General features: G+C 43.7%; 4 protein-coding genes, 1 non-coding gene and 2 pseudogenes across 12 annotated transcripts in view; 6 read left to right on the forward strand and 1 right to left on the reverse strand.

Annotated features, from left to right (window-relative positions):
- Positions 1–1,739: 1,739 nt before the first annotated feature.
- LOC103113583 (NACHT, LRR and PYD domains-containing protein 1-like) lies at positions 1,740–35,242 on the forward strand. Of its 5 annotated transcripts, none has more exons than XM_016187874.2 (9): positions 1,740–1,962; positions 3,000–3,302; positions 11,261–12,818; positions 24,105–24,275; positions 27,875–28,045; positions 30,463–30,552; positions 32,602–32,693; positions 33,200–33,361; positions 34,854–35,242. In XM_016187874.2, the coding sequence occupies exons 2-8, from the start codon at positions 3,020–3,022 to the stop codon at positions 33,316–33,318; spliced, it is 2,484 nt and encodes an 827-aa protein (XP_016043360.2). In that variant the 5' UTR covers positions 1,740–1,962; positions 3,000–3,019; the 3' UTR covers positions 33,319–33,361; positions 34,854–35,242. The 5 variants fall into 5 exon arrangements, with proteins under 5 accessions (XP_016043360.2, XP_016043362.2, XP_060060187.1 ...); XM_016187876.2 differs by having other exon boundaries at positions 33,203–33,361; XM_060204204.1 differs by having other exon boundaries at positions 32,602–32,651.
- On the forward strand, positions 33,336–40,248 carry LOC132542127 (NACHT, LRR and PYD domains-containing protein 1-like; annotated as a pseudogene).
- Positions 40,249–48,816: 8,568 nt separating this feature from the next.
- LOC103113594 (NACHT, LRR and PYD domains-containing protein 1-like) lies at positions 48,817–84,329 on the forward strand. 3 transcript variants are annotated; one of them, XR_009553174.1, is made up of 14 exons: positions 48,817–49,006; positions 50,471–50,773; positions 54,075–55,680; positions 58,486–58,656; positions 64,541–64,711; positions 66,861–66,950; positions 70,423–70,511; positions 71,318–71,474; positions 75,183–75,406; positions 76,692–76,954; positions 77,772–77,897; positions 80,853–80,994; positions 82,378–82,695; positions 82,824–82,940. XR_009553174.1 is itself a non-coding variant. In XM_060204206.1 (14 exons), exons 2-14 carry the CDS (start codon positions 50,491–50,493, stop codon positions 83,123–83,125), a joined length of 3,669 nt encoding a protein of 1,222 aa, XP_060060189.1. In that variant the 5' UTR covers positions 48,817–49,006; positions 50,471–50,490; the 3' UTR covers positions 83,126–84,329. The 3 variants fall into 3 exon arrangements, 1 of the variants encoding a protein (XP_060060189.1); XM_060204206.1 differs by having other exon boundaries at positions 82,378–82,422; positions 82,824–84,329; XR_009553175.1 differs by lacking the exons at positions 80,853–80,994; positions 82,378–82,695; positions 82,824–82,940 and having other exon boundaries at positions 76,692–77,066.
- A 10,817-nt stretch (positions 84,330–95,146) lies between these two features.
- Positions 95,147–133,388, forward strand: LOC103113604 (NACHT, LRR and PYD domains-containing protein 1-like; annotated as a pseudogene).
- On the forward strand, positions 122,068–122,174 carry LOC132542255 (U6 spliceosomal RNA). The gene has a single exon (XR_009553358.1). It is a non-coding gene; the product is annotated as a U6 spliceosomal RNA (small nuclear RNA).
- Positions 133,389–140,285: 6,897 nt separating the features above from the next.
- LOC103111882 (uncharacterized) lies at positions 140,286–142,174 on the forward strand. Of its 2 annotated transcripts, none has more exons than XM_016187407.2 (2): positions 140,286–141,600; positions 141,706–142,174. In XM_016187407.2, the coding sequence occupies exon 1, from the start codon at positions 140,742–140,744 to the stop codon at positions 141,081–141,083; it is 342 nt and encodes a 113-aa protein (XP_016042893.1). In that variant the 5' UTR covers positions 140,286–140,741; the 3' UTR covers positions 141,084–141,600; positions 141,706–142,174. The 2 variants fall into 2 exon arrangements, with proteins under 2 accessions (XP_016042893.1, XP_016042896.1); XM_016187410.2 differs by having other exon boundaries at positions 141,710–142,174.
- A 1,105-nt stretch (positions 142,175–143,279) lies between these two features.
- MIS12 (MIS12 kinetochore complex component) overlaps positions 143,280–144,179 on the reverse strand; it is a 10,120-nt gene continuing 9,220 nt past the window's right edge. Inside the window, exon 2 of the mRNA XM_007521245.3 lies at positions 143,280–144,179. This exon is cut by the window's right edge and continues 987 nt beyond it. The gene's annotated coding sequence lies outside the window, so the exon portion shown is untranslated.

A 144,179-nucleotide genomic window follows, 5' to 3' on the forward strand; every position in this document is an offset into this window, starting at 1 on the left:
TGTGTCAATCCCATTCGCTGATTTCCTCAACCAAATGATTTTAACTTTTAAATTGGACATTTCAGTCATCTATCAGTTACTGATAGTTTCATCTATCAGTTACTTAGCACTGGCCTAAGTTGATAACGTGTCAGTGTAATGGAAGCCAGAGTTATCTTAAGGGGTTTGAGCCTAAAAAAGACTAATATCCACACACACTTTTATTCTGAAGTCATCCTATGTAGACAGGAATACATGTGTACATACATACGCACACAAACACACATCCACACACTACGTCAAACATTAGCACACAGGATTTGCATGGACAGGTCCCCAGTGCAACCCCTATCACCACCAATCAGCCACTAATTGTGTTCTGGTTAAAATAAGTGTATATGTGTGTGTGTGTGTGTGTGTGTGTGTGTGTGTGTGTGTGTGTGTGTATGTATGTATGTAATAAGACTTTGCGGGGGCTGCAGCTTGGCACAAGTTTAAGACAAAGGTTTATTACATGGCGGCACAGCAGTATGGAACAGTATATTTTAGGTACAGCAAGATAGGCAATTATCAGCAGAGAGAAAAGTTACTCTTTATGGCCATAGAGGAGAATCTTATAAGCTGAGTTTATCAAGCTCAGTCACACATGTTCAGTTCCTCGAAGAAGCAGCCATGCTGGCAGGTGAGCACACAGGAAAGCAGGGGGCCATGAGAGTGGAGTGCAGGAACAGAGACCAACTTTTTTTTTCTTTCTTACTTTCTTTACTTACTGGATAGACACAGCCAGAAACTGAGAGGGAAGGGGTGATAGAGGAGAGAGACAGAGAGACACCTGCAGCACTGCTTCACCACTTATGAAGTTTCCCCCTGAAGGTGGAGACCAGGGGCTCGAACTTATGCCCGGCGCGTTCATAAACTCAGTCCTGATGCCAGCCTGACATCAGCCGTATGCTAATCAAGGAAATGCCCACCTGTGATCAGACCTCTCTTCCACTACCTGTGCCTGTCCCTTGCTTCTTCTGGTGGGAGCAGTAAATGGATGAATTTATTTTTCTTTGTGTGCTGGTAAGCAGATAATATTAATGACATTCCAGAAAGACAAAGTCATCATATAACTCTTGAGTTTACAGTCAGGATTGTGCTCATGGACAGCCCAGTACCTAGCTGTTTGGGAAAGCTCAAACCCTGGTCTTAGGAATGGGCTCTGCATGAGGGGCTGACAGGGTCCCACCTGAACGTGTGAAGATACATGCATGTGTCTGCACCCTGCATGCTACACACAGAGGTCTGCGTCTGTGCCCTCGGCCTGCCTGTGAAGGTGGGCTGATGTGGTGCCCAGTTATTTGTTCCTGCTCTGTCCCAGTCTGGTTTTTTGTCAGTGAGGCAAGGCTGTTCAGCTTCCTGTGACATTACTTACTTGCTGAGTGCTGGGTCTTTTTGCTTGTTTTTTTTATTTTTATTTATAAAAATGGAAATATTTACAAGACCATAGGATAAGAGGGGTACAATTCCACACAATTCCCATCACCAGAACTCTGTATCCACTCCCTAGCTTTGATATTCTTTATCCCTCTGGGAGTATGGACCTGGGATTGTTATGGGTGCAGAAGGTGGGAGGTCTGGCTTCTGTAATTGCTTCCCAGCTGAACACGGGCTTTGGCAGGTCAATCCACACTCCCAGAGTGCTGTGCCTTTAAAGGAAGCATGCCCTCTGGCCACACCACTTCCTGGCCACACCACTTCCTGGCCACACCCCCAAATGATTTCTTCTGCGTGGCTTTGTTCCTGCTCTGACTGCATGGTAACTGTCGAGTGCCAGAGGACTGGACTTCCTAGGAGAGAGAGCACTTGGCTCAAAACCTAACCTCTGCTTGAAGGGAAATCTGCTTTACTGCACATCTCAGGGTGAGATGAGTAACTGAGAGCAAGCACCCCTCACAAGTGGAAGTGAGAGAGAGCAGGAGTCCAAAAGCTGAACTGAAGGTAACTAAAACTGGGAGTGGTAGGGCAGGGGGTAGATAGCATAATGGTTATGCAAAGAGACTCTCCTGCCTGAGGCTCCAAAGTCCTGGGTTCAATCCCCCCCACGACCACCACTTTAAGTCAGAACTGAGCAGTGCTCTGGTTAAAAAGAAGAAGAAGAAAGAAGTGGGAGTGAGAGTGTGAGTGGGATGCCCCCAAGTCTTCCAATTTCTAGAACTTGGAATCATAGCTCTTAATGGACCTCAACTAGTCTCCATTGTAACAAAGGCTGTGACCTTCTGGAAGGGTGGAGATTGAGTCCCTGAGGCTGTTTGTCCTTCTGTTTCCAGACTGGCTTCACTGGAGTTAAGTTCAAATTTATTCATCGATCATTGTCCATATCCCACCACCATTTGAGCCTGTGAGAGGGTCAAACCCAGTTCTCCCCCTACACCCCCATAATGGATTTCTGTTTGTTTTGTTTTTATTTGATATAACAGAGAAAATTTGAGAGGGGGAGGTAAAGAGGGGAAGAGAGAGACAGATAAAAACCTACAGCCGTGCTTCTCCATTCCTGAAGCTTTCCCCCTGCAGGTGGAGACCAGAGGATTGAACCTGTGTCCTTGTGCATGGTGATACATGCACTTAACCAGCTGCATTGCCACCTGGCCCCCCTTAAGCCCAGTTCTTTTGGTACTCAACTTAATGTCATCCCTGACCCAGCACTCCTCCTACGTCCCCTATCATTCCACTAACTGACCCCAGGCCCCAGCTAACCTGTCTTCTATCAGTTTGTACCAGCCCCCTGGTCTCCTACTTCCTTTAAGTTTCCTTCACTCCCCTCCTGCTTCCTTCTCCCAATTGTCATCAATTGGCAGAATCCCTGGAGTTCTCATATTAGATTCTGAAAAGGGGATAGGATGTACTGAGAAGAGGAATGATCTCAATGACTTTTGTTTGGGGAGATGGTGAGAACAAGGGAACACATGGTTCTCTACCTCCCAGGTGTCTCTCACCACCCATAACCCACTCACTCACCTTGAACATCCATCTCTCAGGTCTGCTAGCAAGAGGCAAGATGGACAGCAGAGTCCAGGAGCAACTGTCCAAGTACTTGGGAATAATGAAGGAGGAGGAACTGGAAGAGTTCCTGCATCGATTGCCTGATAAGGAAACCCACAGTGACCCCACCACAAAGTCCTGGATTAAACTAGAGGAATCAGCTGCTATGGAGGTAGCTTCATGCCTGGTGTCACAGTATGGAGAGCAAAAGGCCTGGGACCTGGCCCTCCACACTTGGGAGCAGATGGGCCTAGGAGATCTGAGAGCCAAGGCCCAGAGAGAGGCTGCCTTGATGCCAGGTGAGTAGACAATGTGCCCTCTGCCTACTGCTGACCCCCACTCCTGACCCCTGGGAAACCCAGCCACTAACCCCCCAGATATTCTTATGGGTAGTGACTTCAGATCAACTTGGAGCTCCAAGCCTCAATATACACCCCGGGCTGCACCTCCTTTCTAGCCAGGTGCATTCCCAGAACCCCATGTGTCATCACAGCACCTGGGAGGGAGTGCTCAGAGAGGGAGGAGGCTGACATTCACAGGGGCTCTGAGAGGGTGGAGATGGGTCTCTCATCCTGCTCCCAGTCAGGTACTTCTTGCCTGGTCTTGCGTTCGAAGCACAGGCTTAGGGGGCAGGTTCATGCAGGTTCCAGTTTCTCCTCTGTCACCCTGTGCTTCATTTCTTTGTTCTCTGGACCCGTTTCTCCAAAAAAGAATGAGGAAGCAAGATTCTGACTCTTTTCATTAGCCCATTCATTTATTTTCTCAGTTTCTTACTGAAGAGTTTTGACTGAAATTTTCATTTCCACATTGAACAGAAGTGTTGAGTATGGGCCTGCTTGTCTTTTGTTTTCCTCATATGGGAGAAAAACATTTTAGTTTTTTACCACTAAGTATGACCTTAAATGTGAACTTGTCACATATAATATGGAGGCACATGCTTTATATACCCAGAGTTTTTACCTTAGAAGAATGTATACTTTTCTACATTATTGAAATAATAGTGAGTTTTTATTGTATTTATTTGTTTATTTATTGGCAAGACAGAAAGAAGTAAAGGAGTAAGGGGATGGTAGAGAGGAAGAGGCTTCTGTAATTGCTTCTCTGCTGAGCATAAGCATTGGCAGGTCAGTCCATACTCCCAGCCTGTTTTTGTATTTCCCTAGTAGGGAAAAGCTCTGGAAAGGTGGGACTCCAGAGTATATTTGAGGTTGTCTGCTTGGGGAAATGAGGTTGGCATCATCTGCAACTTGGTGTCTGAAAAAGCATTTATAAAGAGGAACAAATTGTTTAATAATCAGGAACCTAAAGGCAACAATATAACAGATGAGATTTGGGGTCTCCGTTTTGGAAAAAGCTAGTAGATTTATTTTAGGTATATTCAAAGGGGTCCATGACTTTACTAATTTTTGCCTGCTCCCTACAGCTAACATGCGGGTGAGCCAAAGGTATTGTCTGGGGGAGATGGTGTCAGAGTTGAAAATAGAACTAGAAAGCTGTATCAGGGAAGAGAGTAGCTCCCAAATATGGGAAGAGTATATAAAAAATTGTTAACTGTAAACCCCATTGATTTGATCTGGGGCCTATATTCTGTGCAGGAGTGTGTATAACATCTGCATCCTGGTAGGTCTGAGCTCACATCCTGTGGTCATAGCTAGGAGCATTCTAGGCTATACCCATTGCCAGACCCATCTTCCTTGAGTGGTAGAGGCTTTTGGTCCAACCTCCCTTCAGAGAATAAGGAAGTCCCTACCATTGTTGATTCACATTGAGAGTAAGGTGCTGTAGGGGTCCATAAAGGGGCCCATTAGATCTGCTAGGCCCATCATGTCTGTGTAGGAATCCCAGGGCTCCCTGACTAAGGCACCAGGTGATGGAGTGGCCTAGTAGTGAGTAAAGAGTCATCATTAAAGTATGCCAATCTCTTGCCCTTATTCGGCTTTTGTAGTCCTTACTTTGTCTGATGAAGTTAGCCTTGGAGTGATTAAGGAAAGTGAAATAGGAAGTAGGTATGGAGGGTATTTAGGTCTAAGTAGAAACTATTTGATTAAGTACTTTATATTGTCTTTTTTAGGTCTTTCTACTTGCTTACTGCACTTATTGGGTCACTGCAAACTATTGTGTATAACATATAACTTTTGTTTTAACATATATATTTTCCCCTAACTTATGGATACGTGTGCTCTGTCTCATGGACCCTGGTCTATATCTAGGTTCTGTGGCTTTGTTAGGAAGTGCACTACCCTAATGGAGTTAAGGAGTCCTGTGAGCTAGGAACGGTCTCACCAGAGTAGTGGAGCTGAAGGGTTGACATAGCAGGCCTATCGTCTGTGGACACAGTCCGAAGTGAAACATGTCGAGGTGGTACTGGTTGCATTGATTAGGCTGAGATCAGCGGATGCTGTATCAGTTGGTGTGGGTCGAGAGAAGCCTGCTGGAAAAGGAGCCCCACCACTGAGGCTCCAGGACTGGGAGAAACAGGGATTTTTATAGAGAAGGAGGAGGGTTCCTGCTGTCTTAGGGGTTAAGAAGGTAATAGAGGTGGGGGAGACAGCATAATGGTTATGCAAACAGACTCTCATGCCTGAGGCTCCCAACTCCCAGGTTCAATCCCCCGCACCATCATAAGCCAGAGCTGAGCAGTGCTCTGGTGTTTCTCTCTGTGTGTGTTTCTCTCTCTCTTAATCTCTCTCAAAAATAAAATAAATAAAAATTTTTTAAAAAAAATTTAAAAAAAGAAGGTAATAGAAAGTTATTATTATAACCAAGTTATCTGGAAATTTGGGTGACTTTGAAAATCTCATTGTTAGGATTTTCTGTTGTTCTATTATACAAGACCTCACCACGATTTATGTCATTTAGAGCTATTTACATATAGTCATAGCTAATATAGTGATGCAGCCAGTTGCTTCTGGTCTTTCTGGTCTAAGATTATAGGTGATTTAATATTTCAAAGAAAAAGTCATTATTATAAATGTACTAACAATTTAAGCCCACTGTTAAAATTAAATCAAGTTACCAATTGAAGCCTTAAGTGCTTAGATTAAAGGAATATATACTCAGAACTGGAGCCTATGCATCAAACAGTGTGAGACGGGAGTCAGGAGGTAGTGCAGCAGGTTAAACGCACATGGTGTAATGTGCAGGGACCGGCGTAAGGATCCCGGTTTGAGCCCCCGGCTCCCCACCAGCAGGGGAATCGCTTCACAGGTGGTGAAGCAGATCCGCAGGTGTCTATCTCCCTCTCCTCCTCTCTGTCTTCCCCTCCTCTCTCCATTTCTCTCTGTCCTATCCAACAACAACAACATCAATAACAACAATAATAACTAAAATAATAAAACAACAAGGGCAACAGAATGGAATAAATAAATATTTTTTAAAAATCTTTTTTAAAAAGTATGAGACATTCTATTTTTCCCCTCACATACTGATTAAATAGTGATTTATAAAACCATAGGTTAATAGGAGTGTGTATTAACACCATTCCCGCCACTGAAGGTCTGTGCCCCTACCCCCCCCCCCCCCCGCAGTAAAACTGAAAATCTACCCTCACCCTCCACACAGAGCTTTTTATGTTGGTGCAATACTCTAAACTCAGTCAAATACTGCTTTGAATTTCCCTTTCTCTTCTTTCTCAACTTCTCTTTATGAGTAGGATCATCCCATACTCATCTGTGTCTTTCTGACTTAGCTCACTTAACGTAATTCCTTCTAGCTCCATCCAAGATAGGTCAGAGAAGGTGGTTCATTATTCTTAATAGCTGCATAGTATTCCATGGTGTATATATGCCACAACTTTCTCAGCCATTCTTCTGTTGGGTTGCTTCCAGGTTTTGGCTATTATGAATTGTGCTGCTATGAACATAGGTGTACACATATCTTTTTGGATTGGTGTGATTGAGTCTGTAGGCTATATCCCTAGGAGAGGTATTACTGGGTCATATAGAAGGTCCATTTATAGACTTGTGAGGGTTCTACAGACTGTTCTCCACAGAGGTTTACATTCCCACCAGCTGTGTAGGGGGCTTCCTTTGTCCCCACAACCTCTCCAGCTGTTAGTATGCTTCTAAGACCCCTTCTGTTTCATTGGTTTAATCCCCCCTGCTTAACAGTGTATTCTATTTACATAACCCCAGTTAACTAAGCACTACCCTGCCTGCAGGGCATTGGTTTAATCCCCACTGGTTCACAATGTCTTTTTGCTCCGCCCCCTCTCCTTGTCACACCCTGATTTTCACCAATCTCTTTTCGTTCCACCCTCTCTACGTCACATCCTGTTTCTACCCTACTTGGCAAGTATATATATATATATGGACAGGATTGTGATTATAGTTAGTTTAGATGGCTTAGATTGCGCTGCATTCTACATGAATAAAGAGATACTGTGTACAGCTCAGCCATGAGTCCCTGGTCGTCTGTCTCCCGCCCGCAAAGCCAGCACGGCATAATGGCACCCTGAACAGGGACTGGCATATGGCACCCAACTAACGTGGGATCTAACCTGCCCATCCCCCAGATAAGTAAACTTGGCTACCTATCCAGTATGGGCTGCCTTTCTACTTATGAAGAGGTTTCCCAAAGCCTCTACTGTTTCGTCATGAGACAGTTTCTCTGTCTTTGGAACATTTTGCTCTGGGCCACACTTTGGTTCCCTGACCGGGAACTTTGGTTCCTTATGACTGTGATCGTAGAGCTTGGGGTTGCATTGGATCGACCTTCTTGTGGTGCATCCCGTGAGTACCCATTCATTGGGGAAACTGACGATCCTTCCTAGCCGACTGAATCCACATGGATCCCAGTCACTTTCAAAGCCAGCGACAAGCAGCTCCTGACAGCTTTCAACCTGACGCTGTTGACTGGCTACGGAAGAAGGGCAAACGATAGAAGAAGTAGAGCTTGGAAGATGCACGTAGATTTCTCCTTGGACTTTCTGGACTTCCTCTCGCATGTTTCCCACAGAAAAGGACTACTCTAACTTGAAAAGCATTATCCAGTACCTTGGCAGTCCCCAAGAATGGAGACACGTGGTTAGATCTACTCTCCTGATTAGATTCTTTCTTTGATGGGAAGACGTTTTAAAAAACAGGTACCTGCAGCAATCCTGCAGGAACCGTCAGAAGCACCCTAAATGGAATTTTTGGACTAGGACACCCTCCGGGGACTCATGATGCTACATGGTGAAGATCTGGATAATCTGGTTAAAGGTGAAAGAAGCAAAAACTGCCTACCACTTTTCTCTCTATTCCCCCCTTGTTGTTCTCTCTGAATATCTTAAGTTTTCTGTCTGCTTTCAGTTGTGTTTCGTAAGAGAGTGATTTGAATGACTGAATTTTTGTATGGCATTAACTTAAAAAAAAATGCTGGATGCAGCCATGATTTGTAGAGACATCCAGAAACAATCCAAAAAATTATTTTTTCCTCCTTTGATTTTTTTTTTTTATGTCTTGGCATAAACCTGAAACATTTAATCCTGCCTGAAAACTGTATGAGTTATGGGCGGGGCAGATAGTGCAATGATTATGTTAATGGTTCTCATGCCTGAGGCTTCTAACCGTGGTTCTTCTGTTTACCTTTGCACATTTTATTGAGTTTAAACTGTTTAAACAACCTTAAAATCATACTAGAAAGGACTTCCAATTATAATGGAGTTATCAATTATAGTAAACTTCTCATCTGCTACAAGTTTTGTTTGACAAGTAAGTGAATTACAGCTGTCAAGTCTTCACATGAAAAAGCATCTGCTAAAATGGAACCCCCAGAAATCCATTTGGACCCCTGTTCTCTGACATAACCACAAGATGGCATGATTACAATGCATCCCCAGAAAACAATGATGTGACCTGACATGACCTGAAGAAGTGGATTCACAGACTCCAAAGCTCACTCTCTACAGAAAAGCGGAATTCTGGTAGCTGACATTCCCCATTGAGACAGACTTTTGCAGCTTTTCATCCCCTGGCATTTCTTCTGTGGTCATCTGCTTTCGACTGACACTTCCATTGGACTTACTGGTACACCTCTTGGACACTTTACACAACTTGACAGCAGTTTCCTTTTATGCTGCTGGGTTTCTCAAAGACTGACTGCAGCAGTGCATGGACTTTGCATCCAGAACCTTGGGACTCTATAGGCCACATACCCTCGCTTGCAGGCCCTGCTCCCAGAGGGAGGAAACCTCCCCTCCTTACTAGGTCCTGCGCCCAGAGGCAGGAGATGCCCACAGAGGCAGGAAACACCCTTTGAGGCAAGAGATGCCCCCAGAGGCAAGAAATACCCTTTCACTTGCTAGGCACTGCCCTTTGAGGCAGGAAACGCCCCCCTCAGGCCTCCCCTTGGCATCACACTGGTTCTTGCTGCTCTCCTATTTTGTTCCTCCATGTCTTGTGCCAGTTCCTTTGAAAATGCCTGTACAATATAGGTTTCTGTTCACCCCACACTCCTGATACTATGGCCATTAGTTAAAAAGAAAGGGGGAATTGTTGGTATGCTTCTAAGACCCCTTCTGTTTTATTGGTTTAATCCCCCTACTTAACACTGTATTCTGTTTACATAACCCCTGTTAACTAAGCACTACCCTGCCTGCAGAGCATTGGTTTAATCCCCACTGGTTCACAATGTCTTTTTGCTCTGCCCCCTCTCCTTGTCACACCCTGATTTTCACCAATCTCTTTTCGCTCCACCCTCTCTATGTCACATCCTGTTTCTACCCTACTTGGCAAGTATATATATATGGACAGGATTGTGATTATAGTTAGTTTAGATGGCTTAGATTGTTCTGCGTTCTACATGAATAAAGAGATACTGCGTACAGCTCAGCCATGAGTCCCTGGTTGTCTGTCTCCCACCCGCAAAGCCAGCATGGCATCCAGCATTGTTGCTGCTGTCAGTTTTGATATATGACCTTATCACAGTATCTCAGTGTTGTCTTTATTTGCATTTCTCTGACAATCAGTGACCTGGAACAATTTTTCATGTTTGTTGATCTTTTGGATCTCTTCTATGGTGAATATTCTATTCATATCCTTTGCCCATTTTTGGATGGGGTCATTTGCCTTTTTGTTGCTAAGTTTAGTGAGCGCTTTATATATTCTGGTTATTAGCCTCTTCTCTGATGTATGGCATGTAAGCCTCTTCTCCCATTCTGTGAGGGGTTCTCTTCATTTGGGTAGTCTCACCATATTTTGAATGAACCATTCATTTCACTTCAGTTCCTTTTTCACCTAGAGACTCTTCAGAATGTGTATTAGTTTTGCCATAATTGTGTGCTTCTTAGCTTTCTTTCCTTATTGACTTCCAGTTTCATGCCATTGTGGTTGGGAATAATATTTACTATTGTCTCTGATTTTATTCATTAAGAGATTGTGAGCCCACTGTGCTACTCACTCTAGTGAATTCACATGTGCATTGAGAAGAAAATGTACTTTATACAGAAGAATGGAATAGCCTATATGTGGGCTATATATTGGCTATTATATGTGCAATATGTACATATATTTATTGCATTTTATCTGAGGGTTTTTGTTTGTTTTTGTTTGTTTGCAGAATAATATACAGTCCTTTAGGAAGAATGATTTGGTCAAGGTGGAATTGGATTTCTCTCTCATAAATCTGTCCTTTCTGCTACACTGAATTAAATGTACCAACCTAACCTGTCAGTACAGAAAGTGGCTTAAAGTGGGAGGCCGTTATCATGATGCCAACTGGACTTCCCTGGACAGACAACCCCACCAATGTGTCCTGGAGGTCCACTTCCTCAGAGCCCTGCCCCACTAGGGAAAGAGAGAGAGGCTGGGAGTATGGATCAACCTATCAATGTCCATGTTCAGCAGGGAAGCAATTATAGAAACCAGACCTTCCACCTTCTGCACCCCATAATGACCCTGGATCCATACTCCCATGGGGTTAAAGGATAAGAAAGCTATCAGGGGAGGGGATGGGATACGGAGTTCTTGTGGTGGGAATTGTGTGGAGTTGTACCCCTCTTATCCTATGGTTTTTGAAGTGTTTCCTTTTTATAAATAAAATTAAAAATAAAAAAGAATAGGAAAGCTATCAGGGGAGGGAATGTGATATGGAGCTCTGGTGGTGGGAATTGTACCCCTCTTGTCCTATGGTCTTGTCAGTATTTATAAATACTGACATTTTATAAATAAATAAATTTTTAAAAATAAGAAAATGTTTAAAAAGTGGGAGGCTGAAGTAGTGATGAATGAATAAATCAATAAAACCTTTATGTTCCCTCTTTCCTTCCCTTCATAAGGAATCAGAGAAAGACACCAGAGCCAAGACAGAGGATGTTCTTTACCCACACAGTCACTGAAAAATGAGGATTTACATCAAAACTTCATAAAGCTGCAACTTCTACAAATATCTCATCCAGGAAGACCAGAAAACAGGGACTGGTTTGACATTATGGTAAAGAAACCAAGACAACTTATTGAGATCAGACAATTATTTGGTTCAGACTCGGGTTCCCAGACAGGCCTTCACATAGTCATGGTGCATGGGGAAGCTGGAGTGGGCAAATCTACACTGGCCAGGCAGGTGAGGGCAGCCTGGGGGGAAGGCCGCCTGTTCAGGGACCACTTCCAGCATGTCTTCTACATCAACTGCGGAGAACTAGACCAGTTCTCCTCAATGACTCTCGCTGAACTTATCCAAAAACACTCAGCTGCCCCTGGGACTCCCATTGAAGAGATCCTGTCTCAGCCAAAGCAGCTGCTTTTCATCTTGGATGGGTTCTGGTGGGGGACTAAATCTCACCTGAGAGAGGACTGTAGTGATAAGAAGGAAGTGCATGAACTACTGAGCAGTTTGATAAAGAAAACCATCCTTCCTGAGGCATCCTTGCTGATCACAGCTAGGAATGCAGTTCTGAGGAGTGACTTTTCTTTTGAGTACAAAATATATTTTGTAGAAGTGTTGGGCTTCTCTGAGTCTAGCAGGAAGGACTATTTCTACCAGTATTTCACAAAGGAAAGTCAAGCAAGTAGAGCTCTTACTGTGGTAGAATCAAACCCAGCCCTCTGGACCCTGTGCCTCATGCCCTGGGTGTCCTGGCTGGCATGCACCTGCCTGAAGCAGCAGATGGAGCGGAGACAAAAACTCTTACTGATGTGCCAGACCACCACGGCCCTCTGCCTGCAGTTCCTGTCCCAGAGTCTGTCAGGTCAGCCATTTGAAACTCAACTGAGTGGCTTGTGCTCTCTGGCTGCTGAGAGGACCCAGCAAGGATATACAAGATTCTCTGCCTTGGATCTCATTAAGCACAACCTAAATGACACTATCATCTCCACTCTTTTAAAGATGGGTGTTCTCCAAGAGAACCACAGCTTCATTCTCCTGTGCTTCCAGGAGTTTTTTGACGCCTTGTGCTGTGTGTTGGAGAGTAATAAGGAAGGCCAGATCAGAAAATGGCTGAAAACAAGGCAAGATGTATGTGTGGCACCAACCACACGTTTCCTTTTTGGCCTTTTGAGTGAGCATGGGGTGAGAGAGCTGGAGAGCATCTTCCGTTGCAGGTTGTCTCAGGAGGGGAAGATGGAACTGTTGCAGTGGATCCAGGAGCAGCTCAAGCACATGCATCAGTCTGGGAAGCCATACTGCCTGCAGTTGCTCCACTGCTTGTATGAAATTCAGGATGGAGATTTCCTGAGACAAGTAATGAACTATTTCAATGGAACCAGGATATTTTTTCAAACTAACATGGACCTTCTGGTGTCTACTTTCTGCATTAAATTCTGCAAACATATCAAGAGGCTTCAGCTGAGACAGAATGGACAGAAAATACAACCCGAAGGAGCTCCTGATATGATTTTGTGAGTAGCCTACTCTCTCTCTCTCTCTCTCTCTCTCTCTCTCTCACTCCTCAGTCTGTTCTACTGTTTTTTGTTCTGAAAGATTTCTCGGTAAGCCTGCCCCAGAGACTAAATGACTGAGATCCCCAGTGGCTTCTAACTGCCGTATCTGACCACTGTTGTCTAACTAAGTACCTGGCCAGCACCCAGAGTGTGGTATGCCCTGTCTGAGTGAGGGCAGACCTGCTGCTGCAGTGTTCTTCCTGCTTGAACACTTCTACCCCATAGAGTGTCCCTCTGTGGCCCCCCAGCTCTGCTTCTCTCTATAAATGACTCTGTACTGCATCAGGCACCTCTATACTGACTATGGGCAGTGGCATGGCCTCTGAGCTCTATCCTTTCCCTGAAAAAATGAGTATGTTTGGAACAAATTTTTCCCTGCCACACATGACATGGTATCAATACTACCCTATTGACCCTAGTCTCTATCAAGTCACAAGTCCACCTCCTGAGCAAAAAAAGGTAGCTTTCTCTGCCTATCCACCAAAGGCAGCAGCACTGCAGATTCATCACTTCTACTGCCATATTGATCACTTAATCTTTCAGGTGCCCCTCACCTCTTTAGAGGAAGCATTCCATAATCACTAATACTGACCTTATGCCAGCCCTGCTAATCACAGATGAATAGAACTCTGCTGCTGCCCTCAGACAATAGAAGTCTTGGGAAAAGCTACATGGCTCTCCAGTGATGGGTCTGCAGTACTATTCCTTCCTGGTAGGGGGCGCAAATGAGGCAAGAGGGTGTCTAGAGGAGGCGTGAGCATGTGTTTGAGGAAACAGCCTCATATGAAAAGATGTTGGCACCTTTAATGTCAAGGTTGAAGTTTTTCATAGTAAGACGCATATTGATTATAGAAAAATCAGACTATGTCGATAGGAGCATACAGTGTGTGTGGTGCTCGGCTGGAAGCATGAGGACCTGAGCTTGATCCCCAGCATCCCATTTACCATTGTGATGCTCTGCTTCGTCCTCCTTTTCCATCTTGTGTAAATAAAAAGATGAACAAAATGTGTTTTTTAAAAGATACATAGGCAGCGGGTTAAGCGCACGTGGCACAAAGGGCAAGGACCCATTAGGATCCCCGTTCAAGCCCCCAGCTCCCCACCTGCAGGGGGAGTCACTTCACAGGCTGTGAAGCAAGTCTGCAGGTGTCTCTCTGTCTCTCTTCCTCTCTATCTCCGCCTTCTCTCTCAATTTCTCTCTGTCTCTATCCAATAACAAATAAATAAAAAATTAAAAATGCTCACAAAAACATTAAAAAATAAAAAAATAAAAGATACATAGATGTTGGGCCGGGCAGTGGCACACCTTTTTAAATGCTCACATTACAGTGCACAAGGCTCTGGGTTCAAGCCCCTGGTCCCCACCTGCAAGGGGAAGGCTTCATGAGTCGTAAAGCAAGGCTGCAGGTGTCTCTCTGTCTCTCTACCTCTCTACCTCCCCCTCTCTTCTCAATTTCTCTGTCTATCCAATAAATAAAAATAATTTTTAAGAAGAATCTAAAAAATATACAGATGAGCAAACAATGATAATTAATATCAGGCACTTTGATGTTAAATAACCTGACATAACCACTATTACAGATTTTAGCAATAGGTATCAGAGAGATAGGTACCATAGATTATGCAAATACTTTCATACATAGCACACAGACACTCATATTCACTCCCTGGAACTAGCACGAGTCAGCAAACTAGTAAGAAGAAAGAAGGAAGGAAGGAAGGAAGGAAGGAAGGAAGGAAGGAAGGAAGGAAGGAAGGGAAGGAGGAGGGAAGAGTGGAGGGAGGGAGGGAGGGAGGGTGGGAGGGAGGGAGGGGGGACAGGGGGACAGAGGGAAGGAGGGAGAATTGAGCTCTATAAGCCCTGAGTATAAATATTTTCCTTAGCCTAAGTATTTCATGTTTTGGATGTGTACGGTGATCAAATTCTGACACTGCACTTAAATTGTGCAAGGAACTCTAAAATTATATCTGTATATATAGTTTTTAAATATCTAAATTACCTGCAACCTTAGGTCAGATAGATCAAAACCGTTTGACCCCGTCAGTATCTAAGATATGGTGATTAACAGATACCTCTCAAGGGCACAAAGCATAGTGAGGCCAAGCATATTATGATAGATCCTAACTACTGGATTCTCAGTGAAAAACAAATCGCCAGCTAACTTGGTTATAATGATAATTAACTATTGCTATTTTAAACCTTTTCTAAGATCACAAGGAACACATCCCATTCTCTTTAAGATCCTTATTTCTCCTAGTCCTGGAACCTCTAGGACTAGGCCCATATTTCTAGCTGTTTCTTCTCTCTGATTCCCTACCATCATACTGCCACTGTTGACCTCAGCTTAATCAACACTCCCAGTGCTTTCATACCATGTTATGCTGCTACTAGCTCATAACTGCAGATTGTCTCCAGAGATACCAAGCCTGAGATGTCAACCTACCAACTCCTCTAATCTGGTGAGATCTGTCTGAACACATGGGACTACACAGTTCCATTTCTGATGGCACATTATCTAACAAAATAACAGATACAAGATGCAGGATAGGGCCTAGGGTACTGGTTACAGGTGTACATGTATCCATAAGCAAGGGGCAATTATATAACTCAAAATAAAAGTGCTTAGTAGCCCCCTTGTGATTAAGCGTACACCTAATAAGCCTGGGATCCTAGTAGAAAGGCCTAAAGAAGGCATCATAATTCTCTAACAGATTAGATTGAAACCAAATCATCTTGGCAATCTAGCAGAAAGGCCCAAAAAAGGCAGACCCCATAAACCTAATACTGGATGGATACAACAAAGGACAGTCAATGCTTTAACAACTGGGAAAAAGTCTAAACTTGTTAGATAAACACAAGACTACAAAAACTAGATAAGGGCAAGATACTGGCTCACATAATAATGGCTTTTTTGTGAATACCAGACCACCCCATCTAATCTAGGATCCTACACAGGGAATCCTTGGATTCCCACAGATATGATGGGCCTAGACCTCTAATAGATCCCTCTCTCCACCATCACTAGTCACTTCCATCAGGAACCTAAACATATTCCCTTCTTGGGTCACTTCAGGAACTTGTCCTTCCTATAAAGTAGCAATGGTAGGGACTGCCCCACTCTCCAAACGGAAGCTGGGTCATCCTGCCCTACCACTCGAGGAGTGCTGGTCCTGAAATGGGCACAGCCTGTAATGCTCCCAGCTCCGACCATGAACAGTGAGCTCAGACCTACTGGGACTCAGAGGTTACACAGCCTCCTGTGCTAAATATTAATATAGAAGATGTATCCTGCTCATTTTGATGGAATAAACAGTTCATTTTATTTATTTATTTATTTAAATTGGGGGCTACTCTCTACCCTAATCCAGCATTCTAATCCTATTCTCCACTCTGACACCATCTTCTCAGACTATATTTTTGTCCAGCTCCATGTTAGCTATCAAACTCCAACAAAGACAGAGGACCTAGTGGGGGTTGTATTGTTATATGGGAAATTGGGGAATGTTATGTGTCGCTGTCAGCCCGCAACAACGACACGGACACCAGAGTCTCCTTCCTCAATTCCCTTTATTTCCTTCTTATGGCCACCTTAAGTACCTTTCACTGTTACATAGTCAGCCAATGGGCATTAAGCAAGCATGCAGCATTCATAGATCATGCAGCCTTCTACCAATCATAAAACAGTTCACGTGTACAGCACGCAGTCTGTTCAGTTGGATCGTCCAACTTCCGCAAAGTTGTTTACCACTTTACTGGTTTAGCCACCACGTGGCCAGCGCCATCTTAGGGGCGTGATGTGCAGTGTCATTATGGCTCCCGACAGTTATGTATGTACAAACTACTGTATTTACTGTTGACTGTAAAACATTAATTCCCCAATAAATAAATAAATAAAACTCCAGCAAAAACTATGAAAGTCATAGGTCCCTAGAAACACATCTAAAATAGACATCCTCACTTCTTTCCACCCTAAGGTCCCTATTTGTATCTGCTCTGTTCCTACTTTTGGGTTCCTATTAATTTTTTTTTTTACCAGAGCACTTTTCAGCTCTGACTTATGGTGGTGCAGGGGACTGAACCTGGGGCTTTGGAGCCTCAGGCATGAGAGTCACTTTGCATAACCATTATGCTATCTACCCACTGCCCATTCCTATTAATTAATCATCCTGTCCTGCTTTATATCTTACCACCATCCAGCCACCAAGTTGCAAGTGCTATCATGATTCCATCTTGACTTCCCTGGGCAAATGACCAGTGTATACAGAAACCTCACCTCTCTAGAACCCTACACCACTAGGGAAAGATAGAAACAGGCTGGGGATATGGATTGACCTGCTAGTGCCCATCTCTAGCAGAGAAGCTATTACAGAAGCCCGACTTCCCACCTTCTGCACGCCCCCATAATAGTCCTGAGTCCATACTCCCAGAGGGATAAATGTTAGGGGAAGATGACCAGAAGGCTCTGAACTCCAACTATATCAGGATGCAGAGAGAGAAGAAAAAATAATAAAGAAGGACGTTAGGAAGTAGTAATAGGTATAGTTGTGACTTACAAAGGAAGAGAAGAGGGGACCATGCAATAAAGAGGGAGGCAAATTTATACAAAGATGGACAGCTAGGTGTATAAATAATAGCCCATATCTGCAGCCTTGGGAGAACTGCTGTCACTCGCAATGGAAAGACTGCGGACACAGAACTCTGGTGGTGGGAACGGTACAGAGCTATACCTCTGTTATCTTATAATTTTGAAAATCAATATTAAGTCACTAATAAAATACAAAAGAACTGAGCTATATATACTCTATTACTTTACTTGTGTGTGTGTGTGTGTGTGTGTGTATGATTACAAGATTTTAAGTTTACAGTGTATTAGTACCACACCCACCACCAGAGGTTTGTATCCCTACCTCCCACCTCCCAAAGATAACCAGTAGACTTCTCATAAGTCTTAGAAATAGTTTGCTTCTGTTTTTTTTCCAAGTTCCTGTATATGAATTCCACAGGAGTGAAATCATCCAGTCTTTCATCTCTTTATTTATCTCACTGAGCATAATCATTTCCAATTCCATCCATATTGTCCCAAAGGACACAACATCATCTTTTTTGATTGCAGAGTAGTGTTCCATCGACATATACCCCATAACTTCTTTAACTGCTCATATGAAGATGGGCATCCAGGTTGCTTCCACTCTTTGCCTATTGTGAATAATGCGACTGTGTACATAGGGGTGCATATGTCTCTTCTAACTAGTGTTTGAGTGTGTTTTGCATAAGTGCCTGAGTGGTATCACTCGATCACGAGGTAATTCCCATTTTGTTTGTTTATGGACTGTCCATACAGTCTTCCAAAGGGGCTGTGCCAGTCTGCATTTCCACCAGCAATATAGCAGAGTTCCTTTTCCTCCACAAACTCTCCAGCACCTGTCATTTCCTGGTTTGTTGATGTAAGCCATTCTCTCAGGTGTGAGATGGTATCCCAATATGTTTTTCATTTGCATTTCTTTAATGATAAGTGAGGTGGAGCATTTCTTCATGTGTCTGTGGGCCATGTGTATCTCTTCTTTAGTAAACTCTTTAGTTCTTTGGCCCACTTTTTTATTGGTTTATGTGTGCTTCTTTTGTAGACCTGTACCAATTCTGGATAGATATTTGATATCAGTTGCTTGCCTGATGTGTGACCTGCAGATATCTTCTCCCATTTACTGTATTGTCTGGCTATCTGTGTAGTTTGCTTTTGATGTCTAGAAGGAAGCTCTTTAGCTTCATGTAATCCCATTTATTTACTCTTGTTTTCATTTCCCACTCCCAGCAGCTTGAGAGCATCCCATATTCATCCTTCTCTTTCTGGCTGATCTCAATTAACAGGATTTCTTCAAGCTCCATCCAAGATGAGGTGAAGAAGGTGAATTCACCGTTTTTAACAACTGAGTAGTATTCTGTTGTGTATATAGACCACAACTTACTCAACCACTCGTCTGTTGTTGGACACCTGGGCTATTTCCAGGTTTTGCCTATCACAAATTGTGCTGCTATGAACATAGGTATACACAAATCTTTTTGGATGGGTGTGTTGGGTTCTTTAGGATATATCCCCAGGAGAAGAACTGCAGGGTCATAGGATAGGTCCACTTCTAGCCTTCTGAGGTTTCTCCAGACTGCTCTCCACAGAGGCTGGACTAATTTACATTCCCACCAGCAGTGCAGGAGAGTTCCTTTGTCCCCACAACCTAGGCACCATCTGTTGCTGCTACCTTTTTCTGATGTATGATCTTCTCATAGGAGTGAAGAAGTATCTCATTGTTATCTTATTTGCATTTCTCTTACAGTCAATGACTTGGAGCATTTTTTCATGTCGGCCTTTTGGATCTCTTCTATGGTGAATATTCAGTTCATATCCTCTCCTCATTTTTGGATAGGGTCATTTGTTTTCTTTTGTTGTTCAGGTGCGTGAGCTCTTCCTATACTTTGGTTATTAGCCTCTTGTCTGATGTATGGCATGTAAAGATCTATTCTGTGGTAACACAGCGGGTTAAGCACACATGGCGCAAAGCACAAGGACCAGCGTAAGGATCCCGATTCAAGCCCCCGGCTCTTCACCTGCAGGGGAGTCATTTCACAGGCAGTGAAGCAGGTCTGCAGGTGTCTCTCTCTCTCTCCCCCTCTCTGTCTTCCCCTCCTCTCTCCATTTCTCTCTGTCCTATCCAACAATGATGACATCAATAACAACAACAATAGTAACTACAACAATAAAACAACAAGGGCAACAAAAGGGAAAATAAATAAAGTTTAAGATAAAGATCTACTCTGTAAGGGGTCTCTTTTGTTTGGGTAGTGGTTTCTTTTGCTGTGTGGCATTTATTAATTTGATGTACTCTATTGCTATATTTTTGTTGCCTTTTTTTGTATCATTGAAGATATCTGTGAAAAGTAGTTGAAAAAGCATTCCACCAATATTTTCCTCTAAGTATTTGATAGTTTCTGGTCTAATATGCAAGTCCTTGATCCACTTGGAATTTAGTTTTGTTTCTGGCGAAATGTAGTGGTTCCATTTCATTCTTCTGTATGTTTCAACCCAAGTTTCCAAGCACCATTTATTGAAGAGACTCCTTTCTCCATGTAATAGTTTCAACCAATTGTCCATAGGTGTGGGGGGTTATTTCTGGGCTTTCAATTTTGCTCCACTGGTCAGTGTGTCTGTTTTTTAAATTTTAAATTTTTTAATATTTATTTATTTATTTATTCCCTTTTGTTGCCCTTGTTGTAGTTATTATTGTTGTTGTTGTTGATGTCATTGTTGTTGGATAGGACAGAGAGAAATGGAGGAGGGGAAAGCAGAGAGGGGGAGAGAAAGATAGATATCTGCAGACCTGCTCCACTGCCTGTGAAGTGACTCCCCTGCAGGCAGGGAGCCGGGGGCTCGAACTGGGATCCTTATGCCGGTCCTTGTGCTTTGCGCCAAGTGTGTCTGTTTTTGTTCTAGTACCAGTCAGTTTTGACTACAGTAGCCCTATAATACAGTTTGAGATCTGAGAATGTGATGCCTCCAGTTCTGATTGCTTTGTTTGATTTTGGTTTTTTGCTTTCCTCAAGATTTTTTTTTTTTTTTTGGTAATTCTAGATATTTTCCGGTTCCAGATAAATGTCTGTAAGTTTGCCATTCTTTTTTTTAAGATTTGCATTAAATTTGTATATAGATCTGGGTAGAGTACACACTTTAATGATGCTAATTCTTTCAGTCCAGGAACATGGAATATCTTCCCACTCCTTTGTGTCTTTTTCTATTTCCTTTAATAGTAACTCACAGTTTTCAGTATACAATTCTTTTGCTTCCTTTGTTAGGTTTATTCCTAGAAATGTTATTGGTTTTGCTGCTATAGTGAATGGGACTGATTTCTGGATATCTTCTTCTTCTGATGTAGTGTTTCCATAAAGGAATGCCACTGACTTTTGTATGTTAATTTTGTAGCCTGATACCTGACTATATTGCCTAACAATTTTGAGGAGTTTTCCGCTGAATTCTTTAGGTGTTTCTATGTATACTATTATATCAACTGCAGATAGTGAGATGTTTGACTTCTCTGCCAGTCTGTATTCCTTTAACTCCTTTCTCTTTCCTGGTTGATAAGGCAAGAACTTCTTACAGCACACACTATTTGAATAAAAGTGATAGTAAGCAGTCCTATCTAGTACCTGATCAGAGTGGGAATGCTTCCAGTTTTTCACCATTGAGTAAGATGTTGGATGTAGGTTTGCTGTTTATGGATTCCACTGTCTTAAGGAATTTTTCCATCTATTCAAGAGGGGAGGTTTTATACTGTGTCACCAGGCTGGCTTAGTGTCTCTGATGCCATTACCGGTTTTCTCTGCTGTTATTCTAGTCACCGGGTTATGACAACCTTAGAGAATTCCTTTCTCCTTAGTGTTCAAAAAAAATTAAGATTTTAGGGCCCCAAAATTCCCTGCTTTCCTTCCTCTGACCAAGTACTCTGTTTTGTAAGCAACAAAATGGTGCCCACTGCCACTGACCATGGCTTCTTAAATTTTGAGAGATTTTCTCTCAATCCAGATGAGACTGCCGGTATCCACTTGAGAATAAGTAGGTTCCTAATAAGTCACAGTTGTAGGTTGGTGAGGTTTTCTAGTTGTTGTTGTTTTTTATTTTAATTTTACCAGTTGTTGCTTTGACTCAACTACCCCTTCCCCCAAGTGCCCCCCTAGTCATGCTTCCAGAAGATTACTGAGATTTATTTTTCTAGCTGGCTGTGGGAACCTGAGCCAGTTATAGGGCTTTAATTTCATCCAGGTGTTTTCCCTTAAACACTACTGGGCCCTTCTGAGCAGTTCATGATACTGTTGCCTCTGAATTCACAGGTTAAGCACTCAGATCCACTTTCCTGACAACGGCATGTGCTTTACTGGGTAACTCCCAACTTGGAGCCAGCCATCGCTGAGTCTGGCTTTTTGAATCCTAAAAATCACTCCCTCGCCCCTTAACCACACATGTTAGCGCTCATCGTGGTTTAGTGAGTTTCTGCAGAAACCCTGGCTGTATTTTGTTGAGTTTCCAGATGATTTTTGTTGCTTTTCCTAGCTGATTAAGAAAAGCAAAGTGAGACTGCTGTTCCTCCATAGATATGCCTCTAGAAGTCCTCCTACACTATTATTGTTCTATGGTAAAACTGAACCATATCACATATTTCACCGTAAAGTCAACTTTTTTTCTTTATTTGATGTCAAGACTACACTCTCCTATTATAAATCAGCCTCATAATCATCATTGTGAATTAGCACATGGTATTCCCTTGCAAAGATGACCTGACTACTGATTTATGCATCCCTCTAGCTTATACTGTTGAAGTTGTTTCTTCATAGATAAAATATGAGTTGGGGTTTGCTATTAATGGTTATGCCTTGGAATTTCCTAAAGCTGAAAGTAGCACTCAGCACATGGAGAATCTCAAACATCTTTTAATCTTCACAATCATTTACAGTGAATCCTTTTGACCAATTTCTTCAATATGGAGGCTGAATTAGACACAGAGGGTTGAATGTAGGATGTACATGCGGGGAGGTGTTTCCAGGACCTCTTCTCAACATCTGCATGACTCTCAGTATTGGGGGAAATGAGAAATTGTGTACATATTGATCAGTACTATCTGGAGGAGCTATTGGTTAATTGAGGAAGATGTATATGATGGGAAAAATTGAAGACACCACCAATGTGTCCTGGAGCTCAGCTTCCCCAGAGACCCATCCTACTAGGGAAAGAGAGAGGCAGACTGGGAGTATGGACCGACCAGTCAACGCCCATGTTCAGCGAGGAAGCAATTACAGAAGCCAGACCTTCTACCTTCTGCAACCCACAATGACCCTGGGTCCATGCTCCCAGAGGGATAGAGAATGGGAAAGCTATCGGGGGAGGGGGTGGGATATGGAGATTGGGCGGTGGGAATTGTGTGGAGTTGTACCCCTCCTACCCTATGGTTTTGTTGATTAATCCTTTCTTTAATAAAAAAAAAAAAAAAAAAGAAAATTGAAAAGTGATGCAGGTACTTGGAATTGAGTCTATGGATCCCTGTAAGTCATTGAGGTCACTGGATCACATATGAAATGGTAAACTAAATATGCAAGAGTTTACAATGTAGAGTCAACTTTAGTAATCCCAGGTAGAATCCATCATTGTTTGTATGCTTCTAATTCTGCTTCTAAAACCCCTTCTGTTTCATTGGTTTAATCCCCCCTGCTTAACACTGTATTCTATTTACATAAACCACTGTTAACTAAGCACCACCCTGCCTCCAGGGCATTGGTTTAATCCCCACTGGTTCATGATGTCTTTTTGCTCCACCCCCTCCCTAATACACCCTGATTTTCACCACTCTCTTTTCGCTCCACCCTCTCTATATCACATCCTGTTTCCACCCTACTTGGCAAGTATATATAAGGACAGGATTGTGATTATAGTTTAGATAGCTTAGATTGTGCCGCATTCTAAATGAATAAAGAGATACTGCTTCCCAGCTCAGCCATGTGTCCCTGGTCATCTGTCTCCCGTCTGCGAAGCTAGTCCGGCATAATGGTGCCCTGAACAGGGACTGGTACATTATTATCACTCCCTGTGGATTTCAGATGTTCTCTCCTGAAGGTTTCTTCTTTGTCTTCCCTGTCCTGGGAGGAGCTCTGTGTCTTGTCATTTTTAGAGGGGAATAAAACTTCATGCAAGTAATCTTGGAGAGAAGTATCATAGACAACACTCTCGTCACAGTCATCCTCAAATAGCAACTCCCAAGTTCTGTTCTTTCCCCTAGTTCTTTGTTCCTGAGCACTGGGATTCCAGAACTCCTGTGACAGAGGGAGACATGAGTATCTACATCAAAGGGAAAAGAGGGTGTGGTGGGGTGATCAACCCCTGAGCTCTTTCCTCCTCTCTGCCAGGTCCTCTGCTAGACATCACAGATGGAAAAAATGCATCCTGTGCCTTCATGGAACTTTCAAGTCAATACAAATATAGACACAAGCACTTCCAAGTGGTTTATAAGTGCTGTAGCATAAACACAGAGAGTGCCACATAGCCAATGTGACTGAGAGAAGAATAAGTTGGGCAGGTATTCTGTACTGGGGTGCCACTTCCCAGCCTAGCCATATGCTCAGCGAAGCACAGCACCGTGTGCTATGTAGGGCCGTGTCCTCAGAACTAGCGAACATCATCATGTCCCTCCTGCCTCTCTCTCAAACTCCTTAAGGCTCTACCTGAATGAAGTCACGGAAGAGAGCTGGAAGATCCTATTTTCTATTCTTGGACTCATGGAAAGTCTGAAAGAGCTGGACCTCAGTACAAACATCCTGAGTGAACCTGCAGTGCAGATTCTTTGTGAGACTTTGAGCGATCCTCGCTGCCATCTTCAGACCCTGGGGTGAGTATGGCCTGGGTTCTGCTCTGAAACAGAGATGGACAGGAGAATCTGGCTGGGAGATAAGTCTGGGATGAGTGATAGGTCTTTTTTTTTTTCCATTGGATAGAGACAGAGAGAAATCAAGAAGGAAGGAAGAACATAAAGAGGGGCAGAGACAGCAAGACAACTGCAGAACCACTTCTTCACTCATTGACGCTTTCCCCCTACTGGTGGGATGCGGGGTTGGAACCCAGGTCCTTGCATACTGTGATGTGTGTGCCTAACCAGCTGCACCACCTCCCGGCCCCATGAGAGATCATTGAATTCAACAATTCTTTCACTGAACCCCCATTCTGGCACAAGGGATATTAAGGTCAGGATGAATGTAAATTATTGTTGTTGGTGTCTGCTCATTTGAGATACAGTCCAAACAAAGAAGATGTTTTCACCACTCTGAACCACTTTTCTTTGATAAAGCAATAGGGGGCTATGGGATTTCTAGGAGTGTGGCCTTGGGGTAACAGCAGCTGGAAAATCACACTCAGAGACAACCGGACAAAGCAAGGAAAAATAAGCTAGAATGCTACAGCATTGAAACCCCAAGGCTTGAAGAAAGTCCTGGAGCCACAGGTGGCTGCTCTTCATGGAACGGGGAGCAGGGAAACTCCACAAAGGCAGGGTCCAGGAGTGGACGTCATGCAGCCACACATCCAGGAGTGGACATCATGCAGCCACACATCCAGGAGTGGACATCATGCAGCCACACATCCAGGAGTGGACGTCATGCAGCCACACATCCAGGAGTGGACGTCATGCAGCCACACATCCAGGAGTGGACGTCATGCAGCCACACATCCAGGAGTGGACGTCATGCAGCCACACATCCAGGAGTGGACGTCATGCAGCCACACATCCAGGAGTGGACGTCATGCAGCCACACATCCAGGAGTGGACATCATGCAGCCACACATCCAGGAGTGGACGTCATGCAGCCACACATCCAGGAGTGGACATCATGCAGCCACAGACACTATTTTGAACCACAGGGAATAACTCAAAAGCAGGACTCAAGAACACAGAAAAAGCAGGGCACTCTTCTGAATCAAAAGCTGTGCTTCCCACTTAAAGGGTGGAAGTGGGCTGCCAAAGTCCAAAATAAAGTCTGAAACAAGGCAATAAAAACCCACACAAGTCAAGACAAAAGATACACACACACACACACACACACACACACACACACCTACAAGGACATATGGAAAAAAAAAAAGTCTGACACTGACTGATTAGCAGATGACACATTATGAAAGCATAAAAAAATTGCACAAATTACAAATTATCAGAGACTGAATTCAGAGAACTTCTCATAAAGGCAATTTAAGACTGCAACTATAAAATATAAACACAAATTTATAACCTGAAAGAGCATTTCAGCAAAGAACTACAAAATTCACAAAGAAAACATTGAATGGAAATTTTAAAAGTCAAGAAAGTTCTCAAGAGAGCTAGGGGCTAATATATTAGAAGCCTGGTCACCTTCTTCTGCATCCCACAATGACCTTGGGTCCATACTCCCAGAGGGATAAAGAATAGGAAAGCTATTAGGGGATGGGATGGAATACAGAGTTCTGGTGGTGGGAATTGTGTGGAGTTGTACCCCTCTTATCCTACAGTTTTGTTAATGTCTCTTTTCTTAAATAAACATATATATTAGAAGCCTTGGAAATCAGTGGGATAAACCAGGAAGAGAGGGAAGAATGCCAGGTGGCTACACACATGGGTGACAAAGTCAGAAAAGAACACAAGGTGAAATTTTGGACTTTGGGGGTTGGAATATAGCACCAAAGCAAGGAACTCTGGGGAAGGAGCAGAAGAGGGGCGGCCTTGGAGGGGATGTTGGGGACTAGGTTAGAATGAGAGTATGTTGCAGACATGCATGATGCAGAGATGGGAAATGCATCCTATATGTAGATAACTGTGCTGTAGCTATTAGTCTCCAAATAGAAGGGAAAAAAAGATATAGGAAAAAAAGAGAGAAGGAGAGACACCACAGCACCATACTTTCCACCACGGCCACAACACCTACCAGTTGCTACCAGAGCTTGACCTTTTGATGTGCACAGCAATGCAAGTGCCTTCTTGATAATCTTGAACATGGGTGATATTCTTCAATCACAGTTTGAGAGAGACTAAAGTTAATCAAGACACTAATTTGCCATCAAGATGTAAGTACAAGCCCAGAAAATGGCTACACTCTAAAACGCTTATTACAATGAAGTCTATAAAAGATTTTAAAACCAAGGCATTTAACATTAGTGAAACCAGAAAGAGGAAAATTTCAGCTGAGGGACCTGCACGTAACAAAGGCTCTGTAACAGGACTAAGCATGGACTGTTGAGACCCAGAAAGCAGCCCAGCATTGCTGGAGAGTGAGAAGAACTCACACAGATCAGCACAAATCAGACAATGATTATTTCCTGGGGGCCTGCTGAGATCCGGGTTCTTCCTAATGCAGTGGGGTTTTAAACAGAAGGTAGGCATGACTGATACATTTTCAATGTATAAACACAGACATGTACAAAGTGGATTGTAAAAAAATCAAAATTTGAGGTTTGGAAGCCTGTAAAGAGGAAGCCTGAAGTCATATCTATAAACACAGGATTAACATATCTATTAACATAGGATTAAGTAAAATGACAGCACTTAACATAAAGAGAAGGTAAGAGCTCACCTTATGTGGCAGTGCTGATGCACAGAGTTGATGAGTTAAAACACTTGTAAAAGGAAAATCATTCAGAAATGAGTGGGATTTAAGGAGAAATGAAGAGAGATATCAAGGACAATCTTGGGATTCTATTCAGAAAAACTCAGGTAAGGATGGGGTTTCATGAGTGGTATTAGGTTGATTTTTTTTGTATTTATATAATAGGATGTAGATAATTTGAGAGGAGAAGGGGAGATAGAAAGAAAGACACCTGCAGCACTGCTTCCCCCCCTGTGAACTTTCCCTCCAAGGCAGAAGCCACGCTCCTCACACAGGGTCAGGAGTGCACTCAACCGGGTATGCCGCCGCCCAGCCTTATTCAGGTTGATTTCTGCTTCCTTTATAATCAAGCGGACCAGGAGGCATCCAGTGCTTATGCAGAGTCAAGAGTGTCCCATTAACATATCTTGACGAAATTTTGAAATCACAAAAATTAAATTATCTGACTGTGATGTGATGAAACAGGAAATCACTAAGACTGGGATTTACAGATATGTGGAAGGTGAGCGGCACTAAAAGTTCCCCAGTGGGCGGCTCGGGAAGTCTAGCAGGGACACGACACTGTAGTACATAATTAGGGGCAGGCATAGAAATGAGACTAAGCAAAGTATTCCAGCAAGGAAGACGCCATCACTGAGCAGGATCCATGAAATCACGTCAGTGAGCATAGAGGTTTCTTCATCCTGGTGATTGCAGGAGGAAAATTTTCCCATATGCATAGCAAGCCAGACTATTATTTATCTGCTTTTAGTGTCACCCAGAATCCCAAAATTACATAGATACACAAAAGAGACACTGGGTCCCAGCTACCCAAGTGATGTCCTGCAACACTTATGACACAATTACGTCTTCCCCACAGGCTGAATAACTGTGGCCTCACATCCAGCTGCTGCCAGCACCTGGCCTCTGCTCTCAGCTCCAGCCCCAGCCTGACAGAGCTAGACCTGAGGAAGTATTATCCTGACGACCTTGGTATGGCACTGCTCTGTAAGGGGCTCCTACATCCTTCCTGCCAGCTCAGGCTCCTGAGGTAAGGCCCTGTGATCCCCTCAGGGCAGAGGGTAGGGAAGGAGAGTGAAGGACTGGTGAGGGAACCAATTACCTGGGCTCAGACAGGGAAAGGAACGGGATATGTACATGCACGATCATCTGAGTCTGTTACCAACTTGCCATTTATCTGGGTCATGTGACAGGACAATTTCCTTGTGTACTAGGATGCTCAGTCAACTAATGGAGTATAGGGATTTACAATGGAAGGAGCTGGGAGACAGCTGACTCAGTGTAGTGCACAGTTCACCACATGTGAGGCCTTGGCTTCAAACCTGGGCACCACATGAAAGTCTCATGAAAGGAAAGTGATATTTCCACCCCTCTGACTGACACTCTAAGGAAAGAAAGAAAGAAAGAAAGAAAGAAAGAAAGAAAGAAAGAAAGAAAGAAAGGTAGAAGAAGGAGGGAAGGGAAGGAAGAAGGAAGGGAGGGAGGGAAGAAGGAAGGAAGGAAGGAAGGAAGGAAGGGAGGGAGGGAGGGAGAAAGAGAGAAAATTGGGCCCAGTTGCAGTCACCCTGCATGCACATGGCCCCATATCCTTGGCAGGACATCAAAAAGCCATGCAGAGTTGTAAACTAAATGCAAGTGGAAATGGGCCAGAGCTGGGGGTTTGGGCAGGACCAGATGATAGCTTTGTTGCCTGTGCTAAGAGGAAGCCCACTTCTGCTCCGCCCACCCTTCCGTTCCTCGTGTGCCCCTCCTATGACAGTGTGGTGAAGCACCAAGGATACAGGGTCAGGGTCAGCAGACACACGGAGCCCCGCCATCCTGAAGCTTACCCTCGGGGGAAAGAGATGTGTGTCTATGCTACACAAATGTGTGTTAACACACATGTGTGCAGCTCTGCCTTTGGCGAGTGCTGTGGAGGGAGGTGCTGGTGCTACAGCAGTGCAGCGGGGGTGGGAGGGGGGATTCCACAGATAGAGGGATCTGGAGGGCATCTCTGGGACAGTGACATCAGACTTAGACCTGGAGCAGGAGCTGCCCAGGTCAGGTCAGGAGGGGCAGGCAGGGAGGAGAGTGAGGGTGAGAGCACTCCCTAAATCATCCCTCAGCCTGGACTCACCCACAGGCTGTTCAGGCTGCTGACTGGGCCTCTTCACACACTAGAGAGCAGATGGGGGCCCGGACCCCCATGTCCTGAGCCCTCTGGTCCTCCATGAGGCATAGCCGGCTCTCAGGCTCTCAGAGGGTCTGTGTGATGGGGCTTTTGGGTTCCCCAGCCAGGTCTCCCTCAGCCACTCTCAAAGTTAACTCAGTCAGGGGAGGAGACTGGGGTACAGTCCCCACATGGGGTCTCACAAAGCTGAATCTGACCATTGGCACCACATGCCCTGGGGTACTACATCCTCCCACCTCCACTGAGCATTTTTGGTTCCCACCACTTGACCACGGTGAACACCCCCACCCCCACCCCCACCCCACACTTCTGGCTTTCTTTCCAGCAAACCTCCCACCCCTGGGAGGGAGAGTCCCGGGACCTGCCCCTGGCTGGTCATTTTGGCACCACAGGGAACTAGCCCTCTATAGTGGACATTGCCCAGATCCCACAGGAAAGAAGCTGGGACAGGCCCCCTTCCCCACACCCGTCCCCAATCACCCTACTACTGGGAGAGCTGCAGGCAGCCAGCTCTAGGAAGGGCTAATGTCAAGGACCAGCTCATCCACAGTCAGGCCCTCTTGTTGGGGTGGCCTGAGTCCAGCTGAAGGGTTGGTACCATAGATTGCTAATCACAGTGTGGGACAGCTCTGAAGGGTCATCCTGGCTTACAAAATCCCAAAATGGGGGCCAGAGAGTGCCACACCTGGTGAAGCGCACATGTTACAATGCACAAGGACCTGGGTTCAAGCCTCCAGTCCCCACCTGCAGTGGGAAAGCTTTGCAAGTGGTGAAGCAGTATTGCAGGTGTCTCTCTGCCTCTCTTCTTCTCTATAACCCCCTTCTCTCTTGATTTCTGACTAACTCTATCCAATAAATAAATAAAGATAATTTTAAAAAATTCTAAAAGAAACCTCAAAGTGTCAGCTGAAATCTCACTGAGGACACCTCAGCCCAGCTTCTCTTCTGTTTATTTATTTAGCTTCCTCTAACATTTCTCCTGATGCTGATCCAAAGACACACTTCTCTAAAGTTACTACTACTTCTTAATTCATTTTTAGTTATTTCATCATTAATCAAAAGAAGCGAGAGGGAGAACCAGAGCACTGACATATATAATGTTGGGGGTGAAACACGGAGCCTCAAGCAGGGAAGTCCTACCCTATATTCACTGCACAGTCTCCTACCCACAACGTTAAGTTCTATCAGGTTCCCCGGGGGACCAAGTCAGGACAGAATCCAGATGCTGATCCAGACACTGTCCGAATCTCTGAACTATGTGGAAAATGTGCTTTCAGGCTGAACAGGCACCACCTGAGTAAGAAGGCAAAACAAATGCTGATAGGCCTGGAGAAAGAGAAGCCTCAGCTGCTCATCTCACACAAATGGTAAGGCGGAAAGGGGTAGACACTCCATCTGACTGACTGGACTGAGTCACTGAGGCTCTGTGAGATACTCTCGAAATGGGGGTATTTGCTTAGAGTTAAGTTAGTGCAAACAGAATCATGGCATTCCTTACCTCAAACTTCCAGTTCTGGATTCAGATAAACGAATGAAAACAATTGCGTGAGTGAGTGCATCACAATGAAACATGGAAAGCAATGAGCACAAGCTGAGACAATGACACAAGATGTGGAGAAAAGGACCTGTCACCACACACACAGACTTGATGAGGAAGTTCCAGGATAGAACAGTCCACCCCCCTTCATAGGAATCTGCTATGGCTACAATCCTTAACACCTGGCACACTTCCCATGCACTCACTGCAAAGCACATCCATTCCTGAGAATTGGCATTTAGGCCTCCTCTGAAATGGAGGAAAGGGGCTGCTCAGCTATGGAGTAGGAGCCAGTCATCGCCAAGATCTTCCCAAAGAACCTCAGTGTGTTGGGCACACAGCAGAGAGCCAGGGTCCAGCTTCAGACCCCATCCAGCAAAAAGGAAGGACAAGACACGCCCCCGCCTGTCTGGTTGTATCTGTAGTCCTGTGAGTGCATTGAGAGGCTTCTCTGGCCTTGTCTAAAAGATAAACTAAGCCCTGAAAAATGGAAGGACCAAGTACTTCTAGAAAGCAGTGAAGGTCTGGGAGGTGGCACAGTGGATAAAGCATTAGACTCTCAAGTGTGAGGTCCCGAGTTCAATCACCGGCAGTCATGAACCAGAGTGATGTCTGGTTATTTCTCTCTCTCCTATCTTTCTCATTAATAAATAAAATCTTGAGAAAAGGAAGAAAGAAAGAAAGAAAGAAAGAAAGAAAGAAAGAGAGAAGTGAATTTGAGGCAGAAGTTCTAATTATAGCTCCTTTGAAGAAAAGGACAGGTATCTTTAGCAATGATATTCAAGTGTGGCCCATGAAACATCAGTAACATCAGCTTCTCCTTGGAGCTCACTCAGAAGCCATCTTATCAAGCTCCACTCTGGACCTGTTGCCTCAGAATCTATTTGGTGGAAATAGAAATCTCTATTTTAGTAACATTTCAAGTGAGTCATAACAAAGAGAATAACAAGCATTTGTCTGGAGGTGAGTGAACAGTGGAAAGCAGCACAGGGTACAGTGTGTTCACAGGACACAAGACCTTTTAGACTTTGTTAGAATCTTTTAACTATGCCCAGAAGCAATGGGGATGATATCAGATCTTCAACAATGAAGTAGTGCTGGGGGCTGATACAGAATGAATGTGAGGTTCATATTTGGGATTGGCTGCTATGTAGAACATGGTCTGGAGGGGGAGATGAAAGCAAAAAGATGTGAAAGTAGTTCTAGTCACAGATGTCAGGACTAAAGCCAGGGAGGCGGCCATGCAGAAGAGCATAGAAAGGTGATTATTTTGGAGACAGCGTCATGGAGACCTCTCAGCTCTAGAGTGCCGGGCGGGCGGGAGACAGACGACCAGGGACTCATGGTTGAGCTGGGAAGCAGTATCTATTTATTCATGTGGAACGCAGCACAATCTAAGCCATCTCTAATCACAATCCTGTCCTTATATATACTCGCCAAGTAGGGTGGAAACAGGATGTGACATAGAGAGGGTAGAGCGAAAAAAGACTGGTGGAAATCAGGGTGTACTAGGAGAGGGGGCGGAGCAAAAAGACATCATGAACCAATGCCCTGGAGGCAGGGTGGTGCTTAGTTAACAGTGGTTATGTAAACAGAATACAATGTTAAGCAGGGGGGATTAAACCAATGAAACAGAAGGGGTTTTAGAAGCAGAATTAGAAGCATACCAACACTAGAGGGCACCAGGAAGGAGTCAGAAAGACACCCCATTGCTGGGGGGATAACTGGGTAGATGGGGAGCTTTTGAGGAGACCAAGACTATGGGAGAAACCTACAAGGAGACATGTTGGAGTCAAATGAGTGAATTTAAGTCTAGATGGCATAGAGAGAGGGCCACCTTCTTCCCAGATTCTCAGGGAGATGAACTATCTGTGTCTAGGGACAAACATGGGACACATCTTCATGAAGACACTGGAGCAGGAGCGACAAGTGACCACACAACCTCACAGGCACAGCAGAGACCAGAATCAGGTGGTGTACAGCGGACTGGCTGGGAGTATCATGATGGGGGGGAGTGAATAGTCATTCCCTTCACCCCCTGCCTCAGGGATGAGGTGTGGACAGATTGTCCATCTATCAAAGCCCTGCCTTTGGCAAGATCTTAGACTACCAGAACCTCCTGGGTCTTCTGTCTTCCTCTTCCATCCCTTAAGTACTGGACTCTCCTCTCCAGAATACCACATGAGGTCTCAGACTCTGGACAGGGTCCGGGCTTCCAGGGCTGCTCTAGGCTTCTGGGGCATGCTGGTGAGAGTTCCTCCTTCTTAACTACTGGGAGGGGGTAAAGGTGGGCAAGGTGCCTCATGGACATTGGGATGAAACACATCACAAGGCAGGCTGCACCAGGAGCAGGCTCAGAGGTCACAGGCACCCTGCATCCCACTATCCAGGCAGAGAAACTTTGCAAAGGGCCCCTCCATGGTCTAGTCATAATGGCTAAGGAGATCCTAGGCTGACAACAATCCTTTTTGTTCCAGAAGGAGACTCCTCACTGATAGCACAAATAGCATCTCTCTCTGTGTCTTCTGCTGCCCCTCAGGGGGACCAGCACATGGAGGCTATGATGACTAGAGGTAACTTCCACAGTTCCATGTGACCTTAACTACAGAGGTGATGGACAAGGAGAGGAGCCTGTACCGGTGAGTGAAGAGACTCCTTCTGCCCCAGCCTGGCCCCTGCCTCCTCACCCTCCCCACACTAGGCTCACAGGCACTCAGCTCCCCAGCCACTGCCAGAGGGTCTGCTCCCCTAGCAAGTCCCCAGGCAGAGACACGACAGAGAGGCTGCATTGATGCTGTTCTTTTCTTTAAAAAAAGGACTCACTGTGAACATAGGAAGCATACAATAAAAAGTGGATAAAGTAGTGCACATATCAATTACCCAGCTCCTATAACCAGTTGTCAAGGTTTCTTCCACAATTCACTTTCCCCTCTTTATGTTGTAGACACTATATTTTAAATTCACGTACCAGGGGATCAGGTGGTGGCGCACCTGGTTAAATGCACACATTACACTATGCAAAGACCCAGGTTCAAGCCCCCCCCCCCCCCCGGCACCACCTGCAGGGGGGAAAGCTTTGTGAATGGTGAAGCACTGCTGCAAGTGTCTCTCTGTCTCTTTCCCTCTCAATCACCTCCTTCCCTCTTGATTTCTGGCAGTCTCTTTCCAATAAATAAATAAATATAATAAATAAAATTAAAGATAAATAAATTCACTTACCAGGTGAATTTTTCCCTTAACCATTGTGCCGTGTATTTTTAAAATGTTAATAAAGACCTTTCCTTCATAACCACAATGTCACTATCATGCCAAAAAAGTTGCAGCAATTACTATAAGTCATAGTCAATTAATAATCAATTGTGAACAGTTCTCTAGAACATCTCTTTGCAAGTACAAAAGAAGGAAAAGGGCAAGAGATAGGCACACTTTAATGATGGCCCTTTTGGTCCCTACCAGGCCGCCCCATCATTCAGGGCCCTAGTCAGGGAATCCTGGGATTCCCACATAGATAGGATGGGCCTAGACCTCTAACAGATCCCTCTTTCCACCAACACTGGTCATCTCCATCAGAAACAGCATCATAAACTCTCTTGTGGGCCTCTACAAGACATTACCCTCAATGTAGAACAGCTGTGGTAGGAATTTCCCCAGTCTCCAAAGGTAGGCTGTGTCTACATACTCTGCCACTCCAGAAAGATAGATCCTGAAATGAGTGCAGTCTAGAATGTTCCTAGCTATGACCATGGAATGTGAGCTCAGATCTATAGGGATGCAGAGGTTACACAGGCTTCTATGCTAAATATGAATAGACATCAGCCCTAGGTTAAACTAGTAGGTTTCTCAGTTAACAATATTTATATACATTTCCGATATTTGGGAACTTCTCTCTGCCCTAATCCAGCTTTCTAGTTCTAGCTTCAATTCTGACACCATCCTTCTAGACAATACTCCTACCCCACTTGCATGTTATTTGCTGGGTTCACACAAAATTAGTGAAGTTGTGAAATATAACTAAAATAGACTTCCTAGCTTCTCCCAACATGAAGACACCTAATTTTATCTGTTACACTTTTATGTTTAGGTTCCTGATTGTTACACAGTTTATTCTGCTTTATATCTGATGCTTTTCAGCCACCAAGTTGCAGATGCTACCATGATGCCAACCTGACTTTCCTGGGCAGATGACCTCACCAGTGTGTCCTGGAACCTCACCTCTCCAGAGCCCTGCTCCACTAGGGAAAGATAGAAAACAGACTGGGGGTATGGATTGACCTGTCAATGCCTATGTCCAGAAGAGAAGCCATTACAGAAGCCAGACATCCAACCATCTGCTCCCTATAAAGATCTTTGGTCCATACTCCCAGAGTGATTAAAAAACAATAGGGAACCTTCCAATGAGGGGAGGGGATATGGAACTCTGGTGGTGGGAATTGTATGGAATTATACCCCTCTTACTCCACAATCTTGTCAATCATTATTAAGTCACTAATAGTAAATAAATAAATAAATAATAGATAAAATGTTACCTTACAAGTGTTTTTGTTTTCCTAATTAATATCCAAACTAATCTAATAGTCACCTCTATTCTGTCATGTCTCTTGAACTTCATTTAACTCTCCTTTCACCTTTATGCCTCTTTGAGATAACATTCACTCTGTGCCCCTTGCTATACTAGTCAGTGGGACCCCAAGATGAAAATGGACCAATGTCTGCTGAGGGGCTACAATCATAAGTGATAAATGTCAATGTTTGTGATCATAATCACCTCACAGGCTCCTGCTCACCAAACTTCACAGACATTAGTCTCAGCTGGGAGAGAGTATCACTCTGTCACCTGAAACCACAGGAAATCTACCTCCCAGGACATTCAATGTGGGGATGGGGGGTGGGAGACATCTGTTATGTATTGTTTTAAGCTCCAAGAATTTGTCGCTGAGAGCAATGTGTAAATAGTAATTGTTAGCAAAGATAACCTGTCGAGGTCACATAGGCTCCCGTGAAGAATATGGGCACCAGATCAAATTGATGGGGTTCACTGCCAGCAATATTTATGTACTTTTTGGGGGGAGCTGCTCTCTTCCCTGATCCAGCTTTCTAGCCCTTTTTCCAGCCATGACACCATCTCCCCAGACAATAACCTGTGTCCACCTGCATATTAACTGTCAGGCTCAGGCAAAAACTAGTAAAGTCATCAACCCCTTAGAATATACCTAAAGGGGAAGTCGGGCGGTAGCGCAGCATATTAAGCACATGTGACGCAAAGTGCAAGGACGGCATAAGAATACCGGTTCGAGTCCCCAGCTCCCCACCTGGAGGGGAGTCGCTTCACAGGCGGTGAAGCAAGTCTGCAGGTGTCTGTCTTCTCTTCCCCCTCTCTGTCTTCCCCTCCTCTCTCCATTTCTCTCTGTCCTATCCAACAATGATGACATCAATAACAACAACAATAATAACTACAACAATAAAACAAGGGCAACAAAAGGAAATAAATAAATAAATATTTAATATATATACCTAAAAGGGCCAGGTGGTGGCACACCTGGTTGAGCATACATGTTATAGTACTCATAGACCCGGTTTTGAGCCCCGGTCCCCACCTGCAAGGGAAAAGCTTTGCAAGTGGTGAAGCAGGGCTGCAGGTGTCTCTCTCTGTCTCTCTTCCTATCACCCCCTTCCCTCTCAATTTCTGGCTGTCTCTATCCAATAAATAAATGAAGTTTTTTTTAATTTTTTAAAAAAGAATATACCTAAAATAGACCTACTACTAGCTATTTCAAAAATGGAGACCTCAAATCTTCATCCACAATATTCCAGCCTTTAGGTTCCTGATTAGTCAACAATTAGTTCTGCTTTCTATCTTAACTCTTTTTCAGCCACCAGGTTCCAGATTCTACATGCCAACCGGACCTCCCAGGGCAGATGATCTAACCAATGTGTCCTAGAGCCCTGCTTGTCCAGAGTTCTGCCCCACTAAGGAAAGAGACACAGGCTGGGAGTATGGGTCAGCCAGCCAAAACCCATGTTCAGCGGGGAAGCAATGACAGAAGTCAGACCTTCCACCTTCTGCACCCCATAATGACCCTGGGTCCAGACTCCTAGAGGGTTAAAGAATAAAGAAGCTATCAAGCAAGGGGATTGGATACAAAGTTCTGGGGGTAGGCATTGTGTGGAATTGTACCCCTCTTATCCTATAGTCTTATCAATATTTCCATTTTTATAAATAATTTATAAATAATTTTTTAATTGAAAAAAGAAATACTGAAAGTGAAGACATTCAGAGACAGCTCGTGGGGGCAGACCTACACAAGGGCTCTGAGACAGCAAAAGGGCAGCCCGGCCCTTCCCTTGAACCTCTGATCCTCCTCCTACCTGGGGTTAGCTTCTCATTGTTTCATTGAGATCACCTCTCAGCTGTAACAACCTTCCCTAAAATTCCCTTAAAATGTACAGGGTGCTCCCCGTCTCCATATTGGAGATTTCAGACCTCCTATCCCTATCCTGTGCCTAACAGTTACACATACACTGACCACCGAAGTCCTGTGCCCACACTGATGGAAACATTTTAAAGAGAAGATTTCCATGATTGTTCAGGTTTGGGTTCCAGTGCTAATGATCTAAATCCAGAACCACTGTATCCCACTACAATGGTGGGGTTTGGAACAGGGATTCACCTCAATCATTTTTAATGGAGTTATCAGCATTTGAATGAAGGTTTCTATGGTGTTCCCAATAGGGTCTATAGCATTAGGAAGGGATCAAAAGACCAAAATGCTAGCCAAAAAGAACTTTAAAAAATGTTCAGACTCAACAGATGAGTGGCTGAGCAAGTTGTGGTATATATACACAATGGAATACTACTCAGCTATAAAAAATGGTGGCTTCACCGTTTTTAGCCGATCTTGGATGGACCTTGAAAAATTCGTGTTAAGTGAAATAAGTCAGAAACAAAAGGATGAATATGGGATGATCTCCCTCAGGAAGAAGTTGAAAAACAAGATCAGAAGAGAAAACACAAGTAGAACCTGAACTGGAATTGGCATATTGCACCAAAGTAAAAGACTCTGGGGTGGGTGGGTGGGTGGGTGGGTGGGTGGGGAGAATACAGATCCAAGAAGGATGACAGAGGGCCTAGTTGGGGTTGTATTGTTATGTGGGTAACTGGGAAATGTTGTGCATGTACAAACTAGTGTATTTACTGTCGAATGTAAAACATTAATTCCCCAATAAAGAAATTTTAAAAATGTTCACACTATCATAAACAACAAAGTTGGATGGTGGCCAGGCCTCTATTTGACATCAAGGCAGAGACAGGACCTGTGGAAGCTCACCCTTTGGGAACCCAACAACTAAACCCCTAGGTTTGTTGTTGTTTTGTTGTTGATGTTGTTGACAGAGGGTGAAAGAGAGATAGAAACAGAGAGAAGGAGATACAGACAAATGTACTTATAATCCTATTTTGTAACTGCTTTTTAGTATTCAATACACTTTGGCATGCTCTAATTCTGATCTTATCTGAGTCACCATATTTTGAATTTTCCACATCATTTTATTTTAACCCAGTAATGTTCCGTGTGTGTCAACTGCCACATAATGGTGAGTTTCTCAGTTTCCTTTCTATGTTGATTTTCAGTTTCACAATATTGTGCTTGGAAAAGATATTTAATATTACTCCAGTATTCTTAAATCTGTTAAGACTTTTTTGAACAGCCCACTATCTTCCTTACCCTGAAAAGTTCCATGCGTACATTTAGGGGGAATAAATGAACTTTTCTGAGTTCAGTGGAATTCTCTGTACATGCACATTAGGTCCATTTATCTGGAGTTTTTGCAGATTTGTGCCAGGTCCTTCATGGAATATGATTTGTCCAAGTCTGGAGTTGGAGTCTGTTAGCTCCACTACACAGCATAAAATATCCAATATCAGCAGTTAGTGCAGAGAGGGACTTGAAGAAGGGGCACTGAGCCAATAATGAATGAATAAAAGAACAAGCACATTTCATACCTTTATGTTCCCTCTGTCCCTCCCTTCCTGAGGAATCAGGAAAGACACCAGCGCCAAGGAAGAGAATTGTCCTTGCCTGCCAGGCTAGCTTCGTGGGCAGGAGACAGATGACCAGGGACTCACGGCTGAGCTGGGAACACAGTTCAGTCTTTATTGATGAGCGGGGATGCAGTACAATCAATCAATCCTAATCATTAGAAAATCCTGTCCTTTATATCTCTTGAAGTGGAAGTGTCAGGAAGAGAAAGTACGTAGGATAGGGGGTGGGGAGGAGGAAAAAAAGAGTGTGAACCAGTGGGGATTAAATGGTAGAAAACAGGATGTGACTAGGAGAGGGGGTGGAGTGGAAAAAGATCATGAACAAGTGGGAATTAAACCAGTTCGGGTCTCAAACAAAACAATGATTATGTAAATAGACCACAGCAGCAAGCAATGCAGGGGAACCTGGTGTGACAAAGATAGAAACAGAAGCAGAACTAGCCAAAGGAGAAATGTTGACCAACACTTACCCACACAGTTAATGAAAACTGAAGATTTTTCACCAAAATTTCACACAGCTTCTACTTCTACACAGGTCTCATCTAAGAGGTCTGCCTAGGGTAGACTTGTTTGTGGAGACATAGAAAAGCCCAGACAATTTAGGGACATCAGAGACATCAGACACTTATTTGATTCAGACCCCAGTGCCCAGAAAGAACCACGCATAGTCATAGTGCATGGGAAAGCTGGAATGGGGAAGTCTACACTGGCCAGGTAGGTGAGGGAAGCCTGGGGTGAAGGCCGCCTGTTCAGGGATGGCTTCCAGCATGTCTTCTGCATCAGCTGTGGAGAACTAGTCCAGCTCTCCTCAGTGACTCTCAATGAGCTCATTACAGAACACTCAGCTGTCCCCGTGACTCCGCTCCAGTGGATCCTGTCTCAGCCAGTGCAGCTGCTCTTCATCCTTGATGGTGTGGTTGAGGACAAGATGATCTGAGAGGAGCAGAGTTCTGACTCCCGTCTACACGGGAGTCAGAAGCAGCAAGTGTATGAACTACTAAGAAGTTTGTAGAGAAAACCGTCCTCCCTCAGGCTTCCTTGTTGATCACAGCTCAGACCACAGCTGTGAGGCAAAACTTTGCTTCTTTGAAGAATACATATAGTGTAGAGATCTTGGGCTTCTCTGAATCTAGCAGGAAGCACTATTTCTACCAGTATTTCACAGAGGAAAGTCAAGCAATGAGAGCCCTTAGCGTGGTGGAATCAAACCCAGCCCTCTGGACCCTGTGCCTCATGCCCTGGGGGTCCTAACTGGCATGCACCTGCCTGAAGCAGCAGATGGAGTGGGGACAAGAACTCTCAGTGACATGCCAGACCACCACAGCCTTCTGCCTGCAATTTCTGTCCCAGAATCTTCCACGTGAGCTATTTGGTACTCAACTGAGGGACCTGTGCTCTGTGGCTGCTGCAGGCACGTGGCAAAAATACACTCAGTTTGAATTCATTAGGCTCGACTCAGATGGCACTGTCCTCTTCACTCTCCTATAGAAGAGTATTCATCAAGAGTGCCCCATCTCCTTGCACTACAGCCTCACTCACCTGTCTCACCTGTATTCTTTGCAGCAATACACTGTGTGTTTCCGTGCAATGACAAAAGTCATTTCATACAAGCAGTGGAGCAACTGCAGGGAATAAAGCTGCATGGAGAGAGATTTGCTCCAGAACTCCTCCTCGATCCACTTCAGCAGTTTACATTCACACACTCTAGGCAATGTCAGAGTGTTAGTAGAAAGTGGTTGAGGCATGATATATTTGGAGCACCAACCATACATTTTCTATTTGGACTTTCCAATGTGCATAGAAGTAGAGAACTGGAGAACATATTCGTCTGTAGCCTGTTTCAGGAAGGGAAAAGTAAACTTCTGCATTGGATCAAGGAGGAGTTATGGAGCAAATATATCTGTGGAGATGAACAATCTCTGTCTAGGGAGAAATTCGAGAAGTGTCTTCATAAGATCACTGGAGCAGGGGCGGGCGGTAGCGCAGCAGGTTAACCACACGTGGCGTGAAGTACAAGGACCAGCATAAGGATTCTGGTTCAAGCCCCCGGCTCCCCACCTGCAGGGAGGTCGCTTCACAAGCAGTGAAGCTGGTCCGCAGGTGTCTATCTTTCTCTCTTCCTGTCTGTCTCCCCTCCTCTCTCCATTTCTCTCTGTCCTATGCAACAACAACAGTGATAATAATGATAAACAAGGGAACAAGGGCCTCCAGGAGCAGTGGATTTGTGGCGCAGGCACCGAGCCCCAGCAATAACCCTGGAGCCAAGAAAGAAAAAAATCACTACAGCAGGAGAGATGAGGAGCCACACAACCTCACAAGAGCAGCAGAGATGGGAATCAGGTGGTGTGAGGAAGGGGTGGGGAAGGAGTGGTGGGTAGTCATTCCCTCTACCCTCTGCCTCTAGAGTGTGATCAAATTGTCCACCTATCAGAGCCCTGCGTTTGGGAAGATCTTAAACTACCAGAGCTTCCTGGGTCTTCTGTCTTCCCCTCCCATCCCTCAACCACTGGACACTCCTCTCCTGAACACTCATGTGAGGTCTCGGACTCTGGACAGTCTGCCAGGGCTGCTCTAGGCTTCTGAGGCCTGGAATCTCCTCTCTACCCCTCTCTCCTTCCTTTCAGCCACGTTCCTCTCACAAGCTGTCACTTGGGAGGTTCTAGGGACAGTGAAAGGCAAAGTAGGCAGGGCCCCTCAGGGGACAGTATGGTGGACCTCCTATAAGGCAGGCAGACCAGGAGCAAGGCCAGAGGTTGCAGACTCCCTCCCAGCCATGATCCAGCCAAAGCAGTTTTGGGAAGAGACCCTCCGTTGTCCAGTCGTAAGGACTGAGGAGTTCCTAGACTAACACCATCCTGCATGTTCCAGAGCAAACCTCCCCAAAGATAGATCAAAAGGAATCCCTCTGTCTTCTCCTGCCCCTGTGGGGGACCTGAACATGGAGAATGTGGTGGATGAAGATACCTTCTAGGTCCTCACAGGGCCTGGGGATACCAAGCTGATGGTCAAAGAGAGGAGCCATTACCAGTGAGTGGGAGGAATCTGCCTGCCCCAGCTTGGCCCTTTTCTCTCCTTCCCTACCCACAATAGGTCCACACAGACATTCAGCTATATACATGCTTTTCTCTTCTAAAAAGAGGATTCACAGGGGCCAGGCGGTGGCACACCAGTTTAGAGCACATAGTACAATGCACAAAGACAAACACAAGGATCCTGGTTCCAGCCCCCAACTCCCCACCTACAAGGGGTTTCACTTTACAAGCAGTGAAGCAGTTCTGCAGGTGTCTTTCTCTCTCTATCTTCCCTTCCCCTCTCAATTTCTCTCTGTCCTATCCAATAAAATGAAAAAATAAAAAATAAAAAATGGCCAACAGGAGCAGTGGATTCATAGTGCAGGAACCAAGCGCCAACAATAACCGTTGTGGCAAAAAAAAAAAAAGGATTCACTGAGAACATTTGGAACATACACAAAAAAAATAGAGTTCAAGCCACTATCACATACCCATTATGCAGTTTCTACAACTATTTTTCAAGATTTCTCCCACTACTCATTTTCCCCTTCTTCATGTTGCAGACACAGTAATTTACATTCACTTATCAGGTAAATGTTTTCCTTAACTATAGTATGATGCATATAAAAATGCAAATAAATACCTTTTCTTCAGAGCCACAATGTCACTACTAGCAAAGTTACACTTATTCCCACAGTTCACACTCAGTCTTAACCATGGCCTTGCATATTTACTTGCAGGAGTTGCTTTTGGTTTGTTATGTCTCTTCAACTGTCTAACTCTCTTTTTCTCTCTGCTCCCTTGTGATAATGTCCACTACATGCTCATTACCACACTAGTAAATGGGAACCCAAGAAGAAATGGAGCCCCTTCCGCTGAGGGGCTACAAATGGCAGCGATCAATGTCTGTTTGGGATCCCTTGACAAGCTGCTGCTCACCAAATGGCCACAATTCTCAACTGGGAGAGAAGCTCACTCTCATCCAAAACAGGGGAAACCCTCTTCCCAAGATATTGCCCTGTGGGGGCACCTGTGGAAAAGTCCCTGTCATCTCTGCAATATGCTGTTTACAGCTCTGAGAATTTATAATTAATAATAATGGGTGCATGGCTAGTCATTATTGGCAAATAGACCCTCTGAAACCAAAACCACTGGCAAGGATGGCAAGGCAGCTCACCTGGACAATATACCTACATTGTCATGAATAGGACCTGGGTTCCAGTCTGACCCCCTAACATACTTGTGCTGTGGTACCTTTCCTAAGTATCTCATTTTATCTGAAAAATAAGATGGCTTACAGCAGTGAAGTCACAGCAATGACCAAAACAAACAAAAACCACTTTCTGAGTCCTCATCTTTTTTTTTTTTAATTTCTTTATTGGGGGATTAATGGTATACAACTGACAGGAAATACAATAGTTTGTACATGTATAACATTTCCCAGTTTTCCACATAACAGTTCAGCCCCCACTAGGTCCTCCTCAGCCATCATGTTACAGGACCTGAACACTCCCCCCCAACCCCACCCCAGTGTCTTTTCCTTTGGTGCAATACACCAACTCCAGTCCAAGTTCTGCTTTGTGTTTTCCCTTCTGATCTTGTTTTTCAACTTCTATATATGAGTGAGACCATCCCATATTCACCCTTTTGTTTCTGACTTATCTTGCTTAGCATGATTTCTTCAAGCTACAACCAAGATGGGGTGAAGAAAGTGAAATCACTATTTTTAATAGCTGAGTAGTATTCCATTGTGAATATAAACCACAACTTACTCAGCCACTCATCTGTTGTTGGACACCTAGGTTGCTTCCAGGTTTTGGCTGTTACAAATTGTGCTGCTATAAACATAGGTGTACACAGATCTTTTTGGATGAGTGTGGGTTCCTTAGGATATATCCCCAGGAGAGGAATTGCAGGGTCATAGGGTAGGTCCATTTCTAGCCTTCTGAGAGTTCTCCAGACTGTTCTCCACAGAGGTTGGACCAATTGACATTCCCACCAGCAGTGCAGGAGGGTTCCTTTGTCTCCACAACCTTGCCACCACCTGTTGCTGCTACTTTTTTCTGATGTATGACATTCTCACAGGAGTGAAGAAGTATCTCATCGTTGTCTTTATTTTCATTTCTCTGACAATCAATGACTTGGAGCACCTTTTTCATGTGTGTTGGATTTTTGGATCTCTTCTATAGTGAATATTCTGTTCAGATCCCCTACCCAATTTTAGATGGGTTATTTTCTTTTTTGTTGCTAAGTGTGGTGAGCTCTTTATATTTTTTTATTAGCCTCTTGTCTGATGTGAAGATCTTCTTCCATTCTGTGAAGAGTCTCTTTGTTTGAGTATTGGTTTCTTTTGTTGTACAGAAGCTTTTCTTTTTTTTTTAATTTTTTATTTAAGAAAGGATTAACGAACAAAACCATAAGGTAGGAGGGGTACGACTCCACACAATTCCCACCACCCAATCTCCTTAACCCATCCCCTCCCATGATAGCTTTCCCATTCTCTAGCCCTCTGGGAGCATGGACCCAGGGTCATTGAGGGTTGCAGAAGGTAGAAGGTCTGGCTTCTGTAATTGCTTCCCCGCTGAACATGGGCGTTGACTGGTCGGTCCATACTCCCAGTCTGCCTCTCTCTTTCCCTAGTAAGGTGTGTCTCTGGGGAAGCTGAGCTCCAGGACACATTGGTGGGGTCTTCAATCCAGGGAAGCCTGGCCAGCATCCTGGTGGCATCTGGAAGCTGGTGATTGAAAAGAGAGTTAACATACGAAGCCAAACAAATTGTTGAGCAATCATGGATCCCAAGCTTGGAATAGTGGAGAGGAAGTGTTAGGGAGGTACGCACTGCAAACTCTAGTGTACTTCTGCTTTCAGGTATATATTTTGCAGTAGTTTATGGATACGTGTGAACATAAGCTCTCTCTCACAGAAACTGGTGTATATCTAGGTTATGGGACTTTGTTAGAAGGTGAACCACCTGAAATGAAATTAGAGTGTACTATAAAAGGAAAGATCTCACCCAAGTAATGAAGCTGAAGGGTTGTCATTCCACACGTGAAGTCTCTGGACACAGTCTGAGGTGAAGCATGTTGAGGTGGTAATAGTTGCGTTGGTTAGGTTGTGATCGGTGGATGCAATATTATTTGGTATGGATTGGGAGACGCATACGGGAAAGTGGGCCCTATCCAAGGGTTCCAGGACTGGGGGAAGTAGGGGCTCTATAGTGGAGATGGGAGGTTCCTGCTGTCTTAGGGTTCAAAAAGACAATCGATAGTTAATGTTATCATCACATTATTTGGTAATTGGGTTAACTTTGAAAAGTCCTTTTGTTAGGGTTTCCTGTACAGTATCCAGTATCTTGTATATAGCTGTGCTATTGGATGCTTCTAATCTACTTGGTCTAGGCTTTTGAGAGAGTCCGCATATCAAATACACAGCCTATATATTAAAAAGATTCAGTTAGTGTTTTGAGAAACTTTGAGATGTACAACTGATTTTCCCCCTCTCATATTAATTAACTACTGATTTATATGTCTACATTTTGCTAGGAGTGTACATAAACACCATTCCCACCACCAAAAGACTGTGACCCATCCCTGCCACCCACTCCTACCCCCCACTGGCCCAGGAAGCTGCCCCTCACCACAGGGTTTTTACTTTGGTGCCCTACTTACAATTTGATCAGGTCCTGCTTTTAGTTTCCCTTTCAGATCTTCTTACTCAACTTCGTACAGAAGCTTTTCAATTTGATGTAGTCTTATTGGTTTATTTTTTACTTAGTCTTTGTAATTTGATTTGTTTCACTGAAGATGTCTTCAAATTTATACAGAAAAGAGTCATCTCTATCAGGAACAACAAAACAGACCCCTTTGTGGGCCCCCATAGGACCTTGCCCTCAACTTGTATCAACAACAGTAGAGAATGTTCCATCCTCTGAAGGGAGGACGGACAACATAACTCTATTCTACACCTGGGGAAAATGGGTCCTGGTATTAGGGCAGCTTGCAATGTTCCTACTCATGACCACAGAATGTGAGCTCAGATCTCCAGGGATGCAGAGGTCACATAGACTCCTAAGCTGAATATGGGCCCCAGATCATATCAAATCAATTGCATTTACAGTCAACAATATTTATACACCTTTCCCATATTTGGGAGCTACTCTCTTCCCTGATCCAGCTATCTGGTCCTTTTTCTAGCCATGACATCATCTCCCCAGACAATACCTTGGATCCACCTGCATATCATATTTCAGGCTCAGGGGGGAAAAAAAAGGAAATATTGACAAAACCATAAGAGGGTACAACTTTACACAATTCCCACTACCAGAACTCTGTATCCCATCCCCTCCCATGATAGCTTTCCTATTCTTAAATCCTCTGGGAGTATAGACCCAAGGTCATTGTGGGATGCAGAAGGTGGAAGGTCTGGCTTCTGTAATTACTTCCCCGCTGAACATGGGTGTTGGCAGGTCTATCCATACTCCCAGCCTGCCTCTCTCTTTCCCTAGTAGGGTGGGGCTCTGGGGAGGTGGAGCTCCAGGACACATTGGTGGGGTTGTCTGTCCAGAGAAGTCTGGTCAGCATCATGCTAGCATCTGGAACCTGGTGGCTGAAAAGAGAGTTAACATACAAAGCCAAACAAATTGTTGATCAATCATGAACTAAAGGCTAGAATAGTGCAGATGAAGGGGGGTACTCCATTTTGTAGATAGCTAATAGGCATATTTTAGTTATATTCCAAAGGGCCTGTGGCTATACTAGTTTTTTTTTTCCCTGAGCCTGAAATCTGATATACAGGTGGATCTAAGTTATTGTCTAGGGAGATGAAGTCATGGCTGGAGAAAGAACAGAAAGCTGGATCAGGGAAGAGAGTAGCTCCCTAATATGGGAAAGAAGTATAAATATTGTTGACTGTAAACCCTATCTATCTGATTTGGTCTGGGGCCCATATTCAGCTTAGGAGCCTATGTGACCACTGCATCCCTGTAGATCTGAGCTCACATTCTGTGGTCACGAGTAGGAACATTGCAAGCTGCCTCAATATCAGGACTCATCTTCCTCAGGTGTAGCATAGAGTATGTTGTCCAGCCTCCCTTCAGAGGATGGAACATTCTCTACTGTTGTTGATCCAAGTTGAGGGAAATGTCCTATGGGAGCCCACAAAGGAGTCTATTTTGTTGTTGTTCCTGATAGAGATGACCAGTAACAAAGCAAGAGGGATTTACTTGAGGTCTAGGCCCATCATGTCTGTTTGGGAATCTCAGGACTCTCCAAATAGGGCCCCAGATGATGGGGTGGCCAATTAGTGACTAAAGAGTCATCATTAAAGTATGCATTTATCAAGCAAGAATTGTAGGTAATTGATAGTACGAGGGGACTACATGATTGGTGTGGTTAAAGTATGGCATTGCATTTTCAAGAGCTGGGCCAGATGCTTGGCTTACAACTTCCTAGAGAATAAACCTGTGACACACAATGATTCAGCTGCTTTAGGAAATCCTTGAAAGAGATAGGTGAGCTTCCCCCACCCGCTGCCCAAAAAGAGAAAAAACTCATTTATAAACAAAAACATTGTTTTCTTTATTGGAGGCATTAATGGTTTATAGTCAGTAATGTAAAATATAGTAGTTGGTACATGTGTAATATTTCTCAGTTTTCCACATAACCCTACAATCCCTCACCCAGTCCTCCTCCGCCATTGTGTTCCAGGACCTGAACACTCCGCCCCTGCCCCAGGGTCCTTTGCTTTGATGCAATACATCAAACCCAGTCCAAGTTCTGCTGACAAAAGTGATTTTATGCCACAGCCATACAGACGTGTCGCCACACAGGATGCAGACTCACACAACGTGCAGGTGCATGTGTCTTCACATGTTCACATGGAGACCCCACTGAAACGACCGTCTGCAGCATTCTTCCAGTTTTTATCTTTGTTAAAGAACTCTGAAGACGTATACAGCTTGGGGGGGGTGGAGTAACAACAAAAAAACTAGCAGCATCTCAGAGCTCCCTAGCACCACTGAGGGCTGGGGGAATAGACAGCAGGACACATTGCCCAAATCAGAGATGGGCCAATTTTTCCATTTCTTAATCAAAGATAACTGGATTGTTAGAACCACTGTCACCATGGCAACACCTCCTAAGATTCCAAAGAGACCAGCTCCTTCTCAAATAGTTAGTGAACATTCTGTCTATATATTAGCATGCCACCCCCTTAGTTTTCCAGAACCCTAGAGAAAGGTCTGGACTAAAAAAACGATTGCTTTATCTTCTTAAAGGAAAATTCCGCCAGCTTCTCTTTATATCTAAGTCAACTTTCTCTAGCTTTCCTGTCAACCTGGTCTAATAGTGTGCTCTAAGACACAAGCAACTCTCTCATGATGGTGCAATACACCAATACATAAGGCTTTGGCCACGCTGACAGAATAGGAACAATTTAGAGTTAGACCCATAAAACACTCCAGGCTTAAAACATTTTCAAGTGAAAAAACTAGCAGTCAGCATCTAGTCATTCTAAATGAGAATATCAGAAGGTACAGCTTCACACCTGGCAACTGAATAGTACAAAAATGTGCCCCTGACTCCAGGGTGGCTAGCCATACACTCCTTCCCGGTTTCTCCAACAGAACAGGCTCAGCTGAAGATTATATAAGCAGAGAGCAGACAGGTGGCTCTCCCTCCATCTACTGAGTTTTTTCTGCCACACTTGCTACAATAAACATAAAACTTTGCCTGTTACTTTGTCTGTAGACTTATTTCAGTGTGTCTTTGTGTATTCAAGCACCATCCTGAGCTTGGTCCCACATTATGAGTTTTTGCCCCTGGTCTGTGTAGAAGTGACCTGGCCTGGTGTCTATCCAGCTCTGTGTCCTTGCTCTGTCCCAGCCTGGCTTTGTGGAGATAAGGCAGGGCTGTTCAACTTTCCTGTGAAACTGTTTTCTTGCAGAGTGCTGGGCTGCCCACAAAGGAAATAGCCCCCTAAGTCACACCCCGTTCCTGGTTACACCCACATGTGATTTCCTCTGAGTGACTTTGTTCCTGCTCTGACTGAGTGAGGACTCTTCTTCCTGGTGGTCCTCCCAGGACCAGAAGAGGACTGAACAGACCTGGGAGTGGGAGTACTTGGCTTGGCCCTGACCACTGAAACCCACCCTCTGTTGCTCCACTCTGCAGTGCAGCGTGAGGCTTGGTCCCCAGGAGTCCAGGTCCCAGGATAAAAAAGACTTTGAGACACAGAGGGTGAGTGCTGAGGCCTAACATGGGGCCTGCTGCCTGGTGCCACAGGAAGCCACCCTATCACACCAGCTATATTACCTGAGGGGAAATCTGTATGATTATACAACCAAGGCTAGAGTTTTTTTTGTTGTTTTTGTTTTATTTTGTTTTGTTGTTTTGGTTTTTTGTTTTGTTTTTTTAATTCATATCAAGCCTTCCTGGTTGTGCCAGTCTTTTTCCACAAATGGAAAGTGAGAGTGCTGGAAAGTCAGGAGTCGGATTGGGGACAATCAGGGAAAAACCACAGGGCTCCCCAGCCTTTAAAGGCTGCCCACTACTCTCTCTTGTAACAAAGGGCATGGTCTTCAGGAAGGAAGTTCATTTTCCACAGTGCTTTTTTTTTTTAAATCATTGTTGTAGTTATTACTGTTGTTATTGCTGTCATTGTTGTTGGATAGGACAGAACAAAATGGAAAGAAGAAGACATACAGTAGAGGGAGAGAGAAAGATAGACATCTGAAGACTTGCTTCACTGCTTGTGAAAGGACCCCCCTGCAGGTGGGGAGCCGGGGGCTAGAACCAGGATTTTTACAGTGGTCCTTGTGCTTCGCACCATGTGCGCTTAACCTGCTGCACTACCGCCCGACCCCCTTCCACAGTGGTTTTAACTTCTTAATTAAATTTAACCCAAATTCTCAGTCTTTGGCTACTCTCTTCCTAGGATTGCATCAAAGAGTTCTAGACAGAATTTTAGATAAAGACAAAGAGGCAGCAAGGCAGAGAGAGACCACAGCACCAAATCTTCCTTCAACTCCAGGGCCAGACTCAAACCTAGGTTATGCACATGGCAAAGCAGCACATGATCCAAGTCAACTATTTCACTGATCCTAGACAGATTTCTTTTTGAAGGTTCAACTTCAGGGTCACCCCTATGCCACCATCCCCCAGGGAGCCCCAGGGACCACCCCAGCACCCTTTCCCCACCCACTAGCTTCTTCCAACACCATCAAGTGACAGATGCCTGGAGTTTACAAAACTGGGTTCTGGAGGGCCGGGTGGTGGCAAGTCGGGTTAAGCGCACATGGTATGAAACGCAAGGACCCTCTCAAGGATCCTGGTCCAAGCCCTTGGTTCCCCAACTGCAGGGTATTGCTTCACAAGTAGTGAAGCAAGTCTGCAGGTATCTCTCTTTCTCTCTCCCTCTCTTTCTCCCTGTCTTCTCTCAAGTTCTCTGTCCTATCCAATAAAATGAAAAAAAAAAAAAAAAAAAAAAAACAAGCACCAAGCTCCAGTGATAACCCTAAAGGCCAAAAGAAGAAGAAGAAGAAAACTAGGTTTTACATAGTAAATAAGAGCTTATCGGGAAGAGGAAATTATCCCAGTGACTCTTACATTGGGAGATGTCAAGGACAGGGGGAGAAGAGTTTTCTGTCTGCCTGGTGTCTCTAACCACCCATGACCCACCCTTTCTCCATGAATATGTCACAGGTCTCCTAACAAAAGCAGAGATGGACAGCAGAACTGAGGAGAAACTAGCCCAGTGCTTGAAAGAAATGAAGAAAGAGGAACTGAGGAGGTTCCTGCATCAGTTGTCTCATAAAGAACCCCACAGTCTCTCTACCAGTGAAGTCCCTTCTCAACTACTGAAATTAGATGCTATGGAGGTGGCCTCACACTTGGTGTCACAGTATGGGGAACAAAAGGCCTGGGACCTGGCCCTCCACACTTGGGAGCAAATGGGCCTAGGAGATCTGAGAGCCAAGGCCCAGAAAGAAGTCATCTTGATGCCAGGCGAGTAGACAATGTGCCCTCTGCCAGCTGTCAACCTCCTGAGCCTCCACTCCTGACCCCTGGGAAACCCAACCACTAAACCCCCAGATATTCTTTATGGGCAGTGACTTCAGATCAACTTTCAGCTCCAAGCCCCAATATACACCCCTGACTGCACCTCCTTTCTAGCCAGGTGCATTCCCAGAACCCTGTGTGTCCTCATGGCACCTGGGAGGGAGTGCTCAGAGGGCCAGAGAGGGAATAGGGCTGACATTCACAGAGGCTCTGGGAGGGTGGAGATGGGTATCTCATCCTACTCCCAGCCAGGTACTTGCCTGGTCTTGTATCATAAAAAAAAGACTTGTGGGGGGGAACCTGTTTGAGCACACATTACAATGCAAAAGGACCCAAGTTTAAGCCCCGGTCCCCATCTGCAGGGTAAGCTTCATAGGAGGGGAAGCAGTGCTGCAGGTGTCTCTCTTTCTCTCTCCCTATCTTCCACTACCCTCTCAATTTCTCTCTGTCCGTATTCAAAATAAACAAAATAAATACACTTAAAAAAGAAAAGATAAAGAAAAATGTGGGAATCAGGCTTAGGCAGGTTCCAGTCCTGGCTGGACAAGTCACTTCACTGCTTTCTGCCTAAGTTTCTCCCAATGCGAAGGAGACAGCAAGATCCTGACTCTTTCTGTCAGTCTACATACTTTGTTCTGGCTTCGTATTGAACTACTTTCTCTAGGACTTCTAGTACCATGTGGACATAAGTCTTGAGATGGGCATTCTTAGCCTTTCTTTTCTTTTAATTAATTCATGCATTTTACTAGGTTAATAGGAATATAGATTAATACTGTTCCTACTGCCATAGATCTGTATCCCTATGCCCACCCACCTACAAATAAGTTTAAAATCCACCCTCCACTCCCCCCTAGAGCCTTACTTTTGTGCAGTACCCCAAATCCACTCCAAGTTCTGCTTTGTGTTTCCCTTTCTGTTCTTTCTCAACTTTTTTTTTGCCTCCAGCGTTATTGCTGGGGCTCAGTGCCTGCACTATGAATCCACTATTCCTGAAGGCTAATTTTTTCCCTTTCATTGCCCTTGGTTTTTTTTTATCGTTGTTGTGGTTATTATTATTGTTGTTATTGATGTCTTTGTTGGAGAGGACAGAGAGATATGGAGAGATGAAGGGAAGACAGAGAGGGGGAGAGGATGACCTGCTTCACTGCCTGTGAAGCGACTCCCCTCCATGTGGGGAGCCCAGGGACTTGAACCGAGATCCTTATGCCAGTTCTTGCGTGTACTTAACCAAATGGGCTACCGCCTGACCCCCTCTCAACTTTTTATCAGTGGGATCATCCCCTACTCACCTTCCTCTTTCTGGCTTATCTTACCTTCTTTCTGACCTTACAAGAAAATATTTCATCTTTCACCACTAAGTATCGCATTAAATGTGATCTTGTCAGAGACCACCTTTATAAAGTTGAGATATATTCTTTCTGAAACCAATTGGTTGATCATTTTTCAAAGACTGTTCAATTTTGTCTGTGCCACTTTTTGCATCATTGAGAAGATAACAATTTTTTAATATTGTATTATCTATTTATTGATAGGACAGAGAAAGATCAAGGCAGAAGAAGAGAAAGAGAAATACCTGTAGCACTGCTTCACTGCTGATGTAGATAGAAAGTGGGGTGGAGCTTGAACCTGGGTCCTTGTGCATGATAATGTGTGAAAACCAGGTACACCACTGCCCAGGCCAATAATAAGAGTTTTATCCTTCAAATTGTTTAAATACTGTGTTGCCTCTATTGCCTGGGATACAGTGACCCATAATTGCACCCCTGCATGAAGCCCAGTCAAGTTGTGAGGTTTTTGAAACAGACCTAAGACTAGATTCCCAGCAATATACACCAGAGCTCACCTCTCTCACTCTCTCTCCCTCCCTCCCTCCCTCCCTCTTTCTCTCTCTCTCCCTCCCTCCCTCTTTCTCTCTCTCCCTCCCTCTCTCTCTCTCTCTCTTTCCCTCTATTTCTCTTCTATTTCCTGTCATAAAAATAAAAAAGTAATCTTTTAAATATATGTTATAACAAATTATTTCTTGTGCTTGGTTAAATTAGCTATCGATACTCAGTTGTGCTTTTTTTGTGTGATTAAACAATGTGTCACAAAATTATCAAATTTCAGGTGTACTTTCAGAGTCACCACACTCCCCTCCAAGGTTCTGTGGCCCTCTCACTCCTCACCCTCTCCTCTGAAACCATTTTAGTTCTCATATCCTATAAGAGACAGTATAGTTATCTTTTTGTTATTGTTGTTGTTGTTGTTCATTTTGCAAGATTGTTTAAGTCATCTATATTCCATGCCAGGCTAGCTTTGCGGGCAGGAGAGAGATGACCAGGAACTCATTGCTGAGCGGGAATGCAATGCAATGTGTTTATTCATCAGAAAAGAATCTGCCTTTATATCTTCCAAGGCAGAAGTGGCTGGCCGGAAAAGGAAGTGGGTAGGAGAGTGGGTGGAGAGAAGGAAAAGAGCGCGAATTCCATCTAACCAGCGGGGATTAAACCAATGTCCTGCAGGCAGGGCGGGTCTCAGGCAAAACAGTAATTATGTAAATAGACCACAGCATCAAGCAATGCAGCAGACCTGGTGTAATGAACAACAATTCCACATATGAGTGAAACCATCTGGTAGTTGTCCTTCACCTCTTTACTTATTTCACTCTAATTCCATCCATTTTGTTCTAAATTTACAATTCTGTCCTTTGAGAATGGCCTACATAAACAAAACAGGAAGTGACAATTGTTGGCAAGGATGTAGAGAGAAAGGAAATCTATTACACTGCTGAATGAAAATTGGTGCAACCCCTAGAGATGCCTTTTCTACAGCTATTCCTCATGTTGGGGTACTGAGAAGGCACTATGTCCAACCAACAGCATTTACTACACCATTCACCACACCCTCACATCTCCATGACCTCTTATAGGAGACATCACTACCCCCAATGTGCAGATGAGAAAACTAAAGCCCGGTGGAGCTAATGGCTCAATATGTGGGCTCAAACAGAGAGAGTTTAATCTATCTGGATCATTCCCTATCTCCCACCCCTGAACAGTATCAGGCACATGATCAACCCTTGAACAGTGATTTCAGAACAATGCCAAGTTCTCTCATGGAGTATAATTTAATCAAGTCTTGAGCTGGGATTTTTCTCCCAGAGACCAACAGCAGTACAGTGATTGACTTGAGCTGGGAACCTGAAACAATAGTGAATGAACAAGTATATTTTATATTTGATATTCCTTTTTTTTTCTCCATTACTTAGAAAACAGAGGAAGACACCAGGACCAAAGCAACCCCACACAGTCACTGGAAACAGAGGATTTATACAAAACATTCACACAGCTGCTACTTCTACACAGATCTCACCAAGAAGGTCTGATCCAGAGGAACCTATCTGGTGAGATGATGGATGAGCCAAGACAGTTTACTGAGATTGCACACTTATTTGATTTAGACCCAGGTGCCCAGAAAACATCTCTCACTGTCCTGCTGTGTGGGGAAGCTGGAGTGGGCAAGTCTACACTGGCCAGGCAGGTGAGGGCAGCCTGGGGGGAAGGCCACCTGTTTAGGGACCGCTTCCAGCATGTCTTCTATATCAAGTGCGGAGAACTAGACAAGTTCTCCTTAATGACTCTCGCTGAACTTATCCAAAAACACTCAGCTGCCCCAGTGACTCCCATTGAAAAGATCCTGTCTCAGCCAGAGCAGCTGCTTTTCATTCTGGATGGGTTGGATGATCACAGAAAGATCTGGGAGGAGCAGAGTTCTAACTCTTATCTGCATTGGCACCAGAGGAGTCAGGTGCACATACTACTGAAAAGTTTGCTGGAGAAGACTATTCTTGCTGAGTCATGCTTACTGATCACAGTTCGAACCATAGTTATGGAGAATCTCATTCCTCTTTTGGAAAACGTACATTGTGTAGAGGTCCTGGGCTTCTCTGAGTCAAACAGAAAGGACTATTTCTACAAGTATTTCACAGAGGAAAGTCAAGCAAGGAGAGCCCTTAGTGTGGTAGAATCAAACCCAGCCCTCTGGACCCTGTGCCTCGTGCCCTGGGTGTCCTGGCTGGCATGCACCTGCCTGAAGCAGCAGATGGAGCAGGGACAGGAACTCTCACTGACATGCCAGACCACCACGGCCCTCTGCCTGCAGTTCCTGTCCCAGAGTCTGCCAGATAAGTCATTTGGAGCTCATCTGAGGAGCTTGTGCTCTCTGGCTGCTGAGGGCACCCAGCGAGGATATACAAGATTCACTGCCTTGGATCCCATTAAGCACAACCTAGATGACACTGTCATCTCCACTCTTTTAAAGATGGATGTTCTCCAACAGCACCCCACCTCTCTGAACTACAGCTTCACTTGCCTGTGCTTCCAGGAGTTCTTTACAGCCATGTACTGTGTGTTGGAAGATGGCAGCAAGAAAGTGGATTTTTCCAACATCATCAGAACTGCAGAGAATTTGCTGTCAATCTATGGGTGGTATCTAATGTTCAGGGCACCAACTATGAGATTCCTATTTGGCCTTCTGAGTGAGCAAGGGATGAGAGCAGTGGAGAGCCTCTTCAACTGCACACTGTCTCCAACGTGGAAGTGGGATCTACTGAAGTGGACCCAAGAGGTCTACCGAAGGCATTCCCCCACGTATCTAAACTCCCCGCATTTACTTCACTGTCTGTATGAAATTCAGGATGTGCAGATCCTGGTACAGGCAATGCTCCATTTCAGAGTAACCAAGATACTTCTCCAAAATGACCTGGACCTTTTGGTGTTTATGTTCTGTATTAAATTCTCCTGCCGCATAGAGACACTTCAGTTGAAGATGGGTGGACAGTATGTACAAACTAGGAGGCCCTCCGGTGTAGCTCTGTGAGTACTCACACTCTCTCCTTCCTTACTCTACTCTGTTCTTCATTATTTGTTCACGAGGCACTTACTCTAAGCTTAACCCAGGAATCAGATGACGGAGGTAACTAGTAATTTCTAAATTGGGTCAAATCTGACCACAATTCTCTGTTCCACTAAAATTCTCTCCTGTGGCTGGGTCGTAGTGCACCTGGTTGATCACACATGTTAACATGCATAAGTACCAGGTCCAAGCCCCTGGTCCCCACCTGCAGGAGGGGGAAGCTGTACATGTGGTGAAGCATTACTGCAGCTCTCTCTTTGTCTCTCTCTCTCTCTCTCCCTCTCTCTTCCCCTTCTCTCCCAACTGCTCTCTGGCTCTATCCAGTAAGTCAATAAGTAAATATATATATAAAGTCCTCTCCTGTGTCCCACAGTATGGCATGACCTGTCAGTTTCTGGATCACCATCTGTGACTGAGCCTCTTACTGTTTTGTTTTGTTTTGTTTTGTTTTGTTTTGTTTTGTTTTGTTTTTTGCCTCCAAGGTTATCGGTGCCTGCACTATGAATCCACTGCTCCTGGAGGCTACTTTTCCCCTTTTGTTGCCCTTGTTATATATATATATTTGTTGTGGTTATTATTATAGTTGTTATTGATGTCATTGGTGTTGGATAGGACAGAGAGAAATCGAGAGAGGTGGAGAGAAAGACACTTGCAGACCTGCTTCACCACTTGTGAAGCGACCTCCCTGCAGGTGGGGAGCTGGGAGCTTGAACCAGGATCCTTATGCTGGTCCTTGCGCTTTGCACCATGGCGCTTAACCCAGTGCGCCACCGCTGTCACCTTCTCTTCAGGACACATTGTCACTCCCATGTTGACCTGAGTCTTCCATATTCCCCATGCACCCCACTGGTTCCTGTTCCTCTCTCCTGATGTTTCTCTCTGAGAAGCTGCCCTCTCCTCTGCTCCAGGCACCCCTTCTATGACAGTTGACAGTGAGATTGTCCCATCAGCTAAAATGCTTGTGTCTGAAAGGGAGTCTCTATTTTCCCTGCAACACTGACTTCCTGGTTTGTGTCTTGAAACCCTGTTACTCCAGGTGTCAGCATCAAACACACCATCTGAGTTTGAAAGGACCGTTTTCTCTAACTACCCTCCAATATCACCAGTATCACTAACTTCCCTAACTAAGTTGCCATATAAATGGTCCAATACTTTAGGTGTCTATTTGCCCTTTAGATGATTCATTTTTTTATCCCTGGAAATAGATCACCTGTAGGATGTGTATCTTACTCTGAATGAGGCCCTAGTTTCAAGTCCCTGAACCACATGAGTTGACCTCAAATGAAACTGGGGAACTCCACAGAAGGTGGAGTGGTGTTGTGATAGATTCTCTCTCTCTCTCTCTCTCTCTAGCTCTCCCTCTGCTCTCTATCTGTCTCTTTCTCAGAAATAAACGACAGATGATTGGGCTTGAAAGGGTACTCAGCAGTGATACCATGCATGCATGGGCCCTGAGTCCATCCCCAGCACTATGTAAGTAATAAAAGAGCAGGCAGACTGCCGTAGTGATGCACCCCAGGCCAAGACAAGGCGCACATCCTATCCAGTGATCTGTCTTTCCAGCCCCATTCTTTTCTTCACTTTTCTATCAAAACAGCCTCCAACATCATTTTCGATGACCGTGTGATATTCCTTAGGAGAGGTGCCCCACTGGCATAACCATTCCTCTAGTCTTGGGTATTAATGTTGCTTCTTATTCTTTCTGCTTGTTCTTCTTGTTCTTGTCCTGGAACTCTGGGTGACATCTTCTCATCCTCAACTTCAGAGGGCTTTCCCGATGCCCTCTTGGTGCGGCTAAGAGATAGAGGGAGACAAAGAACATAATTCTTGAGCAGGCAGCTGTTTCCAGGGCTTTGTGCCCTCACTTCTGTACAGATGGCCCTGCAGACTTAAGGGGAGTTATAAAGTAAGAAAATGAATATGTCCATCTGAAACAGACTTGTTGAAACCCCAGGATAGATGAAGTCATGAAATAGTGTATGGAAGTGGAGAAATTAAATTACAGAAATTATATCAGGTGGAGTATCAAGGGAGGGAGCAAGACAAGTAGAGTTGTTTGTTTGTTTTGTTTTGTTTTGTTTTGTGTAGCTGCTGTTTGATAAAGTTTTTGTGAAAGCAAGCTGAAGTATCTGGGTAGGGAAGGATGAAACACTAAGATAGCATATGTCTTTCTTTAACCTCTCATATTTTGAAAATAAACTATTTTTATTTCCTATAGTAGGCAAGTCAACCTGGACATGCGTGTATATGCTTATAGATAGCATTCTCACTGCACAGTCATATACAAAACCCTTCTCCCAGGCTCTGTACCTTCCTCCATTTCCGTGTCCTTTCTGGCCAGTAGGACTCCTGGATGTCTGTGTCCAGAGAACACAAAGGCATCAGTTTCAACATGAGGTCAGCTGTTAGTCCCTGAGCTCCTCTATGCCAGACCCCTCACAGGACACCACAGATAAAAAGGATGAAAAATAGCTGTTCCTATCCTCATGGAACAAGACTACATCAGAATCAGACACACAGACTGAGGATCCAGAACAACGTGGCAAGGACTGTTGAATGAATCACATAGCCTAGGATGGTGAGAAGAGAGGGAAAGGTAGAGACAGAGGCTGGTCACACATAAGGATGACACTACCCATTATAAGCTGGCACTGGGTGGGGGGGGGGCCAGAACATCATTGTCCTGTTCAAGGCTTTACCCCACACTTATGTCTCTCCTGCTCCTCTCACTCTCTCTGTCTCTCCCTCTTTTTTTTTTTTTTTAGGTTCACTGGGGTCCCAGTCACAGATGCCTGGTGGCAGGATCTCTTCTCTGCTGGCAGGCTCATGAAGAGCCTGAAGGAACTGGACCTCAGTGGAAACTTTCTGAGCAATTCTACAATGCAGAGTCTCTGTAATGCCCTGAAATCCCCTCTGTGCCACCTGGAGACCCTGTGGTGAGTCTGGCTCGGGTTTTGCTCTGAAGCAGAGATGGGCAAGTGATTATGTGGGATGCTGAGTCTAGGAGTGAAACTGGCCCTTGTAGCAACAAATATTCAATGAGCTCTCTCTGGCCAGGCATGCAAATAGTGTCAGAGCTACTATGGTAAACAAATATACAAGGTTCTTTTATCACAAAGCTAGCAAGTAACTGATATTAATCAAGAAAACACACTAACCAATATGCAGTTAGAAACCCAGAGAAGGGGACCAGTAGAAAAGCTCCTTAAACAGTAAAGACTGGGGAGTCGAGCAGTAGCGCTGAGGGTTAGGCGCGGGTGGTGCAAAGCCCAAGGATAAGCCGAAGGATCTCGGTTTAAGCCCCTAGGCTCCACACCTGCGGGGGGTGGGGGGGAGCGCTTCACAAGCGGTGAAGCAGGTCTGCAGGTGTCTCTCTTTCTCTCCCCCTCTCTGTCTTCCCCTCCTCTCGCCATTTCTTTCTGTCCTATCCAACAACGACATCAATAATAACTACAACAAAGGAGTCCGGTGGTAGCGCAGCTGATTAAGCGCACATGGCGCAAAGTGCAAAGACCGGTGTAAGGATCCCTGTTTGACCTCTGGGTTCCCCACCTGCAGGGGAGTCGCTTCACAAGTGGTGAAGCGGGTCTGCAGGTGTCTTTCTCTTCCTCCTCTCTGTCTTCCCCTCTTCTCTCAATTTCTCTCTGTCCTATCCAACAACGATGACAACAACAGCAGCAATAATAACTACAACAATAAAAAACAAGGGCAACAAAAGGGAAAATAAATAAATAAAATAATTTCCTTAATAACTACAACAAAAGGGAATAAATAAATATTTTTAAAAAACAGTAAAGACTGACATAGATCTAAAGAATAGAGTTGGGGGCCAGGTGTCTGGCCTCTGAGATTGCTTCTCCACTGGACATGGGCACTAGCAGGTCGATACATACTCCCAGCCTATTCCTATCTTTCCCTAGTGGACTAGGGTTCTAGACAGGTGGGGTTCCAGGACACTTTGATGAGGTCATCTGCCCGGGGAAGTCTGGATGGAGTCATAGTAACATCTGCAACTTGGTGGCTGAAAGACAGTAAGGTATAAAGCAGGACAAATTGTTTAATAAACAGAAACCCAAAGGTAGGAATATAACAGATGAAATTAGGAGATCTTTGTGTGGGAAGAAGCTATGAAATCTATTTTATGTATGTTCCAAAGAGCTCACAAAATTAGTAACATTAGTAATTTTTGCCTGACCCAGATAGCTAACCTGCAGGTGAGCTAAAAGTATTGTCTGGGAAGCTAAAAGTATTGTCTGGGAAGATGGTGTCAGAATTTAGAATAGGACTAAAAGACTGGATTAAGGCAGAGAACAGCTCCCAAATATAAGGAAAATATATAAATACTATTAACTGTTAACCCTATCGATCTGACCAAGAATCCACATATATTCACATTTAGCACAGGAGCCTGTGTAACCTCTGAGTCCCTATCAGTCTGAGCTCACAGTCCATGTTCACAGCTAGGGATATTCTAGACTGCACTCATTTCAGGACCAGTCTTCCTGGAGTAGCAGGGTAGATTGACACAGCCTCCCTTTGAAGGGTGGGCAGTCCTCACCATTGTTCTACACTGAAAGCAAGATCCTATAGAAGCCTCAAGAGAGTTTATGTTTTCGAAGTACAAACTGATTACAACATGAAAAACAGATTGGAAGAGGTCAAAGTCCAGGCCATAAACGTAGTTAATAGGAAATACTGGCAAAGAGGTAGAACAACCTTGACAACCATGCTTGTGGGAAGGCAAAATAGAACACGTTGGGGGGGGGGGAATTGATGGGGGCTGGGCACCGGCACCTCTGGTTAAGCACACATAGTACTAAGTAGATGGATCCAGGTTTGAGTTCCTGCCCCCCACCTGCAAGGAAATGCTTCACAATGAGTGAAACAGTCAGCAGGTGTCTATCCTTCCCTCTCCCTCTCTATCTCCCCCCTCCTTTCTCGATTTCTCTCTGTCCTAGCCCGTAAAATGGAAAAAATGACCACCAGGAGTTCGTAGTGCAGACACAGAGTCCCAGCGATAACCCTGGAGACAAAAAGAAAGAAAGAAAGAAAGAAAGAAAGAAAGAAAGAAAGAAAGAAAGAAAGAAAGAAAGAAAGAAAGAGTCCGGAGGTGGAGCTACAACCAGCAGATCGCTTTCTCTCCTCTCCTCTCCTCTCCCGGATCAACTAGGAATACCAAAGAAGACCACCCGGGACCAAAACAAGACAGGACTAGAATGACCACAGGAACCCAGTAAATCACCGAATCTGGAGCAGCGACAGGAAGGGACTCCAGGGGACAGAGATCTAACCAGGAAACTCAGAAGACCTATACCTCGGTGGCATAGCTAATACTACTACTAGCGTTTGCCCTTCTTCCGTAGCCAGTCAACAGCGTCAGGTTGAGCCTGATGTAAAGTTTCGAGACCTCCTTTGAATCTGGAGAGGTGGCAGTCGTTGACTATGTGGGTCATAGTCTGTCTGTAGTCGCAGGGGCAGTTCGGGTCGTCTCTGGCTCCCCAGCGATGGAACATAGCGGCGCACTGGCCATGGCCTGTTCGATAGCGATTGAGGAGGGCCCAATCATAACGTGCTAGGTCAAAGCCGGATTGACGCTTGCAGGGGTCTGTGATGAGGTGTTTGTTCTTTACCTCAGCTGACTGCCAACTCTGTTTCCAAGAGTCTGGAACAGAGAAGTTCAGTGTAGGCGTAGGGGACCAGATTGGGTGACGAGACGTCAAGCGTTGGACAGGGTGGGCGAAGATATCCGCGTATATTGGCAGGTCCGGTCGAGCGTAGACGTGGGAAATGAACTTAGATGATGCCGCATCCCGACGAATATCTGGCGGGCCGATGTTGCTAAGAACTGGCAGCCATGGAACCGGGGTGGAACGGATGGTTCCAGAAATTATCCTCATGCAGGAATATAATTTGGAATCGACCAAGTGGACATGGGGGCTACAGAACCATACTGGGGCACAGTATTCTGCAGTGGAATAGCATAATGCCAGAGATGATGATCGTAGTGTGGAAGCGCTCGCGCCCCATGAGGAGCTGGCCAGTCTTGCAATGATGTGATTCCTCGCGCCCACCTTTGCTGCAGTTTTTATGAGATGTTCGTGAAATGACAGAGTGTGATTGAGAGTAATGCCAAGATAGACTGGCTGGGCTTCATGCCGGATTCTCGTATCGCCAAGCTGCACATTAAGCTCACGCGAGGCCGAGGCATGGTGTAGATGGAAAACAGATGATACCGTTTTTGCAGTGCTAGGGATTAGTCGCCATTTTTTACAGTAATCAGATATCAGGAACATGTCTTTCGTGAGTGTTTCCTCGAGGATGTCGAACTTGGATGCCTGAGTTGCACAGCAGATGTCATCGGCGTAGATGAACTTCCTTGAAGAACGGTTTTGCAAAGAGACGCTCATGCCTGAGGCTCTAAAGTCCCAGGTTCCATCCCCTATACCACCATAAGCCAGAAATGAGCAGTGTTCTGGTTAAGAGGAAAAAAGAAGGAAAGAAAGGAAGAGAGAGAGAGAAGGAAGGAAAGAAAGAAAGAGAGAGAGAGAAAGAAAGAAAGAAAATAGGCTTTGCTCAGTATAGAAACAGGGATACCTCACCCCAAATCCATCTTCCTCGATGTCCTTTTCCTCCTCTTAATGGTTTACAGGTCTTTGCACTTTGCAGTCTCACAAACCCATTCCAGGTCTCTATGTAAATAACTTCTCACTGTTTTCAGGTGTGAAGTTTGGGTTTTGAAAATATCCAATTGCCTGCCCTCAGGCTGGGAGTAAGCAGAAGTGCTTTTTAAGTGCCCATTTTACAAGTGCCCATTTCCAGGACTACAGGTTCTTTTAATTCTTTCTTGCTCAGCTACAGATAATAGACTGCAAAAAATCAGGACATGAGAATGAAAAGCAGGAAGATGGACATTCTGGATGATATATAGTATCAGGAGAATGTAAAAATAGAATGTGCTGGAGAGTCATATGTTGCCCCAGAGTGCCTTCTTTGAAGCTGTCAAATTTAACTCTTGATTGTCACGGGGCACTGGTCATATCGTCCCCAACTAGAAGGTAAGGTCCTGAACAGGTCCTACCTCTTGTAAATGATGTCCAATTAAAATTACTTGTCAAGGAGAAAAAAAATAAGGAGTTGGAGTAAGGGTGTGCAGCTAACAGTGGCCGTCAGGCAAAGCGGACCTCCCTGGCCCTTCTCCCTTCTTTTATGCCTGACGCAGAACTGTCTCCTCCACCCCTGGGCTGTGCTTCAGAGCTCACAATCTCCCCGTTGTCTAAATAAGGAAAGGAAGAGAGTCTGAGGGTCCCTGCTGGAGGATTAGCAAGCACTGCAAGGAAATATTATCGACCTAAAGAATAGAAAACTACAGGAGCTGGGCAGTGGCGTAGCAGGTTAAGTGCACATGGCGCAAAGCACACAGGCTGGCATCAGGATCCCGGTTTGAGCCCCTGGCTCCCCACTTGCAGGGCATTCACTTCACAGGTAATGAAGCAGGTCTACAGATGTCTGTCTTTTTCTCCCCCTCTCGGTTTTCCCCTCATCTCTCACTTTCTCTCTGTCCTATCCAACAATGATGGCAATTACAACAACAATAAGAAGAACAATGACGATAAACAACAAGGGCAACAAAAGGGGAAAAAATAAAATTAAAAGGGAAGGAAAGAAGGAAGGAGGGAAGAAAGAAAGAAAAGAAGAATACAAAACTGCTGGCCACAGGTGGTCACAAATAACCATTTATAAAAAGAGTTTTTGTACTAAACAGTCGTTCTATCTGTGTTCCTTTGAAGAGAAGACCTACTCATCTCTCACACTGCCAGTAGTTAAGCAGCTGTGTGAGCCTAAGATGGCAGAATGCACTTGAATGCCCAGAGCATAGGGTCTCTGAAAGAACTCCACAGAAAACCTATATGGAATAGCTACAGATAATCACCTCAGTGATAGATTAGCGTACACACACACACACACACACACACACACACACACACTGATTGTCCCTTGCTCTATTGCTTTAAATATATTTGGAAATAATCCTACAACACATGCAAAGAGGCTCCACTCCTTCCAATGTCAGCATGAAACCTGACTATATGTCTGTGCTGTGAAGACTGAGGTTCAGGGCTTCAGCCTCCACCTACAGGAGGAAAGCTTCAGGAGGAGTGAACAGTGCTGCAGGTGTCTCTCTCTCCTCTTCTCTCTCTATCTATCTCTATCTCTTCTCTCCTCCCTTCCCCTCCCCTCCCCTCTACCCTCTCATCCCTTCCCTTCCTTCTACCCTCCCCTCTGCCCTCTCCACTCCCTCCCATGCCTACATTTGGGTGTCTCCAGTCTTTATTACTGCAAACTGAGGTGTGGTAGCATTCCTCTCCCCACCCCTCAGACACAGTATCAAGCAACATCAAGCTTAACTCCTAGGATGAATTGTTGGGTGAAGGTTCAGTGAAGCCACCGTATTCCTCCTCACCTTTAGTTCTTAAGATAAAAGCGCCTTCTTCTTTCTCCTGTGTTGTAAACACTCTTGATGTTCAAACACCAAGATATCCCATACCAATGACTGAGTGTCTGACAGAGCCGATGTAGTAAAGAATTAGGCCCAGGAATGCAAGGGGAGCTTGGATAATTAATCCTACAATACAGATACAATGAGGGGGCAGGATTCCTTCACTGAAAAAGGAAAATTAAAATCTCCCAAGTAAACCTTTATCCTCTTTTATGTCAGATAGAACCCAGAGGGCTCAGGTCTACAGCAAGGATACCTATACCCAGTTAACAAGAGGAATGACCCAATACAATGATTGTGACCCAAGTACATTTTCCCCACAGTCTGGAGAACTGTGGCCTCACATCAGGCTGCTGCAAGTACCTGGCCTCTGTGCTCAGATCCAGCTCCAGCCTGAAAGAGCTAAACCTGCAGAAGAATGACCTGTACAACCTGGGTGTGAAGCTGCTCTACGAGGCCATCAGTCTTCCTTCCTGCCAGCTCAGGTCCCTGTGGTAAGGTCGTGAGGCCCCTTCAGGACACAGGGCAGGCAGGGTTACCAGTGGAGGGGAGGAAGGTGTAAGGACACTAGGCGGAAAGGAAAGGGACAGACACATGCATGGCCACCCTGAGTTCTTTCCCAGCTCTGCCACTTACCTACCAAGCTCATGTGACTCAGACAAGTCCTCAGCTTGGATTCGAGTATGGACATCACATGCAAGCACTATGGATAACAAAGTGGCCTCTCTCTCTCTCTCTCTCTCTCTCTCTCTCCCTCTCCCTCTCTGCCTCCCTCTTCTTTCACTTACTCTCTTAAAAAATTAATTAAATAAGGCCCAGGAGGTCACTTAAATGATCCTGTATGAGCAAGGTCCTGAATTCAGTCCCTGGAAACACATTTGAAAAAAATAATAATAATAATAAGGCTGGGTACAGAGCATAATGGTTATGCAAACAACTTTCATGCCTGAGGCTCTGAGGTCCCAGGTTCAATTCCCAGCACAACTATAAGCCAGAGCTGAACAGTTCTCTGGTCTCTATCTATCTGTATACCTATCTACCTATCTATCGCTCTGATTGCTCTCATTAAAAATAAATAAATATTTTTAAAATTGTTTAGGAAAAAGACATAAAGTAAGGTAAGGGATTCTTTAATAAAGAAAAAAGAAAGGTAAGGGTTGTTTGAGACAATGACATCAGACTGACTGAGACCTGGAGCAGGAGCTGCTCAGGTCAGGTCAGGAGGGCCAGTTAGGGAAGAGAGTGAGGGTGAGAGCACTTTCCACATCATCCCTCAGCCTCCCCCTCTCCCCTGCAGCCTGGACTCACCCACAGGCTGTTCAGGCTGCTGACTGGGCCTCTTCACACACTAGAGAGCAGATGGGGGCCCGGACCCCCATGTCCTGAGCCCTCTGGTCCTCCATGAGGCATAGCCGGCTCTCAGGCTCTCAGAGGGTCTGTGTGATGGGGCTTTTGGATTCCCCAACCAGGTCTCCCTCAGCCACTCTCAAAGTTAACTCAGTCAGGGGAGGAGACTGGAGTACAGTCCCCACATGGGGTCTCATAAAGCTGGTTCTGACCATTTAGTATCCTGGAGTCAGTACCTCCTTCCCTCCAAACCACTGGGGCCACTGTGCTTTTTACTTTCTTTTAATTTTACTCTGGAGATTTAATTTTTACACAGCTGTATCATAAGGGCACAATATAATCTCTCTCACAAAAATATGTACCAGCATACCCCCACCACTGATGTGCCCCTTCCCTCCATGGCAAGCAAAAGGTCCCACCCCACTTCTAGTCCTCTCCCTTCTACCCCATTAATGTCCCCAGATCTGCTGATCTAGATAAAGGCTTTTGTTTTGTTTTTATTTTTATCAGAATACTGTGCAGATCTGGTTTATGGTTGTGTGGGTGATTGAACCTGGAACTTTGGAGCATCCAGCATGAAAGTCTTTTGTATAACCACTGTGCTACTCCTCCCACCCTAAAGGGTTTGATTTTAACTCTCACCATATTGAACATGCTGAAAGACCTCTTTCCAGAGGGTTGGGCAGTAGCGCAGTAGGAAAGACCTCTTTCCAGAAAATCTTCCAGCCTCTCCAGGGGAAAAAAAATCCAGGACTTACTCCTGGGTGGTCACTTTGACACCATCTAGAACAGTATTTCTATAGTGGATCTATGAACATTGCCCAGATCCCCTCCAGGAATGAAGATAGTATCCCTAACCACTGGAAGAGCTTCAGGCAGCCACCATGGGAATAGCTCTGAAATACAAAGCCCCTTCATTTCACCTTCCCAGAGTGGCCTTCACCCAGTGTCTAAAAGTATTGGGATCAAAGGTTGCTAACCATAATGTGGGACAGTTCTGAAGGCTCATCCTGGCTTCAAAAACCCCACCAAGCCAGCTGAATTCTCCTCTAAGATTCCTCACAGTCCAGCTTCTCCTCTGTCCAGTTTCTCTTCCTCCAGCTCTTGGGCTAGTACTGACCTAAGACAGTCCCCAGTTTGCCTCCTCACTCTACTTTTCACCCCAGAACTAATACGTAGGGACCTAACACTATGACAGATCCTTGTCACATGAGTCAGATTGCAATATTCTCAATCTGGAGCATGTTGCAATGGTGTGGAGGTTCCAGAGGAACCAGACTTCTTTTCTACTGCCAGGTTGGACCAGGCCCAGTTGAGTGAGGGGATGATAAAGATGCTGAAGGACCTGAAGGAGACGAAGCCTCTGCTACACATCGAAGACAGATGGTAAGGAGGGACCCAGACTCCTGGTGGACCCAAGCCCAGGGTTGAGTTATAGAATCTCCAAGACATGGGGAGAGTGACTTAAAGGTAGTAGCAAGACAGATGAGCTAGGATGAAACTCCAGTAGTTAAGTTGAACTTGAATTATTTATTAATTTACTGCAAACAGAATCCATTCAGTCCTGTACCAAACTCTCCAGAATATGACTAGATGGCCAAATAAAAGCAAATGCATAAGTGAGTGAGTGCCATTTGCAGTGTGGAAAGTAATGACTACAAGTTAGAGAAAGAGACTGAAAGTGCCTTGTAAGGAGAGAGAAAAATAAAAGATCGCCCCATACCTATGGACATCTGATAGTTTCTAAATTTTGACAAACTAATAAATGGAGGAGAGTCTCTTCAACAAATGGTGCTGGAGAAATTAGATTGAAATGTACAGAAGAAAACAACTGAACCAGTACATTTCACCACACACAAAGGTAAACTCCAAATGGATTAAGGACAAGGATGTTAGACCAGAAACTATCTCGTACTTAGAGGAAAATATTGGCAGAACCATTTTCCATCTAAATTTTATAGGCATCTTCAATGATACAAATCCAACTGCAAGGGAGACAAAAACAAGAATAAAACAATGGGACCACATCAAATTGAAAAGTTTCTGCACAGCAAAAGAAACCACCACCCAACCAAAGAAACCTCTTATAGGATGAGAGATCTTTACATGCCATCCATCAGTCAAAAGGCAAATAGCCAAGATATATAAAGAGCTCACTAAACTCAGCAACAACAACAAGAAGAAGAAAAAAGATGAGTAGCTAAGCAAGTTGTGGTATATATACACAATGGAACACTACTCAGCTGTAAAAAATGGTGACTTCACCATTTTCAGCCGATCTTGGATGGACCTTGAAAAATTCATGTTGAGTGAAAAAAGTCAGAAACAGAAGGATGAATATGGGATGATCTCACTCTCAGGCAGAAGTTGAAAAACAAGATCAGAAAAGAAAACACAAATAGAACCTGAAATGGAATTGGCGTATTGCACCAAAGTAAAAGACTCTGGGGTGGGTGGGTGGGGAGAATACAGATCCATGAAGGATGATAAATGACATAGTGGGGGTTGTATTGTTAAGTGGGAAACTGGGGAATGTTATGCATGTACAAACTATTGTATTTACTGTTGAATGGAAAACATTAATTCCTCAATAAAGAATTAAAAAACAAGAAAAAAGAAAGAGAGAAGAAAGAAAGAAAGAGAGAGAGAAAGAAAGGAAGGAAGGAAGGAAGGAAGGAAGGAAGGAAGGAAGGAAGGAAGGATGGAAGGATGGAAGGAAGGATGGAAGGAAGATGACACCATCCAAAAGCAGGGAGGGGATATGAACAGAATATTCACCAAAGAAGAGATCCAAAAGGCCAACAGAGATATGAAAAAATGCTCCAAGTTATTAATTGTCAAAGAAATTCAAATAAAGATAACGGTGATATACTACTTAACTCCCGTGAAAATGTCATGTCAGAGATGATAACAACAACAAATGCTGGAGATGTTGTGGGGACAAAGAAACCCTCCTGCACTGCTGGTGGGAATGTACATTGGTCCAACCCCTGTGGAGAACAGTCTGGAGAACTCTCAGAAGGCTAGAAATGGACCTACCCGATGGCCTAGCAATTTCTCTCCTGGGGTTATATCCTAAAGAACCAAACACATCCATACCAAAAAAAAAAATCTGTTTATTCCTATGTTCATGGCAGCACAGTTTGTAATAACCAAAATCTGGAAGCAACTTTGGTTTCTAACAGCAAATGAGTGGCTGAGAAAATTTGGAATACTGCTCAGCTATTTAAAATGATGAATTCACCTTCTTCACCTCATCTTGGATGGAGCTTGAAGATATCATGTTAAGTGAGATAAGCCGGAAAGGGAAGGATGAATGTAGGGTGATATCACTCATGGACAGAAGCTGAGAAACAAAACAGAAAAGAGACACACAAAGTATAACTTGGACCCCAGTTCTACTTTGATGTATTGCACAAAAGTAAAGGACTCTGAGGGATAGGGAGCGGGAGACTTCCAAGTCCTAGTGTGCAGTGGTGGAGGAGGACCTAGGATGGGGGTAAGTGTTTCACAGAAAACTGAGAAAATTTACACATGTACCAATAACTGTACTTACTGTAAACCATTAATCCTCACAATTGAAAAAAAATCCATGGGACCAAAGAGAGAAATCACCCACTATCAGCACCCAAAACTTACAGAGACACACAAACACTCCGGATTCAACAACAATTCCCAGGATGGGAGAATCGGTATTCTTCTTAGGGAATCTGCTACAGAGCTCACATGCTCACCACTTGGTGCATTTCTCCTAAGTACCAACTGCATCCATTCCTTGGAATTAGCTTCTGTGCCTCACCTGGAATGGAGGAAAGGGGCTCCTAGATTAGAGGCAGAAAGTCATTCCTCACCAAGCAAACATTCCCTGAGCTCCACATGTGGTAAACAATAGCCATGAACAGGAATCCAAATTCTAGGAACCTAGTCCAACCAAGAAACAGAACAAGGTTCCCCTAGTTTATAGAGCTGCACTTGGATCAACAGTAGCCAAAGGAGCTGAGCTGAGCTGAGCTGAACTATGAAAAGTGGCAAGAATTATTTGGACCAAGAAGAAGTGGTCTCCAGGCAAACAGAGACTCTGAACTTAAATCCCTGATGGATAGAAGAAGGTCAAGTAACTGAAGCAGTGCTGCTCAAGTGGGCTGTTTGGACCAGCAATGCAGCATCAGCATCAGCTGGGAGCTCACTAGAGATACAGACTATCTGGCTTCAATCAGGCCAGGTCTGATGCAGCAGTCAGAATCTCTGAGGTGGAAGTGGAAATAACAAGTATTTTAACAAGTATTACAGGTGATTTTTCACAGTGGTTGACAACTACTTGTTTAGAGGTGAGTAAGCAGTGAGGGGGATGAGTGGGGGTGGGGAGAAGCACTAGAGAAGAGCAGAGCCTTGGAAGATATGTTCAGATCTATTTATTTCATCCCATAGCAATGGTAATCACTTAGGGGGTTGAGCAGTGAGATGAGGTGCCAAATTCATATTTAGGGCTAGTTGCTGTGTTGAGGATGTGTGGCAGGGAAGCAAGAGCAGAAGGATGCTGCAGTGGCTCCAGTCACCGATGCCAGAGCTTCAGACTGGGGTGGGATCAGAGAGGTAACAGATGAGACTAGAAAGGACATGACTTTGGAGGCAATGTCAGGTTGGTCCATGAGCTGTCAGAGAGGGCAAGGCATGAGTCAGGATGACACCTCAACGTTGGCAGAGATGATTGAATAGTTGGGGCGGGGCATTCTTCACTATGGGAGAAGACTGAATAGAGGCAATAAGTTCATTTGCAGATGAGTGAATGTAAATATGGCTATCATAGAGAAAGGCCCAACTTCCTGGAAGATCTAAGAACAAACAACTCTGTTTCTAGGTTGATAGATGCATCAATACAACCTACGAGTCCCAGAAAACCGGTGAAAGATACCTTCTCTTCGCTCGAGTTTCAGAGTTCAGAATCAGGTTTGAGGAGGAGCACTGTGACAAGAAGGGGGGAAGACAATAGCAGAGTAGGACCCCTCCTGTTCCCCTGCCTTTCATATGAGACATGAGTGGATTCGCACCTAAGACAGCACTGCCCCATGCAAGTTCTTTCACTATGAGAAACACCTTGGACTTTTCTTTCCTCTCTCCCAGCCTGTGTGTCTCCCCTCCAGGACATCCATATCTGGCATATCTCGGTCTCTGAACCAGGATTCAGTCGCTCAGAGACCACAACAGAATTCTGAAGTCTAGGAATCAACTTTTATTAGAGCCAATCTGTTTTTATTTTATTTTATTTTTATTATTGGATAGAGACAGATAAATTGAGAGGTGGGGGGTGGTTCAGAGGGAGAGAAACAGAGAGATACCTGTAGCATTGCTTCACCATTCATGAAGCTTCCCCTCCCCTTGCAGGTGGGAGCCAGGGACTCGAGCCTGGGTCCTTGTGTACTGTAATGTGTGTGCATAACCAGGTGCACCACCTCCTGGCCCCCAGCCACTCTTCTTTTGGAATGTGATCCTCTCATAAAGAGTCACCTAAAGCATGCTGGAGAGAGTGCCACCTCTAGACAGTGAAGGGAGAAACTGGGAGGATGGGTAAGGGGGTAGTGCAGTCAGGCCTCCTCAGTGGGCAGGCAGCCCCAAGAGCAGAGACAGAGGCTGCAGACACTCCTGCCACAGTCAAAGCAGGCCAGACTGAGAAAGACTCTCGATGGTTTAGACATAGGAGCTGGGGAAGACCAGGCAGGAGATCCTAGAGCTGACATCTGCCTTGCCTGTTCCAGAGGAAATCTCCTCACAAATAGAACAGATGAAATCTTCCTGTCTGGATGCTCCTGCCCCTCCAGGAAGCCAGCACATGAAGCCTATTGAAGATGGCTTCTGGGGTCCCATGGGTCCTGTAGCTACAGAGCTGGTGGACAAGGAGAGGAGTTTGTACCGGTGAGTGAGAGGCTCTGCCTGCCCCAGCCTTGCCCCTGCATTCCTTCCTCCTCACATCCCCAAGCCCCTTAGCCATGTCCCTGGGGATCCCCTTCTCTTGCCAAGCCACAAGGTGAGACAGAACTGAAATAGAAAGTACTGGTTTGTAATGATTCCTGGAACCTCACCTCCCCAGAGCCCTAGTCCACTAGGGAAAGAGAGAAACAAGCTGGGGGTATGGATTGACCTGCCAATGCCCATCTCCAGAGGAGAAGCAATTACAGAAGCCAAATTTCCACCTCCTACACCCCAAAAAGAGTTTTGATGCATACTCCCAGAGTAGTAAATGATAAGGGAAATAAACTAGAAGACTCTGTAGCCCCATTCCACCAGGACCCAAAGTATTTGTCACCAGGTATTAGGTCTTTTTACCTTCAATGAAAGGGAAGTAACTTTGGAAAACACCTGAGGAAGCCAGGCACTGTTTCTCTTATCAAAAAGAGAAGAGGAAAAAAGGAAAGATACCCAGAAGAAATAATAGGTGTGGGTGTGACGTAGAAATGGAGAAAAGACAAGATCATAGGGGGAAAAAAGGGCAAAAATATAGGTAGGTAGGTAGGTAGGTAGGTAGGTAGATAGATAGATAGATAGATAGATAGATAGATAGATAGATAGATATAGAAATAATATTCAACCCATATCTGTACCCTTGGTAGAATCACTGTAGTTTCCAGTGGAGGGAATATGGACATTCCAGTGGGGAACAGTGGTGAATACTGTAGAATTGTACCCCTGTTATCTTGTAATTTTTGTAGACCAATATTAAATCACTAATAAAAAACTTAAATTATGATAAACAAATAATAAGTTATATATGTATATATAGTAGATAGATAGATAGATAGATATGGAATCAGCCCATATCAGTGATCTTGGGAGAATGACTAGTTTCTAATGGAGAGGTGGGGACACAGAACTCTGGTTGTGGCAACCATATGGAATTATACCCCTATTATCTTAAAATTTTCAAATCAATTGTTGTTAAAATTCAGAGGCTCCAGCTGGCCGCGCTAGCTTCACGGGCGGGTAACAGAGACGACCAGAGACAGACGGCTGGGCAGGGAAGCTGTATTTCTTTATTCAGGAACAACGATTCATAAACTAAGACAAACTAATCACCAAACAGAACTCTGCTGCCTCTTTCCCCCCGCAGTGGCACCAAGAACTCTCTCTAACTCTGGAACTAGGAACCCTGTCGGGGTTCCTAGGGGGCCCGCGAAACTAACAGGACTGATCCAATTCTCTTGGCAGGGGAGAGCTAGAACAAACCAATGTAAAGCATACAACACTCAATATTAAATCACTAATAAAAAAAACAAAGTACTGGTTGGTCAGAAAAGTCTTAACACAATTTTTGCATAGAAAAACAGTGAAATACATCATGACTATCCCAATGATTCAGTAGATGCTTTTATTATAGAAAAAGACTATTTATTCTGAAATTTTTCAACATATACAAATATAAAGAACAAGGAATTTTCAGGTAGCCACTAGCCCTTTTCAACAAAATGTTTTTTTGTTTGTTTTTGTTTTGTCTTAGACTTTGAGCCAGTAGTCTGGCTTTTTTGTTTGCTTGCTTACTTTTAATGATTTCTATCTGTGATTATAGTGGGTTATAAGACTATGAGATTACAGGATATAGTTCCACAACAAACCTACCACCGAAGTTCTGGGTTCTTATCCTCCCACTTCCCAAAGATAACCACTGTGGGGGTAGATAGCATAATGGTTATGCAAAGAGACTCTCAAGCCTAAGGCTCTGAGGTCTCAGGTTCAATCCTCAACACTACCATCAACCAAAGATAACCACCATCATTTTCACAAATCTTAGATACTGTTTGCTTTTGTTTTCTTGTTTGTTTATTTGTTTGTTTCTTGTTTTGAAAGTTTATGTGCATCAGTTCTCTAGATTCCATATACAAATAAAACCATCCAGTAGTTGTCTTCCATCTCTTGACTTGTGTAGATAAACATAATCACCTTCAATTCCATCCATTTTGTCTCAAAGAACACAAAATTGTCTTTTTGATCGCTGAGTAATATTCCATGTAATATATACCCCATAGTTTCTTTAGTCAGCCATCTATCAATGGACATTTAGGGTGCTTCTACTCTTTGGCCACTATGAATAATGCAGCTGTGAATATAAGGGAACAACAGCTGTTTTTGGAAATACTGATTCCCTTCTTTTTCCCTCTTTTGTTCTGATACAGTTACTTAAATGCAAGACACCAGGTGAACTTTATTCTTAAATATTTGTGATGCATTTTTTAAATTTTTATTAGTGATTTAATAATAATCGACAAGATTGTAGGATAAGAGGGGTACAATTCCATACAATTCCCACCACCAGAGTTCCATATCCTATCCCCTCCCCTCCATTGGAAGAGTCCCTGGTCTCTATCCCTGAGAGTATGGAGCAAAGATTCTTATAGGGTGCAGAATGTGGGAGGTCTGGCTTCTGTAATTGTTTCTCCACTGGACATCGGTGTTGGCTGGTCAATCCATACTGCCAGCCTGTTTCTATGCAATGCATTGTAAAATGCAAATAAATAATTTTTCTTTCATAATCAAAATGACATTTTCACACCTTGGAAAGTTTACAATAAGCCTTTTCTATTTGACTTACTTTTGTGGAGCCTGGACTTCATACATGTGACTTATTACTTCCAGGCTATCTTGTTCATTCAGAGGGAGATAAAAGAGAGAGGGAAACCCCACAGCTCTAGAGCATCTCTAGATGCTAGTACTATGACCCCAACCATGTGGTACTAGGGCTCATATCTGGACTTCACATGCAGCAAGGCATAAACCCTACTTAATGAGTTAGTTCTCCATGACCATCTTTCTTAATATATAGTACCCAGTTCATGCTCAAGAAGGTCCAACTATCTAAAATTTGTCCTTTCAGGTCTTCTTTTCTATTCAGTATCCCCCCAAAGTTTGCTTGTTCTATTTGGTTTGTTGATTCCCTTGAATCTCATTGAAATTTTCTATCATATGTAAACTGTTGTATTAAAATCCCCTCTGTGCCACATTATTAACTGGGAACCCCTAGTTGAAAATGGCAGCCCTGCCTACCGAGGACTTAACAGTTATAGTAGGTAAATGTCTGTAATCACAGTCATAATTTCCTATATGTTGCCATCCACAAGACATTGTCACAGCCACTCTCAGCTGGAAAATAATATAATTCTCTGATGACACCTAAAGATTTTGGCATCCTGGTATCACACCACTTACCACCTTGGAAAGGTCAGTTAAGATCTCTGTAAACTGTTGTTTCAGCTCTGTGATGTATCATTAGTAATGAGTAGATGGTTACTGATTGTTGGCAGTAATAATAATCAAGAACAGTTTCTTATTTCAGCAGCAGCATCATTACAGACATAGGTACCCACAAGGACTGGAATAAGCCACTTATTCCTCACACCTCTATGAAGTGAATCTTTTGATATTCCTTAGTTATGGATGAGGTTAGGGGAGGTCAATGACCTGCTCAGATATCTGCTCCTGGAGAACAGAGGAGTCTGGAAACAAGTCCACATCGCTTTGACTCCACGCCTTGTGTTGTAACCACTATTCTAGACATATAGTGTGCTGCTAAGGGTCTGACTCCAAAACAATCTCAGGAGTAATTCTACGTCTTCTTTAAACCTATTCTTCCAGAGTTCACTTCCCCATACCTGGCTCTTACCACTGGCCTAACATAGGTCTTCACTTTGTGGTGAAAGGGTCAGTGACCATTGAGATTGAATTCTGTGACTGGAAACAGTTCTTGGATAAGATTGTCCCACAGGAGAACTGGATGGTGGCTGGACCTCTGTTTGACATCAAGGCAGAGCCAGGAACTGTGGCTGCTTTGTACCTTCCTCACTTTGTGTCCTTTCAAGGTAAGAAGAGGGAGGGTGGAAGAAAATATTGTGGTAAAAATGGGCACGAAAGGTACTTTTTAAAAATTTTTTATTAGTGAGTTAATAATGATTAACAAGATTGTAAGATAACATGGGGTACAATTCCATACAGTTTCCACCAACAGAGTTCCATGTCTCATCACCTCCATTGGAAACTTCCCTATTCTTTTTGTTGTTGTTATTAATAATTTATTTATAAAATAAAAAATATCAACAAGACCATATGATAAGAAGGGTACAATTCCACACAATTTCCCCCACCAGAGTTCCATACTCCATCCCCTCCCTTTAAAGTTTTCCTATTCTTTTTCCCTCTGGGAGCATGGACTCAGGATCATTATGGGGTGCAAAAGGTAGAAGGTCTGGCTTCTGTAATTGCTTCTCTGCTGAGCATGGGCATTGGTAGGTCTATCCATACTCCCAGCCTGTTTCTATCTTTCCCTAGTGGGGCAGGGCTCTGGAGATGTGGGGTTCCAGGGTACATTGGTGAGGTCATCTGCCTAGGGGAGTCAGATTGGCATCATGGTAGCATCTGCAACTTTGTGTCTGAAAAAGCATTAAGATATAAAGAAGAATAAATTGTTTAATAATCAAGAACCTAAAGGCAAGAATCTAGCAGGTAAGAAAGGAAGCCACCTGACATGAGGGTTGTTGGATTCTTGATCTCACTCCTGCCAAAAAAAAAAAAAAAAAACAACTCTGTCTTTCGCCTATGTTTCATCCACTCTAGATCAGAGTCTTGGTTAGGAATATGAATTTAGCCAAGATGAGGTCATTATCTCCTTCATAGTTGTCACAGAGTTGGGAGCGCAAGATCCAGCTTGACTTCTGGCAAGGCCCGCACAATAGTGGAGAAGGAGGTTCTTTCCCAAAAGAAATCTGAATAGTGGGTGGCTTGACATTTGACCAGTAGACACTGCCCTGGCTCATTCCATTTCCCTAGTGTCCCTTATTCATCTTTATTCCCTATGAGCTTGGAGTCAAAAAGATAATATTACTTGTAATTACAAAATCCACACTATCATATCCATGGGGACCATCATTTTTCCAATCCAAGAACTAGGGGCTGGATCTGTGTAAGGATTTGTCTCCCAGGAATTTGACTGATAACAGTACTGCTAAGAGCATAAAGATCCCAGAACCAGGTATGCAGTGAATTCTGCTGAGACAACTGGAGGCCTATGTCCTGGGATCCCACTGCTCCTGCCAGGAATGGCTCAACTATACCACTTAGTCATTACCTCTCAAACCCATTCCTTGACAGGGGGACATGTGGACACCTCCCAGTTCCGTGTGGCCCACTTCAAAATGGAAGGGATGGTCCTGGAGCAGCCTACCAGGGTGGTACCCTGTTACACGGTTCTGGAGAACCCTGGCTTCTCCCCCATGGGAGTTCTACTGAGAATGTTCCCAGTCACCCGGAACTTCATCCCCATCACCACCATCGTGTTGCTCTACCATAAACCCCATCCTCAGGATGTCACCTTCCACCTCTACCTGATCCCCAATGACGGTGCCATTCAGAAGGTGACCAACAAGGGTTGGTTAGAATGACAGGCCTAAAATGCATCCTGAAAGCCACTGGTGGTCCAATAAGAATAACAATGATCCTCTTCTAAGTGGAAATCCTCCCATAGTGGTGAATAATCTTTCCTCTTCTCAGCCATGAACTGATCTCTTGGCTCCCTCAGCCCCCACCCCAGACGGATTCTCTTTCTCACGACTGAGCTCTGGGCAAACCTTCCAAGTCTCTAAAGCATGAAGGTCCCATGTCCAGAACTGTTTCTTTTCTTCAAAGCTCACCCCTCTTCTTCTTTTTTTTTTATATGTATTTATTTTCCCTTTTTTGTTGCCCTTGTTTTTCATTGTTGTTGTAGTTATTGTTGTTGTTGATGATGTCATCATTGTTAGATAGGACAGAGAGAAATGGAAAGAGGAGGGGAAGACAGAGAAGGGGAGAGATAGACATCTGCAGACCTGCTTCACCACCTGTGAAGCGACTCCCCTGCAGGAGTGGCGAGCTGGGGGTTCGAACCAGGATCCTTACGCCGGTCCTTACGCTTTGCACCTCGTGCACTTAACCTGCTGCGCCACCACCTGACTCCCTCCTCTTCTTTTGTACAAACTCAACCCCCACATGAATAGAGCTGCAGTTAAGTAGGGTGCATAGAAGTCTATGTATCATAGCATGGAGGAGGAAGGGCATAGGAGTGGTACAGCCTCTTTCACCCACACAAACTTGGGAGCACAAAGCCACTGTTCAGACAAGATCCCATAGTGTTCTGATAGGATCTCTCAGTCAAGTGCCCCTCCCCCCTTGACCATTATTTTACATTCTTCTTAGGCCATAGATAATGATGAATCTCTGTCCCAGTTTGTGCGAATACGTAAGCCACCTCCACTGATGCCTCTCCACGTGGGTTCCCACTATACTGTGTCTGCCTCACAGCAGCTGCATATCAACTCCCCGGTAAGAATCCCACATGTTTATCCCTCACTGGAATTAGAGTTTCTGGGAATATCTGTGGTGCAGATCTAGAACTCTTTCCCTGGGACAAGGTACATAGGGATTAGGCTAACAGAGAGTTGTGGGGGTGGGGGGCAGTAAATATACATGGTTGAAGGAGAAGAAAAAAAAGACTGGGGTGGGGAGAGAATATATTGGTTTACGCAACAGAGTTTCATGCCTGAGACATGTTCTAGGTTCCCAGTACCATTGTAAGCCAGAGTTGAACAGTGCTCTGGAAAAAAATTAACTTTATAAAGAATGAAAGAAAAATATTGGATGGAAGAGAAAAGAAGGTCATTGGAAGGGTGATCTCAATCAGGACGAAGCCGTCAGTGGGGTCTGACTTGGCAGCACTCAGAACTCTGAGTTGCAGAGTATCAGTTCCCAACAGATACAACACCTGGAGCTAAACACATTTGGATTTAGTGCTTGTTGCAATGAGAGAAGGCACCCTGGTGAATAGTTTGGTCCATCAGTAAAAGAGAGTTAGGAAGAACTTCTTGTAAAATTTGCCCTTGGTTGGGTAACTTGGGGGCTGCTAAAGAAAGGAGATTTACTATAGATTTGCCCTGGATTGTGTGTTGTCAGAAGTCAGGGGCTCTTCTATGATTAAGGAGTTCAACAAATCTTACTTCTTGGTAGAGCACAGTCAGCAAGAATAGAATGTTCTTTTTTTAAGCAACAGGAGCAAGTTTGATAACTCTAGATTGGGGTCGGGAGGCAATATAGTAGAGTTTAATGGATGTAATAGAGACCAAAGGAGTCAGACATGAAGTGGACCTTTTCATGGTCCATCAGCTCTGTTTATCCTGATGTAGGGGTTTGAATGTTATTCTAAACACAATGGTAAATACTTATTCCAAAATTTCAGAATGTAAGATTTCATTTTCTTTCATAAAGATGATTCTGGGTGTTGGTTTAAAAAAAATGGAGGTCATGCATCAGAAAAGGTAACAGCAGCAAATGCTGGAGAGGGTGTGGGGTCAAAGGAACCCTCCTGCACTGCTGGTGGGAATGTCAATTGGTCCAACCTCTGTGGAGAACAGTCTGGAGAACTCTCAGAAGGCTAGAAATGGACCTACCCTATGACCCTGCAATTCCTCTCCTGGGGATATATCCTAAGGAACCCAACACATCCATCCAAAAAGATCTGTGTACAAATATGTTCTTGGCATCACAATTTGTAATAGCCAAAACCTGGAAGCAACCCAGGTGTCCAACAACAGATGAGTGGCTGAGCAAGCTGTGGTATGTGTGTGTGTATATATATATATATATATATATATATATATATATATATATATATATTACTCAGCTATAAAAAATGATGACTTCACCATTTTCAGCCGATCTTGGATGGACCCTGAAAAATTCATGTTAAGTGAAATAAGTCAGAAACAGAAAGATGAATATGGAATGATCTCACTCTTAGGCAGAAGTTGATAAACAAGATTAGAAAAGAAAACAGAAGTAGAACCTGAACTGGAATTGGCGTATTGCACCAAAGTAAAAGACTCTTTGGTGGGTGGGTGGGTGGCTGGGTAGAATACAGATCCAAGAAGGATGACAGAGGACCTAGTGAGGGTTGTATTGTTATATGGAAAACTGGGAAATGTTATGCATGTACAAACTATTGTATTTACTGTTGAATGTAAAATATTAATTCCCCAATAAAGAATTTTTAAAAAATGGAGGTCAAGAGTAGAGCAGAGACACAAATTGAAAAAAGCTAGTACACTACTGCAGGCAAGGTTCTAAGATGATGGCCAGGGAAGTGACACTGTGGATAAAGCATTGAATGCTCGAGCATGAGGTCTTGAGATCAATTCCATCACAGGTGCCAATGTTGCTTTCATTCTCTGTCTCTTGCCCTCTCTTTCTCTCTCCTAAACAAACAGATAAATAAATATCTTTGAAAGAAATGTAAGGGGGGCTGGGCAGTGGCACAGCAGGTTAAGTGCACATGGTGCAAAGCACAAGAACCAGCAAAAGGATCCCGGTTCAAGCTCCAGCTCTCCACCTGCAGGGAGGTTGCTTCACAGGTGGTGAAGCAGATCAGCAGGTGTTTATCTTTCTCTCCCCCTCTCTATCTTCCCCTCCCCTCTATATTTCTCTCTGTCCTATCCAACAACAATGACAGCAATAACAATAACAAAAACTATAATAATAACAACAATAAACAACAAGGGCAACAAAAGGGGAAAAAAATAGCTTCCAGGAGCAGTGGATTCATAGTGCAGTCACCAAGTCCCAGTGATAATCCTGGAAAAAAAAAAATGTAAGATGACTTGACTAGGGAGTTTTCAGTGGAGATCACAAAAAGTTAGTAGAGCCAGTGTGTATGCTAGAGCTAGAATCAACAGTACTTCATGAATTGGATGCATCTGGAAAGACAAAGGAAGATATTAATGGTAATGCCTACATTTGGGTCTGAGTGATCAGTAGAAATAAGACCCTTTATTTAAGTGGCAGAACTGTGAAAGGAGTTTTTTGAAAGACAATTTGGAATTGAAAAGTCTGTCTTGATGTGCTATAAAAAAGAGAGATGGGTGACTGGTTGAAAGTGGGTCACATTTAAGACCCAGAAAAGAATAAGCTTTCAAGTGAAGAAAGAGAATTTATAGTTGAGATAGTAGAGGGTGGTAAAGAAAGATGTAGTTTAAGAACTATGAGAAATACATTTAAGGAGTCGTCCTGACATATCCATAGATCACCCGTATATGTCTTAGTCCTTCTGAACCAGGATTTGTAGGAAATTATTAAAAGGGAAGTGGATGAAGCTTGCAGGAGAATTCTATAACAATCTTCATATTTTTCCCTGGGGAAATGTAAAGGGGTAAGATATGAAAGGTTGGGAAAGCCTTACTTGCAGGAACAGCTGTTGGCTTGTCATATGCTAACTTTGTATCTTATCAGGAACTGAAACTTTGCTACAGAAGCCCCAGAGAAGCCCAGCTCTTCTCTGAGATCTATGTTGACCAAATGGGGTCAGGGATCATTCTGAAAATAAAAAGCAAGAAAGATGGGACAACAGTGTGGGAGACCTTGGTGAGACCAGGTAAAGTCGAGATAAATCCAGAGAACCATGAAACTGGGATTAAGAAAAAGGCAACTGAAGTGTGTGTGTGTGTGTGGGGGGGGGTTCTTGTGTGTCTTTGCTTTAGTTAGTAATAGCACAATACACTAATGAAAATAAATAGCCTCTTTCCAAGTTACCATGTTGCTTTAATTCTTTAAAATCTTGAATTAACAAACTTTGGCAAGACTTTTTGTGCAAAGCTTCTTATAACTTGGCTGTCTGGTAGTTGAATTATTTGAGAGTTGTATATTTTCAATCATTAAGTCAATTATTTCAACATCAGATAGACTTATGTTGAGATGTTTGAGATTATGTTTGAGACAGAAAAAAAAGAAAAGAAAAAGACTAAAATATAACTCACCCGGTAGAGTTCACACTTTACTATGCACAGGCACCTGGGTTGGAGCTCCAAGCACCAAGGAGAGGAAGTGCTATAAATTATGGAGCTGTACTGTCATGTTTCTTCGTGTGTGTGTAAGTGTGTGTGTGTGTGTATCCCGTCTGTCTGTCTGTTTCCTTCCTTGTCTCTACATGAAAAGTTCTGTTTAAAAAAAAAAAGTTAGAAAAAAAAGTCCTCTGGGAGGGGTGGAATCATGTAAGCACAAAATTATGGGAGCAAAAAAATAATAATTGAGAAAAGGAAGGAATCAGGAGTCTGGCGGTAGTGCAGTGGGTTAAGCGCCCCACGTGTAGGGGAGTCACTTCACAGACGGTGAAACAGGTCTGCAGGTGTCTATCTTTCTCTTCCCGTCTCTGTCTTCCCCTCCTCTCTCTATTTCCCTCTGTCCTATCCAACAATGATGACATCAATAACAACAACATTAATAACTACAACAACAATAAAAAAATAAGGGCAACAAAAGGGGAAATAAATAAATAAATATAAAACAATTGTTTAAAAAAAAAAAAAAAAAGGAAGGAAGGAATCAAATGTTCAATTCTCAGTGACGGAAGAAACAACAGCCTCATAGTTCAGAGTGAACACTCCCAAGTATCAAATCTCCTAAGCACTTCTTTCAGGAACAAACAGCTCTTGTCAGATGTTAGATACATAGGGAATTTCCTTCTGAACTTGTACAAACATGCTGCAAAGTGTCAGTGTCAGGAAGAAAACATGGACTTGACCCAGCCTTCACTTGAAAGTAGTGAGCAAACACAGTTGTGAGCAAATGCAGATCTAGGTTTAAATCTCACTCTGGCTGTTACTTTCTCTTACTTTCTGTGTGTGTTTGTTTTAGATCATTAGTATGATCACAATTTGCCAATGAAATTCAAATTCAATCTGTAGGTTGTCCTCAAAATCAATTTATTTGGTGTTGACCGTAAGTGCCATGAATGTTCTTGCCTCTCTGTTTCCTCCAGGAGATCTCAGGCCTGCTGGTGCCCTAGATCCTCCATTTCCATCAGGTCAGTAGCAGCTGTTAGAGACCACAGGAGCAAGAGGTAATTCTGGGATGGACTGGTTCTGGTGGGAGTAAAGAGAAATGGGAAGAGACTTGCACAAAGGTCTCCCTGACCTTAGAGAGTACTGTGTTCTTCTGGGCAGAGCCCTTCCCCACCTCTTTACTCCTGCCCTTGGAGGTCCTGCAATTCCACTGGACAGACTGAATTCCTCCATCCTGAACCTCACCCACCTTCAGCAGAATGCTGGACTAGGTGCTAATACAAGGGATCACGGAGGTACCTTTCTGGTGTTCAGATGCATCATGGGGGCAAATGAGTCCAAGGATACAGATGAGGTGGATCAAGAGCTAGAGGTGGGTGTGGAGCAGAGGCTACAGCATGCCTCATTCTTGGATTATTTCCAGTCTCAGCGTCAACACCAGATGCCAGAAACGTGATGCGTTTCTTGGAGCAGAATCGGAACAATCTGGTAACTCGAGTGACAACAGTGGACCCTCTCCTGGACAAGCTCCTTGGACCAGTGCTAAGCGAAGAGGAGTACAAGATGGTGCAGGCTGAGGACACCACACAGAAACAGATGCGCAGATTGTTCAGCTTCAGTCCAGCCTGGGACCTGGCCTGTAAAAATTGCTTTTTCCAAGCCCTGCAGGAGACCCATCCTCACCTAATTGGGGAACTTTTGGAGATGGGTGGCACGGGCTTCTGACAACCGTGGAGGCTGACAGATGAGCACTGGCTTATGGCCTGACCACTTTGGCCTGACCACTCTCTTTCTCTCTTTTTTTTCCCCCTTCAGTTTCTTCTAAATAAGTTCCCATCTGTATTACCTTCTGCAGTGGAATTTTGATGATGCTTTGGCTGGACAGGCATCACCACTGAGTGGGTGACAGCACTTGGCCAATCTCATCCTCCCACCACCCTCCCAAAGAGAACAGAATAGTTTAATACCCAAACATCAGTAGAATTGAGGGGGAAGTCCCAAACCTGTGGCATCAGTCAAGTTAATCTTAAACACATGCAGAAGTGCCACCTTCTAGGCCGAAGGACCTTTTTGCTCAGGACACATAAGCTAGTATGTTCCATGCATGAAGCTGAACCAGTTGAATTGTTGTGAAATGAGTGTTCTGAACTTCTCCTTCCCACTCTTAAAATGGACTTTAGCAGGGGCCAAGCAGTGACATGCCTGGTAGAGCACACATGTTATAGTTGCAAAGACCCAAATTCAAGTCCCTGATCCCCACCTGCAGGGAGAAAGCTTCATGAGCAGTGACACAGTGCTGCAGCTCTCGCTCTCTCTCTTCCTCCCTACCTCCCCCTTCCTTCTCTATATAATTTCTGTCTCTAACCAATAAATAAGTGAATAAATAAATAAATAAGATTGGAGCCTAGCTAGAGACCTCTACTTTGAGGATGTTATTTTCCCTATTCCTGGTCAATGGTGTTTTTTCGTCCCATGTAGAATTAGCCTATGAAGGAAACATGAAATTTTCTGAATTAGGTATGAGAACTATGGCTTTCCACTTCCGAAGGCCAGAAAAGTTGGAAAAAATCATCATTCTGCCTTAACAAATTCCATACCAGCTGCTGTCCTAGTGGTTTTCTGATCAATGTAGCAGTTACAGGGCAGCAGCTGAATTTTATGCCCTCTGTTTTTATGGGGAAATAAATATTTATAGAAATAATAATTATGGGAAGCCAGGTGGTAGCACACCTGCTTGAGCACACCTGTTACCATGCACAAGGACCTGGGTTCAAGTCCTCAGTCCCTGCCTGCAGGCAGGAAGCTTTACTTGGTGAAACAGGTCTTCCTTCTCTCTCCCTTTCTATCTCACCCTTCCTTCTCAATTTCTCACTGTCCTACAAGAAATAATATAAAAAATAAAAATTGAAAATGTTAAAAATAGAAATGATAATTACATGCATGTGTGTTGTTTTTTTGTGTGGTTTATTTCCTCTCTAAATGCCTTAATCCCTCATGTAAATTTCTCAGAAGCCTGAAAAACACTCTCAAGACAAAGCACCCTGAGCAATACATTGCCCTGAACAAGACCCTTTTCTTGGCTCTAATTAACTCTATTCAATTGGGAAACTTCAGATCCACACAGGAAAGTCTGGCCCTGGGTACTGGGAAGCTCAGGTGGAGCCTATAAGCTTGGGGTCTGCTCAGGACACTGCCTTCCAAAGCCTAGATTTCAAGATACAATGGCCCATCTGGTGGTTGTCTTTTATTCATGTCACTTAGCATAATCACCTCCAGTTCCATCCTCTTTGTTCCAAAGGACATCTCGTTCCTTCTGACTGCAGAGTAATGTTCCACTGTGTATATATTCCACAGCTTCTTTATCCAGTCATCTGCAGGTTGGTTTCATACATATGTGGAGCATAGAGGGCTAAACCAAAGGAACTTGCAGAGTGAGAGAGAGAGAGAGAGAGAGAGAGAGAGAAAGGGTGGTGGTGTACCTGATTAAGCACACACAAGGACCCCGGTTCGAGTCCCCACTCCACACATGCTGGAGGTCCACTTCATGAGTGGGAGTGGTGAAGCAAGTCTTCAGGTGTTTATATTTCTCTCCCTCTCTATCTCCCCATCCTCTCTGTTTTTTTTTTTCTGTCCTATCTAATAAAAATTAGAAAGAAAGAAAAAAAAAGGAAAAAATGGCTGCCAGGAGTGGTGGATTTGTAGTGCTGGCACCAAGTTCCAGTGATAACCATGGAAGCAATGAGAAAGAAGAGAGAGAGAGAGAAAGAAAGAGAGAAAGGAAGGAAGAGAGTGAGAGAGTACAATCAGACTATCTACTGTAAAATGTGAGAACCACATTTTATAGAGGTAGGTTGAGGAGTGGTATAGAGCATTGGTGGGGATGGGAGGACTTGCACACACCCAGTGTAAAATAAGTCAAAAAGAGAAAGCCAAATACCAAATGATCTCACGTACAGGTGGAACTTAAGAAATAAGAACAGAAATCCCAGACTGAAAGGAGCTCAGAGGCTATCCAGGCTTCTGTGCTGAATATAAATATACTTGAACCCTGGGTCAGATTGATGTGATAAACAACTATATATATTATATATTTTCAAGTTTGGGAGATACCCTCTGCCTTAATCTAGCTGTCTTTTTTTTTTCTTTCTGTCTTTTTTTTATTAGCAATTCAATATTGATTTACAAAATTGCATGTTAAGTGGTCCAGGCAGTTTGCACATTGGATAAAGCATTGGATTCTCAAGCATGAGGTCCCAAGTTCAATCCCCAGCAGCACATGTACCAGAGTGATGTCTGGTTCATTCTCTCTCCTCTTTTCTTTCACATTAATAAATAAATGAAATATTTTTTTAAAAAAATGAATATCAACAAGGGTATAATTCCACACTGTTCCCAACACCAGAGTTCTGAATCCCAGGTCTCTCCATTACAAACCACCACAGTCCTTCCAAGATTGCAGGTATGGATTAACCATCATCTCTACAATTATCTATCTACATTTGGAAATAATTTCCCCCTTTTTCATCCAGGTCCAATCCTCTCTTCCCCTCCAAGTCACACATGACCCTATTACTACATCCAAATATCTCTCCCCCTTTTGTCCTCTCTCTGAGACCAGACAGAACTGGAGTTCAGAACCCTCTTATCCTCTTCCTCCTATCACTTCTCCCCCACTGGGAGTATAGATCAAAGTTGTTTTGGGGGTGCAGAAGGTAGAGTTCTGGTTTCTGCCTAATCCATCTTTCTAGCCCTATTCTCAACTCTGACGACATCTTCCCAGACAATAGTTTTAACCCATCTCCATATTAACTATCAAGCACAAGCAAAAATCACCAAAGTCCTAGGGCCCTAGGAGTATACTTAAAATAGACTTCCTAGCTTCTTACAACCCTAAAATCCCTGTTTTCACCTGCTCTAGTCCTACTCTCTGGTTCTTATTTATTAAACATTTTGTCCTGCCTCATAAATTACTGCCTTTTAGACACCAAGATGCAGATGCTACTGTGATGCTACTATGATCCTGAACTCTATGGGCAGATGACCTCACCAGTGTGTCCTGGAACCTCACCTCTCCAAACCCCTCCCTGACTAGGGAAAGCTAGAAACAGGCTAGGGGTATGGATCAACCTGCTATTGCCCATGTCCATGGAGAAGCAGTTACAGAAGCCAGAACTCCCACCTTCTGCACCCCACAAAGAATTTTGGAGAAATGTTAGGGGAAGATGACTAGAAAGAGTTCTGAACCCCAACTCCATCAGGACCTGGAGAAAGAAAAGGAAAAAAGGAAGGCCATTTGGAAGTAGTCATAGATGTAGGTGTGACTTAAAATGGGAGAGAAAGCAGGAATATAGAAACAGTGAGCAGGGGCCAGGTGGTGGTGCACCTGGTTGAGGACATATGTTACAATGTTCAAGGACCTGGGTTCAAGCCCCCAGTCCTCACCTGCAGGGGAAAAGCTTTGCAGGGCTGCAGGTGTCTCTCTCCCTATCAACACCTTCCCTCTCAACTTGTGGCTGTACCTATCCAATAAATAAAGATAATTTTTAAAGGTAAATAAATAAAAAAGAAAAATAGGCAGGTAGATAGATAGATCGTTGATATACAGATAGATTTAGAAGTAATACTCTGCCAATTTCTGTGACCTTAGGAGAACCATTACAGTTTCCAATGGAGGGAATAGGGACACAGAACTCTGATGGTGGGAACAGTATGGAATGTGCCCCTAATATTTTGTAATTTTTTAGATCACTAATAATAAATTTAAAAAATAAGTTCAAGGGGGGCAGGAAATAAGAACAGAAGTGAAATTTAGACTAGGTGTGTTGTATTGCACCAAAGCAAAGGACTCTGGGGAAGGAGAGGGAGGGAGGGAACAGAGGGATGCTGAAGGTCCTATAGCATGATGCACAAGGAGCTGAGTAATTGTACCCATGTGTCTCCACTTGCCCTGTAAACCATTAGCCCCCAATAAAAATAGGAAGAAAAAAGTACTCCTGAAATCTAGTGTTTAAAAAATCACTAATAAGGGCACCAGGTGCTGGTGCAGCAGGTTAAGCGCACATGGCATGAAGTGCAAGGACTGACACAAGGATCCCAGTTCCAGCCCCTGGCTCCCCACCTGCAGGGTGAGGAAGGTCTGCAGGTGTTGTTTTCACCGGGCTGGCTTCACGGGCAGGTAACAGACGACCCGGGACTCATGGCTGGGTTGTACGCAGTATCTCTTTATTCATGCAGGACGCAGCGCAATCTATACCAAGCTAAGCTAAACTAAACTAAAAACTACAATCTTGTCCTTATAAATATAATAGCCCAGTAGGGTGGGAACAGGATGCAATGCAGAGAGGGTGGAGAGAAAAGTGACTGGTGAAAATCAGGGTCTGACAAGGAGAGGGGGCGGAGCAGGCAAGAATTCTACCACTGAACCACCAATGCCCTGGAGGGAGGGTGGTGCTTGTTAACAGGTTATGTAAACAGAATACAGTGTTATGTAAATAGAATGCAGGGGGGGATTAAACCAAATGAAACAGAAGGGGTTTTTAAAAGCAGAATTAGAAGCATACCAACATGCAGGTGTCTATCTTTCTCTCCTTCTCTCTGTCTTCCCCTCCTCTCTCCATTTCTGTCTGTCTTTTCCAACAACAATAACAACAATACTACTAACAACAATAATGATAATAGCAACAATAAACAACAAGAGCAACAAAGGGGGTGGAGAACAGCCTCCAGGAGCAGCAGATTCGTGGTGCAGGCATCAAGCCCCAGTGACAACCCTAGAGGCAAATAAATAATAAATAAATATAAATAAATTTTTTAAATAATTTTAAAAACCACAAATAAAAACAGACAATACACCTGGTTAAGTGCTCACATTATAGTGCTCAAGGAGTCAGGTTCAAGCCATTGGCCCCCACCTACAGGGGAAAAGCTGCACTGCCAGTGTCTCTCTGTCTCTCTCCATTTCTATCTCCCACTTCCCTTTTAATTTCTCTCTGTCTCTATTCAATAAAAAGATACAATGACCCAATAGAAATCACTGCAATCAGTTACCACAAGACAATATCATAACTCTACTTGGATTCTGGGTTTGATATATTGCACAAACGTAAAGTACTCTGGGAAAGAAGAGGGGGTGGGTCCCTTAAAGTGGTGGTGGGAGGGTGGCTTGATGGTGGAAAAGGGTCTAAGTTGATGGTGAAACTGTTATGCAGACACCTATTACGGGGAGATGAGAAATTGTACCCACAAATATGTCAACAACTACACTGTAAACCATTCAACACTCCCCCCACTAAAATGATGAAAGGAGAGGGGAGGAATAGAGAATCAGTCAAGGGCAGATAGCATAATGGTTATGCAAAGAGACTCTTATGCCTAAGGCTCCAAAGTCCCAGATTCAATCCCCTACACCACCATAAGCCAGAGCTGAGCAGTGCTTTGGTAGAAAGGAAAAAAAAAAAACTATCATAGCAAAAGAGGCAGACAGGCTGGGAGAATCTTTGTCCTGTTAAATACAAGAATGAAGAGTGTTGTATTCTGGAATCCAAGAAGGACAGAGTGAACTCCTACCCTTAGACTGAGTTTCTCACAAGCATCACTGGCCAGGCGCCAGGCCAGGCGCCATACTGGGTCATCATTTCTCCAGCCCCCATTCTTCCCTGCCAAAACGGCATAGAAATAAAGGAGAAACCTAGCTCTGTGTCCAAAGTGCCACCTGCTGCTTAACAATAGAAACCAAACTAAATGCACAAACAAAAAGAAAAGTCTTATGTATGAGAAAATCATGGCATTTCCTGCAGAAAGTGAGTTCATGGCAGAAATCCAAGCAGAAGTAGAAATAAAGGGCTTATCAGAAAAAGAACAGAAAATTCATCATGAGGGCATTTAAAGAAATAAAAATGCGTGATTCGAGCCCCTGGCTCCCCACCTGTAAGGCAGTCACTTCACAGGCAGTGAAGCAGGTCTGCAGGTGTCTATCTTTCTCTCTCCCTCTCTGTCTTCTCCTCCTCTCTCCATTTCTCTTTGTCCTATCCAACAACAATAACATCAATAACAACAACAATAATAACTACAACAATAAAACAACAAGGGCAACAGAAGGGAATAAATAAATAAATATTTTAAATATTAAAATAAAGAAATAAAAATGTGGGGCCGGGTGGTGGCACACCTGGTTGAGCACACATGTTACAATGTACAAGGACGGGGGTTCAACTTTCGGCACCCAAATCCACAGGGGAAAGCTTTGCGAGTAGTGAAGCAGGGCTGTAGGTGTCTCTCTGTCTCTCTCCCTCTCTATCAGCCCCTTCCCTCTTGACTTCTGGCTGTCTCTATCCAATAAATAACGAATTAAAAAAAAAAAAAAAAAAAAAGCCAGTGGGAGTCGGGCGGTGGCGCAGCGGGTTAAGCGCACGTGGTGCAAAGCGCAAGGACCGGCCTAAGGATCTCGGTTCGAGCCCCCGGCTCCCCACCTGCAGGGGAGTCGCTTCCCAGGCGGTGAAGCAGGTCTGCAGGTGTCTGTCTGTCTCTCCCCCTCTCTGTCTTACCCTACTCCATTTCTCACTGTCCTATCCAACAACAACATCAATAGCCACAACAATGTTAACAACAAGGGCAACAAAAAGGGGAAATAAATATTTAAAAAAAAAAAAAAAAAAAAAAAAAGCCAGGCCGGGGCGTTAGAGCAGCAGGTTTAGCGCACATGGCACAAAGTGCAAGGACCAGCACAAAGATCCCGGTTGGAGCCTCCAGCTCCCCATCTGCAGGGGAGTCGCTTCACAGGTGGTGAAGCAGGTCTGCAGGTGTATATCTTTCTCTTACCCTCTCTGTCTTCCCCTCCTCTCTCTATTTCTCTCTGTCCTATCCAACAACAGCAAAAGCAGTAACAACAATAACAATAATAACAAGGGCAACAAAATCTTCTTCAGGAGCAGTGGGTTCATAGTGCAGGCACTAAGCCCCAGAGATAACCCTGAAGGCAAAAAAAAAAGAAAAAGAAAAAAGAAAAACACATTAAAAAGAAAAGAAATAAAAATGCAGAACCCAAGTGCTTGGCTTGTTCTTTCCACATCCCAGTTGTACATTTTCCCTTCCTTCTTATTCCCAAACCCACTAGAAGGGAACCATGTCCAAACTAATTCTCCTATCACTAGACCAGACTGAGAAACTAGGAGCTAAGAGTAAATCACTGGGAAAAAATGGGAACATAAATATCTCTGCTTTTTTTTTCCTGATCCCTTTGGTCTTTTGAAATCAGAGAGACTACAAGTCAGGGAAGAGTTGGGATGTTATTGAGTTTTTGAATGCATATTGTTATTATGAAGCCTTCTGTAACAAATTTAACTTGAACCTGAGAGTTTAATGTGGACAGCATGGGCAATCAATCTTCCCAAGTGATGTTACCCAAAGACTTCACTTGAATCATATGATGCTGTAGCCCCAGAAGAGCTGCACAGAGCAGGGGGGTGGACTAGCCACAATAACTAGCTCTCACTCCTTGTGTCAGTCACTCTCCTTCCTGACCCTGCAACAAGTCCATGCAGTGGTCGTAGTAATTTCCAGCTGAAAAGTGGAAGCTCGAATTAAGAATCCAGAATCAGTTAAGATTCTGGACAAGACCTCTTAATCTGCTCGTTTACCAGCTAGTTGGAGGCAGAGAACTGGCTGGGATTGAACTCGAATGGTCTTCTGCTTAAGTTGTACTTTGTCTTAAGCCTCCCTTATCTATAGAGAAGACATATATTGAAGAATCCACATAGTGTCAGAAGCCCAGTCAAGCCCAGACTGAACAAAGGATCTGCGGTTCTCTCAGCCCATCTCTGAACTCCCATGTCACGCAAGAATTTGACATGGCTGGGTGCTCTAGGCAGATTTTTAATTTTTTAACTGCACGCTCATTTTAACAAATCCAAACAACAGAAATGTAGAAAAATTGGTCCTTCAGTCTCTCCCTACTGAAGGCCTTTTCCTATGCTGTGGCTGCATCACCAACACTATACACACCACACTGCAGAGCTCTGAGAAAATGTCTTACCTGCCCTAAGCCTTAGTTTCCTCACCTCAGAAATAAAGTAGTAATACTTGTCCCATGAAGTGGCTTTAAGGATTAAATATTTAGATAAAAGCCTGCAATGGAGCCAGGCAGTAGCACACATTACAACATGCAAAGACCCGGGTTAAAGCCCCTGGTCACCACCTGCAGGCAGAAAGCTTCACAAGTGGTAAAGCAGGGCTACAGGTGTCTCTCTCACTCTTTCCCTCTCTACCTCCCCCTTTGCTCTCAATTTCTCTCTGTCTCTATCCAAAAATAAAACATAAATGTCTGGCAATGATTAAATATGCTATAAATTATTAGACAATTTATATATTATTTTAATGCATATATAATACTGGTACCCAAATAGGTATGAACACTACACATATTATGCGGCAACATCCATTTTCTCTTTATAAAATATTGTGTGCACAGGTGGAGCCAAGATGGCAGAATAGCATAGGGTCTATGTGTCCCTTCCCTGAACATCAAAAGCAAGACCACAGCAATATATGGAAAAACTCATATCGAAACAGAAAGTAGAGGAGGCCGGTCAGTGGCACACTGGGTTAACCACACTTAGTGTGAAGCACAAGGACCCGCACAAGGACTCAGGTTCTAGCCCCGGCTCCCCACTTTCAGGGTCTTTGCTTCACAAACTGGGAAGCAGGTCTGCAGGTGGCTCTCTTTCTATCCCCCTCTGTCTTGTCCTCCTCTCTCAATTTCTTTCTGTCCTATTCAACAACAGCAACAGCAGCAACAACAACAACAATGAAAAAAAAAAAATGACAGCCATGAGCAGTGGATTCATAGTGCAGGCACTGAGCCCCAGGGATAACCCTGAAGGCAAATAGATTAATTAATTAATTAATAGAGAGAGAAATAAAAAGAGAGTAGGACACAGAAAACGTGCTCTCTCCCAAAGAGATAAAAAGTCCTGTTGCGGGGCCAGGTGGTGGTACACCTGGTTGAGCGCACACATTATAGTGCGCAAGGACCCAGGTTTGAGCCCCCAGTCCCCACCTGCAGGGGGAAAGTTTCTCAAGTGGTGAAGCAGGGCTGCAGGTGTCTCTCTGTCTCTCTATCACTCCTTTCTCTTATTTCAATTTCTGGTTGTCTCTATCCAATAAGTAAATAAAGATAATTTTTTTAAAAATTTAAAAAAAAAAAAGGCCTGTTGCTTAGCAAACCATAAGCCAGACAAAGTATGTGATTCTGGTCTGGTCTAGAGGATAGCTTTACCTAAATTCTAGCACCCAGCCCTATTCCTACAACTCTGCAATAGCACGCAACAGGAATTAAAGAACTGTAGAGACAGACTGTGACAGCTGCTCAGCTAGACCACTGCTAGAGCTTGCTGGTGCTCTAGTATAGACGTCAGTGGGATTCAATCTGAATAGCACAAAGTCCTAGGGATTAATTTGAGTAAGTGTCTCTATAACTGGCTCATAGCCTATTCCTCAAACCTACAACACCATGAAAACATTCACAAATTAAAAGTTGCAGGCTGGGTGGCTGAAGAAGTAATATAGTGAGTATGGTTTGAAACTCTTTTTTATATATTTTTAAATTTTTTTATTATCTTTATTAGATAGAGACAGCCAGAAATAGAGGGAATGGGGAGATATAAAGGGAGAGAGGCAGAGAGACACCTGCGTCACCACTCGTGAAGCTTTCCCTCTGGAGGTGGGGACCAGGGGGTTGAACCTAGGTCCTGGTGCACTGTAACATAAGCCACCACCGGCCCAGTTTGGAACTCTTAAGCACAAGGTCCCAAGTTAGATCCCTGGCATTGCACGTGCCTAGATCCCTCCCCAACTCCCCAAATCAAAAAATTTTCTAAAACCTTCAAATTGGTGTAAAAACGGGGGGGAAAGGAATGACTGAAACCCTCCTGAAAATAAGGCAGCATGCCAAAGCTCTGGAGGATACCCTACTGGAATTTATTTTCTTCTTCTTTTTTTAAAGAATTTATTTATTTATTCATAAGAAAGATAGATGGAGAAAGAGGAAAAAAAAAAAAAAAACAGACATCACTATGTTACATGTGCTACCAGGGATTGAACTCAGGACCTTATGGTTGAAAGTCCAATGCTTTACCTACTGCGCCACCTCCCAGGCCATATGGAATTTATTTTCCATAGTAGCAGATTATGTGAGTGAAGTCCTGACTCACAGATCACAGACCCTGTTTCAAACCAGCCCCAGTCTGTGTGTAGAGCTGTCACTATCTAGATTGAGGTCCCACCCACAGCAAACTAGTGACCACTGAGCTTCTCACAACTTAGCTTCAGGTCACTACAAGGTTCAAGCATAAATCCTTGCGTCCAGGTCATCCAAGAGCAACAAACCTAATGAGAAGACAGGAGGAATTTTCTACACTGACATGCCAAGAAAGCAATTGGAATCATACCCCAGATTCAACAGAACACTGTAAACTTCCTAAAGAGAACACCAAAATTGTGATCCTGAGGATGCTCATCAAAAATATCATTTCCACAGAAGAAAACTTCAAAAAAGGCAGAGTAGCTATGGCAACAATTATGAGAAAACTCATAACAGAAAGCACTGAAATAAAGAATACGATAGCTGAACTAAAATTTACAGTAGAAAGGTCCACCAACAGAAAGACAGGAGTCAAGGACTGAAGTAGTGAACTGAAGGATAAGGTAGAGGAACCCACCAAGAAAACCCAGGAAAAAAAGAATAAGAACCAAAACACAAGTTTGCATTCCAGCACCACAGTATTTGGTGCCAGGCTTCATTTGGGCAATGAAACACAGCTGTCACAATATCTCTTGTGAAATTGTTGAGTGGTACAATTTACAAAAAGGAAACAGGCCTGTAGGCCACACCCTTTCCCCTAGACTAGCCCCCACGTGGTTTTTCTCTGGGTGACTTTACCAATCTTCTGGTTTCCTACCCTGATCTTTTAGGACCTTTACCACTGATGTCTCCATGAGTTTGTGATTTTAATTTGTGTTTCTCTGGGCAGGCAGTGGGACAGTTCCATAAAAGTGAGGGTCCAGATTTTGACTGTTCAACCCTGGATATAGCCCTTTTTCAGCCAAGTAATTGTTTGGGTGTCCTGAATCCTCACAACTCCTGGGAGTGCTCATAGGGCCACAGAGAGAAGAAACTGACATTCAGAAGGACTTTGGGAAAGAGGATATGAATGTCCATCTCCCAAGAAGGCATTTGCCTGGCCTTTACAGACTTGGGATCTAGGTAGAAGCCACTACTAGCCCTGTCTCTATCATCTTGAACAAGTTGATTCACTCTGCCTCAGTTTCTCCATCTTTAGAATAGATCAAAAGTCTATCCCCTTGGACTGTGTGAGGGTTAAAGAGATAAACATTTAGCACAGGGCCCAATATCCAAAAAATGCTCAATAAATAAGAGCCTTTGCCAGAGCACTGATCAACTGATCAGAGAGCTGGCTCATGGTGGTGCTAGGGATTGAACATGGGACTCATAGGCATGAAAGGTTTTCCTGCATAAATATTGTGTTACCTTCCCAACCCCCTGCTGCTATTTCCTCAGCTGCTGTTATTGTTAAAGTCAGCATGCCTGGGAACCACATGGTGATGCGAAGGATCAAACTTGGGACTTCATGCTTGAGAGTCCTTTTTATCCACTGAGCCTCCTCCTGGGATGTTTTCATGTGTCGTTTCACAACATCTATAAGTAGTGATAGCTTAACAGGGGTTTCCAATATGGATTATCTTAATATCTTCTTCTTGCCTGATTTCTCTAGCAAGGGTTTCCAGGATAATACTGAACGTCAGTAATGGGAGTGTAAATCTTTGCCTAGTTCCAAACTTTGGGGGTGGGAGTAAGGGAACTTCCCACTGAGTATGATATTAGCCACAGGCTTGTCATGTACATATAGCCCTAATTATGCTGAGGAATTTTCCTGGATTCCCACTTGTTCAAGGCTAATTATCATAAATGATTTTTGAGTCGTGTCCAATGTTTTTTCAGCTTCTATTAATATAACCATGTCTTTTCCATCATTCTTTTTATTTATGTGGTGTATTGCATTAATTTATTTACATATGTCAAAACATCCCTGCTTCCTTGGAATTAATTCCACTTGGTCTTGGTGGACGATTCTCTTCATTTGTTTGTTGGATTTAAATTTATTCATAGACTGTGCAGAGTTTGTTACTTAATTTCCACATAGTTGTGAATATTTTCAACTTTCCTGCTTAATTGCTTTCTAGTTTCATGCCATTGTGGTTAGAAAAGATACTTGATATTATATCACACTTTTTAAATTTATTAAGTCTTCTTTTGAGACCCAATATGCTGTTCTTGCTTTGACAACACATATACTAAAATTGAAACATAATAGACAATCTATCCTGGAGAATTTCATGTGTGCATATGAGAAGAAAGTCCATTTTGTTGCAATCAAATGGAATTTTTATGTACATAGTCAGGTCCATTTTATCTGTAATAAAATCTATATTGTGTTTTCTTATTGATTTTTAGCCTGGATGAGCTAGCCATTACTGATAGCAGAATCTTGAAATTCTCTACAGTTGTGGGGTTGCTGTCCATTTCTAGCTTCAGATCAGATAGTAGTTATTTAATATTTCTGAGAATTATTTTCTCCAGGTGAGTTGACACCTTCATAGTTACATTATAGCCTTTATTATCTGTTGTAATTTTTTTTTAGTTTAAGCTATTTGACTACATATATATAGAAATTCTTGCCCTCTTCTAATTTTGCTTGCTTTTCTTTTCTTCTTAACCAGAGCACTCTGGTTGTTGGTGGTGTTAGAGACTAAGCCATGGACCTTTGGTGCCTCAGTCATGAAGACTTTTTGCATAATCTCTGTGCCATCACCATAGCCTCATATACCCTTCTTTCCCTTCATGTTAGCCTATGTTTATTCTTCAAATTAAACTGAATTGACTGGGGAGTGGTGCAGTAAAAAAAGCATTGGACTATGAAAAATGATGAATGAAATAGTGGGGGTTATATTGTTAAATGGGAATCTGGGGAATGTTATGCATGTAGAAGAAGAAGAAGAAGAAGAAGAAGAAGAAGAAGAAGAAGAAGAAGAAGAAGAAGAAGAAGAAGAAGAAGAAGAAGAAGAAGAAGAAGAAGAAGAAGAAGTAGAAACGCAAAGCAGAAATTGACTGAGTTTGGAGTATGGCAGCAAAATAAGAAAGCAGAAGTACACTAGAGTTTGCAGTGAGTACCTCCCTAATACTTCCTCTCCACTTTTCCAAGCTTTGGGTCCATGATTGCTCAACAATTTGTTTGGCTTTGTATGTTAACTCTCTTTTCAGTCACCAGGTTCCAGGTGTCATCAGGATGCCGGCCAGACATCCCTGGATTGAAGACCCCACCAATATGTCCTGGAGCTCAGCTTCCCCAGAGACACACCCTACTAGGGAAAGAGAGAGGCAGACTGGGAGTATGGACCGACCAGTCAACGCCCATGTTCAGCGGGGAAGCAATTACAGAAGCCAGACCTTCTACCTTCTGCAACCCACAATGACCCTGGGTCCATGCTCCCAGAGGGATAGAGAATGGGAAAACTATCGGGGGAGGGGGTGGGATATGGAGATTGGGCAGTGGGAATTGTGTGGAGTTGTACCCCTCCTACCCTATGGTTTTGTTAATTAATCCTTTCTTAAATAAAAAAAAAAAAACATTGGACTTGTAAGCACGAGGTCACAAGTTCAATCCCTAACACTATATGTGCCAGAGTTGTACTTTCTCTCCCTCTCTCTCTCTCTCTCTCCCTATATATATATCCGCTATCTTTTCTGTTTCTCTTTTACAGAAAAATATGCAAATGAATACTTTTTTTTAATATTTATTTTATTTATTTATTCCCTTTGTTACCCTTGTTGTTTTATTGTTGTAGTTATTATTGTTGTTGTCATTGTTGGATAGGACAGAGAGAAATGGAGAGAGGAGGGGAAGACAGAGAGGAGGAGAGAAAGATAGACACCTGCAGACCTGCTTCACCGCCTGTGAAGTGACGCCCCTGCAGGTGGGGAGCCGGGGCTCGAACCGGGATCCTTATGCCGGTCCTTGTGCTTTGCGCCACCTGCGCTTAACCCGCTGTGCTACAGCCCGACTCCTGCAAATGAATACTTTTTTAAAAAATTTATTTCTTTATTGGGGAATTAATGTTTTACATTCAACAGTAAATACAATAGTTTGTACATGCATAACATTCCCCAGTTTCCCATTGAACAATACAACCCCCACTATGTCATTTATCATCCTTCCTGGACCTGTATTCTCCCCACCCACCCACCCCAGAGTCTTTTACTTTGGTGCGATACGCCAATTCCATTTCAGGTTCTACTTGTGTTTTCTCTTCTGATCTTGTTTAAATGAATACTTTTTAAAAGCTTAACTGGTCCCTTGAGGCAGCATATGGTTAGATGATGTTCTTTTTATCCATGCAGATATGTTGTCTTCTTATCAAAAGACTAAGTCCTCTCTTCTAACTATCTATATGTAAGGACCTACGATTGCCCTTGATCTTTGCTTCAGTGTTAGGAACTGAAAACAGACTGTCAGAAACCAAAGGGAACTACCACACCATCTGTCACTCCTTCACTCCACACTGACCTCCTACATGAGATGTCACAATCCCCAGTATATAAATGGAAAAGTTAGGTTCGGTAAACAGAATGACTTCTGTAATAAGATTAAAATTTTTAATTGTATACATGCTGTACTGTTTTTTATCCGTAACTCTAAATAGTGCTGTCAACTTTAGATAATGTTTGTAGAATGATGTCATTCAGAGCATACTATTTGGTCAAGCTTTGAGATGGGATCTTTTACCAGAAGCCCCTGTTACTTCTACCATCCTAATAAATGTATCTGGATCAGCAGAAAGTGTAGAACTTGACCACCTAAAACAATGTGAATGGATTAATAGAAGTACCTACGAACAAATATATTTATACCTTTTTATTCTTTCTCCCCTGTCATTACTCAGGAATCAAAGACATACACCAGAAATATAACAGAGACTATCCCTGTCCTACACAGTCATGGAAGGATGGGAATACACAACAAAATTTCACACAACTGCTACTTCTATACAGATCTCACCCAGGAGGTCTGCTCAGGGGAAGCTGGCATCAAGGAGTAGTAGAGGAACCAGGATACCTTATTAAGGCCATTGACTTATTTGTCCCAGAGCTGGGTGCCCAGAAAGAACCTTACACCGTCATCCTGCATGGGGAAGCTGCAAGTGGGAAGTCTACACTGGCCAAGCAGGTGAGGTAAGCCTGGGGGAAAGGCCACCTGTACAGGGACCATTTCCAGCATGTCTTCTACTTCAACTGCAGAGAGGTGAACGATGCTGATGAATTCATGCCAATGACTCTTGCCGAGCTCCTCACAGAAGACTCAGCTGTCCCAGTGATTTCCATTGCGAAGGTCTTATCTCAGCCAGAGCAGTTGCTCTTCATCCCTAATAGTTTGGATGAGTTATGATGGATCTGGATGAAGCAGAGATCTCAGATGTGTTTGCACTGGAGCCAACAGCAGCCAGTTTACACACTACTGGGCAGTTTTCTGGAGAAAACCATACTTCCTGAGGCTTCCTTACTTATCACAGCTCGGAACAAAGCTCTACGGGAGTTCAGTCCTTCTTTGAAACAACCATGTTGAGTAGAGGTCCTGGGCTTCTCTGAGTCAAACAGGAACGACTATTTCTACAAGTATTTCACAGAGGAGAGTCAAGCAAGTAGAGTCCTTAGCGTGGTGGAATCAAATCGAGCCCTCTGAACTCTGTGCCTCTTGCCCTGGGTGTCCTGGTTGGTGTGCACCTGCCTGAAGCTGCAGGTGGATCAGGAACAGGATCTCTCATTGATGTGCCAGACCACCACAGCCCTCTGCCTGCAGTTCCTGTCCCAGAATCTTCCAGATCAATCACGAGGGACTCAGCTGAAGGGTTTATGTTTTCTGGCTGCTGAGGGCACCCAGCCAGGATATACAATGTTCACACCTTTGGACCTCACTAAACACCAATTAAATGACAGTGTCATCTCCACTTTCTTAAACATGGGTGTTCTCCAAAAACACTCTACCTCCCTACACTACAGCTTCACTCACCAGTGTTTCCAGGAATTCTTTGCAGCGATGTTCTGTGTGCTGGGAGATAACAATGAGAACACTGATCCTCCTAACAGTATCAGAACTGCAACCAGGTTGCTAGAAATATACGGGTGGTATGACATTTTGGGGGCGGCAACCACACACTTCTTATTTGGCCTTTTGAGTGAACAGGGGATGAGAAATTTGGAGGATATCTTCAACTGCACACTGACTCTAGAGAAGAAGTGGGAACTGCTCCAGTGGGCACAGGAGGAGGTCTGGTGCAATCATTCCTCTGTGTGGCCATACTCCTTGCAATTGCTCTACTGCTTGTATGAAATTCAGGATGAAAAGTTTGTGACACAAGCCATGGCCCATTTCCAAGGAAAGTGGATGCTATTCCAAACTGACATCAATCTTCTGGTGTTTACTTTCTGCACTAAATTCTGCCACCACATACAGAGACTTCAGCTGAAGATGGGTGGACAGTATAGACAAGCTTGGAAGCCTCCTGGTATAATTTTGTGAGTACCTCACCCTCCCTGTCTCTGCTTCTCTGTCTGTCCCACCATTCTTTGCACAGGAGGCATTCTCAGTAAGCCCAGCTCAGGGGCTAAATAATGGAAGTCACATCTTGACTTCTAACTGCCAAACTGACCGCCATTCTCTGTCCCACTGAGATCCTCTCCTGTGTCCCACTGGTGTAGCACAATGTTGTTGGTATGCTTCTAAATTCTGCTTCTAAGACCCCTTCTGTTTCATTGGTTTAATCCCCCCTGCTTAACACCGTATTCTATTTACATAACCACTTGTAACTAAGCACCGCCCTGCCTCCAGGGCATTGGTTTAATCGTCACTGTTTTGCACGCTTTCTCCTTCTCCCCACCCCCTATCCTATGTACAACCTCTTCGGACCTGAATCTTCCACCTCAGGATATATAAGTACAAGATTGTGATTAGAGATAGCTTAGATTGCGCTGCGTTCCACATGAATAAAGACTGAACTGCGTACCACTCAGCCACGAGTCCCTGGTCGTCTCTCTCTCTCTCCCACCTGCGAAGCTATCCCAACACAATGTGTCAACTTGTAGGTCACCATTTGTAACTTGAGCCTCATATGCTGCTTCACTCTATGGTCATTCCTCATTCTATGGTCACTGTCACCTTCTCTGGACACACTTTCATCCCCATACTGACCTGAGTCTTCCACATTCTCCATTACGTAGCCCACCGGTTCCTGCTTCTCTCTCCTGATGTTTCTCTCTGATTACATGCCTCTCCTCTGCTTCAGGCACCCTCGTCAGGACTGTTGGCAGTCACGTGTGTGCTGAAGTCTCCCCATCACCTCAGAATGTGTGCATCTAAAAAGTAGTCTCTGTTTTTTCCCTGCAATCCTGACTTCCTTGCTGGTAACAATGAAGCTCTGTTAACCCAGGCTTTCTGTCTCATACCTCCTCTGTACATAAAATGAGAATTTCTCTAATCATCTCCCAATGCTGCCAACACCAAGTTCCCCAGCTCTACTGCAGTATTGATAACTTTGCATTTTCTTTGTCAATCTACCCTTTAGGATTCATTAAATAACCTTTATTGGTACTAACTTTATGTCATTCCATCTTAATTAAATATTTATAAAGCATAGTAACTACTCCCTCCCCCCAAAAAAAAAACTCAAAATCTTGAGACTTCTGGAGGTAGATCTTTAGTAGAATATTCAATAGGAAACCATGTTCCCCTAACACAACTGTGCATAGAAAAAGATATAACACACACACAAAAAAAAATCACAAAATCCCAGCCAGTGGGGAGAATACAGGTCCTAAAAAAGGATGACAGAGGACCTAATGGGGGTTGTATTGTTATGTGGAAAACTGAGAAATATTATGCATGTACAAACTATTATATTTACTTTTGAATGTAAAATATTAATTCCCCAATAAAGAAAAAATTTTAAATTAAATTTAAAAGGCCCAGCCAAGCTTTCAGTACATGTAGAAAACACACCATCTTCTGAATGTTAGTGAATGTGTGCACAGTGGTCAGTGGAGGTGAGAATGGCCAGACATATTGGCTACATCAGTGCAAGCAGTTATGTTTGAATGGTCACCAACATATCTAGTGGTACAATGCAGCTCAAGGACAGAGGAGAGACTGCAGGCTCATAAGCCTTGGTCTTAAGGAATGGCTCATGGAAATGAGTATACCAAACTATCCACAAACACAGCTTTGGGAAAGGAAAACTAGTTATCTGAAACTGGCAACTGGGCAGAGGAAGAGATAGCATAATGGTTATGCAAAGAGACTCTCTTTCTGACTGAAACTGGCCATTGAGCCCATTAACCAGTTTGGGTAAGTCCCCACACCAAATAGAGAACCATTTGGGTGAGAGCAGAGATAAGCAGATTAAATTGTTGTATGACTCATGCATGAGGGTCATACAACTGAGACTGTCCTGCTGAGCACATGAAATGGACTGTGCCACGTTAACAGCACTGGGGGGTCTCAAAAAGTCAGAGATGCAGCATGGAGCCCTCCCATTCTGCTGTGTACCACCCCCATTCTCCTCAGGAAAAGCCAGATAGCACTGTGATTAGCCAGTTCTACAGCACCATATGCCTCTCCAACACACATTATAAAGGGGAATTCCATCACTATAGCCACAGTATCGACTATTAGTAAAGGAAACAGATATTCTCATAGGCACAAAAACATAGAAGACAACCAGAAATCCATGTAGAAACATAGAGGTCTATACAGTAAATGGGTCCATAGTAGAAACTTATAAAGATGCAGAACTGAATAAATTATTAGAGAAAGTATTTAGATAATTATCATAGGGTCATTTAAAATATTAAAAATTCACAACTTAGCACCAAAAAAAATGAATGTAGGAACTAAAGAAATTCTTCACCAAAATGATTAAAGATTTGGGGGGCCGGGCAGTAACACACCCTAAAGTTAAGCACAGATAGTACTAAGCGCAGGACTCACACAAAGATCTGGGTTTGAGCCCCCAGACCCCCACCTGCAGGGGGGGAGGGACACTTCACAAGCAGGGAAGCAGATTTGCAGGTCTCTATCTTTCTCTTTCCCTCTCTATTTTCCCTTCCCCTCTCACTTTCTCTCTGTCCTATCCAATAAAATGGAGGGGGAATTACTTCCAGGAGTAGTAGGTTAGTAGTGCTGGCACCGAGCTCCAACAATAACCCTGGAGGCAAAAAAAAAAAAAAAAAAAAAAAATTAACAGAAAAAATCCAGAGAAACAGTGTGAGGAGAACACTGAATGAAATATATACAAAATCAAGTATTGTAGGTGGTGGAAGTCACAGTGGTTTTGTCAGTTACAACAATCAGTCAGTCTCTGCATTGAAAGAGGAAAGCTAAAGACCCCTGAGCTCATCCCCTGTGCCATGCCCTATCTGCTTCTTCCTTTATGAAATAACAACACTAAGGCAGAACAGACACACGAAATAAACGTTCAGAGTGGTATGGTAAAAGCTAAAGAATGAGACACAGGGGATCAGACAGCAGCGCAGCGGGTTAAGCACACACGGCACAAGCACAAAGACCGGCATAAGGACCCCAGTCCCGGCCCCCGGCTCCCCACCTGCAACGGGAGTCGCTTCACAGGCAGTGAAGCAGGTCTGCAGGTGTCTATCTTTCTCTCCCACTCTATGATTCCCCTCCTCTCTCGACTTCTCTCTGTCCTATCCAACAACAACATCAATGGCAACTATAACAAGGGCAACAAATATGGGGAAAAAAATAGCCTCAAGGAGCAGTAGATTTGTGGTGCAAGCACCGAGCCCCAACAATAACCCTGAAGGCAAAAAAAAAAAGAATGAAACACAGACAGCCACATAACCCTACATGGTGAAAAGAGAGGGGAAGGTGAGGAAACTGGCCATTTCTGGGAAGACACTGCACACGGCAGCCTGGTTCCCAAAGGGACAGAGCATCACTGGGCTCTCAGTGCTGTGTACCTCAGAATGCCACACACTCATGTCTCTCCTGTCCTTCTTTATATCTTTTAGGTTCACTGGGGCCCCAGTCACTGATGTTTGGTGGCAGAGTCTCTTCTCCATAACTGGGATTATGGGCAGTTTGAAGGATCTGGACCTCAGTGGAAACTTCCTGAGTCAATCTGCAGTGCAGAGTTTGTGTGTGGCCCTGACATTCCCTCTCTGCCACCTGCAAATCCTGTGGTGAGTCAGACCTAAATTCTGCTCTGAAGCAGAAATGAGAAGGAGATTCGGGCTGGAAAATGAGTATAGGAGAGGGATTCATCTCTATAGTCTACAAGCATTTATTGAGCCCTTTTCAGGTCATGCACATTGTTGCAGACACCAAGGATATTATGGCAATCAAAACCAACCAGATACTGGTATCATAAAGTTGCAAGAGACTGACACTCATCAAGAAAGCACACTAGCCACTGTGTATTTAAAGGCCCACAGAAGGACTCTAGTAGAAAATATCCTTTACGGGGCGGGGGGAGATAGCATAAAAGTTATACAAACAGACTCTCATGTCTAAGGTTCCAAAGTCCCAGGTTTGACCTTCCACACCACCATAAGCCAGAGCTGAGCAGTGCTCTAGTAAAAAAAAAAATATGTGTGTGTGTGTGTGTGTGTGTGTGTGTGTGTGTGTGTGTGTGTGTGTGTGTGTAATATCCTTTAAAAGTAAAGCTTGAGCAGCCTAGGAAGTGGCCCAATAGCTAAAGCACTGAATCGGGATGCACTGGATCGACCTCCTCGTGGTGCATCCCGTGAGTACCCATTTATTGGGGAAACTGACGATCCTTCCTAGCCGACTGAATCCACATGGATCCCAGTCACTTTCAAAGCCAGCAACAAGCAGCTCCTGACAGCTTTCAACCTGACGCTGTTGATTGGCTACGGAAGAAGGGCAAACGCTAGAAGAAGAAGAAGAAGGAAGCATGACATCCCAAGTTCAACCCCGCTTTATCCACAAGTACTAAATGTTGGGCTCCTGTACATCTCTCTAAGTAGTCACAGTACAGGAGTGGGTGATGAACAAGGCCCATCCTGCCATCCTTACTCCTCACTCTGGATGAGCCACCTCATGCTCTCTCTGTGGTTGTTGGTTCTTGAAGAGTGAGGACCCAATTGCTCAGACCCAGAGGCAGGTCAACTGACAACCATGATTCCATCAGCCCTTGAGTTTCACTTATCCTCCCAGATGAAATGAGGTCCTTGAAAATCTTAGCAGTGCCCAGCTCTATCACAAGTGCCAATGTGGCCCTGTTCTGAGACAGTATATATTCCAGACCCCTGTACATAACGGGGAGGTCAGGACAGACTCTCCGTTTCCACTTAGAAAGAGTGTGAGGTCATCATACTCCTCCCCAACTTTTGTTCTTCTATCAGAAGCTCAGCCTTCTCCTCTATCATAGATGGATTTAGCACTGAGACCCACCAAAGCATCCTATGTCAGAAACTCTGGGTGTTTGGCAGGTCCACTGTAGTAAGCAGCTAGACCCACAACTGCAGGTCAAATTTAGGCAATTAATCTTACAATGTTGATATAGTGAGTGGATAGGATCCATGGGATACACACTGGATTAGTAGGGAGATTCCCACATCTTGAGTGGCTCATTGGCTATAGATAGAAACTTAAAATCTCCAGGTTCTTCAAGCTAGACAACTCTTTATCTTCTTTAATGGAACTCAGAACAACAAAAGACACAGGTATACAAAAAGGACACCACTTCCAGGGGGCAGGCAGTGGTAGACCCAGTTAAACTCACATAATACTAAGTGCAAGGATCCAAGTTTGAGCCCCTGACCCCCACCTGCAGAGGGGATGCTTCACAAGCTGTGAAGCAGGTCTGTAGTTATCTTTCTCGCTCCCTTTCTACCTCCCTCCTCTCTCAATTTATTTCTGTCCTATGCAATAAAACGGAAGAAATGGCCACAGTAGCAGTGGATTCATAGTGCAGGCACCAGCCTCCAGTGATAAGCGTGAAGGCAGAAAGAAAGAAAGAAAGAAAGAAAAGAACACCACTTCACAGTTAAATGAAGACCTGGTGCAATGACTGGCCTGTGTGCATTTTTTCCTGCAGGCTGGACAGCTGTGGACTCAGATCCAGCTGCTGCCAGGACCTGGTCTCTGCGCTCAGTTCTAGTCCCAGCCTGACAGAATTGTACCTGCGGCAGAATGACCTGGGTGACTTTGGCATGAGATTGATCTGTGAAGGACTCAGACATACTTTTTGTCAACTCACATTCCTATGGTAAGGTCCTGTGGTTCCTTCAGGGCAGCTTCAGGGGAGAGGGAATGGGGTGCCAATAGAGACAGGTGCCAGGGCATTGAAGAGGGGATGGAAAAGGACAGATATATATACAGTCGGCCTGGGTTCCTTACAAGGTTTACCACTCATTGTGGGAGTGAGACTTGAACAAATTTTCATCTGAGACTATTTCTTCACCTATATAATGGACTATAATAAAGTAAAATGTAAGTAAATTGTAGACAGTACTGGGAGCAGTTGGAAGTGGTCAAGTAATGAATATTAATGAAGCTATATGGGCTATGGTCACTCCCAGGTCACTGCTTCTCTCAGGGTTCTGTTCCTTTTCTCTGGAAGCTTACACTCCTGTGGGGAAAGGGCTGTCATGAGAAACTGTAAGATGTTACAGAAGTGTAGCATAAGGGGGAGGTGGAATTAAACAGGTCCTTTTAGAGATGTGTCTGAGATCTAAAGCAGCAGTTGTTAAATGAAGGGAAGCAGTCCAGGAAAGACTATGGTGTATGTGAGGTCACTCCACACCTCCTCTCAGCTTCTTGCTCCTGAAAACTAGTCCACAGGCACTTCTGGCTGAAAAATTTTCAGTAGCTAACTACTAAGACTGTCACACTCTCCAAGAGAAGACAGAGGCTATAGAACCCCCGTTTCTTGACCTCTCTGGTCCTGGTAAGGCTGAAGGCAAGTCTGAAATGGAATCTGCCTGTGCCATTGAAATTATCTCAGGCAAATATTCCTTGTCCGCTCTCAAAACTGAAGGATCAGCTAACACAGGGGTTGAGAGCTTGCATAGAGGTCTTCATCTGGGTTCTCACAAAGCTGATTCTGGCCACATTTTTTTAAATTTCTTTATTGGGGAATTAATGTTTTACATTCGGCAGTAAATACAATAGTTTGTACATGCATAACATTTACCAGTTTTCCAAATAACAATACAGCCCTCACTAGGTCCTTTGTCATCCTTTTTGGACCTGTAGTCTCCCCACCTACCCACCCCAGAGTCTTTACTTTGGTGTAATACACCAATTCCAGTTTCTGGCCACTTACAACCAGAAGAACAACATTCCCTGGGGATGGTACCTTTCTGCCCCCCCCCCTTCCCTCAGCTCACTCCCTACATAGCATGTTTAGTTCTCCCCATCTGAATATGCCGAAGGGCCTTCCCAGGGCTTGGTCTCTCTGTCCAGATAATCTTCTAGCATCTGGGAAAGAAATCCCAGGACCTACCCCGGCAGATAATTTTGACAGCAAAAGGAACAGTCCTCTATAGTAGACACTGTGAGGGTGGCCAGTCCTACCCACTAGAACACCAGGGAAGAGGTTACAGAGGCACTGTAAAGTGACACCCAGGTCCCCTTCAGGAATAAAGCTGTGACACTCAGTCCCCGTCTGAGCAACTGAGCGCTGTTGTCAGTCTTATATAGGTGTGAGCTCTGTCAACGAGGACCACCTCAGCAAAGGTTATATCTACCTCCTGGGGTAACATACATCCAATAACTGAAGGTCTAGGATCAAAGGTTGCTAATCACGATGTTGTATAGCCCTGAAGGGCCATTCTGGCTTCAGAAAACCCACAAAGTCAGCTGTGACCACTCATAGCCCAACTTTTATTCTGTCCGGTTTTGTTCCCTTTCTGATGTCCCAGTACTGGCATATTTCCTCTCTTACTTTTCATCTCACAGCTGACCCCCAAGAACTTCACCCTGCACTAGGTCTGTGTGAGAGGTCTCAGATTCTAGAATGTTATTCCCTGGGAAGAATAAAACTCCTTCTGTGCTTGCAGGCTGGACCAGGCCCAGCTGAGTGAGAAAGTGACAGAGCTGCTGAGTATCCTGGAGGAGGAAAAACCCCAGTTGCACATCTCAGGCAGAAGGTAAAGGGGGGAGAGCCCCAGTCTCCCCCCTGACTGCCCCAGGCCCAGGGCTGAATCATTGAGTCTGGTCTTATGGGAAAAGAGACGAAGTAGAGGAAAGACAGGTGATCCTGGAAGAAACCACAGATGTGAAATGTTCTCGTTTATTTATCGTTTGTTTAGTGCAAATAGAATCATGTTGTTCATGTGCTCAAACTCTCCAATAGGTGATTAAGATGAACACATGAAAATGAAAACATGAGTAAGTGGGTGGCACTCAGAAAGCAGACAGCAAAGATCACAAGTTGGAGACAGAGACATAAAGGCCATCCACCACCATTTCCCCCACATACACACAGGGAGGCATGTGTGCACGAGCACACACACACACACACACACCAAACTTGAAGAGAAAGTCACAGCATCAGAGAATCTACTTTCCTCCCAAGAAGAGCTGCTGCAATCCTCACTTTCTCCCAGTTGGATGCATTTCACCTGTAACTGAAAAGTGCATTTGTTCCTGGGACCTGGATGCTGGGCCTCGTCTGAACGAAGGAAATGCTTTTCTAAGCTTAGGAGAAGGAGCCACTCATCACTGAGCAAACATTCCCTAGAAGCCACAGTGTGTTAGGCACCCCGGAATTCAGTCCACCATGGAGATAGGACAAAATATGCACCTGGAGTCACATGAGGGCATTGAGCTAGCTCTCTGATCCCGTTCAAAGGGTCTGAGTGGAGACCTGAAGATGAGAGGGGTTAACAGGTGCAGAAAGGTATTTTCTAGACAGGAGTATGGAGAAATGACACCCCAATTCTGGTGGGGAAGACTAGGTAGATAAGGGCCATTCACAGAGACAGAGATTACACGAGAAACCTGGTTACAGAGCAGTGAGATTCAAATAAATTGGATTTAACTCTGGGAGGAACATTATCCATCACCACCCTTGCCACATACACAAAGGAGACACACAGGTTCTCTATTTGCCATAACTGGGGATGTCATGGAGACAGCCCCAGCTTCCTCCAAGATCTTGAGGGGACTCCATTTAGGAAGCCACATTGTTGGGTAGTATGCCAGCTCCCCCTGGCTTCTGCTTAACCAGGCACCGGTATGCCTGTATAGGAATTGGTTTTGATCCCACTCAAAGCTGCGGTCTATTTACATAAATCACTTTTATATTTACATAAAGCACCACCCTCCCTCCAGGGCATTGGCGGTTCAGTAGTAGAATTTTCACCTGCTCTGCCCCCTCTCCTTGTCACACCCTGATCTTCCACCAGTCATTTTTCACTCCACCCTCTCTATGTCACATCCTGTTCCCACCCTACTTGGCAGGCATATATTAAAGACAGCATTGTGAGTTTTAGTTGTTTTTAGTTTTAGTTTAGCTTGGCATTGATTGCGCTGTGTCCAGCATGAATAAAGAGATACTGCGTACAACCCAGCCATGAGTCCCAGGTCGTCTGTCTCCCGTCAGTGAAGCTCAGCCCGACACCACATGTGATAAGCCCTACCTAATAAGGGCTCCGGAGGAAGTGAGAGGAACGACTCTACAACCTCACTCAGTCAGCAGAGACCAGAATCAGGAAGAATGAAAAAAGTCATCTGGGAGCATCATGACAAAGTGGGTGGGGAGTGATGGCAGGTCATCCCCTCCATCCCTCTATCTCTGGTGCAAGATACTGTTGGATCACCACCTGAGAATATTCCAGCCCTGGGTCACAACTAGAAATCAGTGGGATTTCTGCTCTCTTTTTCTAGCAACGGAAAAGGCTAGAAGTCTCCTCCCAGAATATCTGTAGCAGGTCTCAGGCACAACCAGGACCCACTCTCTCCCTGGGCCTAGTCTTGGCTTCTGAGATGTAGGCACCCCTTCTCTACTCCTGCCCATTCTTCACTTGAGATGTGTTCCTCTCACAAACTGCCTACCTCAGGCCTGCTGAGAATAACCCAACTGCACCAGTGAGAATGAGGGGGAAAAAAAAAAAAACAGGAGGTCAGGAGCAGTAGAACTAGGGCTGCAAACCACAGCCCCAAGAGCATGGACAGGCTGCAAACACTCCTGCCACAATCCAAGCAGTCAGGTCTGGGAAGGGATCTCCATGGTCCAGTCACAGGATCTCAGAAAAACCTGGCAACACGTCCTAAAGCTGACCACTGCCATGCCTGTTCCAGAGAGTCTCTTCACAATTAGCACAGGTGGAACCTGTCTATCTCCCCTTACCTCATCAGAGGATACCTGCACATAGAACCTGTGAGGGCTGAAGATAACTTCTGGAGTCCCATGAGGCCTGTGACTACAGAAATGGTGGACAGAGAGAGGAGCCTGTACCGGTGAGTGAGAGACTCTGCCTGCCCCAGCCTGGCCTCTGCCTCCCCACCCTCCCCACACTATGTTCACAGGCACTTCTTCTTCTTCTTCTTCTTCTAGCGTTTGCCCTTCTTCCGTAGCCAGTCAACAGCGTCAGGTTGAGCCTGATGTAAAGTTTCACACTCAGCTCCTCAGCCACAGCCAGAGGGTCTGCTCCCCTATCAAATTACCAGGTAGGAACATGACAGAGAGGCTGCATTGGTGCTGGGTTTTTTTTCTCCTTTAAAAAAAAAAAGGCAGCGGTAGATAGAATAATGGTTATGCAAAGAAATTCTCATGCCTGAGGCTCCAAAGTCCCAGGTTCAATCCCCCACACCACCATAAGCCAGAGCTGAGCAGTGTTCTGGTTTAAAAAAAAAAAAAAGAGGGAGGGTGGATTCACTGAAGAAAATTGAATCATACACACAGAGTGTAAGTCACAACCACATAGCCGTCACCCAGCTTCTACACCATTGATCTCTTCCACAACTCACTCTCCCCTCTTTAGACTACAGATATAGTTGCTTTGCTTTGCCACCAAGATTATCACTGGGGCTCAACATCTGCATTCTACCACTCCCCAAGGACTTGTTTGTCTGAGATAGATAGATAGACAGACAGACAGACAGACAGATAAATAGATAGATAGATAGATAGATAGATAGATAGATAGATAGATAGATAGTAAGAAACAGAGAGAGAAAGGAGAAACACCACGGCACTGTCCTACCACTTGCGTAGTGGCAGTCTTTGGTTGTGTCTCTTATATCTCATGTAAATCTCCCCATGTGCCAAGTGGCTGCAGCCATAAGTGATAAATGTCTATAATGATGATCACAACCATGTGCAGAACACAGCAGCTGCCAGACTGTCACAGTCACTATCTGAGCTGGGAGACAATATCATTGTAGAAGCTGAACCGAGGACTCTATCACTTACCATGAGAGCCAACCCTGGGCAAGCCCAGCACCTGACCCCAGAAAACTTTCTCACTTAATCACCATCCTTAGAGAAAAGCTATCCACCCCCAGGAAGATATTCAGCTGTCCACATGCACTGGGATACATACTATCACAGCTCTGTGAAATGGATGTTGTATGACCCCTAATTACAGGTGAGGAAACAGATTGGGGAAGGTGAGGATCCATAGTTCGGATCCATAGTTCAAGAGCAGAGGGGCCAGGACCCACATCCATCTAATTCCACCCTTTGTATTCTAACTTCCCATGGTGCCCTGCTCAGAGTCTGGCTCCAGAAAGGTCTCAGTGAGTTCCTGCAGAGTAATTAAGTGTCTCCTCTCCCTGCGTTTCCAGAGTTCACTTCCCTGAGGCTGGCTCCTACCACTGGCCCAGCACAGGTCTCCACTTTGTGGTGAGAAAACCAGTGTCCATTAAGATTGAATTCTGCGAGTGGAAACAGTTCCTGGACGGGCTCATCCCACAGCAGAGCTGGATGGTGGTTGGGCCTCTGTTTGACATCAAAGCAGAGCCAGGAGCTGTGGAAGCTGTGTACCTCCCTCACTTTGTGAGCCTCCAAGGTTAGGAAAGGGAAGGGTGGGAAGCACTGTAGCGCAGCGGGTTAAGCGCAGGTGGCGCAAAGCACAAGGACCAGCATAAGGATCCTGGTTCGAACCCCGGCTCCCTACCTGCAGGGGAGTCGCTTCACAGGCGGTGAAGCAGGTCTGCAGGTGTCTATCTTTCTCTCCTCTCTGTCTTCCCCTCCTCTCTCCATTTCTCTCTGTCCTATCCAACAATGACGACTACAACAATAAAACAACAAGGGCAACAAAAGGGAATAAATAAATAAAATTTTTTAAAAATAGAAAATAAATAAAAAAGGAAAGGGAAGGGTGGAGGGAAGTTGCTATGGTGATACTGGGTCTAAAGAGGGTTTTTTCCTGAGGGGAGAGCTAGGACTTCCTTAGGCTAAGAAAAGGTTATGGAATTGAAGGGAGTTGGGCGGTAGCACAGAGGGTTAAGTGCACATGGTGGGGTGAAGCGCAAGTGGCGCAAAGCACAAGGACCGGCTTAAGAATTCAGGTTTGAGCCCCCTCCCCACCTGCAGGGGAGTCGCTTCACAGGCAGTGAAACAGGTCTGCAGGTGTCTCTCTTTCTCTCCCCCTCTCTGTCTTCCCCTCTTCTCCCCATTTCTCTCTGTCCTATTCAACAACAACATCAATAACTACAACAATAAAACAAGGACAACAAAAGGGAATAAATAATTTTTTTTTTAAGATTATGGAAGTGTATACCATCTTTTCTTCATTCCACTGTGCTCTGTACTTTCTTTTCTGAAACATTTTTTCTCCTAAATTCATAATTATTTTTGCCAGAATTAGTTAAAAGTGTCTCTAAAGTGGTAATAATAGTTTCATTGAGTGCTGTTTATATAGATTATTCATTGAGTGCTGTTTATATAGATTATATTTCTAAGGATTCAAGAAAGAAGCAAATACATGCAGTTAAGATTTTATTCATCTTTAGAAGTGTCTTCATAATTATTTACAAAATTGGGGGGTTAGGTGGTAGCACACCAAGTCAAGTGCTCATAGTACGAAGCACAAGGACCCATGCAAGGATCCCAGTTTGAGCCCCTGGCTCCCCATCTGCAGGGAGGTCACTTCACAAGTGGTGAAGCAGGTCTACAGGTGTCTATTCTTCTCTCACCCTCCTTATCTTCCCCTCGCCTCTCAATTTCTCTCTGTCCTAGTCAAAAAAAAAAAAATTAAGGAAAAAAAAATGGCCACAGTAGCAGTGCATTTGTAGGCAGGCATCAAGCCCCAGAGATAACCCTTAAGGCAAAAAAAAAAAAAGGGAATCATGCAGTAGCACAGTAGATTAAGCGCACATGACACAAAGCACAGGGACCAGCCTAAGAATCCTGGTTCGAGCCCCCAGCTTCCTACCTGCAGGGGAGTCACTTCACAAGCGGTGAAGCAGGTCTGCAGGTGTCTATCTTTCTCTCCCCCTTTCTGTCTCCACTCCTGTCTCCATTTCTCTCTGTCCTACCCAACAACGATGACATCAAGAACAAAAACAATAATAACCACAACAATAAAACAACAAGGACAACAAAAGGGAATAAATAAATAAACAGTTTTTTAAAAAGTCTTTAAAAAAAAAAACAATGTTCTTATCTCTCTCTCTCACACACATACTGATTTTTTTTTTTTAATTACATACACAAAAGCTGCAGACACTGACAAAAACTAAAAGTAATTTCTGGATGGTTTCTCTCATATGAAGACCATAGATGAACAAAACAACACACTCAAAAAACACAACAGAAAGAATTCTTCATCTCTGAAAATATGGCGGTTGTTAAAGAGCAGAAGTTGTCAGTCTGATAGCAGTAAGACAGACAGACTGAAGTATAACACTGTACTCCCAAATTTAATTAAGATTTTGAGATGGGGAGATAACATAAAGTTTATGCAAAATATATATATATGTATATCTACTTCCATGTCAGATATGTGCGCTCAACCATGGGTACCACCTCCTGGTCCCAGCTTCCATGTCTGAGGACCCAAAGGTCCAAGGCTCAATCCCCAGCATCACCAGAACTGAGACAGAATGAAAGAAAGAGAAGAGGAAAATGAGAAAGAAAATTTTTAACCAAATGTAAAACAACATTTTACTTTAAAAAAAAAAATGTTTCAGGGGAGTGGGGCGGGCGGTAGCACAGCAGGTTAAGCGCACATGGCATAAAGCGCAACTACCGGTGTAAGGATCCCAGTTTGAGCCCCAGCTCCCCACCTGCAGGGGAGTTGCCTCACAGGCGGTGAAGCAGTTCTGCAGGTGTCTTTCTCTCCCCCTTTCTGCTTTCCCTTCCTCTCTCCATTTCTCTCTTTAAAAAAAAAAAAATGTGGTGGGGGTAGATAGCATAGTGGTTATGCAAAGAGACTGTCATGCCTGAGGCTCCCAAGTCCCAGGTTCAATCCCCCGCAACACCATAATGAGCAGTGCTCTGGTGTTTCTCTGTGTATTTTGCTCTCTGCATCTCTCTCTCAAAAATAAATAAAATACTTAAAAAAAATGTTTCATACTAGGGACTCGGTGGTGGCAGTGCTCTAGTAGAAGGAAAGAGAAGGGGAGAGGAGAGGGAATGAAAGGAAGGGAAAGAAGGGGAGAAGAGGGAAGGGAAGATAAAGGGGAGTGAAAGAAAGAGGAGGGAAGGGGAGGAGAGGGACAGGAAAAGTAAGAGGAGTGAAATAAAGGGGAAGGAAAGGGAGGAGAGAGAAAGGAAGGAGAAAGGAAAGGAAGGGAAAGAGAGGGATGGGATGGGAAGGGAAAGGAAGGGAAGGGGAGGGGAGGGGAGGGGAGGGGAGGGGAGGGGAGGGAAGGGAGAAAATCATAAAATCAAAAGCAGGAAAGAAAGGAAAAAAATAAGCCCACTATATTGAGACTACAGAACATCTAAGATGAAGAAGTCTTGACAATAGCAAGGTGGTGCAATTACCTGGCATCTAATTTGTTTATAAATACATATTCTATCATTTAGCTAAAGATATATTTATTCATCTTATGAGAAAGAGACCAGAGCACCACTGAGCTGTGTGACCTCAGGAATGCAAATCCTGTGGCACTGGATTTTTTTTTTTAATTGGGGAGATTAATGATCTACAGTCAACAGTAAATACAATTGTTTATATATGTATAAATACATATATAAAATTTTTCAGTTTTCTGTGATAAGCTCTTACCTCCCACCTAGGTCTTCCTCTACCATCAGGTTCCAGGACCTGAACCCCTCCCTCCCAGAGTCCTTTATTTTGGTGCAATACACCAAACCCAGTCCGACCAAATTCAGCTTTGTGTTTCCCTTTCCTGTTCTTATTTCTCAACTTCTGTCCATGAGTGAAATCTCCCCATATCCATCCTTCTCTTTCACTTAGCATGATTCCTTCAAGCTCCAGTCAAGATGAGGTGAAGAAGGTGAATTCATAGTTTCTCGTAATTGAGTAATATATATATATCACAACTTTCTCACCACCTCATCTGCTGTTGGACACCAGGGTTGCTTCCAGATTTGGGCTATTACAAACTGCGTTTCTGTGAACATAGGTCTACACAGATCTTTTCGGATGAGTGTGTGACACTGGATTTTGGAGAAGCAACAGTGAGAAGCAAACCCCTGGAGGGAAGGGGAGAAAGCATAATTGTTATGCAAAAGATTCACATGCCTGAGGCTAAGAGGTCCTAGGTTGAATCCTTGCACCACCCTAAATCAGAGCCAAGCAGTACTCTAGTACTTAATTCAATATAACATTAAAAAATAAATCCCCTTCCCAAATCCAATCCCACACACTGTACTGGAAAAAATAACTGTCAACCAGGCATTATAAACACACACACAAAAAAAATTAAGAACAGGGTAAACTAGAGATTTTAAAATAAACTAACCTAAGTGGACTTTCACAATTTTATTTATATTTATATATTTTTTAATATTTATTTATTCCCTTTTGTTGCCCTTGTTTTATTATTGTAGTTCTTATTGTTGTTGTTACTGATGTCGTTGTTGGATAGGACAAAGAAATGGAGAGAGGAGGGGAAGACAGAGAGGGGGAGAGAAAGACACCTGCTGACCTGTTTCACCGCCTGTGGAGCGAGTCCCCTACAGGTGGGGAGCCAGGGGCTTGAACCGGGATCCTTCAGCATGCCAGTCCTTGATCTTTGTGACACGTGCGCTTAACCCATTGCGCCACCGCCCTACTCCCTATATTTTTATTTTTTTAATGTTTTCTTTATTTATTTATTCCCTTTTGTTGCCCTTGTTTTACTGTTGTAGTTATCGTTGTTGTCGTTGTTGGATAGAAGAGAAATGGAGAGAAGAGGGGAAGACATAGGGAGAGAGAAAGACACCTGCAGACCTGCTTTACCGCCTGTGAGGCAACACCCCTGCAGGTGGGGAGCTGGAGGCTCCAACCAAGATCCTTACACCGGTCCTTGCACTTTAAGTCCCGTACGCTTAACCAGCTGCGCTACAGCCAGACTTCCTATATGTTTATTTTTAATGAAAGAAAGATACAGAGAGAAATGAGAGCATTGCTGAATGGGCCTTGAAACTAGGAACCCCTAGCCTCAGGCATGAAAGTCTATTGCAAAAACATTATGCAGACAGGAGTGGCCCGGTTTAGCAGCCTGTAGGACAGAGACACTAGGTGGCAGCATTAACATAGAAATGAGGCACTGACTTTGCGCCAAGAGGCACGTGGGCTGCCACGTAAAAATCCACCTGGTAAATAATGTTTATACCAGGGTCCTGATGACTATCAATTAATAAGAATGTCCAAACAGCTGACATGTTTCCTTATGTCACATCATGACTTAGACAGCAGCTTCCCCTGATGGTTCTAAAAACATTTAATTGATAAGCACTTTTTTTTTTAGATTGCATTAGTTTTTTTTATATATTTTACTTATTGGATAGAGACAGAGAGAAACTAAGAGGGGAGGGGAAGATAGAGACTCCTGCAGCCCTGCTTCATCACTTGTGAAGCTTCCCCCCTGCGAATCAGGATAGGGGGCTTGAACCCGGGTTCTTGGGCATGGTGGCGTGTGCGTTCAACCAGGTACACCACCGCCTGCCCCAATAAGCACTTTTTGTTAAAGTTTTCATCAGCTTTAAGCACTTTTATGATATATGGTTTTGTTAGATAATTTAGAGGGCTGTATTTTTTAATGGCTTTGTTCCATATAGATAAGATGTACGTTGTATAGGTAAAAGTACTGGTTTACATTAAACTATTTTTTAAATTTATTTCTTTATTGGGGAATTACTGTTTTACATTTAACAGTAAATACAATAGTTTGTACATGCATAACATTCCCCAGTTTCCCATTTAACAATACAACCCCCACTATGTCATTTGTCATCCTTCATGGACCTGTATTCTCCCCACACACCCACCCCAGAGTCTTTTTCTTGGGTGCAATATGTCAATTCCATTTCAGGTTCTACTTCTGTTTTCTTTTCTGATCTTGTTTTTCAACTTTGGCCTGAGAGTGAGATCATCCCATATTCATCCTTCTGTTTCTGACTTATTTCACTCAACATGATTTTTTCAAGGTCCATCCAAGATCGGCTGAAAACGGTGAGGTCACCATTTTTTACAGCTGAGTAGTATTCCATTGTGTATATAGACCACAACTTGCTCAGCCACTCATCTGCTGTTGGACACCTGGGTTGCTTCCAGGTTTTGGCTATTACAAATTGTGCTGCCAAGAACATATGTGTACACAGATCTTTTTGGATGGATGTGTTGGGTTCCTTAGGATATATCCCCAGGAGAAGAATTGCAGGGTCATAGGGTAGGTCCATTTCTAGCCTTCTGAGAGTTCTCCAGACTGTTCTCCACAGAGGTTGGACCAGTTGACATTCCCATCAGCAGTGCAGGAGGGTTCCTTTGACCCCACACCCTCTCCAGCATTTGCTGCTGTTACCTTTTCTGATATATGACATTCTCACAGGAGTGAAGTGATATCTCATTGTTGTCTTGATTTGCATTTCTCTGACAATCAGAGACTTGGAGCATTTTTTCATGTGTTTCTCTGCCTTTTGGATCTCTTCTGTGGTGAATATTCTGTCCAAGTCCTCCCCCCATTTTTGGATGGGGTTATTTGTTGTCTTGTTGAGTCTGGCAAGCTCTTTATATATGTAGGTTATTAAACTCTTATCTGATGTATGGCATGTAAAGATCTTCTCCCATTCTGTGAGGGGTCTCTTGGTTTGGGTAGTGGTTTCTTTTGCTGTGAAGAAGCTTTTTAATTTGATGTAGTCCCACATTAAACTATTTTTTAGGAATAATTTCTTATCTTTTCTAAGGTAGTATGTATTTATCTGTTTATTTCTATATTTATTTATTTATCTATGATATAGATAGGAGAAAGAGAACCAAAAAAGCTGTGCTTCTAAGGGTCAAACTCAGGACCTCACGCTTGAGAATTCAGTGCTTTCTCCACTGTGCCACCTCTCAGGCCACTAATTTACATTAAAGTTTAAGTGTGCACTTTAAAACACTAGGTCTACCTTGGGAGTTGGGCGGTAACGCAGTGGGTTAAGCACAGGTGGCTCAAAGCGCAAGGACCAGAGTAAGGATCCCAGTTCGAGCCCCCGGCTCCCCACCTGCAGGGGAGTCACTTCACAGGCGGTGAAGCAGGTCTGCAGGTGTCTATCTTTCTCTCCCCTCTCTGTCTTCCCGTCCTCTCTCCATTTCTCTCTGTCTTATCCAACAATGATGACATCAATAACAACAACAATAACTACAACAATAAAACAAGGGCAACAAAAGAGAATAAATAAATATGTAAAAAACACCAGGTCCACCCAAGAGTAGTTATGTAAGAAGAAGAACCTGCAGATGAATAGAACGAGGAAAATAAAAAGCATTGAGTCCCCAGAGTGAGGGGAAGCTCATTTGTTGAGGCCTCAGAGGCTCAGTGCACAATTCCAGCTGCAGCAGGAGGGAGCATGAGGGCAGGCAACTAAAGGCCAGAAACATGAGAAACGGGGGGGGGGGGGGGGGGTTGCAGGAGTCATCTGACCTGATAGGGTCACTAAGGAACACTCCAGAGTGAAAAAGGGGACATGTACAGCTGGCTACAGGTGATCATTCACATGACAAAAGAGGGACAAGATGCTAATGGCTCAGACAACATAATGAGATGGGTTGTCTCATTCATAGAGCCATGAATAAAGCCATCACATCACCCATTCTGTCCCTTCCTCATGGAGAGGAGGGGAGGCATCTCCCACAGACCAGGCGGTCTCTAGGTGAGAGGGGTGTGGCAATTGGTCAGATGGTTCAGTACATCCAACAGTGAGAGAACTTTGACTCCCTTGGGCCTGAGATGTTCCATTTCACTCCCTGATGTTTTCCAGACAAAAACCTCACATAGAGCCATGGCTTCATTTCCCCTGCCTGACTCCCAAGGACAGCCCAGTGCTGTGGAGGGCCTGTGAGATGGTCAACTCTGTGCCACCTGTGACAGTGCAAAGGGTACCACACATCTTGTTGAGAAGCAATTTGGCAAAATGTAGGAAATCACAAAACTGTTCACATCCTTTTGTATTTCTCATCATTTGGGATTTATTTATTCCAAGGGTAGAACCCCAAGGAAGTAGAAAACCTATCTCCAGAAATAGATGCATCACAGGGCTACTTATTATGACAGTATTGGAAGCAACCTCACTGTAACAAGAGTGGTGAATTACAGGGTATCCCCCTCCTGAGAATTGCACGGATCTGATGAAGCAGTCACTAGAAAGATCTGAAAGATACCTGCAACTGTTTAAGTCGAACACACAGCAACTTGAACTGCAACTGGACCACGGTATGGGGAAGGGGAAACAGAAAAGATGGTAAAAATCGTTATATTGGTGGATGAGATCAGAGGTTAATTCTATCACTTTTCTTCGGATGGTTTACCCAGTGTGACATTGTTTTACACAAAAAAAAGAAACCCTTAAATAAGTCAACTTAAGTAGAAGTCTCCATGGCCCCTTCTGGAATTAAACATCATGCTCTAAAGTTCGGATTGGTACCCCTGAACAAAGGGACCTTGTCCAGTTTGCTGAATGTCCCTCTGCAACCCAGAAACCACCTGCAGTCCACTAGTTTCCAAGCCACAGAAAGATGGAGCTACATAATTTGTTGGGAAGTGTTGATTTGTTGAGCAGTGTCTCTCTTACAACTAGTCTTCATCTTTCAAGCTTTCCCTTGGGCCATGAACTGCATAAGCTGGTCCATTACTTCTTTACTCCAGAGAAATAAATTCTGGGGCTGGCAAAAATAGCTCACTTGGATAGTGTTCTGCTATGCCATCAGCACAACCAAGGTTTGAGCCTGGCCCCCACCATATTGAAAGAAGTTTTGATGATGTGGTGTCTTTTTCAGTCTCTCTCTACCTTTTATTTAGAAAGAAAGAGAGAGAGGAAGGAAGAGAGGGAGGAAGGAAGTTCTGTGGTCCAGGAGGTGACATGGTGGATAAAGCATTGTACTCTTTTTTTTCTTTATTGGAGGATTAATGTTTTACATTTGACAGTAAATGCAATAGTTTGTACACGTATAACATTTAAACAATAGTTTGTACACGTATAACATTTAACACGTAAAGCATTGTTCTCTTAAGCATGAAGTCTTGAGTTCTGTCCCCAGTAGTTCATGTACCAGAGTGATGTCTGGCTCTTTCTCTCTCTCTCTTCCTATCTTTCTTATGAACAAATAAATAAATAAACATTTTTTTAAAAAAGGGAGTTCTGACCCATGTGGGCATAAAAGAATATGTAGGTGTGTCGGGGTCTCTCGTGGGGTGATCTCCAGGGGAAAGGTAACGGACTAGTTCTTTCTCACTCACGACAGGGGTGACACGAAGTAAAAGACACCAGGGAGCTCTCCAGCGTGCTCAGAACTCAGAACTCATTTACTAGCAAGGTGGACATGAGTTAAATAGAAAAACAAAGGGAATATTGCAGAAATATGTCAGAAATTACAGGTTTCTTAACGGTCGGCATGCCCCTAAGGTAAGGGGCTGGTATGACAGGAATTGATGAGATACAAGACAGTTATTCTCCATGACGCAAGCAACTTAATTATCCAAAGGTATTTGAGAGAAGCATAGGGGTTAAACCTGTAGGTTGAGACAGAGAGAAGATGGATATGAAAAGGCCATATAGTTTGGAATTTCTCTTGTCTGGGGTCTGGGGTGTGTGATGAAGAGTGTGATAAGGTGTGTACTTCTGTGATCAGAAGGTGACTTTGAATAAGTGAATCTGCGGCCATGTGGCCTGCAGTTAATGGAGGGAAGTACTGGGGTTTCTGTGGGCCTGAGAGTCGAGAAGGAAAGAACCAAGTCTGAGTTTCCCCCCTTTTGCTCACCTCAGTTGAGAGAGACTTATACATAGTCCCAACATAGGTGATTCATGAGTAGTTAACAGACTTAACAAAAAGTAAGGCAACAAGTCTTTTTTTTTTGCTTCTTTTTTTTTTTTTTTACTAGTGATTTACAAAATTGTAAAGTAATAGGGATACAGTCCCATACTGTTCCCACCACCAGACTTCTGTGTCCCCATTCCCTCCAGTGGAAACTACAGTGATTCTCCCAAGGTCACAGATATTGGGTTGACTAATATTTCCTTGAATATAGATAAATAGATAGATAGATAGTTATCCCCAGATTTTTTTAATCCCATTCCCACAGAGAGGAGGCCAGAATCACATGTAAAAGCAAAGAGCCTTTACTGAAGCAAGCTTAAGCCTGGGCTACATGCACTTCCCAATAGTGGCATGTAGCCCCGATGAAACACAGACAGATTCTTTTTATTCACATGGCGGGGGGGGGGGGGGGGGGACCTTAGGGGTCGCTTAAAGTTCAGACCAGTTTGTCAGGGAATTTGACCACAGTCCCTGGCAGTTTTTGTCATTTCTGCAAACTTTGGGTTTCAAGGCTATCATGACCTCCGTTTACAGAGCAGCTGCTGATAGGTAGAAACGTTGCGACTAGTTTTTCAAGGGTAAAGTGCAGCTGTACTGCAGCAGTTGGATGATGAGGTTTTTCTTGGCTGCCTTAGACAATATGGAGTAACAGTGGCCCTCACAATATATATAGTCTATTTTTTTTTTTAGATTTTTAAAAATATTTATTTATTCCTTTTTGTTGCCCTTGTTTTTATTGTTGTAGTTATTATTGTTGTTTATGTCATTGTTGTTGGATAGGACAGAGAGAAATGGAGAGAGGAGGGGAAGACAGAGAGGGGAGAGAAAGATGGACACCTGCAGACCTGCTTCACCGCTTGTGAAGTGACTCCCCTGCAGGTGGGGAGCCGGGGGCTCAAATCGGGTTCCTTATGCCGGTCCTTGCATTTTGCGCCACCTGCCCTTAACCCACTGCGCTACCACCTGACTCCCATTTTGTCTGTTTTCTAATGGTCTTGTCTTTTCTTCCTTGTTAAGTCACACCTACACCTATTATTACTTCTCAACATCTTTTCTTTTTTTCCTCTTTTCTCTCTGGGTCTTGATGGAATTGGGCTTTAGAGCCCTCTAGTCACCTTCCCCTAACATTTCTCCTCTTGTGCTCACTTCAGCAGCAAATATTCTAAAAGTGGAATGACACAAAGAAGATTAGCATGGCCCCTATGCAAGGATGACGTGCAAATTCATGAAACATTTCTCCCCTTCTGAGAACGTGGACCAAAATTCTTTTGGGGGGTGCAGAAGGTGGGAGGTCTGGATTCTTTAATTGCTTCTCCACTGGACACGGACGTTGACAGACAGATCCATACCCCCAGCATGTCTCTATCTTTCCCCTAGTGGGGCAAGGGTCTGGGAAGATGAGGTTCCGGGACACATTGATGAGGTCATCTGCTCATGGAGTCCGGGATGGAATCATCAGCAACTTGGTGTCTAAAAGGCCGAATAAAATGTTTAATAAAGAGAAGTCAGAAAGTAGGAGTAGAGTAGGTGAGTATAGGGATTTTTAGGGTGGCAAGAAGATAGAAATTCAGGGGGCCAGGTGGTAGCACATATAGTGCAAAGCACAAGGATCCCAGTTCAAGCCACGACTCCCCACCTGCAGGGGGTCCACAAGCAGTGAAGCAGGTCTGTAGGTGTCTTTCTCTCCCCATATCTATATTCCTGTCCTCTCTCAATTGCTGTCTGTCCTACCCAACAACAACAACAATAATGGGAAAAAGATTGCTGCAGGAGCAGTGGGTTCATAGTGCAGGCACCAAGCCCCAGTAATAATCTTGGAAGATTAAAAAAAAAAAAAGGTAGAAATTCTATTTTAAGTATGTTCCTAGTAGCCCATGACTTTAGTAATTATTGAACAAGTCATTTTTTTTCTTTTTTTTCTTTTTTGGCTTATTTATTTTCCCTTTTGTTGCCCTGGTTGTTTTTTTATTGTTGTTGTAGTTATTATTGTTGTTATTGATATTGTCATTGTTAGAGAGGACAGAGAGAAATGGAGAGAGGCGGGAAAGACAGAAAGGGGGAGAGAAAGATAAATACCTGCAGACCTGCTTCACCACCAGTGAAGCGACTTCCCTGCAGGTGGGGAGCCGAACACTGGAACTGGGATTCTTCTGCCGGTCCCTGCGCTTTGTGCCACGTGCGCTTAACCCACTGCACCACCGCCCGACCCCCAAACAAGTCATTTTTAAATGAGTAAGGCAGAGATATTGGGGGGGGGGGGGAAGATGCTGAGAAACTAAGAACATAGCCAAGGTCCCATAAAAAATTTGTAGAGAAACCTCAGCTGCAGAAACAGCTGGTGCAGGACCTTCCTGTCACAGGGCCACTGTATTCCTAACCCCTCCGCTGCTGCCAAAAGATTCTCCGATTTTCTTTTAATAACATTTGCCAAGTTCAATCACCTTCTGGCTTCTTTCTTTCCCTTTCTCTCTCTCTCTCTCTCTCTCTCTCTCTCTCTCTCTCCCTTCCTTCCTTCCTTCCTTTCTTTCTTTTCCACCAGGGTTATCACTGGGGCTCAGTGCCATTCCCGGCAGCCATTTTTCTTTCTACTATCTTTTTATTTGACAAGACAGAGAAATTGAGCTGAGAGGGGAGATCAAGATGGGAAGAGAAATCTAGACACCTACAGACCAACACCACCGCTTATGAAGCATCCTCCCTGCAGGTGGGGAGCTGGGGCTCAAATCCGGGTCCTTGTGCAAGTGATATGATATGTGCACTTAACCAGGTGCACCACCGTCCAACCCTTGCTTTCTCTCTCTACCCCCCTTTCTTTCTCTCTCCTATATCATCATCATCATCAAAATAAATAAACCTTAAATATATGTTTATTTATTTTATGAGAGAGAGACCAGAGCACTGCTGTACTGTGTACACTGCCAGGGATCTAACCCTTGGCCTCCCTCAACTGTACAAATCCTACGCTGCCCATTAAGCCCCCTTCCTGCCTGCAGAAGTTCCATGCTTCATGTGTATTTCGTGTCTTCTAGATCAAGGTTCCAGGCTGGAACATGCACTAATAAGTCTTGGTCACAGACTTAGCAGCCAGGGAGTAACAGCTTCCAGATGAGTGAGAGACCCAACTTCTTTCCAGCCCAAGTAAAAATAATAACTGAGGAGAAGTTTCTTCTGAAAAAGAAGGTATGAATTATTGGAAAACATTTGACAAATGTATACTACCCTTGTCTCTCTATTTCCCATTAGCCCTTCCTTCAAACGTCCCCAACCTACCTGAAGCCAAATCTGCCAATGTCACTCAACAGTCTCCTAGTTACCAAATACCAGAACAGGTCACACTGTAGGTCAGTTGCTTCCCAGCTTTGGGCCTGTGTTATGTTTGGTTCAGAGGGGCTCCTGCATTCTTCCCAAAGGTACCTGCTCCAAACATATTGCCTCCCCCAGGATGGAGAGTAGGTCTCCCTTTGATAAACCTGACTTAGTAAGGGAACTGAATCTTTTTTTTTAATTTTTAGATTTTATTTATTTATGATAAAGATAGGAGGAGAGAGAAAGAACCAGACATCACTCTGGTATATGTGCTGCTGGGGATCGAACTCGGGACCTCATGCTTGAGAGTCCAAAGCTTTATCACTGCACCACCTCCTGGACCACGAGAACTGGATCTTTACCTTTTGAATCCATTCTGTCACAGGGCACCATCTGGACATCTCCCAGTTCCATGTGGCCCACTTCAAAGAAGGGATGGTCCTGGAGCAGCTTGCCAGGGTGGAGCCCTGTTACACAGTCCAGCTTCTCCCACATGGGAGTTCTACTGAGAACTCTCTGTTGCTCTGAGCTTCATTCCCATCAACTCCACTGTGTTGCTCTACTACCACCTGTATCCTGATGAAGTCACCTTCCGCCTCTACCTGATCCCCAATGACTGCTCCATTCGGAAGGTGCTACTCAGACCAGAAATGGCAAATGTGAAAAATAGAGCCTCCCAGGGTGGGTTAGTGAGAAATAAGGATACGCCTCTCCTAAGTGAAACCTTGTAAAGAATGAATAATGCCTCCTCTGCTCATTGACTGCTTCTGGCTCTGTAAATTCCCTGCCATTAGGTTTAACTGATGAGAAGACTCCACTCCTAGAACCGTCAACCTTCCCACTCCCTTCTCCTCCACCAAAGATTTCATTTCCATCTTGAACAAAGAGCAGAGGGTAGTTATGTGGCTTTCCAGGCTCCACTGCATTTTAGGGAGCATTACAGAGGGTGGTTTAGAGTTGCCTCCACTCATACAAGCAAATGAAATGCCAACTCAGAGCAGATTTATTCAGACCAGAATTCATAGGGTATAATTTCTGAGCCAGATGTCCTTCCTCCCTTGATAATTACTCTGTGTGCCCCATAGGCCATAGATGATGAAGAAAGGGAGTTCCAGTTTGTGCGATTACGATTACCCCCCACTGATGCCGCTCTACCTGGGGTCCTGCTTCTCTGTGTCTGGTTTACAGAGGATGGAAATCATCCCTCATGTAAGTAGCTACTATACTTGCCTCTCACTAGGATGAGAGATCATGCCTGGAAAATGTCTGTGGAGATGGTCAAGTAGGTATCAGTTGAGGAAGTCCCAAATAGAAGACATCTGGATATGATGTCTCTTTCTCTCCTCAGGAACTTAAGCTCTGCTATAGGAGTCCGGGAGAATCCCGGCTCTTCTCTGAGATCTATGTTGGTCACTTGGAGTCGGAAATCAAGCTACAGATAAAAGACAAGAAAGATGAGATTATGCTATGGGAGGCCTTGGTGAAACCAGGTAAGGTTATGGGCCATGGAGATAGCATAACGGCAAAAAGGTCTTCGTGCCTGAAGCTCTGAGCTCCCGGGTTCAACTGCCAGCACCATCATAAGCCAGACTGAGAGGAGTTCCGGTTAAAAAAGAGAAAAGAAACAAGGCCAAATTAAGACAAAAGCAACAAGTTCAGAGGTGGAAGGGAAAAATCTCTTATAGAGTTTGTGTGTGCACCTGGGTGTGTTTCATCCTAAGTGACCAATGAGGAGAAACAGTCAGAGAAGTTGTGTGGCTATTCCTAACTTCATGATGACTGCTGTGACCAGAATTTGAATGCATAGAAGTCTGATCTTATGTCTCAGGCTCTCTCCTGTGCACCACAGTATCTCCTCACTGACTTTTTTTTTTAATATTTATTTTATTTATTTATTCCCTTTTGTTGCCCTTATCGTTTTATTGTTGTAGTTATTATTGTTGTTGTCGTTGTTGAATAGGACAGAGAGAAATGGAGAGAGGAAGGGAAGACAGAGAGGAGGAGAGAAAGATAGACACCTGCAGACCTGCTTCACCGCCTGTGAAGCGACTTCCCTGCAGGTGGGGAGCTGGGGTTCGAACCGGGATCCTTATGCCGGTCCTTGTGCTTTGCGCCACCTGCGCTTAACCCGCTGCGCTACAGCCCGACTCCCCCCCCTTTTTTTTTTTTTTTTAAACCAGAGCAATGCTGAGCTCTGATTTATGGTCATGCTAGGCACTGAAACTGGAACTCAGAGCCTCAGGCTTAAAAGTCATTTGCATATCCCTTATGTTGTCTTCCCAGTGCTTTGTCACTGCCATTTATTTAATATGTATTTTTTGTCATCCACAAGGCCTTGGACAAAGTTTCCCATGTTGGGTAACATTTGAGGTGAAAAAGGTAGATAATATTAATAAATGACTACACAGTTGCATGGATTCGGCCAGTTATGTAAATTCAGATAATCTAATCTAATGTTCGAAGACAGTTTCAAGGTAGAATTAAAATCAAATAATAAACTTTTAGGACTATAAGAAGCATTACAGTCTGTTAGTCCAGCACAGTCAAGAAACAAAACTAGGGTGGGGGTATAGCATAATGGTTATGCAAAGAGACTTTCATGCCTGAGGCTCTCAAATCCCAGGTTCAGTCCCCCACACCACCATAAATCAGAGCTGAGCAGTGCTCTGGTAAAAAAAAAGAAAGAAAGAAAGAAAGAAAGAAAGAAAGAAAGAAAGAAAGAAAGAAAGAGAAAGAAAACCAAGACCAGTAAGACAGGTGAGCTGTACAACACAGGGTGTCCATGTATGAGTCCTAGAACCACACACGCCAGAGCTGAGCAGTGTCCCATTCTCCCTGTCTCTGTAATCTACCATTATATGAGAAAAATTTATGTTCAAATAAAAATATGTCCCAGGGTCCAAGTGCTGGTACATATGGTTGAGTGCACATATTACAATGCTTAAGGACCTGGGTTCAAGCCTCCAGTCCCCACCTGCAGGGGGAAAGCTTCACAAGTGTTGAAACAGGCCTACAGGTGTCTCTCTGTCTCTCTCCCTCTCAGTCTCCCCCTTCCCTCTCAATTTCTGGCTGTCTCTATCAAATAAACAAATGAAGATAAATAAATAAAATAAAAATAAGTCCCTTAAGCAGAACTTTGGTGGTGGGTGTGGTGTGGAACCATACACTGTAATCTTCAGTGGCTAAGCAATTACAGAAGCCAGGCCTCCCACCTTCTACACCCCATAATGATCCTGGGTCTATACTCCCAGAGAGATAAAGAATAGGAATGCTATCAAGGGAGGGGACTGGATATGGAGTTCTGGTGGTGGGAACTGTGTGGAATTGTATCCCTCTTGTCCTATGGTCTTGTCAATATTTCCATTTTATAAATAAAAATTTAAAAAAGAGGGGGAGTAAGGCGGTAGCGCATCGGGTTCTTCTTCTAGCGTTTGCCCTTCTTCCGTAGCTAGTCAACAGCATCAGGTTGAGCCTGATGTAAAGTTTCGAGACCTCCTTTGAATCTGGAGAGGTGGCAGTCGTTGACTATGTGGGTCATAGTCTGTCTGTAGCCGCAGGGGCAGTTCGGGTCGTCTCTGGCTCCCCAGCGATGGAACATAGCGGCGCACCGGCCACGGCCTGTTCGATAGCGATTGAGGAGGGCCCAATCATAACGTGCTAGGTCAAAGCTGGGTTGACGCTTGCAGGGGTCTGTGATGAGGTGTTTGTTCTTGACCTCAGCTGACTGCCAACTCTGTTTCCAAGAGACTGGAACAGAGAAATTCAGTGTAGGCATAGGGGACCAGATTGGGTGACGAGACGTCAAGCGTTGGAGAGGGTGGGCGAAGATATCCGCGTATATTGGCAGGTCCGGTCGAGCGTAGATGTGGGAAATGAACTTAGATGATGCCGCATCCCGACGAATATCTGGCGGGGCGATGTTGCTAAGAACTGGCAGCCATGGAACCGGGGTGGAACGGATGGTTCCAGAAATTATCCTCATGCAGGAATATAATTTGGAATCGACCAAGTGGACATGGGGCTACGGAACCATACTGGGGCACAGTATTCTGCAGTGGAATAGCATAATGCCAGAGATGATGATCGTAGTGTGGAAGCGCCCGCGCCCCATGAGGAGCTGGCCAGTCTTGCAATGATGTGATTCCTCGCGCCCACCTTTGCTGCAGTTTTTATGAGATGTTCGTGAAATGACAGAGTGCGATCGAGAGTAACGCCAAGATAGACTGGCTGGGCTTCATGCCAGATTCCTGTATCGTCAAGCTGCACATTAAGCTCACACAAGGCCGAGGCATGGTGTAGATGGAAAACAGATGATACCGTTTTTGCAGTGCTAGGGATTAGTCGCCATTTTTTACAGTAATCAGATATCAGAGACATGTCTTTCGTGAGTATTTCCTCGAGGATGTCAAACTTGGATGCCTGAGTAGCACAGCAGATGTCATCTGCGTAGATGAACTTCCTTGAAGAAGTTTCTGGAAGGTCATTGATGTAAATATTAAATAGCGTAGGAGCCAGAACAGAGCCCTGGGGGAGGCCACTCGGGTTAAGCGCAGGTGACACAAAGCACAAGGACCAGCGTAAGGATCCCGGTTCGAGCCCCTGGCTCCCCACCTGCAGGGGAGTCACTTCACAGGTGGTGAAGCAGGTCTGCAGGTTTCTGTCTCTCCCACTCTCTGTCTTCCCCTCCTCTCTCTATTTCTTTCTGTCCTATCCAACAATGATAACAATAAAACAACAAGGGCAACATAAGGGAATAAATAAATAATTTTTTAAATGTTTAAAATTTTTTTAAATTAAAAAAAGAACTATATACTCTAAACGTACAATCTTGTAATCTACTGTTAATCACAAATTAAAAATAAATTAAATAAATAAATATTTTCCTTTAAAAAACCTTTTTTGGGGGGTGGGGAGACAGAAGTACACCTGACTGAGCACATGTTTCTTTTTTTATTTCTTTATTGGGGAATTAATGTTTTACATTTGACAGTAAATATAATAGTTTGTTATATGCATAACACTTCCCAGTTTTCCATATAACAATACAATCCCCACTAGGTCTTCTGTCATCCTTTTTGGACCTGTATTCTCCCCACCCACCCACCCCAGAGTCTTTTACTTTGGAGCACACATGTTTCAATGTGCAAGGACCCAGGTTCAAATCCCTGGTCCCTATCTGCAGGCTAGAAGCTTCACGAGTAGTAAGGGAATGCTACAGGTTTCTCTATCTATCGATCTATCTATATCTATATATCTATCTATCTCTCCCTCTTCTCCTCTTGATTTCTCTTTGTGTCTACCAAGTAAATAAATTCTTTTTTTTTTTTATGTAGCCAACAGGGTTATTACTGGGGCTTGGTGCCAGCACATGAATCTATGTTCCCAGTGGCCTTTTTCCTACCTTTCTATTTTCTAAATATATTTCTTTTTTAATATTTTTATTTATTTATTATTGGAGAGAAAGAGAAAAATTGAGATGCTAGAGGTAGATAGGGAGGGAAAGAGAGAGACACCTGCAGCCCTGCTTCACCACTTGTGAAGCTTCCCCTTTGCAGGTGGGAACCAGGAGTCTTTGTGCACTGTAATGTGTGTGCTTAACCAGGTGCGCCACCACCCGGCCCCACTCTACAATGACGATGATGATGATGATGATGATGATGATGACAAGACAGAGAAATTGAGAGGAGGGGGGAGACAGAGAGGGAGCGATAAAGACAGAATCTACAGACCAGCTTCACTGTTCATGAAGCATCTCCCCTGCAGGTGGAAAGTGGGGCTCAAACCCAGGTACTTGCACATGGTAACATGTGCACTTAACTAGGTGCAGCACCACCCAGCCCCCAATATATATTTTTTAATCCTTCCAGCACATGTGGTGGCAATCTGATGTTCTATCAGTTGAGCTACTTTCTTGTCTGCTCTGCTCTCTTTTAAAAATATATATTTGTTTGTTACTTTTGTTTGTTTATGAGAAAGAGAAAGAGAAAGAACCAGAGCATTACTCTGGCACATGTGATGCCAGGGATCAAGCTTACAGCCTCGTGTTTAAGAATCCAATGCTCTGGGAGTCGGACGGTAGCACAGTGAGTTAAGCACACGTGGCACAAAGCGCAAGGACTGGTGTAAGGATCCTGGTTCGAGCCCTGGATCCCCACCTACAGGGGAGTCGCTTCACAGGCCATGAAGCAGGTCTGCAGGTGTCTTTCTCTCTCCCTCTCTGTCTTCCCCTCCTCTCTCCATTTCTCTCTGTCCTATCTAACAACAATGACATCAATAACAACAAAAATAATAACTACAACAATAAAAAAGGGCAACAAAAGGGAAAATAAATAAATAGATATTAAAAAAAAAAAAAAGGAATCCAATGCTCTATCCACTACAGCATTTCCTGAGCCTTTCTGCTTGGTCTTAATTCTGTCTCTTGTCGCTGATAGAAGACTCTTTTCTGTGGAAAAGATATGCATGAATATTGTAAAGATGGTCCCACTAAGTCTCCTCTTACACAAATTAAATATCTTCAGTTGTTTCCTCTTGCATTTTGGCTTTAGTTTTCTTTCTTTTCTTTTCTTTCTTTCTTTCTTTTTTTTTTTATGTTGTTGTTGTTGCCATGAGGATTATCACTGCATGAATCCACCACTCCCAGCAGCATTTTTTCCCCTGCCACCAGAATTATCACTGGGCTCAGTGTCCTGTTTTATTTTTGTTTGTTGTTTTTTGTTTTGTTTTAATAGAATAGAAAGAAACTGAAAAGGGAATGGAAGACAGAGAGGGAAAGAGAAAAAGAGACACTTGCTTCACCACTCATGAAATGTCCTCTTTTCAGGTAGGGAGCAAGGGCTCGAACCTGGGTCCTCACACATGGTAACATGTGCACTAAACCCAGTGCGCTACCGCCCGGCCCCCTGCTTTAATTTTCCTTTACGTCCTATTTACCTACCTCAATGATAGTTCCCAATTGCAGATGGGCTCCAAATTGACCAGTCAGCATGGATTATGTCATATATCCTGCTCCTGTCATTCAAACACAAGCCATGTTCCCAGGACAACATCCAGAATTTCCTTTCTCCCTTGGCCTCCTCCCACAGTCAGTCACATAGCACTTGGTCTGCTTAGCTCTCCAACCTTGTGCACATCGATACTATGTGCACAATATGACTTGCCCTTCCTTCTCTTACCTAGTAATTTTTAAGCCCTTCTTCATGGTTTTTTTTTTTTGAGGGGGGCTTTTTTTGAGGGGGAAGGCTATTCCATTTGAAATTCACCCATTAACCTTAAGTGTTAAGTTTTTCCTGATCTTAATTTTTGATTCTGTCATCATAGTCCAGAACAAATAGATTTTATCTGTGTAATTCTTTTTTATTGTTATTATTTTTCTTCTTCTACTACTTCTTTTTTTTTCTTTTTGCCTCCTGGGTTATCGTTAGGGCTTGGTACCTACACTATGAATCCACTGCTCCCGGCAGCCTTTTTTTTTTTAATGTTGTTGTTGCTGTTACTGTTATTGATGCTGTTGTTGTTGGATAGGACAGAGAGAAACTGAAAAAGATGGGGAAGACAGAGAGGGAGAGAGAAAGACACCTGCAGACCTGCTTCACCGCCTGTGAAGCGACCCCCCTGCAGGTAAGGAACTGGGGGCTTTAGAAAGCCAGTACTGAGCTCTATCAGTAACCCTGGTAGCAATAATAAATAACATAACATAAAATAAAATAAAAAGAATAGAATAGAACAGAACAGGAAAATGTTCCTGTGACGACTGTCAAATAATTAATTCAGTAGACTTGGACTCTTGTTAGGCCAGGCATCCTGCAGGGATGACAGGAAGCCCAGATTGATCTCAGTACCTTTCCTGAGAGAATCATTTTCCAGGGGGAAGAGGGTTTGTCACGGCTAGGATTCTATAGAAGGGACAGGAAATATTTATCTCAATTTTTACAGATTTGAACATTAAGTCATGCACACAGCCTGTTGGAAACCCTAGTTCTGGAAAAAGGGAAGATGGGGCATGGGGCCTTATAGAGCCTGACTGGGATGTGTTGGATTCTATGACTGTAAAGCCCACTGAATACTACTTGCAGCTTTCCCCAGGCTAGCCTACAGGAGCGGAGGAGAGGAGGAAGGATAAATAATAGGAGTCTGACATAGAGAATTTAAGGTAAAAAAGACTGATAATAGTTTGGAGACTGGACTATTAGTCCCTGATTACTGGTTTCCTAGCAACCGTAGTTGAGCCGGTGGTTGCTAGGCAATGTGGGACCATTTGGACAATTAATTCAAGTCCTCAGTCTGCTTGGTCATTCATCAGAACACCACAGGTTATTCTTAGTCCTGCAAGTGGCCACTGGGTGCACAAAATAGGTGTTCTCATCTATTAATTGGCTTTGTTGCATTAAAAAAATTTTAGCAATAGTACACAAAGTCTAGGGGAAAGATGGTAAGGTAAATTCTACCATGTTTTTACTATTTGGTCTATACAAAAATCATTATTTATCCTCCCATTACAGCTTTTTTCTGCAGGGACATATCTTCATCTTGCTTGTTCAGTACATGTTCTGTTTGTTTGTTTGCTTTGCTTTTGTTTTGTTTTGTTTTAGTTCATGTGGTTTTAAATCTTGCTGCTCTTACTGTGATTAGATCAACACAAGCATCTCTCACGCCCCTTGAATTTTCAGAATAGCCCCTCCCTATGTCTGCACATAATTCCAAGCACTGAATGTGTCATCATTAACTTCCTTCTTGTACTAACACTGGCTTTCCTTCCATTTTTTTACTTCATGACAAATAGTTCTGCTATACACTGTTTTTGCCAAGGAGCTTTTCTTAATCCTTTCTTTTATTTGTGTATGTATTTTATGTAGCTCTGGGGCCTACTGGTCCAGGTCAATTTTTTCATTCTTTTATTTTAGAAAGAAGAGAGAGAGAGAGAGAAGAGAAGAGAAGAGAAGAGAAGAGAAGAGAAAGAGACATAGGGGACAGACACCAACCCACCATTTCACCATCCATGGTGTTCCCCTAGTGCTGCTCATGACAATTTCATGGGATTTGTTTAAACCTAGGCTTTCACACTTAGGAAAACCTGAACTCTACTGACTGAGCTGTCTCCTGATCTCTCTTAATCCTTCAGATCATTATCTTGAAATCAACACTCAGGAGTGAGCTGACTACATCAGACATTGAATGTCCACAGGATTTTATGTCTTGCTAAACTACTTCCCTCAAAGGTGACATCAGCTTTGTTTTGGGTTTTTTTTTTCTTTCTTTGTTTTTAGCACTGACAATGTTGAAATGGGCTAAGCTCACATCATCTACCATAGTATGATTAATTATTTTATTTGTTAATAATAAGAAACTGATTTTTTTTATCTGAAGAGAAAGGGTTGTCCTGAGTTTCCAGATAATACTAACCCTCATTCTAGGTACCAGACTTGACTCCCACTCAAAGATAACCAATAACTAACTCTGTCACTGAGCTTAACTGATGTCAGTACTGTCCTGTTTTCTTTTATTATTATTATTATTATTTCTTTATTGGGGGATTAATGTTTCACATTCGACAGTAAATACAATAGTTTGTACATGCATAACATTTCTCATTTTTCCACACAACAATACAACCCCCACTAGGTCCTCTGCCATCCTGTTCCAGGCCCTTGTTTTCTAATTCCTATACTACACCCTCCTATTAACCAACTAATGGCTATAGCACAATAATTTTTACCTAAAGACTTTGACATAGTATTTCCATGTTGACAGTTGAAAGTCCTGACCTGAAGGAGATAATTTTTTCCCCTTAAAGACTTTTTTGGGGGGCCCAGGTCATGGTGCACCTGGTTAAATGCACACATAAATCACAGGAGTGAGTAAAGAATTTGAAAGAATTGTATCAGAAATACAGGAACAACAAATGAGACTCTGGAAGAAAACACTAACTATATCAAGGTTATTAGAGAGCTGAAAGCTGAAATAGCTGAGCTAAGAACACAACTGGCTGAACAAGCTAAAACAGTATCAGAACAGGGTAACAAAATAGATGAACTCCAGAAAACAGTAGAGGGGAGAGAGAATAGAATAAAAGAGGCTGAAAGCAGAATTAGCAAGATTGAGGACGAATTAGAGAAAACTAAGAAAGAAGAGATCTCAAAAAGAGATTAAGAGGCACTAAAAACAACAGAGACATATGGGATGACTTCAAAAGAAACAGTATACGCATTATTGGCTTACCAGAGGAAGAAAGAGAGGGAGAGGAAGAAAGCATTCTTCAGGCCATAATAGCTGAAAACTTCTCTAGTCAAGACAACATCAAAGACATAAAGATTCAAGAAGCCCAGAGGGTCCCAAACAGAATTAACCCAGACTTAAAGAGACCAAGACACATCATATTTAGAATGGAAAGGAATAAGGATAAATAAAGGATCCTGAAGGCTGCACAAGAAAAACAAAGAGTCACCTACAGAGGAAAACCCATAAGATTAGCAGCAGACTTCTCCACACAAACACTACAGGCCAGAAGACAATGGCAAGATATCTATCAAGTGCTCAATGAGAAAGGCTTTCAGACAAGAATACTATATCCTGCTAGACTGTCATTCAGACTAGATGGAGGCATCAAAACCTTCTCAGACAAGCAATAGTTGAAGAAATCAACTATCACCAAGCCTGCCCTGAAAGAAGTTCTGAAAGGTCTTCTATAAACAGTCAGAACATCATAAATAGGACATATATCAGAACACTCTAAAACTCTACAAGAATGGCATTAAAATATCTTCAATCTTTGATAACAATAAATATCAATGGCCTGAATTCACCTATTAAAAGACACAGAGTAGGAAGATGGATCAGAAAATACAACCCAACAATATGCTGTCTACAGGAAACCCACCTAACTCAACAAGATAAACACAGACTTAAAGTGAAAGGATGGAAAACTATCATACATGCCAATGGCCCACAAAAAAGGGCAGGAACAGCTATTCTCATATCTGACACGATAGACTTTAAAATAGATAAGATTTAAAAAGATAGGAATGGACACTACTTAATGCGCAGAGGATCAGTCAATCAAGAGGACTTAACAATTATTAACATCTATGCACCCAATGAAAAGCCATCTAAATACATCAAACGTCTACTGAAAGAGCTACAGCAATATATTAACAGAAACACAGTCATAGTAGGGGACTTCAGCACCCCACTCTCTCTACTTGACAGATCATCCAGGCAGAAAATCAATAAAGACATAAGGGAGCTAAATGAAGAGATAGATAAAATAGAACTATTGGACATTTTCAGAGTCATTCATCCCAAGAAACTGGAATACACATTTTACTCAAATCCACATGGATCATTCTCAAGGATAGACCATATGTTAGGCCACAAAGACAGCATCAGCCAATTCAAGAGGACAGAAATCACCCCAAGCATCTTCTTAGACCACAGTGGAATGAAACTAACACTTAACAATCAATAAAAGATTAGTAATAGTCCCAAAATGTGGAAGCTCAACAGTACACTTCCTAACAACCTCTTGGTCAAAGAGGAAATCAAGGAAGAAATCAAAATGTTTCGAGAGTTCAATGAAAATGAAGAAATGGGAGTCGGGCTGTAGCGCAGCGGGTTAAGCGCAGGTGGTGCAAAGCAAAAGGACCGGCATAAGAATCCCGGTTCGAATCCCGGCTCCCCACCTGCAGGGGAGTCGCTTCACAGGCGGTGAAGCAGGTCTGCAGGTGTCTGTCTTTCTCTCCCCCTGTCTTCCCCTCCTCTCTCCGTTTCTCTCTGTCCTATCCAACAATGACAACAACAATAATAACTACAACAATAAAACAACAAGGGCAACAAAAGGGAATAAATAAATAAAATAAATATTAAAAAAAAAAAGAAAATGAAGACACAAGCTATCAAAATATCTGGGACACAGCTAAAGCAGTCCTAAGAGGGAAGTTCATAGCTATACAAGCACACATTAGGAAACAAGAAAAAGCACAAATAAACAGCCTGATTGCACATCTTAAAGACCTAGAAGAAGAACAACAAAGGAACCCTAAAGCAACCAGAAGGACAGAAATCACTAAAGTTAGGGCAGAAATCAATAACATTGAGAATAGGAAAACCATACAAAAGATCAACGAAAGTAAATGTTGGTTCTTCGAAGAGTAAACAAAATCGACAAACCTTTAGCCAGACTCACAAAACAAAAAAGGGAGAAGACCCAAATAAATCGGATAGTAAATGAAAGAGGAGATATCACAAGAGACACCGCAGAAATTCAACATATCATGCGAGGCTTCTATGAACAACTATATGCCACCAAGCTAGAGAACCTGGAAGAAATGGACAATTTCCTAGATACCTACCAACTTCCAAAACTAAGTAAAAAGGAAGTGGATAACATGAACAGGCCCATCACAGCTAATGAAATTGAAACAGTTATCAAAAATCTTCCCAAAAATAAAAGTCCTGGGACAGATGGTTTTACAAATGAATTCTACAAAACCTTCAAAGAAGAACTAATACCTCTACTTTTAAAAGTCTACCAGAAGATTGAAAACACTGGAATACTCCCTGCCAGCTTCTATGAAGTTAACATCACTCTGATACCAAAAGCAGACAGGGACACAACCAAAAAAGAAAACTACAGACCAATATCTCTGATGAACATAGATGCGAAAATATTGAACAAAATTCTAGCCAACCGGATACAGCAGTATATTAAAAAGATTGTTCATCATGACCAAGTGGGGTTTATCCCAGGGATGCAAGGTTGGTTTAATATACATAAATCAATCAATGTGATCCACCACATCAACAAAAGCAAGACCAAAAACCACATGGTCATATCAATAGATGCAGAGAAAGCCTTTGACAAAATACAACATCCCTTTATGATCAAAACACTACAAAAAATGGGAATAGATGGAAAATTCCTGAAGATAGTGGAGTCTATATATAGCAAACCTACAGCCAACATCATAATCAATGGTGAAAAACTGGAAGCATTTCCACTCAGATCAGGTACTAGACAGGGCTGCCCACTATCACCATTACTATTCAACATAGTGTTGGAAGTTCTTGCCATAGCAATCAGGCAGGAGCAAGGAATTCAAGGCATACAGATTGGAAGAGAAGAAGTCAAACTCTCCCTATTTGCAGATGACATGATAGTATACACAGAAAACCCTAAGGAATCCAGCAAGAAGCTTTTGGAAATCATCAGGCAATACAGTAAGGTGTCAGGCTACAAAATTAACATTCAAAAGTCAGTGGCATTCCTCTATGCAAACACTAAGCTAGAAAAAATTGAAATCCAGAAATCAATTCCTTTTACTATAGCAACAAAAACAATAAAATATCTAGAAGTGAACCTAATCAAGGAAGTGAAAGACTTGTATACTGAAAATTATGAGTCATTACTCAAGGAAATTGAAAAAGACACAAAGAAGTGGAAAGATATTCCATGTTCATGGGTTGGTAGAATTAACATCATTAAAATGAATATACTACCCAGAGACATCTACAAATTTAATGCTATTCCCATCAAGATCCCAAGCACATTTTTTAGGAGAATAGAACAAATGCTACAAATGTTTATCTGGAACCAGAAAAGACCTAGAATTGCCAAAACAATCTTGAGAAAAAATAACAGAACTGGAGGCATCACACTCCCAGATCTCAAACTGTATTATAGGGCCATTGTCATCAAAACTGCTTGGTACTGGAACATGAATAGACACACTGACCAGTGGAATAGAATTGAAAGCCCAGAAGTGAGCCCCCACACCTATGGACATCTAATCTTTGACAAAGGGGCTCAGACTATTAAATGGGGAAACCAGAGTCTCTTCAACAAATGGTGTTGGAAACAATGGGTTGAAACATGCAGAAGAATGAAACTGAACCACTGTATTTCACCAAATACAAAAGTAAATTCCAAGTGGATCAAGGACTTGGATGTTAGACCACAAACTATCAGATACTTAGAAGAAAATATTGGCAGAACTCCTTTCCACATACATTTTAAAGACATCTTCAATGAAACCAATTCAATTACAAAGAAGACTAAGGCAAGTATAAACCTGTGGGACTACATCAAATTAAAAAGCTTCTTCACAGCAAAAGAAACCACTACCCAAACCAAGAGACCCCCTCACAGAATGGGAGAAGATCTTTACATGCCATATATCAAACAAGAGTTTAATAACCAACATATATAAAGAGCTTGCCAAACTCAACTACAAGACAACAAATAACCCCATCCAAAAATGGGGGGAGGACATGGACAGAATATTCACAACAGAAGAGATCCAAAAGGCAAAGAAACACATGAAAAAATGCTCCAAGTCTCTGATTGTTAGAGAAATGCAAATAAAGAGAACGAGATACCACTTCACTCCTGTGAGAATGTCATACATCAGAAAAGGTAACAGCAGCAAATGCTGGAGAGGGTGTGGGGTCAAAGGAACCCTCCTACACTGCTGGTAGGAATGTAAATTGATCCAGCCTCTGTGGAGAACAGTCTGGAGAACTCTCAGAAGGCTAGAAATGGACCTACCCTATGATCCTGCAATTCCTCTCCTGGGGATATATCCTAAAGAACCCAACATATCCATCCAAAAAGATCTGTGTACACATATGGCAGCACAATTTGTAATAGCCAAAACCTGGAAGCAACCCAGGTGTCCAACAACAGATGAGTGGCTGAGCAAGTTGTGGTCTATATACACAATGGAATACTACTCAGCTATAAAAAATGGTGACTTCACCGCTTTCAGCCTATCTTGGATGGACCTTGAAAAAATCATGTTGAGTGAAGTAAGTCAGAAACAGAAGGATGAATATGGGATGATCTCACTCTCAGGCCAAAGTTGAAAAACAAGATCAGAAAAGAAAACAGAAGTAGAACTTGAAATGGAATTGGCCTATCACACCAAAGTAAAAGACTCTGGGGTGGGTGGGTGGGGAGAATACAGGTCCATGAAGGATGATAAATGACATAGGGGGGTTGTATTGTTAAATGGGAAACTGGGGAATGTTATGCATATACAGACTATTGTATTTACTGTTGAATGTAAAACATTAATCCCCCAATAAAGAAATTAAAAAACAAAAATATTCAGAGAAGTCCATCATCCAATAGAAGTGTTTCTGCACATGGTCCCTGGTGATTCACAGACAATGCATGGAAAAAGACCATGGACCATGACTGACTTGGAATCCCAGTATTGTCAATGCAAGGGGCAGATGCTGGAGAAATTCCTCTCAAGTCTTGATTTCCTCTCTTGAATATCAGAGAAAATACCAGTGCCAAAAAAATTAAGTGAGACCTTATCTTTTTTAAAAAAAAAATTATTTATTTATTCATGAAGAAGATGGGTAGAGATAAAGAGCCAGACATCACTCTATTACATGTGTCTTGGAGCCCCCCTTCCCCAGACCCCTTTCTCACTAGGGAAAGAGAGAGACAGGCTGGGAGTATGGGCCGACCTGCCAACGTCCACATTCAGCAGGGAAGCAATTACAGAAGCCAGACCTTCCACCTCCTGCACCCCATAATGATCCTGGGTCCATACTCCCAGAGGGTTAAAGAATAGGAAAGCTATCAGGAAGATCAGATATGGAGCTCTGGGGGGTGAGTATTGTGTGCAATTGTACCCCTCTTATCCTATGGCCTTGTCAATATTTCCATAATATTTTATTTATTTTATAAATAAAAATTTTTACAAAAGAAAAGTTTACTTGCTCCTGGTCTTGAGGACAGGTGGAGAAACTAAAGCTCCACTTGCTGACATATGTACAGAGATAGCTTCAGAATTTCTAGTTTTTGAATCTACTCAATGTTAAAATCTTAAAAGATGCCATCATGAGATGGAAAATGTCTCAGCAGGTAGCGTGCTAGCTTTAACAGGCGTCAACAGTGATTCAGTCCTCACCACCACAAGCAAGCACCGTCCATTATGGGTGGGGGTGGGAGGGATGGCAATGACGACAGGCTCCAAGATATAAAATACCAAAATCACAAGACACCCCCCCCCCACAATAAATATCTCCTTTCGAAGGAGAAATAAAACTAAACAAATCCCTGGGAAAGCGTCGCCTTGCAGCCAAATTCCTGGTTTGTATTTTTTATCCTTTTTATTTTTTGCATCTCCTCAATTTTGATGACCTAGAGTGCCAGCTAGCTGCGCACACCCACTCCCTCTTGAGCCCCCATCCTGTTGCCATAGAAACAAACTTGGTTGAACAGCCCCTTCCTAACCCCTGGGTAAAGGAGCTCCAATGAGAGGAGCCCACCTCTGCAACAGGCTGGGGGCGGAAAGAGGAGAGGGGGGAGCGTGGGGGGGAGTGGCGCCTTGGCTGAGAGGCCAGGAGGGCCCCAGCAGAAGCCCCTGGCGCCACTGGCTCCGCCCCCACCGCCCCCTTGTGTGACAGATAATACAGCTGCGCACAGACCCTGCACATACCCTGCTCGGACCGGCTGCCCAGACCCTGTGCATCCACCTGTCAGCGATCTGCCAAATGGCTAACGGAGTCTTCCAGCGCAAACTCTGGGAACCGGAGCAGCTTCGCCCGGACTCTGACTCTGAATCCGAAGGCCTGTTTGACAAGCCTCCCCCAGAAGAACTCTACGCTGTTGCCCGCAGGCCCAGGGCCTTTGCAACTGGCAGGAGGGCGAACCGCCGCGGGGGCAGGAGGGCGCCCAAGATCGCTGCACGCCCACCGCCCAGGGAGGAGGCGCTTCCGCTGGACGAAAGCTGCTATCTCGACCACTTTCCACATCTCTCCATATTTATCTACGCGGCCTTCGCCTTCTCCATCACCTCCTGCATCTTTACCTATATCCATTTGCAGCTTGCCTGAGCGGGCAGGGTGGGGCCGGCTGGCACGGGGCCAAGTGAAATGAAAGGGAGGAGAAGGGGGCTCGGCATTTAGTATTTTGGAGACACATTGCACCCCTGTCATCTAGCTTTCACTGTCTGCTTCTTATTCCTCTCAGCTGCCCATCAATACGCATACCCAGACCGGTAGTGGGTAATGAAAGGGGAAAGATAGTATAGTATTTAGAATCGGGGAATGCCGGTTACCTGGTTTATAAACAAACTAAGATCCCTGGACCCTATTATATCTTGTGAGGTGGGACACACGTAAGATCCATAATTTGTGTTTGGGAGGCACATAGTGAGCCCAGGATTCTGTTCTTTACGGAATGCGCCAGACCAGGGCGCGAGGTAGGGCCAGCACCCAGGCCCTGGGTGGGCAGGAGTCACGTGACATGGTGCCGCCATCATCAGGAGCCAGGTGCTATGGTGCAGACAGGACTCCAGAGCTCCGGTGCTGGCAATCCGAACGCAAGGCAGATGTGGCCAGAGTGCCGAAGGTGGGTGGCATCGTCGTCATTTTGGGGATAGCTTGTCGCTATGCCTGGGGTTCAGACTGACCGATTTATGGTTTGTGTTTTTTTTTTCCCCTGCCGGCATTGCAGTCAGTTCCAGAGTGAGGAACGGTTCGCCAGGAGGTGACAATCCGATGGTATCCTAGACCATGGCAAGAACAGCTCTGCAGACCACGCAGGACGTGTCTGGAGCCCTGGCTGGGGTCCACCGGAAATCGATTTGGGGACTGTGGAGAGAGGGGGAGGCGGCAGCAATAGGGACCTCGGTCCTGGGGCCCCAGAGCCTTAGAAAGAAGCAAGAGATTCAAGACCAAGGGGGTCGGGGACTGTCTTGGATTTAATTCTTGTTGGATAAGAACTCAATCCCTAGGGTTTGTCATCAGATCCCCAAAACACACCTAACCAGAGCCAACCTTGGCAAGTAATTTCTCCCCTCGCTTCTCGATTTACTTACGAATGTTAAATTTCACTACGCTGCACTATAATACTGCATATTATCTACATGGCAATGTCTGTAACTGTGGTCGCTTTGATGGAATAAATCATCTTTTTCAAGCTCCTCTACTGTTCTCTAATTAATTTCCAGCTCCTAAAGTGAACCCTGTGAATTTCCTGATCTGTTCCGTGTTTGGCCTTCAACTACCCCCATTTCTCCATTATTCAGCATTTCCCTCAGCTAAGTAACAAGTCTCTTAATGGAATGCAGAATATTATTCGTCAAACACCCTCCCCCCACAAGACACACTACTGCCTACCTAAACTGTCTTCTGTCGTTCCTCCTCCTTTTTAAATAAAGGTAGAACGAGTGAAACAGGCCATATCACCAAATTTTCCTTCAGTGTCGTGAGGGCCAAGCTCAAGATTCATGAATCTCACACTTGGCAAAGCAGCTATCCACGTGAGCTATTTGACTGACCCTGCCTAGCTAATTTTATGCTGTTGCTCCCTATTATGGGTTTCATTGTCAGCAGTGGGTAGGTATATGGAGACAAGTGAACTGTGATTTCTGAATATAATGAGGCCATACAAGGTTTATATTAGGGTGGTCAGGAAGGTGGTTCAGTGGATAAAGCACTGGATTCTCAAGCAAGAGGTCCTGAGTTCAATCCCCAGCAGCACATATACCAGAGTCATGTCTGGATCTTTCTCTCTCTCCTATATTTCTCATTAGTAAATAAATTTTTTTTTAAAGTTTATGTTAGGCAAGATGGTTTGCTATTTGGGGTGATCTCCTTATCATCAGATCCTTGACATAACCCCCACCCCCCAGTATTGTCTCCCAGAATAAGGAAAAGGACATACTTTTTAGGTCAATTATACTATGAGTTTTTTTTCCCCCAACCATCTATTATATTTATTTTGGATAAGGACAGAGAGAAATTGAGAAGGAAGAGGAAAGTGGGAGGGAGGGAGGGAGGGAGAGAGAGACAGAGAGAGATATGGAGGAGAGACCACAACCTGCAGGTGGAGACCAGAGGTTTGAACCCAGGTTCTTCCACACTATAATGTGTACACTTTACCAGGTGCACCACTGCCTGCCCCTCTCCAATGTTATGAGGTCATTAAATATAAGGGAGAAATATTTTCATTTGGATAGAACACCCTACTAGGAAAAAAAAAAACATGTTGACATTAGACAATAGAAAAAAAGAGATAATCACAGCTCTTAAAATAGATGTATTTAATATAGAGGGATTAGAAAAAAGAACTCTGATAGTAAACATTCCAGGTAAGCACACACTTATTTCTGTGGATATCTGATAGCAAATACTAATACCCTAAGTTTCTCTTCTACATAAAGAAACTCCAAATCTTGTTCTTCAGGAAGACAATAAACAAGTATTGCTATTTCTCCCCTTTTCTTCTGTGATGTAACACTTTGAAAATTAATTATGAAAGAACTAGATTCCATTGAATTTAAGCACATGACATCGCTAAAATCTCCCACCAAGGGGCCTAAATATTTGGAGTTTATGAGCATGAATAAATAAGAAACCAAATATTAGGCACAAGGCAGATTGCAAAACTCAAGTAAGAAAACTAGTTGGCATAAATGCCTAGTGGATAATATAAACTTAGCTATCAGATATGTCCCAAGCTTCTTTTTCTATTCCAACAAGGTATCTCATTTTTTGTCCATCTTCTGTTCGGCTCTAATACAGTAAATTGCTTAATATTACCAAAGCATTGGAAATGGAAAGGGGTACTTTAGAACTAAAGGTAACTTTTTTGTTCTTTACTAAAGGTTACAGTTGTGTTTTCTGGCTAAGCACTTCTTTCAACTAGTTATCAACTTCTTGTTTAAGTCAGTGGTCAAGAACAAGTAGCTGTCCCATAATCTGGTGGCTAATTAAGAAGCTATCATTTTAACCTTTTCTCATTTAGTCTCATCCAAAGAAAAAGTGAAGGGGATCAAAGTCAAAAGAATTAAGATTCATGACCAAAATATAACTTTATAAATTTATCTGAGTGTCTGAGTGACCAGATAGTTTTACTTCTTTAACCATGCTCCCCAACCTAAGTTAGTCATTATTGAGTCAAGTATCCCTTCCTACTTATTAGAA

This window comes from Erinaceus europaeus, chromosome 12 (genome assembly GCF_950295315.1).
Source record: "Erinaceus europaeus chromosome 12, mEriEur2.1, whole genome shotgun sequence".
Lineage (NCBI taxonomy): Eukaryota > Metazoa > Chordata > Mammalia > Eulipotyphla > Erinaceidae > Erinaceus > Erinaceus europaeus.

Coding starts and splice junctions, on each gene's coding strand:
- LOC103113583 (XM_016187874.2), top strand. CDS start 3,020: ATGGACAGCAGAGTCCAGGAGCAACTGTCCAAGTACTTGGGAATAATG. Junction 24,276..27,874: donor TGCCATCTTCAGACCCTGGG/GTGAGTATGGCC, acceptor TCTTCCCCACAG/GCTGAATAACTGTGGCCTCA. Junction 30,553..32,601: donor CTGCTCATCTCACACAAATG/GTAAGGCGGAAA, acceptor ATCTGTGTCTAG/GGACAAACATGGGACACATC.
- LOC103113594 (XM_060204206.1), top strand. CDS start 50,491: ATGGACAGCAGAACTGAGGAGAAACTAGCCCAGTGCTTGAAAGAAATG. Junction 71,475..75,182: donor AAGGAGAGGAGTTTGTACCG/GTGAGTGAGAGG, acceptor CTATTCTTCCAG/AGTTCACTTCCCCATACCTG. Junction 80,995..82,377: donor GGAGACCTTGGTGAGACCAG/GTAAAGTCGAGA, acceptor TGTTTCCTCCAG/GAGATCTCAGGCCTGCTGGT.
- LOC103111882 (XM_016187407.2), top strand. CDS start 140,742: ATGGCTAACGGAGTCTTCCAGCGCAAACTCTGGGAACCGGAGCAGCTT.